Source organism: Chroicocephalus ridibundus, chromosome 12 (genome assembly GCF_963924245.1).
Source record: "Chroicocephalus ridibundus chromosome 12, bChrRid1.1, whole genome shotgun sequence".
In the NCBI taxonomy this organism is placed as follows: domain Eukaryota; kingdom Metazoa; phylum Chordata; class Aves; order Charadriiformes; family Laridae; genus Chroicocephalus; species Chroicocephalus ridibundus.
In genome coordinates, this window is record NC_086295.1 from 4,442,373 (window position 1) to 4,580,479 (window position 138,107).

At 55.2% G+C, this 138,107-nt stretch overlaps 5 protein-coding genes and 1 long non-coding RNA gene across 15 annotated transcripts in view; 5 read left to right on the forward strand and 1 right to left on the reverse strand.

Annotated features, from left to right (window-relative positions):
* The first annotated feature begins 9,770 nt into the window (after positions 1-9,770).
* Positions 9,771-22,865, forward strand: SAMD10 (sterile alpha motif domain containing 10). 4 transcript variants are annotated; one of them, XM_063350463.1, is made up of 5 exons: positions 9,771-9,888; positions 15,169-15,353; positions 18,940-19,108; positions 20,267-20,407; positions 22,268-22,865. In XM_063350463.1, the coding sequence occupies exons 1-5, from the start codon at positions 9,858-9,860 to the stop codon at positions 22,288-22,290; spliced, it is 549 nt and encodes a 182-aa protein (XP_063206533.1). In that variant the 5' UTR covers positions 9,771-9,857; the 3' UTR covers positions 22,291-22,865. The 4 variants fall into 4 exon arrangements, with proteins under 4 accessions (XP_063206533.1, XP_063206532.1, XP_063206534.1 ...); XM_063350462.1 differs by having other exon boundaries at positions 22,311-22,865; XM_063350464.1 differs by having other exon boundaries at positions 20,267-20,367.
* A 9,970-nt stretch (positions 22,866-32,835) lies between these two features.
* ZNF512B (zinc finger protein 512B) lies at positions 32,836-68,096 on the forward strand. 4 transcript variants are annotated; one of them, XM_063350164.1, is made up of 17 exons: positions 32,836-32,956; positions 36,942-37,064; positions 40,682-40,761; positions 41,537-41,665; positions 41,996-42,168; positions 42,337-42,590; positions 43,365-43,442; positions 45,662-45,796; positions 47,188-47,312; positions 49,821-49,913; positions 50,758-50,856; positions 51,581-51,868; positions 52,529-52,720; positions 59,538-59,639; positions 60,667-60,729; positions 63,033-63,131; positions 63,473-68,096. In XM_063350164.1, the coding sequence occupies exons 2-17, from the start codon at positions 36,944-36,946 to the stop codon at positions 63,764-63,766; spliced, it is 2,325 nt and encodes a 774-aa protein (XP_063206234.1). In that variant the 5' UTR covers positions 32,836-32,956; positions 36,942-36,943; the 3' UTR covers positions 63,767-68,096. The 4 variants fall into 4 exon arrangements, with proteins under 4 accessions (XP_063206234.1, XP_063206236.1, XP_063206237.1 ...); XM_063350166.1 differs by lacking the exon at positions 32,836-32,956 and having other exon boundaries at positions 33,278-37,064; positions 51,581-51,751; XM_063350167.1 differs by lacking the exon at positions 32,836-32,956 and having other exon boundaries at positions 33,281-37,064; positions 43,371-43,442; positions 51,581-51,751.
* A 1,734-nt stretch (positions 68,097-69,830) lies between these two features.
* UCKL1 (uridine-cytidine kinase 1 like 1) lies at positions 69,831-92,791 on the forward strand. 3 transcript variants are annotated; one of them, XM_063350170.1, is made up of 15 exons: positions 69,831-69,906; positions 78,407-78,600; positions 79,236-79,342; positions 79,559-79,729; positions 79,974-80,045; positions 81,273-81,462; positions 81,946-82,007; positions 86,959-86,978; positions 89,374-89,472; positions 89,847-89,940; positions 90,248-90,310; positions 90,676-90,798; positions 91,159-91,266; positions 91,673-91,829; positions 92,416-92,791. In XM_063350170.1, the coding sequence occupies exons 1-15, from the start codon at positions 69,857-69,859 to the stop codon at positions 92,490-92,492; spliced, it is 1,587 nt and encodes a 528-aa protein (XP_063206240.1). In that variant the 5' UTR covers positions 69,831-69,856; the 3' UTR covers positions 92,493-92,791. The 3 variants fall into 3 exon arrangements, with proteins under 3 accessions (XP_063206240.1, XP_063206239.1, XP_063206238.1); XM_063350169.1 differs by lacking the exons at positions 69,831-69,906; positions 86,959-86,978 and adding exons at positions 74,385-74,640; positions 83,429-83,445; XM_063350168.1 differs by lacking the exon at positions 69,831-69,906 and adding an exon at positions 74,385-74,640.
* Positions 92,792-100,389: 7,598 nt separating this feature from the next.
* On the forward strand, positions 100,390-106,878 carry LOC134522666 (uncharacterized). The gene is made up of 3 exons (XR_010073094.1): positions 100,390-100,500; positions 106,213-106,346; positions 106,476-106,878. It is a non-coding gene; the product is annotated as an uncharacterized LOC134522666 (long non-coding RNA).
* Positions 106,879-107,610: 732 nt separating this feature from the next.
* LOC134522624 (corticoliberin-like) lies at positions 107,611-108,690 on the forward strand. The gene is made up of 2 exons (XM_063350434.1): positions 107,611-107,680; positions 108,228-108,690. Exon 2 carries the CDS (start codon positions 108,252-108,254, stop codon positions 108,642-108,644), a length of 393 nt encoding a protein of 130 aa, XP_063206504.1. The 5' UTR covers positions 107,611-107,680; positions 108,228-108,251; the 3' UTR covers positions 108,645-108,690.
* Positions 108,691-111,503: 2,813 nt separating this feature from the next.
* The window catches only part of DNAJC5 (DnaJ heat shock protein family (Hsp40) member C5), a 35,255-nt gene continuing 8,651 nt past the window's right edge, over positions 111,504-138,107 (reverse strand). Inside the window, exons 1-6 of one of the 2 annotated variants that reach the window (XM_063349998.1) lie at positions 136,065-136,158; positions 129,092-129,159; positions 123,872-124,008; positions 121,291-121,504; positions 119,463-119,634; positions 111,504-118,723 (exon numbers count right to left, since the gene is read on the reverse strand). In XM_063349998.1, coding sequence (XP_063206068.1) covers positions 118,620-118,723; positions 119,463-119,634; positions 121,291-121,504; positions 123,872-123,978 — 597 coding nt within the window. In that variant the 5' untranslated portion in view covers positions 123,979-124,008; positions 129,092-129,159; positions 136,065-136,158 and the 3' untranslated portion in view covers positions 111,504-118,619. Of the gene's footprint in view, positions 118,724-119,462; positions 119,635-121,290; positions 121,505-123,871; positions 124,009-129,091; positions 129,160-136,064; positions 136,159-138,107 lie in introns of those variants that run through there. The other variant, XM_063349997.1, reaches the window with a different exon arrangement.

Below are 138,107 nucleotides of genomic sequence, written 5' to 3' on the forward strand. Positions count from 1 at the left end.
CGCCTTGGGCTGCTGGGGCTCTGCCGGCAGCGGGGTCTGCTGGGGATGGGGATGATGAGGATGGGGATGATGGGGATGATATGGATGATGGGGATGCTGGGGATGCTGAAGCTACACTATTACAACATCTAGAATTTATGGCGATTATTACTAGGAAACAAGTAGCCACTGAGGATGGCTTAGAACAGTCCCAGGAGGTGTCCCTGCTGGGGAGCAGAATTGACACCCCATATTTAGCAACCTCCAGCCAGTCCAGGGGCAAAAAAGGGGCAAAATGGGCCAAAAATGTCCCAGCAGGGCCTGGCGTGGGATGAAGCCCCCAGCGCTGCTCAACTTCATCCGTCCCCAGCCCTTGCTTGCAGGGCTGTGACACCCCAGCCTTGCTTTCCCCCTTTCCCCTCCGCTTCCCACCCACTGATGATTTCCAAGACAAATTATCTCTGTAAGCACGAGCCAGTTTTTGTGTTCATCATTTTGCCAGCCCAGGGGGCTCTCGCCCCCAGCTTTGCAGCGTGGCAGCGGTGGGGATGGCCGTGCTGAGGGGCCAAGACACTCCGCAGGGACGGGGGGCACAGGTCCAGCCCCTCGGGGTGTGGGGATCCGTCCCCTGGGGTTTGGGGATCCGTCCCCTTGGGGTACAGCCGCCCCTTTGCCTGCACTATCTGTCCTCCCAGGGGACCTGGGGATGTCCCAGGGGCTCCTGCCTCAGTTTCCCCATCCAGCAGCACCGAGCAGGTTTCTCTCGCCCACCTGCACCGGGGGTGTGAGGATTAATTAGCTGCCATTTGCAAAGTCTCTGGGTGACGCTGACGTTCATACCCAGCTGAAACCGAGAGCCAAAGGGTCCTTGTCCTTCAGGAGAGGCTCAGGCTCACAGATCACAAGGACAAGGGGGAGCAAGAGGGGCGTGAAGGGCCTGGGGCTGGTTTGGGGGCTGCCCCCATCCCGCAGCCCCCTCCCAGCACCCAGCCCTGCCTCCCGCTGCCAGCCCCTGCCAGGTTTCCAAGCTCCAAACCTTAGAGCAGAAACCAGCTGCGGGAAAGACAAATAGCCCCATTTTGCATGCTAATGGCAACCCAGCCCCCAGCCGCTTCCCATCAATCTATTTTTGGGTTTCGCTGGAGGAAAAAAAAAAATAAATTAAAAAAAAAAATCACTTTTGCCAAACAGTTGGGGTGAGGGAGAAGGGAGGGAGGCTGCAGCATCCCAGCTCTCCTGGCTGGGCACCCTGGGTATCCTACAGGAGCATCCCCAGCGCCAGGGAAGGGTGCGGGACCCCCCGAGCCCCCGACCCCTCAGAGGCTGCTCCGCAAACGCTCCCCATTGCAGGAAAACCTGGCACCGCCAGTTTTGCAAAGCCCCTCCATGAAACCACACAGCCGGGGACTGTTTCCTCACTGGGGCGGGATTTGGCTGCAGGAAAAGGGCCCGTCGGCTCTCACCAGCTCTTGCGGCTTTTATGGTGGGGCTAATAAAAGATACTGCTGTCCCAGCAAGTCCAGCCTCCTCTGTGTATCCTGAGCAACTTTATGCTGCATCCGTGCTCCAGCACATCCCGTGTTATTGAGCACTGGGTGAAACCCCTTCACTGGGGGGTGGATAAATCCATGTCCCTGGCACGACATGGGGGCAAAGGGAGCCCGTCCCACCTGTCAGCAGCCACCTGGAACCTCCCCAGTCCCAGGGGAAAAGCTGTAGCCGGGATGGGGAGAGCAGGGAAGTGCCCGGTCTCTGCTGAGGCTGTGGAAGCGGCAGGAATTCCACTCTGGGGGGGATTCTGGGGGGATTTTTGAAGGAAAAACAGAGCTGAGGTGAGGGACAGCAGCAGAGTGACCCCAGCGCAGGGCTGGTGTTAGGGCTGTAGGTCTCGCTGGCACAAATCCAGCCTTTCCATATGCAGGAAGGTTTCCCCTCTCCCACAGCTGGCCGGCGTTCGCAGCCCAGGCACGCTCCAACCGAGGGGAAAACTCAGAATAATTTATAGGATGAGTAAAATCAATCGTAAATGATTTTTAATCATCTCTCTGCATGGACCTGGGGTTTGCTATGTACTGGCGAGTGCCGGGGAGAGCCAGAACCCAGGCCCCGGCTGTGCATCCTGCTGACCCCCTGCGCCGAAGGCACTGGGAGCTCTGGTTTAAACTTCCAACAGTGTTGGAGCATGGCAGGGATGAGTGGTTCAGGATCTGGCCCTCGAGCAGCCTCATCAGTCAAGGTCTTGCTCTTTGGACACCCCTATGGGTTTCTCCTGGGGTTTCCCGAGCCCTGGCACGGGGCTGCTGCAGGGATGTGACCGAAAGCCCCACGGGGGTTATTAATCAGCGGTTATTCTGATGAATGCAGCCGGGGGGTGACGGGGTGGGAATCCAGGGAGAGGAGAAAGCCCTGAGCTCCTCCTCGGGTCGCAGCAAAGTGGCCGTGGGCTTCAAGCGAGAGGTGGCTGGTCCCCGCAGTGCCATGGTGGGAAGGAGCCGGGTGTCTGCGGTGCGTGTGCTGCCGACGTCGCTCTGCCCCGCAAAACCACCTTGAAACGGGGCGAGAAACCGGGAGGAGACACTTTCTCCCCGGTGTGACAAAATCTGAAGGGTCAAAGGGGTAAACGTGCAAATATGACACACCACAGGCATGGACGTGCTGCGGGTCTGTGTGTTGGCACGGCACATCGTATCTCCTCGATGGCATTTCTGTGGACGGGGAATGAAAGCCCGGAGGAACAGAGACACCATCGGCAGCCGCCGTCGGTCACTCTTCTCTCCTGGATGCGCAGTGTCACCCAGCTTCTGATTTGGGACTTTCCGAGCTCAGTTTCTGCACGCTTCGCTAAGAAAAGCGAGGGTGGGCAGGGGATGCTGGGCACGTCGGCCCAGACACGCGCGTAATCGCTCACAAAGGCTTGAAAGTGAGAAATAATCACTCAGACGGGAGCGCGAGGCTGAGCTCATTTACTGCGGATCCCGCTGGGGGCCGGCCAGTTCGGGATCTGGCCCGAAGCCGAGCGAGGAGCTGCCCAGCCCGCGGCCGGGGCTGCTACAGAGGGGTCACTCGCACAAAGCCACCTCTGTGTCCCCGGGGAGAGCGGGGGCGGCGGCGGCTTCTCCCGGGACAACGGGAAAACAAACCCCAGGGCTCTCCCCAGGCTGGAAATTCATGTTTTTAAATATCACGTAGCGCAGCAAAAACGCGGCGGCGGGACCGGGTCCGTGGGTGCTCGTTCCCAAGCACCGGTTTCCCGGCGCCTGCCTGGAAAAATCCCTGCCTGCAAAAAACTCCAGCCTGCAAATCTCCTGCCTGCAAGCCCGGAGCAGAAACCCAGCCCCATGCCAGCATCGCCTCCCCGTCTGCCGGTGCCATGAGTGGGGACGGGGCATCCCGGGATAGCCGGTGGTATCGGGGGTACCTGGAGCTGTGCAAGCTCCTCGGCTGAGCCCTGGAAGGCAAAAGAGACCAAATTCGGCCACCACAGCCCCGGGCACGTTTGCACCTGCAGTCGGTGTGGTGCTTGCTGGGCGGAGATGCCTCTGCTTTGTGCTCACGAATGGGATGATTACTTGGATTTCAGATGTGGAAGTGTGAGAAAAGACTAAAACAGGGGCTTGTTTTTAATCCCTGTCGGCTCAGCTACTAAATTAACACTTTTGGAGCCTGTTCTCACTTGATTATCACCCCGTGCCGTGAAATCCTCTGAAGGCAGGATGTCCTACTTAGCGAAATCAACCCTGCATTAGGTAAATATACTTCCTGAAATTTTAATTAGTCCCATGCAATGATGCGCAGGGGCCCCGAGGATGCGTCTGCAGCATCTGCTCCTCTCCGCGTGCCGAGCCGAGCACCGACGCACGATGGGGAGCTTCGCCGGAGCCGGCAGCAGGCAGGTGCCGAGCTCCCACTGCAGCTGGGAGGGAGCCAGGTGCCTTTCAATGTCTGCCCCGAAGCCGTCTTAGATCTCAGAGACAATTAGCGGAGGCCACTAAAGGGTCTTCAACACGGAGCTCGCACCCTTGGCAATCGAGAGAGCGGAGCTGGCGTCAGCCGGAGGTTTGCCGGGAATAATCCCCACGTGGGAGAAAGCTCAAGGGCGCGGGTTGCTTGCCAGCAGCATGCTAATGATGCTACCCCAACGGCATTCGTTAAAATCGCCTTTTAATGCAGGGATATCTAAAGTCAAGAGCTCTTGGAGATGGACCAACATTTTTCCAAAGTGCCTGGTGATTTGGGTGGGTGGATGAGGCGGGTGCAGAGGGTCCCCGTGCCGAGAGCAGCCCGTGCTTACTGGTTCACCGTGCTGGAGGCCGGTCCTGGCCCATCTCCAAGGGCTCAGCCATCAGTAAGCCCACCCAAGCCACTGCTGCCTCTGGGCTCCACCACCCCGGAGCAACGGGCTCAGGTTTGTGGGGTTTTCACTCGTTCCTGCCACCCAAGGTATTGCATGCTCTGAGCATGGGCAGGGTAAGGAGTGAAGGTGAAGGTGATGGTGGAGGCAAAGATGAAGGTGAAGATGATGGGGAAGGGGAAGGTGATGGGGAAGGGGAAGGTGATGGGGAAGGGGTAGGGGAAGGTGAAGATGATGGTGAAGGTGATGGGGAAGGAGAAGATGAATGTGAAGGTGAAGGTGATGGTGAAAGTGAAGGTGATGGGGAAGGTGAAGGTGATGGGGAAGGGGTAGGTGAAGGTGAAGATGATGGTGAAGGTGATGGGGAAGGAGAAGATGAATGTGAAGGTGATGGTGAAGGTGAAGGTGATGGTGAAAGTGAAGGTGATGGGGAAGGTGAAGGTGATGGGGAAGGGGTAGGTGAAGGTGAAGATGATGGTGAAGGTGATGGGGAAGGAGAAGATGAATGTGAAGGTGATGGTGAAGGTGAAGGTGATGGGGAAGGTGAAGGTGATGGGGAAGGGGAAGGTGAAGGGCTGCTAAGCATCCCCTGAAACACCAGGGCTCCCAGTGTTTTCCCAGTTCTGTTATTTCCCATCCCTTCTTCTCTCCCCGGCTGCTCTGCACTCCCATCCACGTCTCCTTTAAAAAAAAAACAATGTCACTTTGCCCCCTCCCATTCCCCAGACCTGGGCTGCTTAAACAAGGAGCGACACATTGCGACCGCTTGATCTCCCCCACAGCAATGGGGTGATGGCCGTTGGGGGGACACCAGCTAATCCATCCCTCTGCCCCGCCAGGGTCAGCTCTCCCTGCACCCTAAGGGATGTGACCAAAGGTGGAGCACCGGGATGCAGGGGCATTTTTAAGCCTGGAGTTCCCTAACTGTTGAATCCCTGATTTTGCAGCTTGACTGCCTGAGCAGCCAGTTTCCAGATCCCACACCAGCAGGCAGCAGCAATCAGAGCACGGCAAATCAATTCAAGCCCGGCTTTACCTTGCAACGTAAATAATAAATCGGATTCTGTAAGCAATTGAATACGGGTAGCGAGCCCTGAAATTGGGCTCGAAGACAACTCAGAACTTCAGGCTGTTAAGATGTAAGGAGGCCGTGGTACGGTCGTTAACTTGTTCACGCTGGTTAGCAGCTAGATGCTGGAAAACCTTTCCCAGGTGATGGTTTTCATTTGTGCCTGTTCTGGGCACGGAAATAACAACTGCAGCGTTGGGGTGATGGCGATGCCCAGCCTGGGGCGGGGGGGTATCACCGGTGAGGTCGGTGGGATGCGACCTGCTCAGGTTTCAGTTACCTAGTGGAGAGCAGATGGAGCTGGATGAAATTATTTTGGCCAAACAAAAAATTGCAACACGTTAAAAAAAAAAAAAACAAACAAACAACAAACAAACAACCCAAAAACTAATGGTAATTTCATCAAGTTGGGAGAGAAAAAACCTGAGAACAGCGTCCGACCGCTCTCCTCTGGCACGGCCCTGGGTTTGCCGGGAGATTTGTCCGTGCCAAGATGATGCCCAGGCTGCCCCGATGCCGGGTGCATCTCCCGGTGCTCAGCATCAATGCCCAGGGCAGGCGGAGACATGACAGGACCAGCAAAACCTCCCCAGATCATAAAATATCCATGAGCAGCTTCTTAGAATATACGTACTTTTTTTTTTTCCCCCGTACTGGAAAGAATTAAAATATTGCTTTGCCTTATTTATTCTAGCTGTGAATTGATTACGAGGCGGGGAAACATGAATCAGGCTGCCTCGCTGTGCCCTTGCGGATGATGGCATCGCGTGTGGCCTCTCATTGGATTAAGTTGCAAATTCACAATTTCATTTTGGGAAACAATATTTAAAAAAAAAAAAAAACCACAATCAAAAAGACCTCTGTGCAGAGAGAAAAGAAGCGATCTGGGCTACGCTCTCAAATAATTACAGGCTGCTTTGAAAATAGCCGTGGCATGCCAAAATCCAATCAGAAATATGTCTATATAAACCTCCAAATGAAAAATCTTCCATAGTCTCAAGCTCCCACTCATGTCCCAGGGAGCAGAAAACAGGGAGCGATGCTTCGTCCATCCTCTGCCAGGAAATCACCGTCCTCGGGAAGGTGCGGATCTCGCGCTGCGGGCAGCGAGGGGGTGTCCTGCACGGCCAGGGATGGACGGAGACCGTGGGCACCACTCGGAGCTCTGATGCCACCTGCAGCACCCCCCACCCTGCAGCAATGAGGCTGGGTGCTTTATTATCAGCGCGAAAATAAATTATCTTCAGGGAGAGTTTTTCATAACACTAAATATTCCCACGCCCGGCCGAGCCGAGCGCCATCCATCACCCTGCGCCAGGCAGGAGGCTTCAGGCACGAAGCTGTTTTCTATTCTGTCTCCCTGCAAGCGCCTTCACAAACTCCTTTTAAACTCTTTGCGCAAAAATTCACCGGGGGAATTGGGAAAAACCCCTCTGTGGCGTTTGGCTTGCGAGCGCCGGTCCCCAGCCCATGGGGCTGCGGTGAGGGGGGGGGCGCTCCCCGACACCCACCTGCATCCGCAGCCCCCAGCTCAGCATCCGCGGGGGGCTCTGCGAAGGCGGAGGTGACATCCCAATGGGGAAGGGACATCCTGAGGCCACCGACGGCCACCTGCCCACCCACCGGAGGAACTGATGGATGGTGCGGTTCCTCCCCCCTCGCTGGGTGCTCCCTTTTCCTGCTGACGAGCGGTTTTCATTAACGAGCAGACAAGCGAAGCAACAGAGAAATTAGCCACTTTTCTCCTTAGACAAATAACTTCCGTCTGAAGGCTTTTTATCTCCTCCCTCTCATCCTCGCAGGGCTGCGGCGGGAGGAAAGCTGCTGTTTAATTACTTCCTTTATTCTCAGATAAACGAACGTGCTGAATCATCCCACCCTTGCATCCTCTCCGGAGGCTGGCGGAGGGGAGGGACGGGGCCCGTGGTGACATTGGTGCTCTCCCTACCCAAACCCATATGCAAGTGGAGGAGAAACCTGTAGGTCCAGGGCTCTTCGGACCCAGTGTCCCTGGCTTGTCCCCTTCCCATCCCACCAACGTGCTGGGGAAAGAGGCCCCTGACCAGTGCTTTGAGTTTCCAGAGCTATATTCTGGGTTTGAGTTCAACACACAGGCTTTCGCTTACTGTTATTTAACTTCTGTTTGACTGCAGAAGCCCCTCAATCGGACATTAAAAGACCCAAAGGCAGACCAAAACCCAAGATAGAGCAGCTGGCACTGGTTAAGAGATGCTCCAGCTTGGAAGGGATTGTGTTGATAACCCAAGAATGATGCTGGATGCTGTAACAGCCAAGGACAGACGGAGCGTGGAGAAGGTGCAGGGACGCGTGGGACCGTGCCACCTCCCCAGTCCTCCCCAGACGGCCCCAAGGCTTGAGGTTTTTCCAAAAATCCCTTGGAATTCCAGATGGTTGAGCAGTCTGGTCTTCCTTGTGCACCCAGAACCCACCACAGCATCACTGGGCATCGTCAGGATGTTACGTTGGCACTGGACCTCTTTGCAGAGGATGATGAGGAAACAAATTCCTTCCCCGGACACATGAAACCTTTCCTGGAGAAGTGCAATTACTACCAGAAAAATCAGGGAAAACAGAGGCTGGGAACAGTGCAGCACTTATTTTTAATAACAGCTTGGCATAATCTGCACACATTTTTCTAGCGACGTTAGCCTTTTCCTGCCAAGGCCCGTCTTTAACCATATTTCTCTTGGAAGATTTCTGCCATGGCTTGAAAGCTGCGTGTGTAGAGAGAGACTGGGGGAGAACTGGGAATTCCAGAGTAATGGAAAATAGGTTCTTTCTTTATTTGACGGAGTTGGATGCCTGCAGTGAGCAATATTGCCCTGACCACTACCTTGCTGCAGTAGGGGGAGGAATGCTAACCCCAGGGCTGGGGGTATTTTAGTAGTAGCCTGTTTGAGGGCTCCACGCACGGGTCATGTCCCCATGTCCCCGCATGGCTCACCCAGCGCGACAGCCCCAGGCATGGCATGGAGCTGAGTCTGGTCAGGGGATTCCGCCCCATCCAAAGCAGCTCCTGAGTGAGCACCCTAAATTTTGGAAAGCTCATATTGATTTGGGGAGCGGAATTTAATTTTTACGTGTGCTGCACGCACACAGAGAAGGCTGCGTAGCCCAGATGCGAGTGGGTTTTATTGCTATAGCTATAGTAGCATGGTGAACTGCCACACAACACCTGGCACAAGGCCACGTGCGAGGTCACTACCACCCACTGCACCTTCACAGCTCCAGCCCAGATCAGCTCCAGGGCGGCTGAACACCATGGGAGCCACCCGCTAAGAAGGGAGTGTGGTTTTGGAAGCAGCATCACGCAAGCCTGAGTTTTCCTCATCTTAAAACAAGGGTGCGGGTGCCGCTCGGTGCTGCAGTAGGTCTGTGATGGAAAGCACCTTGCAAAGGTGAAGCATCATGGTGCAGGCATCCCCTTGTCCTCATCCTGGGCACCCAGAAGTGTCCCTGTCCCATCCCAGCACGGGATAACCACAGCCAGACCCCCAGCCCCTCTGTGGCTCCCCAGGCTGACAGTGACGGTCGCTGGCTGCGAGTCAGGTGCGATAGCTGAAGGCAGGCACCTCCAAAAATATTCATGGGGTTGCCATCCCGGGGGAGTGATGGGTGCTGCTGATGCTGTTCTGCTCCATACCAGCACGCCGTGCTCCAGCAAGGTTCGCCACGTGCCCACTGTGCTGCAGCCACCCACCAGAGCCCATGTTGCCGACAGGGGGATGAGCACCCTCCTTCACCCGCCCTTCTGGCACCCATCCGGGGAGCGGCAGCTCTGGGGGAGAAGGGATATTTGGGGAGGAGGTACCAACCAGGTGTTGTTCTCTGCTCTGTGCCCACCACAAAGATGAGCAAAAACCTGTGCACGGTGCTCACTGCACCCTGGCGTCCCCAGAACCTGTTCCTCTAGCTGGGGAAGGATCTGGGGCTTATGCCTGGTGGCATGGGCAGGGATCCAGGGGGATGCTGTTTGGTGCCTCTGAGGGAATGATTTCCAGCAGCTCCCAAAGGAATGATGCCCAATGGCCTTGGCAGGGATCCAGGGGGATGATACTCAGTGGCCCCCAGGCAGCGATGCAGGGGAGATGATGCCCAGCTTCCTCTGGGCAGGGATCCTGGGGAATGATGCCCGGTGGCCCCCAGGCAGGGATGCAGTGGAGACGATGTTCGGTGGCCCCCGGGGGAATGATGCCCGGTGATCCCCGGGCAGGGACCCGGGCGGATGATGCCCAGGGCATCCTCGGGGAAGGGAGAAGGCGGCAGCACGGGGCGGGCTGGCGGCGCGGCGGGCGGAGCGCCCGGGGATGGCGGAGCGCGGCACCGCCCCCGGCGCGGGTACCGGGGCGGGGCGGGCCGGGAGCGCCCGGTGCCGGCGGCGGCGCTGGGGGGCGCGGGGCTCCGTCCCCGCCTAAGCGCGGCCCCGCTGCGCGGAGGATGAGCTGCGGCCAGCCCAAGGACATGGAAGGTACCGGGCGCGGGCGGGGGTGGGCTCAGGTGCACGGCGGGACGCGCCTCCCCCAGCCCCAAACGCGGCGGTCACGTCTCTGGGGGGCTGCCCCTCCATCCCGGGGGTCTGCCCCACATCCCCTCCCCGGTGCTGTCCCCTCCATCCCGGGATCTGCCCTTCATTCCCCCCGCGGTCCTGCTCCCTCCATCCCGGCGATGTGCCCCTCCACATCCCCCTTTGCTGCCCTCAACATCCCGTGAAGGGTCTGTCCCCATTCCTGACCCCCAGTATCATGGGGTACCAGTGAAACGGACTGGGAAATGTGGCTGGAGCGAGGGGGTGCAGGTGTGAGGGCAGGGCAAGGGGTGCTGGAGCAGGACAGGACCCCGGGAAGAGCATGTCGACGTGGAAGGGGGCTCGCTGCAGGCAGGGATGTCCCCTCCTGCCAGGAGACCCTGCCCTGCCCAGAGACGTCCTGCCTGCTGCCCTCACCCCATGCTCTCTTGGGTGCCCAACCCTGCAGAGATCCCCTGTCCTGGGATGCACAGGGACCTCCTGGCAGCACCCACAGGGGCCTCAGGAGAACAGACACCCCCAAAAACATACATAGTCCCCCCCAGGACCCTCTGTTGCAGGGCTGCCTGTGTGCAGGCAGGCAGGCAGCACCCATGCCTGCTCCCCCAGTGGGCACCCCGGGCACCGTGCTGCACCGGGAGGATGGAAAGGGCATCTGCCTTTTGTTCCCTTCCTCCTCCTTCCTTGGGAGGCACCAGTGATGAGCAGCTGCCAGCCTGAGCTCCATCCCTGCACAGGGCTCCCATCTCACCTCTGCGAGCAGAGAATTCGGAGGGGAACGTTGTGGCGATGCTCATCATGGCCAAGTATGGGCCAGGGGAACCTGGAGGCACTTAAGGGGGTGTCAGTCCTCTCTGAATGTGGTCTCATCCTCCTCGGGACCAGCAGGTCTGAGGGAATGGGTCAGGGATGTCCATAAGGACATCCTATGGGTATGGCTTCAAAGATTACATCCTTCAAAGATTACATGGTGGGTCCCAGAGAGCATCACTGTCTCCGCAGGGGCTCCACCAGTGCCAGCAGCAGCTCTGCCCTGCACCGGGGTGAAGCTGCGTGAAAGGGACAGAGGGGACCCGGGCAATGGCAGTGCCGGCTGGGCTCATGGCTCATGCAGATGCTGCTGAAAGCGAAATGAGTCTCTCGCAAAGCTGCTCCGTGAGCAGAGTGGATTCCCCATCCTAGGAGTCCCTGGAGAGCTCTGGTCTCATCCACCCTTCACCTGCCTGGAGGAACACAAGAGGGATGACCGGCTTCCCGCGGATCCCTCTCCGCCTGTCGGCAAATCCCTCACCCCTTTTGGTGCTAAACCTCGCATTCCCTCCCAGACACCGGGAGCCAGGCAAACCGACAAAGGGATTTTGTTCCTTGTGGAGCTTGTTCCAAGCTTCTCCCAGGGCCCGCTGTTAATCCCGGAAAGCCTGACTGACCCCGGGGAAGCCTGGCTGCCCTCCACGGCAGCTGCCGGCAGACATGTCCCCAGCGGGAGGGCAGGTCTGTGGGACACCCACGTGTGCAATGGCATCAAAGACACAGGGAGGTGTCCAAGGCCATGCTGGGAAGCGGTGGCAGAGGAGGGAGACGGATGCAGTCAGTGTCCAGGCGCTGGGTTCGCCTCTCCGTACCCCTGGCAGCTCCTCCTGCAGCTCAGCTGCCTGCCGCCGCCTCTCCCGGGGCAGGTCCCGGACACCCGTGAGCCTGTGGAAAGTCAGCTGGAAGCTGGTTTGCTGGTAGCAGTCGGCCAGTGCCCACCTCAGGATGGACCTGGGGATGCTTTCGCTGGTGCCTGCTGCCACGTTCTGCCCCAAGGTCTCCGTCCCCGGGGAGGTTTCCCGTCCCTCTCCCCAGCAGTGACTGCTGCTGCTCTGAGCCTCCCCAGTGCTCACGTTTCACCAGCCATAAAAGTGTCTGGAGAAGGAAAGGAGTGGCGGCGTGCCGGGTGAGGGGAGGGAGTGGTGTCTGTCCCTGCTGCCGCCGCAGACCCTGTCCCACCACCCGGGCCAGGCGGCTGCTGGTCCCCCTGCAGTGACCTGGCCCCTGGCCACCCCCTTCGCCTGTCCTGTGTGGCTGGAGAGGTGCCCAAAATGGACAAAAGAGCCACCGAGAGAAAATGAGCCAGCAGCAATTCCCCAGCCAGGGAGCGGGCGGTGGGGTGTCCATCACACGGGGCTGCCAGACAAGGCACAGGGACCGTGGACCAGCTCATGGGGGACATGGAAAGTTGGGGTCACAGCAGTCATTTGGGGACCAGAGCCGAGCTCTCCCCTCTCTGCTCCAGCTCAGGCTCAGACAGCCTGAAGGCTCCTGCAGCCCCATTTCAAGGTTCAGCGCAGCGTTTGCTCATCAACCCACGCCGCGGGCACCCACCTTCTGCCCGGACCCCAGACATGGCCATAACTGTGACAGCTTTGGCCGGGTGCAGGATCAGACCACACTCAGCCCTGCAGCCCCTGCCTGGGAAGGATGCTCGTCACTGTGCTCCCTCTTTTCTTTTCCTCCTGCATCCCAAATGCCTCGAGCCACCAGTGACCCCTGTGCTGCCATACACGAGCTTGCCACAGGCTTTGGCGCCCGGCCGGTCTGGTGTCCCCCGCGGCAGTCCCCCAGGGCTTCCCGTCCATCCTGGTGCCAGCTGGCCCTGCCGCGGGATTAGGTAGGAGCACGCAGGGAAAGCACCAAGCATCTCTCCGGATCAAACGCCCACAGGGCAGCGGGGAGGGGGTGTAATTCACCCCCCCTCACCGTGTGAGGCCAGCTGGGCGCTGCCCGGCACCGGAGCCGGGGTGAGCGTGCGGCCACCATTTATTGGCAGCGGGAGGGAGGCGATCGGGGGAGTCAGTCAGGTGTGGACGAGGTATGAGGGGAGGCAGGGATGGAGCTGCACTCGTGACAGCCGGTGCTGCCGAGCGCTCGCACGCATCCCTCCTCCCGCCGAGATGCAGCAGGGCCGGCCATCCCTCTGCTGCGTCTCCACCATCCGCAGCTCGCAGGGTGCACCCGAGCCAGGTGAGGGGGGCTGCAGGGCATGGCCAGGGGGCTGCAGGGCACAGCTCGGGGGGGGGGGGGGGGCGGGCTATGGGGCCAGCCGGGTCGGGGGGAGATGCTGCATGTGCATCCCCAGCTGGAGGGCACAGCCTCCGGCTCGGCAGAAAGAGGAGCAGAGGGGATGAAGGGCGGCTGGGTGCTTGCGGCGTTGCTCCGGTGCAGGGCTCGGGAAGGAGAGGAGAACCCGCGTCCCTGCTTGGACCCAGCTCAGGGGCTGATACTGTCCTTCCCTTGCTCCAAAACGTGTGCCCTGGCTCAGCACCCCTTACCCTCACGCACGCCGAGTGCTGCCGGGCGATGGGAAAGTTGAGACCCAGGGGCTGGGGGAGCAGGCAGCTGCCGGGGAGCTGCCGGGGGAGCTGCCAGGGGCTCCGGGCTCTGGGGAGGCAGCTGTCTGTCCCCAACAGGAGCGGTGCCGCCAGTGTTCCCAGCCCTGCCTTTCTTCTTGGATTGTTTTTCCCTTCGTCTTTCCCCCCTCTCTCCCATCTGCTCTCCGTCCTCTTGCCTCCAGCCATGTTTGCTGAGGGACTGTGGATCCCCACGTCCTGCTGCTGGTGGCAGATGCTCTATAGTCCCCTATGGATATAGGTCCTGATGTTGGCCAGACCCCTGCTCCCTTCCTCTCCTTCACTGAGCCTTTCTGCAGCAAGTCCTGGGGAAGCCCCGGCACAGCTGAAGGACGCAACTCCGTCACCTCCAGACCTGCCAGGTCCATATCTACCCCCAACATCCGGCGGGACGGGCGTTTTTCCGCTCGGAGGTAGCCCAGCATGGCCACGGCAGGGCTGTGCTCGGAGTGCTGGGGGCAGGACAGCTGGGAGCATCTCAGGCATCCTTGGCTGGAGGGAGCCCAGCCCTCACCTGCCGGGTCCGGGGTGTCGGAGGCTGTAGAAAGCCATCAGAGATATCTCCATCACCCAAGACAGGCGCAGAGAACACCCTGCCCCTGCTCAAAGCCTCTCCATGGATCTCCCTTCAGCTTGTTTTCAGTAAATCCCCTCGCATCCCCAGCCATCGGTCAGGTGCCCTGCCTCAGTTTCCCCGTGGCAATGCTTGTCACTGGGTGTGTTTAAGGAGCAAGGTGGTGTGACATGGTCTGGGTAACCTGGGACATGCGGACACATCAACAAATGTTTCCTGCTCCATTTTAACATCTTTTGGCTGGTTTGTCTCCTCTTGCACAAAGGCGTGCTTGAGAGATCTCTTTGAAACCTCTTCCCCTCTTAAAACCCACTAATTATGGAAATGAGCTGCAGCGGGTTTTCTCCAGCCCTTCTGCTCTCCCAGAGTGGGTTATCCCCGGAGGTGGATCTCCTTCGGTTGTTGCTCTGATTTCGGTGGTTCCTTGATTTTCCCAGCTTGCTGTGGTGGGAGCAGGTAAGCTGGGGGGGATGCTCCGGTCTTTGCTTCTGCGGATCAGCGCTGCTTATGTCAAGCCAGCTGGCTTTTATCCAGAGCAGATGAGCACATGAGCCCCTAATACCCATGTCTCCTCCTCCCACCACAGCTGGGTCCCTTCAGCCCCCTCCAAAGGAGAGCTTTGCGTCCTCATTGCATCCCGAATACCCCCAGCTTATTAAAACACAAGGGGTGAGGGACAACAACCACTTGTCATGGGTAAATGGCTCTTCGTGGGCCATCGTAGATGGCTGGCACATGTTTGGCCATCACTTGGGTGTTTGTGTGCCTGTGGGGCATCAGCCATTCCCAAGCAACCATGGTCTGTGTTGGGGGTGGACCAACCTACATCCCCTTCTCCATCGGGTGGGGTTTATCTGCTCCCCCTCCCTCGGTGGTGGCAGTTTAGTGTCAGCCTGGTCCATGGGAAAAGGCTCTTCCCCTTTGCCCCCTCCCGGCGTCTCACCCGGCAGACGGTGATAACCGAGCGATGCAGAGCAGCGGCGGGTCCCCACGTCTGCTCGGCAGGCGGGTGTCAAAACAAGCATCGCTCGCGAGGGGTTTGTGTGGGTAAACATCTCCCCGGCGCCTGCCGGCTCCCGGCGCCAGCCGGCGCGTTCGTGGGCTGCTGGGTTTTCTCCCTGGCAATGGGAAGGGAAGGCAGGAGGGGGGAGATTTCAGCTGAGCTTGGTGGGTCCCTTGGGGTAGAAGAGGCATTTTTGGGTGCCCAAGCGTAGGGTGGAGGGGCACCATGGCCGTCTCTCACCCCGCTTCCCTCCGCAGCCACCGCCGCTCACTTCAGCTTCTGCCGCAGCCTCCTGGAGCACACAGTCTCGGCCGAGAACCTCAGCTACCGCCTGCAGAGGAACCCGGGCAGCAGCCTCACCTGGCACGACGGCCGGAGCCAGCGGACCGACGGCGGCCGGACGGTCAAGCTCCTGCGGCAGCCGGGCACCGAGGGCTCGCAGGTACCCGTCGGGCTCCTCCGCACCCCCCCGGGGCTGCCCAGGGGAATGCAGCTCCTCGTGTGTCCCCCCCAGCCCATCCATTCCTCGCGGGACCACCCCTCCTTTCTCTGCAGCACCAGGCCTTCAGATCCCCTTTTGCAGAAAGCCCTCGTCATTATGGGGCGTTTAATGATAGTGATATACATAAATATAATAATGCAATTATTACCATCAGGCTGGGGGCTGTGCTGAGGTGAGCTCCGTGCGTCACCTCCTCTCCACACCTGGAGCACAGACTTAACACAATTTTGCAGTAAATGTGCCAGAACCAAATTCCTTGTAATGCCTTAAAATCCCTGAGCGCTTGGATATGTCTCTTAGCCAGGTCTGAGCCATTGACCTCCTAAAATTCTGAACTTTATTGCATTAACGAGGCTGTGAGTTGAAGGTTTCCAGCCATTTGCCTGCTGCCCTGCCTCTGCACGGCCATGGGAAGGAGCATCTTCCCAAGTGAGCGGCTCCTGGTGCTTCCTAACCCCTTCGTACTGCCCTGGGAGCCATGATCGGAGGCAGCACATCCAACCTGCTGGAAAGAAAACAGGGAAAATTGAACTGCCCAGCTTCCAGACTCCAACGTGGAGATGCTTTTGCATCCCGAGGGCCTGGCTGGTCCCCGCAGCAGTGGGTACAGTCCCACCATCACGCTGTGATGCGCACAGGAGCGGCAGCCCCTCGGGTCCCCCTGTCCTGGCAGCGCTGTGCCTCTTCTCCCCATCACCCCTCCAGGCACCCCCGATGGCTCCTTCCCTCTCACACCTCTGCGAAAAGCACGGGGACATGGGGACAGTGCTACCTGCACAGCGCTGCTCGGGGACACGCCAGTCATTCTCCGGGTGCCAGCGGCGTTCATCGTGGCTCTCCCTCATCTGCCTCTACGTGCCTCCCAGAGGGATTTGGGGAAGGGAGAAAGGCTTTAATTTTGCTGTAAGCAAGGGAAAACACACGAGAGAAGGGAAGGGACATGAGCTGCTCCTTGCAGCTCCCAGGCGGCGGCTCCCACCACCTGGGTCCCCCCGGCCACCTCCTGCCTCCCCGCCGGAGCAGCCTCCGAGCCCTCCCACCTGCTCTCCTCCACACCGGCCCTCGATATTCACTGCTGAGAGTTTATCAGGGAGACAGCGCAGCTCAACCGGCTGGAAAACGAGCCCGCGATTCATTACACCTCCCCTTCCCACCCAGCGAGCGCAGGAGCTCGCTCGGGGACCCATCTGGGGGGGGCTTCACCAGCCATGGGGGGTGATGCACCCCGAGCCGGCAGCGCAGGGTTTCGGGATGCTGAGATGGGCTGCGTGCGACGGGCGAAGCGCTCGCAGACGTGAGCGTGCCCAGGGAAACTGCCGGTTGTTTGTCGCCTCTTCCCCCGTGCCTCGGAGGGTTAGTCGGATAATAGCTGCGGGAAGCTCGCGGGAAGCTCGCCATGATTTCCCCCAGCCCCTCCGCTTCTCATCATCGCTCGTTAGTGAATCCAGAGCGAATCGCCGCCTCCTCCCCACGGCACGCTCTCCGGCGCGCTCAGCCGAGTGTGAAGGAAGCAAGCGGCCGGCGCTGGGGATGCTCCCACTGGCAGGCGGCTCCCGGGATGGGACTGGGCGGGGGGGGCCAGGCTGCTGCTGGGGGTTCCCCCAAAGGTGGAGGATGGATTGAGAAACCGAATCGTGCGCATTATCAATCACGTTTTCCATCTGCTTTGGAGATGGACTCCTTGGTTATTAATTTACAGCCTCCCAACTTTGCTGCCTTCTCTCTCACTGGAATGTCCCCAGTCGGGGGGAAATGTCCTTCCAGGAGAGGAATGTCCCCTCCTTGAGGCAAGGTCCCTTTCCAAGCCCAAATGCTCCCCTGGGCGCAGCAGCAGCCCCTTCCAGGCTCTCCAGGCTCCAGGGGGTAAGCGATGCCCGGCACGGGGCCAGGGAACACGTCCTGGACCCCACCGCCCCCCACTGCCTCCTCTCTGGCATCTCTCAGGGACGTGTCATTAGTTTCAGTAACTGCAGGATGTCTGGAGTCCCTGTTACACTAATTATCACTGCTCCTCTATTAGGCATGCTTAATTATGCAATGTTCTTACATGGAGGTCGACATTGGCGTACCACGGTCCAAGCGCTGCCGACCTTTCCCATGCCAGCATGTTCCCATATCGGATGCTGCCTCTGCCATGTCCCTGCCGTGTCCCGTACGTGGGTGAGGACCATGCCGGCAGGGACCCTGGAAATCCGATCCCCTCATGTTACAGGCAGCAGGGACCCCTTTTCCATCCCCACCTGCCCAAGGTTCATCCCAGGACAGCCCCGGCAGCTCTGGCGCAAGGGAGATGCTTTGGAGGAGCGATGTTTGCTGGTGCTGCTCGAGGATGAAGAATTGGCATCACCAGCAGCAGAGACCTCACCAGTCTCCCCTGAGTGCTAAAAACCAGGAAACGGTGGATTTCTGCATCCCCCAGCCCCATTTCCCAGCCAGCCTTGAGGATTTCCCCCGGGGAGAAGCAGGCTCATCCCCCTGCGCTGTTACGGCTCAAAGCATTTGATTTGCTCCGTACCGAGATAAATCCAGGCTGCAACGACCTCGCAAGGCCGGAGTCGCTGTGACGTGGATGAGGAAATGGAGCTACCGGGTGGCTTGGGGCGAGACCAGCTACACCAGCAGGCAGCTGGAGGGAGGGATGGAGGAAGGGAGGGATGCTGTTGGACAAGCCCCATCTCCCCATGGGCACTGTTCCTCCCTGGGGCCAGGACAGTCCGGGCAAGGGGGCGAGGGTGGGTGGCAGGGGTCTCCAGGAGGTGGAGGGGGGCCAGGGCATGCCAGGGCACTGAGGACTGTGACCTCAGTTCATCCCGGGTGTCTCCGGGCATGGCAGCACCCTAAGAAAGAGCTGTGGGGTTCAGAGGTGGCTTTAGATGCCTGCAAGGCTGCAGGACCCCGTCGTGGCTGCTCAGCTCAGGCTTGATGGAGGCTGAGGTGGAGAGAAAGGGAGAGTCCCTCCTGCTCCAGGGCACCAGCTGGCTGCTGGCTGCTTCCCTGGGGAATTCTGGTGGGGATGGCTTTGTACCAGTACCGACTTATGGTGGGGATGGCTTTGCACCAGTTTCTGCTGCCCCCCAGGGCCTCACTAACTCCATCCCCACTGATTGCTGCCAGTAAGCACCCTTGTCTGCCTGGTGAGGGGGGACCCTGGGGACCCCAGGACATCTCCCAAGCCCGTGCGATGCTCTGCTGGGCTGGGAGATGTGTAGGGGAAGGGGGCTGGGGCTCCTGGCAGCAGCAGGAGGGCTGGGGAGCTCCCGAGTGTGGGGTCTATGTAGGGCAGGACCCCCACCTTGGCCTCCCAGCCCCATTCTCCCAGCCTCCATCACCGCTTCCTCTGATGCTTCTATTTCATGGTGACCCCAGAGATCCCAGAGGGTGCAAAGCCAAAGTCTGCCACCATCACCGCAGTCCCGTGCCACCAGCCAGCATCTCTCCCGTCCCCGTGGGCTGGCTTTCCAGCCAAGGCATTTTCCTCCTCCCAGGGCCGAATCCTGCTAACCCCTTCCCCTCCCGCTCCCTGCAGGGCCGTGCCTGCGACCACTATGGCATCTACCACACCAGCCCCACGCTGGGCAGCCTGGCCAAGCCGGTGGTGCTCTGGACCCAGCAGGATGTGTGCAAATGGCTGAAGAAGCACTGCCCGCACAACTATCTCATCTACGTCGAGGCGTTCTCCCACCACGCCATCACAGGTATGGTAGACACCCCCCACTTAATCACCATTACTAATTGCCACTGGCACGTGCTCCTGAGAAATAGCTGTTTGGAGGTTCGTGGTTCGGAAGGCAGATGTACCCCGCATTTCTGCCCCCTCTCCCCACCGAGATGCATCTGGGGTGAGAGTCACCCCACGGCACTGGGCATGGGGACACCCAACTGGGCTGGGCAGGAGTCATCCGCCACCGGGGTGAGCTCCAGGACAGGCTGGAGGTTCTATAAAATGAGCATAAATTGCCCAGGGGAGGCTGTGGTTTATAAGTCAGGGAACAGTCCTCTCCACGCCTAGATTAGTATAATAAGAATATTTTCATCGTTTTTTAAATCCTGAAAATTTTTGCAGAAGAGGAAAGATCTCTGCCCAGCTGGAGTCCGAGTTGCAAATGTCTTCCTCCAGGTCCTCCAGCCAAGTCCTCAGAGGAGAATAACCTCTAGGACCTGCTCCCTTCCCCCTTGGGGACTCTGGCTTTGACCCCTACGTAGGAGCATCATCCCGGTCCAACCGTGACGTGTGTGTGACCGGGCAGAGCTCTGCCAGGGCCAGAAGAAAGCAGCGGGGAAGGGAGCGCTGGAGCTGCCCGGGAGGGATGCAAACCCTAATGCAGGAGCTCAGCCGGCCCTTGCACAGGAAACAAAGGCAGCATTAGCAAATGTACGCTGGGAAACAAGGACAAAAGCTGGTTGCAAATCCCTCGTTTAATAGCCCCCGGACTGGAGGAGAGTGGCTGGCCGGGGACGGTGGCGGCAATGCTAATGCGTTTTGATGGGTACCCCCATTCCCCCGGGACGGCCGGCCCGCGCAGAGACCACGCGCTCGGAAAAACATCTCCTGATGCGAGAGGTGGAGCGGAGAAGTGGAACGCTCCTGCCTGCGGGGATGGGTTACGTGACAGCCAGTACCTGTCCCGAGGCTGGGGACATCGAGCTGCCACCCCGGCGCCCTCCAAAAGCGGGGCCACCTGCGGGGCTCCTCCATCCCTGTGGGTCAAGGTGGTGAAAGAGCGTTTTAGGATTTCTCCCCGTTCCCCCTCCTTGTTCCCACGTGAAGACGGGGTGCCATTTGAGTTGCACTTTCAGGATGTCCCCGCCACACGGTGACCCCGGCCGGGCGCTGAGCGATACCGTGTTTGCAGGTCGGGCGCTGCTGCGGCTGAATGGGGAGAAGCTGCAGCGCATGGGCATCGCTCACGAGGCGCAGCGGCAGGAGGTCCTGCAGCAGGTCCTGCAGCTCCAGGTGCGCGAGGAGGTCCGAAACCTGCAGCTGCTCAGCCAAGGTAGGGCCGGCGGGAGGCCGAGCGGGGAGAAGAGGCCACGAAGCCCAACCCCGGGGAGGTTGTGCCCCTCCTGCAGCCGTCCGGACAAGGAGAGCAGTGGCTGGGTGGCTGCCAAAGTTGGAGGCACCCACCTGCATGTCACTGGTGAAAACGCAGCCCCCGCTGCGGCTGGGCTGGGGTGCAAGGAGAGGGGTTGTGGTGCACGGGTTGGGGTGGATGAGGACAGGCTGTGGTGCACGGGTTGGGGTGCACTGGGATGGGTTGGGGTGCACTGGGATGGGTTGGAGTGCACTGGGATGGGTTGTGGTGCACTGGGATGGGCTGTGATGCACTGGTGGTGGTGCATGGGTTGAGGTGGTTGAGGACAGGCTGTGGTGCACAGGGACGGGTTGTGGTGTGCAGGTTGTGGTGCACAGGGCTGGGGTGGATGAGGACAGGCTGTGGTGCACGGGTTGGGGTGCACTGGGATGGGTTGGGGTGCACTGGTGTGGGCTGTGATGCGCTGGTTGTGGTACATGGGGATGAGTTGGGGTGCACTCGTGGTGCACGGGTTGGGGTGGATGAGGACAGGCTGTGGTCCACAGGTTGGGGTGCACTGGGATGGGTTGGGGTGCACTGGGATGGGCTGTGGTGCACTGGTGCTGTTGCACAGGTTGAGGTGGATGAGGACAGGCTGTGGTGCACAGGGACGGGTTGTGGTGCACAGGTTATGGTGCACAGGGCTGTGGTGCATGAAGACAGGCTGTGGTGCACTGGGATGGGTTGGGGTGCACTGGTTGTGGTGCATGGGTTGGGGTGGATGAGGACAGGCTGCGGTGCATGGGTTGGGGTGCACTGGGGTGGGCTGTGATGCACTGGTTGTGGTGCATGGGGGTGAGTTGTGATGCACAGGTTGTGGTACACTGGGCTGGGATGGATGAGGACAGGCTGTGGCGCACAGGTTATAGTGCACTGGGATGGGCTGTGGTGCACAGGGATGAGCTGTGGTGCACGGGCCTGGGCCGTGGTGCACAGGTTTTGGTGCACAGGGCTGTGGTGCACGAGGACAGGCTGTGGTGCACAGGTTGTGGTGCCCTGGGATGGGCCATGGTGCACAAGGAAGAGTTGTGATGCACTGGTTGTGGCACACAGGGACAGGCTGTGGTGCAGTGGTTATAGTGCACGGGGATGGGTTATGGTGCACAGGGGTGGGTTATGGTGCACAGGGATGGGTTATGGTGCACGGGGATGGGTTATGGTGCACAGGGATGGGTTATAGTGCACGGGGATGGGTTATGGTGCACAGGGGTGGGTTATGGTGCACAGGGATGGGTTATGGTGCACGGGGATGGGTTATGGTGCACAGGGATGGGTTATAGTGCACGGGGATGGGTTATGGTGCACAGGGATGGGTTATGGTGCACAGGGGTGGGTTATGGTGCACGGGGATGGGTTATGGTGCACAGGGATGGGTTATGGTGCACAGGGGTGGGTTATGGTGCACAGGGATGGGTTATAGTGCAAGGGGATGGGTTATGGTGCACAGGGGTGGGTTATGGTGCACGGGGATGGGTTATGGTGCACAGGGATGGGTTATGGTGCACAGGGGTGGGTTATGGTGCACAGGGATGGGTTATGGTGCACAGGGGTGGGTTATGGTGCAAGGGGATGGGTTATGGTGCACAGGGGTGGGTTATGGTGCACAGGGGTGGGTTATGGTACTCAGGTTATAGTGCACGAAGCCAGGCTGCAATGCACAACCCAAAATCCATTAGTGGCATTTTGCATGGACAGGATGGGATTCTCTGGGGCTGGCAGTGGGTGAGCTGGAAGGTGCCACCCTGCAGGCTGTTTATTCCTTCCTCTCCCACCTTGTTCCAGCTTCTTTTGGAAATGTCTCCTAGCTGATCCGTCTGTTTGGCAGATTGTACCAACACTGTGAACCGAGCACCTCTGGGATGGGCTGTGCACCGCCGGTACGAGACCTGAACCGCACGCTGGGAATACGAAGAGACAGCTTCCCAGCCACTCCGGGGCTTCTCTCCTTCTTCTTCTTTCTCTTTCTTTTTGATGAACGCGTTTCTGTGCAGAGATGGGAGGTTTCCTCCAGCAGACGTGGCTCTTGGCTGGAGGAAAATTAGCAAAACAGCCGCTGGGACAGATGAACTTTTGCCCGCCTGAGCCTGAGGGTTCAGAGGGAAAGAGATGGGAAAAAGGAGATGGCGACAGGCAGCGCCCGGCATCACGGACAAACGGAGCGCCGTTATTCCCGGGACAGCTCAGAGCCACACGCAGGACGGTGAAGCCTTATGCACATGGGCGACATCCCAGCACTCGGCAGCTCATGTCCGTACCTCGGGGCGTATTTAGGGAGCTTTAGTTTTCTCTTCAGACTGGGCTGTATTCCAGCATCCTAGGACGTAACGTTATCGGTAGCAAATAAGATGACCCGACCAGCCAAAAAAAAAAAAAAAACAAACTTAAAAGCAGGGCCAAGTCAGCAGCACCCGGCTCCACTTGGGGAGTTAAAAAGGGAGCTGAGTCATCGGAGCTGGAAAATCCGGGAGCAAAGGGAGGGTGGATGTGCCGCCAGGGTGCTGTGGCCTGGAGGAAGCCGTGCCAGGAGCTCGTCCTTCATCGGTCCTCGTTTGCAGGCAGACGGGGGAGCTGGCGCAGGGGCTGGGTGGGAGAAGCCAGGGATGCCGCCGGGCAGTGCCGGGGGATGCCTGGGGCGAGGATGGAGATTCCTGGGTGCCAGGTCCCCACCGGCCCCGGTGCTCTGTCATACACCCGCCCGCACCATCTGCATCCTACCAGCTCTTTGCAGAGCTCTGCTCCTCCGGGAATTTGCAAATGCTCATCCCGACCTCCTGCCCAGGGGCTGGTGACGGTGCCTCCAAACCCAGGCACCATCCCGATGACCCAGCTCGTCGTTAAGATGAAGCAACTGTTACACCCCCCACTCAACCCCCCCTGTCCAGAGCCACAGACCGCTCATGTGGGCAGGTAAGGAACAACCGAGGGTTTAAGGGCAGGGTGGATGCTGTCACCTCCCCACATTCCCCCTCCGGTGACAAGGGCAGGGCTGCAGGGCAGGCGGGCTCCCGAAACAGCAGCACCCCAAAGCCCCCGAGGCATCGGAGCTGGCAGGGATGCAGATGCAGGTCGTGGTGGCCCCCCCAGCCGGGTGCCCACCCACCACCCACCTGCTCCTCTGCTGGTAATAAAATAAGAGACTGTTATTTTAACTTGCTGCTCTTCTGGCTCTTCCCACTCCTGAACCTGCACCGTGGCTTTAGTCCCTCCAGCTCTTCCCGGGGACGCTCAGGAGATGCCTACAGCCCTAAATCCCCCCGGGACAAGCACCTCCACGGGGGACAGGGATCCCAATGGACGTCTCTGTGGGAACAAGCCTCAGCCTGGGGGTTTTGCCAGTATTTAAATCCCTCCCCAGCTCCACGGAACCACTAAAAATTAAGAAGCTGCTAATCTTTGCCAGCGGGTGGCTGGATGGGGGTAGTGGGGCGGGCGGGGATTTAGGGGGATTTGGGGGCATGGTTACCACTCTGGCACAGATAATGGCTCGTGGCAAAGCAAAGGTCTCCAAAGCTCGTCTGTGAGCGGTGTTACCCTGGCTAACGAGCCATGCTAAGCGGGATGGAGAGTGTGGGATGGAGGGTGCAGGGATGTGGGCAGGGTTAAGGGATCCATCAGTGGAGCCTGGGGCTGGTGCAGGGCAGCGCCAGCCCGGTGCCATCCCTGTCCCATCGCGGTGACACTGCTCCTCAAGGGGTGGGATCAAAGACGAGCTGAAAATGAGCTGTTTGCCCACAGCTAGCAAAAATTGTGATTGCGCCCAAAGATTTTTAGTCTCCCCCCTGAAATCACCAAGGAAAGCTGTCCCCAGAGCCCTCCAGGTGGTTTTGAGGTGTCGGCGGGGCGGGAGGAGATGTAACGCCCAGGGATTTGCCTCCAGGATTTGGAGGGCAGGAATCGCCCAGCGCTCAGACCCCCTGAGCACCAACTGAGGCTGGATGGGGGGTGTCAATTGGCTCGGGGCTTGGGGAAGGATGCAGTGGGGCCCAGGCGGGATGCGGGATGCACGGAGCATCCTCGGGCTCCAGCTGCGGTGGCCATGCTGGGTCGCCGGGGGAGTTTGTATGAGGCCAGGGTGATGGAAAGGTCTCAAAACCAAAATCTGGTTCTCAAGACATTTTGGTTTGGATAACAGATTCACCAAACGGTACTCGGGTCCAAGCGGGTGAATTCTCTCTCCAGCACCAGGGTCATTTCCACAACACCAGCATTGCCAAAGGAGTTTGTAACTCCTGTCTGTCACCCTCAGAGCAGAGGTTTGGTGCTGGGCAGAAAGCAAAGCCTCCACATTTCCCAAATCCAAGTTTTCTCCACATTTCCCAAATTCAAATTTCTTCCGTATTTCCAAAAATCCAAATTTCCTCCAACTGAGAGAAAGACATCGCCTGGTTGCTCGATGCCTGCAACGGAGTGACCCAGACCACAGCGGCTGGTCCCTCTCCTCTCCTCCTGTGGGTCGGCTCGGCCGGACTTCACCAGCAGGTAATTCCCATTGGAGCTTTGCTGTGGCAGGGGCAGAGGGTGGGGAACCGGCTCTGAGGCTTTGCCGTGTGCAGCCCCCGCCGCCCCCCAGGACACAGAAATCGGAATTTCCTCCTCTGCCCACACTGACCTTTTCAAAAATGCAGCAAAATTGGCTCTTCTCACCTCGCTAGAACCTCACAAGCAACAAAGCTGGGGGAATTTATTGAATTTAAAAAAAAAGGAAAGAAAACAATCAGGAAAAAAAAAAACATCTCTTCTGCAGCACCAGCGTTCTCAGTCATGGGCTCTGCACCGACGGCCGCGATGGAGCCACGCACCTGTCCCGGCCGGAGCAGGATCCGGGTTTGCTCCTTGTTACCCCTTTATGGGGCGAGCAGAGCCCCATGCAGGATGCGGCCCCGTCCCCTCCTGATGCAGCCATGTAGGACACTATCAAACCTTCAGCCCTGGCTGGATCACAGCTGAATAAAGCCCAAGCGAGACAACACGTGGCCAAGAGCCAGCCTGACTCCACCACCCTGGGTTTAGTTTCTGCCCAGTGGTGGGTGCTGGTGAAGGGGTGGTGTGAATGATGCTGGGGGCGGCAGGAGCAGTGGTGGGGGCACAGGGGGCTGCGGGGTGCCCGGGGAGCAGGGAGCATCCCCGAGAGCAGGCGGCGGGTGCTGGGTGTCTGGCTGCGGGTGAGGAGCATCGTTAGAGGGAGATGCTGAGCTTCTCTCCAGAGCTTCGGAGCTGTGCGGGGGGAGAAATGGCTTCTCTAGGCTCCGGGCTGTGCTTACGCAGTAAGTTGGTGGTGGCTTTGCTTAAAATGCAGCTGAGATGCAGGGAGCAAAGGCAGGGTCCCCCCCCAGGTCCTGCCCCAAAGCCCGGCTGCCCCTTGCTGTGCTTCCAAGGGTGTGGGTGGCCATGGGACACCCCCCATCGTGTGCTGTGTCCACCCGTGCCAGGCTTTGCTCCAGCTGTCTCCGGCTCCTCATCCTCACAGAAGAAAGGAGAGACAGAAGAAAGCAGAGACCCCACCAGTATGCTCGGCCGGAGCCCGAAGCACAGCCCTGTGGGGGTGTCCCTCTGAGACCCACCTGGGCTTGCCGAGACCTGGCAGGACAGGGCTGGAGGAGCCAGGTGTAACTGTGCTCATGGGGCAGGCAGGAGGATGCCATCCTCCCCCCCGGCCCCCTGCCCCAGTGTGGTCTGCACCAGCTGCGCCTTCGTCCCAGCGAGGATGGTGATGGTGAGAGCGGAGCATCCTTCCAGGCTGGCTCTGGAGCAGTGTCTGGTGTCATCATCCGAGGGGCACCCGGGCCAGACTCTGCCCAGGGCAGCAGGAACGCCTCTGGAGCAGCCCTGAGGATGGCTTTGCCTTCCATGGCTCTGGGCACGCAGCAAAATCCACCTGCACGTTGTCCCTGAGGAAGCACCATCCTCCCCACGGGCTCCTGAGTGAGTGCCTGGGCTGGTGGGTGCTGCACCAGGACCCCCGGGTGCTGCAGAGAGATGGGTGCTCAAGCTCCTCTCCGGACTGAGGGACAGCTCGGTCACTCCTCAGCTTCTGCCGAGCAAGAAAAATACCTTATATTTAACTACCATTTATCTGCCAGTGGTATTTCAGGTATTGCCCTGGAACAAACAGCACCAGGCAATGAAACACAGCTGAATCGGGTGCAAACCCATGCAATATTGAAACCAGACAACAATGAAAGCAAACAGAAAACACCAGCGGACATAAATCAGTCCCATGCAGCAGGCAGGAGGATGCAGGCAGCGGCACCAGGGCGAAGGGGCAGGCAACAGCAGCTACCGGAGAGCACACGACTTTGCCTCCTCTGATTATCTTTTTCTGCTTATGGTGATTTCTCGCAATGAGCAGGACGATGTGCTTCTGGCATCAGAAATAATGGCCAGCGTCCTCTTGTCTTATAAAGGAAAAATCCAGCAATCCCTTCCCAGTGGTAGAGGCAGTTTGCAGACTCCAGCAAGGTTTTCAAGCAGGGGAAAAAAAAAAAGCCAACGCGGCTGCACATAGAAAATGCATGCCTAATTTGTCCGAGTAATTACTGAGCCCAGCTTGATGATGGAGATACCTCCAGCTCTGAAACACCGCTGATTGCGTCTCTCATTCAGGAAACCGTCCCTGTTCCCCGAGCATTGAAATTCGTGCTCGGCTGCGAGCACAGCCTGTGATTTCCCCGGCTGCGTGGGGTTCGAGGACACGATTTGCTGAGCAGAGAGGGATGGCAGCACCTGCCCCGGGCTCTGCTGAACTGAGACCGGTTTGAATCTGAACACCAGTCCGCAGTAGATTACATGCCTGATCTAATTAGGAGCAGTCCTCCCATCAGGTGTCCGTGGGGGATCACAAACCACCTGGAATCATTGCTTTTTTGGTGCTGTCAGGCAGCTCCCTATGAAGTTTCCTGCACTGGAGACCTGCGGGCACCAGAATGCATCACAGCAGGCAAGAAAAAAGGAGGAATCGCGGTCGCTGGTGGCACGTGCCGTGTGTCGAGGTGTCCCAGGGAAGGAGAAGAGGGTGCGGGTGGAGGGGGGCACAGCAGCCTGGCAGGGCTGCAGGGCGCTGGCATAAATCGGAGCATCCCAGGGAGGCGTGAGCTGGGGGAGACACCGACACGTGGCGGGGGCACAGCGGAACGGCTCCTCCTGGGATGCTCTGGCAGCCACAGCCCGTCACTGGCAAACCTCCATCTGCTTTATCCCGGAGCCCTGGTCCCCATCCCAGCTGCCTGGTCAAGACAGGGCTTGGGGACACGCAGGGTCTCATGGTGACCCAGCAGAAACCTTCTGCCCCAGAGTGTCCTCACTGCACATCCAGGACTAATCAATCTTGACTCATTGCTAATGAACTTGAGAAGAGTGTTGGGATGGATCAGGTGCCGCTCAGGGTGAGATGGATAATATAATTAAGATTTCCTCAAAGGTCCCGTCTTTCTTACCTTGTTAATTAAGCTGATGTGGGGCCCTCCACGCAGAATGCATAATGAGAGGCTGCCGGAGACAGAGCTGGCTATTAGCGGGAGGTGATGCTGGGAGAAACATTGACCTTAACCACAGGGCTGGGGACATTTTGGCAACTCTTCAGGAGTTTGGTTGCCCCAGAGCAGCCAAGAGCTGATCTCTGCTGAGAAATCACCACATCCTCTGCACCACAAATGTGTTTGGACCGCACAGGGCAGAGAGCGCAGGCACAGGGATGCAGGTGGAGATGGAGGGGCTCATCCCTGCCCGGGACAGGCTGAGCTCCGTGGAAGAGCTTATGGCTTCCTAAAGCACCTAAAGGCACGGCGTGGGGAGAAGAATGCTGAGAGCAGCCCCATGGCCTCGAGAAGCAGCTCTCGTTCAGTGGGGAGGAGGGGATGCTGCTCCGCTCCGATGGACCAGGCACATTTTTGGTACTTGCACCCTGGTGGTGCCTTCTGACAATGAATTAATGGCCTCTTAATAAGGGTGACAGTTCCCTTAATTAGAAAGTATCGGAATAGGGATAATTACTTCATTTCGTTTTTTTCCCTTATATTACATCCTTCACTTTTGGGTCCTCATCCTCAGCTCCTGGATGCCCGCCGGGAGCCCTGCCCCCCCCCCCGAGCCAGAAACGCTCCCAGGGCCAGCAAGTGGGATGCAGAGCCAGGAAGGATGGAGAGAGATGGATGCAGGTATGGTTGCAGAGCTGCCGCTTTCACCGGGGCAGCGCCACGCTTGCGGCAACGCTGGGCATCCAGGCAGGGTTGGCACGGGTCCCCTGCCACTCATGCCAGGCTCAATGGCACGCAGAGCAGCCCGGCGCAGGGCCAGGGGTCTGGCAGGGCTGGAGGAAGGGGGAGATGGCATTCGCAGGCTGGGAATTCCCAAGGGATGACCCAAGGGAGCGCAGTCAGCTCAGCGCCGGCGCAGCGAGTGGCAGGAGCCAGGCAGCCCCGCAGGGCAGCAGCGGCTGCGTGAAGCTCAGCCCAGGGCAGGCAGAGGGGCTGGGATAAATAATTTGTCCTGAAATTAGTATTATTTGGGTTGTTCCCCAGCCTGGACGCAGGAGTGGCTTTGCTGCGAAAACAAGCCCTACAGAAACATGTTGAAATACTCCCAGCGTTTCACTTGGGCCTTTTTTTTGGAAGGGAAAGTTTCAGACTTGGTTTTGACACAACGTTTCTAGGCCGTGTGTCTGCACGGGGGGCTCCAGTAAAAACCTTCAAACCCCCAAACCGAGACGAGCCAGTTCGCTTCCCATCGGAGGATGCGTTTTTTAAAACCAGGGAGGATTTGGGGGTTTGTGGGGTTGTTTTGCAGCTTCGTCACCAAGCCCGCGGTCCCTCTGTCCCGCCCCACATCTCTGCGTCTCCCACTGCCCTCCATGGGGCTGCGGGTGCCCCGGTGACCCGGCCCCCCCAGCTCGGGGCTGGCTCCCTGTGGGAGATGCCGCCCACGCCGATACGGCTCTGTAAATAATAAATAGCAGCCTCAGGGCTGCTGGGAGCTTCGTTTCTCTCCGCAGGCAGGAGCATTTCCTCCGTTAACCTTCCCTCTTTGCACTGCAGCCATTTTGCTTTCTCGCCATATCTAAAATTAAATCTGTTAGGATTTTCTCCCGCTCTTTTTTTTTTTTTTTTCCCTGTTTGCTTATATTTGCTGAGTGCATTCAAGCACGGGGAAGGGAAAAAAAAAATAATAAAAAAAAGCCATCAGCATAATTCATGGCTCGCACAGTCATCGCGGGCTCCGGTTTCCAATCAGAGGCCCGGGCTGCGGAGCCAGCGTGCCGGGGAGGAGGGCTGGGGCTGGCCCGGATTCTGCTTCACAAACCAGCAGCGATTCTCTCTTTGTTCTGGGATCGCTCTGCTTCAACCAAAACAGCCACCACACCACCCGGCCGGCGGATGCGTGAGCCGGTCTGAGCGGCTTTGTCCCTCCCAGCTCTCCAAGGATAATAGGGGATGCAGCAGGCACTGAGCTGGATCTGGACCCAGCTGCGATCCAGGGATAAAGACCTGGGAGAGGTGGAAGTGCTGCGTCGCCCAGCCTGGATCTGGGTATCACGGTCGTGTCCTTTCCCTCGCCTGTCCCTGCGCCCGGTGCGTAAGGCTCAGCAGATATGGGATGAAACTTGGGTTCCCAGTCCCTCCCAGTCCCTTCCAGTCCTACGCACTGAGTGTCCCACCACCCCCCCGGTGGGGATGCTGGTGCTGGCCCCGCACAGCCCCACATGCACAGCAGTTAGCAGGAGTTTTTGAGATGCCTGCAGAGCCAGCGGTGTGTGGAAGAGGCTCTGCAAACCCAGCATCCCTTTCATTCTAACAGAGTTAAGGGTCTGGAAGGTGCTGCTGCCGCCAGCCGGGTTAATGTGTGTTTTAAAGTTGCTCGCCATGTAAGTGCCCCATCAACCGACAGCTTCTCAGGCATTTACAGCTGTAGCATGTGCCGGGCTGCCTCTCCTCTGCCTCCTCCTGCCCTGCGAGGTGGGAATGGTGGGAACAGTGGGAACGCTGACCTGGGAACACCAGGCATGCTCAGTCCCCAATTTCCCGCAGCATCCTGCCAGTCTGCAGGGACAAGCTCTCGTCCACGACCTGCCTCTGCGATGAAGCCGCAATGTGAGAGGAAGTGCAATGGTTTCTTGCAAGCATGTGGAGAAAGGCAGCACCACTGCCCCCACCGCTCTTCCTCTTCTTCCTCCTCCTCCTCCTCCTCCTGCCCTTCCCAGCACAGCTCTTCCACACCGGTACAGCTCTGCACGTGAAACAAAGCACTCCTCAGCATCTGTTCTACATTTGCTGTTCTTTTCAAGTCCATTCCTTGGCCCCCTCCCCTCCACTCAGACGGGCCTGAAAATAGCAATTGTGGCTGACTTTATATTGCGTTATTTCAGAGTTTTGGTACCTCAACCAGCCCACTGCCAGCCACTCTCCAAGTCTCTTTATAACCCCACGGGTGGCTAAGCTCCCCGGCATGTCCCTCTCACCCTCACCCCGCTCCTTGAGATGCAAAACTGCGCTTTGCAGATGCAGAAAATGAAAGCGGTGGCACTTTTGCACACACGTATGCATGCACGCACGCGTGGCCAGGGTGGCTGTCGGGATGTTGCAGGGATGAGCGAAGGTGTCTGGGCAGCTTTATAACGAGGAGGAGACTTTGAAGATGCTGCCTGGTCCCAGCGGGCACATGAAGCTGCCCGACAGCCCGAACAGGCAGTGCCTCCCTGCCCGCTGCAGGTTAGCGGCTCTCCCGGCAGGCAGCGCGTTGGCTGGGAAGCAAAGCCGCCTCGGATATGCCTCATTTTATACAAAGAAGGTGGGCTGTGCCTGTCCCTCCCACCCTGCTGATCACCCTCTGCTCCACCGATAATAATACCTAGCAATTACACAAAGCTTTCCAAGCTCTCTGCAGACGTTAATTAAGCTCTCTCCCCACAATGGAGACAAAGAGGGGAGCTGCGGGGAAATTCCCAACTTGGGTTGGGTTTTTTTTTTTTGCTTTGATTTTGCGCGGCCGCACCACGGGGCCTCCCAGTTCCCGGTGGCACCGCGTGAGCCACATGCTGGTGATGGTGGTGTAGGGCAGCCCCGACAGCGACGGTCGACCTGGGTTTTGCTCTCACGTGGCAAATTTCATCTGTTTTTCCCTAATTTCTGGGCAGCCACCGCCACTCGGATGGTGGTGCTGGATTCCAGCGCAGCTCTGCCAGTAACCGAAGCTGGCTCTGCCCTGTGGCACATTCCTGGGTACCACCGGCTCTGTGGGGTTGACACCTCGAGGTCGGGAGCTGGAAAAACTGAATTGTCCCACGGGCACCGCACTGGCCTCGCACCCAGCCTTGTCCCTGGGAGCCAGGGTGGCTTTGCAAAGGAATATGGACCATCCTTCTGTCTGCCTGCAGCCCAGGGGCTACACAAGGGATGGATGGGCAGGGCATCCTGCAGGGAAGGATGACAGGCAGGACTCCCTGAAAGGGAGGATGACAGGTAGGACACTCTGCCTGCACCCTGGAAGGCAGGACGATGGTCATGGCACCCTGGAGGGCAGGACAACAGTCAGGACACCCTGGAGGGGAGGATGGCAGGCAGGGTCCCCTGCCTGCACCCTCCAGAGCAGGACAACAGGTGGGGTATCCTGCCTGTACCCTGGAGGACAGGATAATGGCTAGGGCACCTTGCAGGGCAGGATGACAGGCAGGTCACCTGCCTATACCCTGGAGCGTAGGATAATGGGCAGGACACCCTGGAGGGCAGGATGACAGACAGGGCACCCTGCCTGCACCCTGGAGGGCAGGATGATGGGCATGGCACCCTGGAGGAGAGGGCAACAGGCAGGGCATCTTGGAGGGGAGGATGGCAGGCAGGACACCCTGCCTGCGCTCTGGAGGGGGGGATGACAGGTAGGACTCCCTGGAGGGTGGGACGATGGCCACGGCATCCTGGAGGGGAGGATGACAGGCAGGACACCCCGGAGGGGCGGCTGACAGGTAGGACACCCTGCCCGCAGCCCGGACAGGCTGGGCAGCGCTGCCTGCCCGCCGGCGGGATGGGGGGGAGCGGACGGGAGGGCTGACCCGCCCTGCCCTGCCCGTCCCTGCCCGCACCGGGGCCGTGCCGGGTCAGGCCGTGCCGTGCCGGGGGGCACTGCCCGGTCCCGCCCTCCCGGGGCGCCGCCCCCGCCCGGCGCTGCCGCCCGGCCCCGGCCCCGGCCCCGGCCCCGTTCGGCGGAGCCACGCGAGATCGGCGCGGGGCCGGCGCGGGCCGGCGGCGGCGGCGGCGGCGGCGGGGCGCGGGGCGGGCCGGGCCGGGCGGGGCGGGCCGGGGAGCGCGCATGAGCCGCGGCGGCGGGCGGGAGCGCGGCAGCGGAGCGCGGCGCCGCCGCGGGTGTGGGCGCGCCGGGGAGCCCCGCACGGCGGCCCGCAGCCGGGGGCGGCGGGCGGCACCGCCTCGCCGGCCGGGGGGGGCGCCCGGCCCTGCGCGCCCCGCACCGCGGCCCGCCGCCGCCGAGGTAAGCACCGAGCTGCGGCCCGGCCCGGCACCTCTCCCCCCCGCTCCCACCGCCCGGCCCCGCCGCGGCGGGGAACCCCCCGCGCCCCGCTCCGCTCCGCCCGCCGCCGCGTCGCCATTTTGCCGCTCGCTTTTCCCCTCCCGGCGGCGCGGCCCGACCGGGCCCTCCCCGCCGGCCCTGGCTGGGCCCCGGCCGCCTCCCGGGGAAGGGGCTGCCGGGCCCGGGGAGGCGACAGGCCGCGGGGCGGCCCGGCCGTGCTGACAGGCGGCGGTGCGGCCCCCGCTGAGGCCCGGGGAGGTGACAGGCCCGGGGCGGCCCTGCCTGCACGGTGACGGGCGGGTGGCAGCAGGGGTGACAGCGAGGTGGGGCAGAGGAGGGGACGGTGCCATGCCCGGGGAGGTGACAGCGGGACCAGGCAGGGCAGAGGTGTCCATGGCCAGGGATGGCTGGGACAGGGGGACAGCCCAGTCCCCACCTCGGCACGGTGAGGTCTCCTTGTTGTGTGCTTCCTCGTCTGTATTCCCGGGAAGTTTCTCCCAGCGCATGGCCACAGCTCCAGTTCGGCCTGGAGTTCCCGGGAGGGAGAGTGGCTCCTCCAGCAGCAGGGGGACGGCAGTGCCCTTTGGCGTCCATCATCCACACCGGCCTCGTCCCATCTCTTCCCAGCACCCCCAGATCGAGGGGTGACCCGGCTGGTCGGCGCACGGTGCATCCATAGTAATGGGACTGGGGTGGGAGTCCCGGCAGGAGAATTTGTGTCCAGGACCCGCAGGTGACATTTCCTGCTTGTAGCCGTAATGACGTCGTGGGGCCGAGAGGGTTGCAGGCATCCCTGGCTGTATGCGTGCTCCTGCGGACCTACCAAGGTCACGGACGGGCATATATAGATAGAATTCTTTCCCCTTCTCCAGTTTGTGCCCAGTTTCCAGGCTGTGCCCGGCCTGCAGAGCCTGACAACTCTGCAGGAAGGGTCTGTCACGGAGGGAAAGAGCCTGTTGGGGCTGCGAGTGGCTGGGATGTTGCCGTCCCTTGTCAAACCTGGCAGAGGAACGAGTGGACAGGACGTTGCTGTCCCTCGTCAAACCTGGCAGAGGAGTGTGTGGCCGTGCCGGCCAGGCAGGGCTGCCGGTGGCTCAGGAGCACATGGTGGGTTCCCAGGCTTCGCTCCCCTGTTCCCGCAGCCATAGGCTTCCTCCTGGCACCGCTGGCTCGGCCTCTGCTCATCCTGCGATAGACGGGCATCACAGGATCCTGGCTCCTGTGTCGATACAGGGGTTTTTTTTTCCGGAGCTGGAGTGGGATGCTTTGAAAATGCTGCCATGAACTTCTAAAACGGTACCTAGAGCTGAGCTGGAGGCTTCATCAGCGACGATGCTGCCAGCCCTGACCTTCCTGCGCCACGTCCTAACCCTGCTCACAGGCAGGACCTGCCGATATCTTCTCCTCCTGTGGCCGGTTGCAAAACGGTTTTTCACCAAAACATAACGAAAGTGTGGAAGGGCGCAGCCTGTTGCCCAGTTGCAGCATGTGTTACTCAAAAACGAGTGACAAGTTTGGACATTACAAAAAAATATACAATGGGCTGATTTCTGCTCTCTGGCTCCGGGGCAATTCCTCTGGGATCCCTGGGGTTGTATCGGTGGCCAGGGAGCAGAGTTTGGCTCTCGCTAAGTGGTTTATGGGATTTTTAAGTTTTTATTTAGCTGAAAAATAAGAAGAGGAAAAAAATTCAAAGAAGTATTTGGTGTGGGAAAACAAAAGACATTCAAAACGTCCTAAGCTGGCCGGAAAGGATCCCTTTGAGGGGACAGATGTGTTAAGGGGAACAAGAAGCGTCCGGCTGCGGGAGCGGGGCTGAACCAGGCACCTGGAACACGGCGGTGGTTTCGGGAAGGGAGCACTGGGGGTGTTGCTGGGCACCACCCCAGCTCCCATGGTTTGGTGTGCGCTGCCGCGGCGTGTTCAGGAGGCAGGAGATGAGTACCTGGGCCATCGATGGGGTCTGCCCTGCGTGTCACCCTTTGTGAATCGTCCTCGAGCTGCCCAGCGAGGAGGACACAGAGGTTTTGTGGCCTGTCACCCATGTGGCCCTGCCTGCCTGCACCGGGGCGTCTTGCCATGCGGGGTGCGAGCATGCCGGTGGGCGCCGGTCGGTGTGGTGGGCCCCGGCACTGGCTCTCCCTCCCCTCTCCCGCTGGGATGTGTGCGGAGCCCAAGGGGTGAAGCCACGGCACGGTTGCATTTCGGCACTAGCCCAGGTTGGGTAGACGCGTCGGCTGCCTGGGCTTCACCTTGGTTTTCGCCCTCCTGTAAGGCAGGGAGATCTCGTCGTCTTCAGCTTTCAGTTCTCTGGTCATTCGTCAGTCTTTTTGGTTTTCCCTTTTTTCTTTGAGCAACTTGAGTGAGGATCGCTCGGAGGAGCAGAGGTGCCAGGAGGCAGTACAAGAAGGAAGGGGAAAATCACATTTTTGTACCCAGAGGATCAGAGACTGTAGCAGTGCCCAGGCGGGTGAGAGTGGAGCCATGATTTGGGAAGGGGCCACAGGGACCCCTCTCTCTGCCTGCTCCGGAGACCAGCCATCCCTGGGAAGGAGCCACCAGCACTCAGGCTGCAGGTCCTGCCCAGGTTTCCCACCAAAAGAGCCCAAATTAGCTGAATAAATGATCGCTGCGTTCAGCACCAAGTGCCAGAGAACCTGTTGCCAAGGCTGGAATTTCTCACTTGATCCGATTAACCTTTGTGTCTGTGCAAACAACCACATATGTGTCACCAGCCGAACGCATGCCGGAAGCTTTTGCCACTTCTTCTTGGAGCATCTGGGCTGCACACGATGTGCAGTGCCTGATCCCACGCAGAAAGTCCCCGGGGGCATCTCAGAAAGGACTGTTGGACCCTCGTGTCTCACATGTTGATGGCATGGCTGACGATCACAGGAGATGCTCTCCCGACCTCTGCCGTCCCTCTGGGCACAAGGACAGGCGGGATGAGTCTGGATGCATCAACTCTGTTGAGTTAAGCGATGCAAACATGATCTCCTGCGAGGAACTGGGGTTGACGAGTCAAATCCGTGTTTTACAAAACCCGTGTGTGGGGGAGAGAAGTGTCGAGCAAAGGTGAAGAAGGAAGGCACCAACAGGCGCTTCCCTTATCACGCTGCCGGTGCCTGGCTGAGCATCAGCATGGCATCCCGACCAAGGTCTTAAGGCCGTGGTGGTTCAGGGAATCACCTCCCAAGGGCCTAATGCTCTCGTTACGGAAGCTTGGAGGACTCCTTTCCCCCCGGGCCATCTCCTGACGCAGCCCCCGTCCTCAGACGTGTCTTTGCTTGTGCTGTCGGGAGGGGAGGAAGGTACTTGAAACCATCCGGGAGCGGAGCCAGCCGCACCGTGGGCTTCGTCCTGGCACCTCCGAGGTGGAGGGGTGTCCTGCTGCCCGCTTCCGTCAGGAGCGAGATTGGGCCTTCTGCGATAATTCCTGATGTTCATTATTTATAGAGAAGCCAAATTGAATTATTAATACGGAAAATTCAGATAACATTAGCAATTCTCAGTTTATAACAGTTTCCCATTAATAAGGAAAATTGGAAATTTATCACTACATCTGTTCATTAAAACTCACTATTTTTTTCTTTCTTTTGGTGTCTTAAATGAAAGCAGAGAAATAAACGAAGAGGAAAAGCCATTTATTCGCTAGTTCTCTGGGCAAAGTCAGCCCATAATTTTTAATAAAGTCTTTGCTGTTATATACGTGGAGGGGAAAGCAGCCTATAATGAAAGCAGCTTTTCAGCCATGTCTGTGGCGTTGCTCGATCGTAGAACAAATACTCGGAAACACATCCCGTTTCTTCGCTTTGTGGGGAACCTTTAAGCTGCATGATAGTTTTCTCATTTCCCTCCCTCCCTCCCCAGCAGCTCTCCTTGCTTTCAGCATGTGTTGCTCCCAGCTCCGAGGAGTGAATTTTAACGCCTCCCCTGCTTCTTTCAGAGATGGCGGATTCCTATGCCTGTAAAGGTGGAAGGAAAACTGCAGGCTCTAACAAACCCGCTGCCAGCAAAGAAAGCAGGACGGAGACGAGGATAAACCCGCCGGCAGAGCTGCCCAAGCTTGGTAAGGAACTGGTTTTTGATTTCCGCGGAGGCGGATGGGGCAGAAGGGACGAGCCCAGCAGCAGGCGTTTTGGGGGGCGGCTGCCGAAAGGAGGGGGCGTGAGTGCATCGGGTTTCAGCGAACCTCCACTCCTCGCTTCGACCCACCGGCGAGGGCTGTGCTGGGCCAAAAAAGCCCCAGGACCCGGAGCTGCAGAGAGACGGTCCCTGGGAACGGGAGGGGAGGGATGGAGACGGCCTCTCCCTTTCGCGGGGCGCGTGTCTGGCTTAACGAGATGGGTGTCTCGCCACCTATTTATCGTGTTGGTAGCTAAGTGTTACATCAAAGGACGGGAAGGCTTAAATGAGTTCAGACCATCTGCTGTCTCCTGTGTCGTGGCCCCCGGGATGGAGGCTTGCGAGCGTACTAGCCCCGGGGGACCCGCTTGCTTAGGGCTGTCACTCTGATGGATAGCTGATTTCTCTATCCAGGAACCTCCAGGCCCAAGGAGATTTTTTTTTTTTTTTCTCCTGTCTGCTTATGCTGGGCAGATCGCCTCTGCGGGCACGGAGAGGCTCTCCCTGCCTTTACCTTGCTAATGGCAGCTCTGGTCACTGAGGGTGCCTGCGCCCAGGGCGAGGGTCGGAACCCAGAGAGGTAACTCAGACCAGGCACCCAAAATCAGTGGCCTCGCAGGGAAACGCGTGTGCCCTAAATGTTTCCCAAATGCCGCTCTTTCCTTGAGGCGGTTGAAGCCGTAATTGCTAGCAGAGGCATGTAACTTATTGCTAAGGGGAATGAACTCCAACTGTGAGCAGTGTGAACATACCTGTGTTTGGGAGAGTGTTTTTCCCTGTGCCACATTTTATCAGCACCTTCAAAAGCAGAAAAGCTTTTTTATTATTTTTTTTTTTTTAGCCATTCCTTCTGGTTTAGGTGGACAGAAAGTGATGAAGTGGAGTGAAGGACACTCCGTGATGAGGATGTTTCATTGCTCTCCCTGGGAAAGTGCTGGAGGTGGAAATGTCTGCCAGGGTTCACTTCATCGGGGTGAATTGGGCTTGATGTGGACTGGGGAGACCGGGGCCTCTCCTGTGGTTGCTTTGCTGGCCCCCCTTCAGATGGAGCTGACTGGTTGGGGCAGGGAGCATCCTTTCCAAGCCAGGTCTTGGTCTGGAGAAGCCTCAAGGCCATCCTGGTGCCTGTTTCTAAAGAGCGTGATGTTTCCACCTGTCTGACTCAGCCCAAAACTGCAGTGGCACGCTGCCATGGTACCAGCCACAACACTGAGCACCACTGGGTTCTTGTCCCCTGCGAGCGCCTGTAAGGGTCGGCGTTTAGCACAGACAGTGGTTGGTAGCCAGGAGTGGGAAGTTGGGAGAGGAGACGTGTTTTCTGCTCCTCCCATCCCTGTCCTTGCTGTCCCCAGCTGGCAGCTGAGCAGTGAGGGCGTTGAGGGGTGGCTAGACTGGGGAGCTCTTGTGTTTGGCACGAAACGCCCCCAAAAGTTTTGAAAGTTGGTGTAAGTTGTGAAAACAAGAGGAGAGCTTTCACACAAGCCATGACCCCAGACATGCCAGCTGCTCTGGAGGGGCAGGGATAAGCTGTTGTGGGACATACCGAATTTGGAATGTTTGGAAGTGTTTAGGAGAGAAAGGGAAAACAGAACAATAAGCAGGTAACTGCAGTGTTGTGAGCTTTTGCTGCAAATCCTGTATGATTCGGTGTTTTTTCATAAAATCCCAGCTCGTGGAGTCCTTTGATGTGCAAGAAACGTAGCTCCGTTTCATGTGTAGGGTGAGGCCCTCGCTTACACGAGTGTGGGGGAAAAGCCTGGTCTAAGTGTGCATTTAGGAGCGGTGGAGAAAATACAAAATGCAGAGGGCAGCTGCGATGCACAGACATCCTTCTCGGGCACTCACTCAGAATTTTGAAATGAAGCCTGCACTGTTGCTCCAGAGCTAGCACGGTTTCGGGCCGTGCTTGGAAAACCCTCCCCTCTCCTTAGGGCCACGTGCTGCTTTGGAGCAGGAGCCAGACAGGTAGGAGTCCAAACCCAGCAGGGTGTTTTCAGGACACCTTAGAGGCTGCCTTGCAGGGGGGAGCGGGTAAGTGACGGTTTAAGGACTTTTTTTTTTGTCATCCATAAAGATCACCACGTCCTGTAGACGGGGCCTTCTGGGCTCGAGGGATTCCCAAAGGATGCTACATCACCGAGGGATGCTTTCACAGGTGTCAAAGTGGAGCAAACCAGCTGGCGTGACTTCAGGGGACTCAAAATAAATGAGCTGACTGTCTTGTTTGCTATTTTACCCCTGGCTGCTGGGGCAGAAGGCATGAAAAGGTGGTTTTGGCAGTGCCTTGTAGGTAACTGGTTGGCTTTCTGTTTGATCTCTCTCCCTTGTTCCAAAAAAAATTCTGGATTGGCTTCTGAGTACAGCTAGTGCCAGGCTTGGAGCTGAGCTCTGGTTTCTCAGGAGCTGGAGGGATTGCCGGCTCAGCTTCCAATCTCTTCTTCTTACCTGATTTTCTCCAGAGAAGAGTGTTTTACAGGATGAGTTTAGTTTTTTCAGTCTCGTTTATCTTTTCCTAGCTGTTCCGGGGGTTTCCTTCTCAGGGATCCTGTTTGGCTTGTTTCTATTCTTGTAGCAAATGGCTTTTATTCCCAGTTTATTGATTGAGGCCTCCCAGATCTCAGCCTGAGTTTTCTGTACACGGTATTTCCCACTGGCCACTCGCGTCCGTCCAGCTCGTCTTTGGGTTACACTGACTCCCAGCATCACTTAATATTACAGGTTAGCCCTCAAAATTCAGCTTAAGGCCTGCCAGGAGCTCAGAGCCGAGGGGAGATGGTGTGGGCGAAGGAGGTGGGGTCTCGCAAGGTCCCCAGACCTGTGGGGTGACCAGGGTGCTCTGTTTCTTCTTGGAGAGATTGAAGGTTGGATGTGAAAGTGGATTGAATTGGTTGATTTGGATCCTCAGCCCATGCACGCAAACCCATGTGAAAGTTGTGATTTTTGTACTGCTTTGCTCAATCCACTTTGGGTATGAAATCAAGGAGTTGGGGGCCGTTGTGAGCCGAAGTGTCTGGTCTGGGGCCATCTCCATCCCTGCTGCTCTCCATGTGCTTGTCACATCCCCTGGGCCAGTGTCCTCCTGCAGCCCCGGGGCTGTTCAACCGCACTGGCCGAGCAAAGGGAATGGGGCATTTCTGTCCTCGACACCCTGCCCGGGGTCCAGCTTGCTGACCTAGGACGCAGATTTCTTTTGCTAAGTAGCATAGTTGTTGAAGGATCTCTTCCAACCCAAATGAAAGGATGGTTCTCCAAAGCAAGGCCCAGCTGTGCTGAAACCACTCTAAATGAAAGGAGAGGGGTCATCAGCAAACACCAGAGAAGCAGCCATCTCCCGTGCAGGTACCTGCAGGTGTAGGGGCTGTGCACTGACTTGCAGGGGAGCTGGCATTGCCTTCCAAAGGAGAAACTCAGACTTTGTCAGGGCTGGGGCACAGTAGCCCAGGGCGGAGGTGGACCCCATCCAGAGCGAGGGAGCCGGACGGACAGCAGGATTGCCGGGACAGTGGCTCCTCTGGCACGGCTGGCCGGACAGCAGGAGACATGTGCTGCATCTCTTTGCAGGAAATGCAACCAGTGACAAAACCGAAGGCAGGAAGAAAGGACGACCCAAGGCTGAGAACCAGGCGCTGAAAGACATCCCTGTAAGACCCCGCGCGCTCTGATCCCCGATACCCTCCTTGCCTTGCTCCCTTTGACTTGCCCTATGCATCTTGCTGCACCACACGCTCCAGCCAGCCCCACTGTGGGGTTAAACCTGCCTTCCTGGTGGCTTAACCTTCAGAGCAGCCTTGTCTTGGGATCTTGGCCCCTGCATCCCCTCCATGCCAGCATCCAGCATCTTCCAAAACCCTGGTGGGCAACAGTACCCCCCTTCAGCCTCTCCTTTCCGGGCCCGTTCCCAGATGAGCTGTATTCTCTCGCAGCCATGTCAGGTTTCGCTATTGATCCGGCAGCACTGGCGAGGGAGTGATTTATTCCCTGCAGAGTTGTGCAGTTTAATTCCTGCGTGGTAGCGTGGACAACACACAGAGCAGTTTGTCATGAGAGCATGGGCATGGGGTGATTTACTGACTAGATGAAATGTGGGGTGGTTAAATCACCTGGGTGAATTCTGGCCTGATTTATTACCCAGGCTGGCTGGGAGCGTGCGTGTGCTCTGGGAGGCACGGCAAGGTAAATTCTCGGGAGGAATCATTAGCCTGTAGAGCCTACAGCATCTGTCCCAGCACCTCTTACAGAGCACCGCTGCACTGAAACACAGCCCTGGGGTCCACTTTGCTGCTGCGCGGTGGGAAGGGGTGGACAGGAATGATCGGAGGTCCCATGTGTCCCCCCGGCCCCCTCGGGATGCACCAGCACGCACCCAGACACGCGATGCTTTTGCTCAGCTATGCCTCTTGTCTCTCCTGTTCCCAGCTCCCCTTGATGAACCAGTGGAAGGACGAATTCAAAGCCCACTCCAGGGTGAAATGTCCCAATTCAGGCTGCTGGCTGGAGTTCCCCAGCATCTATGGCTTGAAGTACCACTATCAGCGTTGCCAAGGGGTAAGGAGACTGGAAGGCTGTCTGCCCTTTCCGGTGGCCAGCTCTACCATCTACAGGGTAAAACCCCTCTTGAGCCTTAAACCCCACAAGAAATGTGAGATGAAAATGGAGAGGGCACAGATGGGCCAGGGGCAGTTTGTGAGGTGTGTACGAGAGGGACTGGGATCTCGCCAGCTCAGTGTGAGGTCTGGCCTGGGGGATTATGGACCATTGGTAACTGTTTGGAGGGGTGGAAGGGTGTTACACATGATTTGTGTTTGTGCCTGCATCAAAAAAAACCTCTCCCTTTTATGATCTAATGTCCGTCTTCACCTGTCTCTCCCCACACAGGGTGCAATCTCCGAGAAGCTGACGTATTCATGCTCGTACTGCGAAGCTGCCTTCACCTCCAAAACCCAGCTAGAAAAGCATCGGCTCTGGAATCACTTGGACCGTCCAGTGCCAACCAGCAAAGCAGAAAACAAAGTGCCGAAGGCCATTGGGAAGAGCAGTGGCAAGAAAAGGTATCAGGCTGTGGCTGGGCTGCGTGGTGGTGGCGGTGTAGGGATGGCTGGGAGAAGGGGAACGTGCCTGCCTCCATTCCCATGATCTGGGCTGGCGAGGGGGGGAGAGGTGTCAGGACATTTGTCTAACAAGCCCTCTTTAAACAAGCCCTCTGTGCTTTGCCCTAGAGCTGCTGAGAGTTCAGCTTGCCCCACCATCCATCCCAAACAGGCAAAGACGGAAAAAGCCGTGGCCCAGGACCATGCCGAGAATGGCGAGTGCCTGGCAGAGAGCCGGGAGAGCAAGGAGTTTCAGATCGCAGCAGCCGAGGCAATGGCAGCCGCCACCCCCACGGCAAAGTCCTCGAGCGGCAAGGATGCCGTGCAGCAGGGGGGCAGCCAGGCCTCGCTGCAGGAGGAAGACCCCGAGAGGATGAAGCACAGTAAGATTAGAGCCCGGGGCTACACTGGTTCAGGAGCCCAGAGAGGGGTATCCCGCAGGAAGGGGCTCTGCTCCAGCCAGCACTGCTGCAGGTGTCTCTCTGAGCGTGTCCAAGTCTTGTTTCAACGTGCTGATAATTTATCCCCCCAAGTTTCTTGCAGCAGTGAGTTCCACTGGGAGTTAAAAAACGGTTGCAGCTGTGGTAGGGGTGTTTCTGTAGGACCTGGAGGATTGGAAATGGATTGAATTCCCGGCAGCACAGCGAGCTGCTTTGTCAGCCTGTCTGCCCTCACTGAGTGTAGCAGTTTAAACCAGGGTGGTTCTGGCAAACCCGTTTTTCTAAATATTGGGACGGGGTAAGGAGGCTCACTCTGCCCATTACCACTGCAGGGCTGGCAGGGACAGTTGTCCCCATCATGGCATGGGATTACACTGCTTGCAGCACCGAAGTGAACCACCACCAGCCACCTTAGCTGCCGCGGCTGTGGAAACCACGTGGCTTTTGGCGCTAGACAGAGCCACCACTTCCACTAGTTGAATTAGCCCTGGATACCATTATTTCTCCTGGTTTTGTGGGGTGGGAAGCAGAATCCCGTGACTGTTTGGTGGGTGGGTGCTTGCTTCAACAGCCCCTATATTTCACAGTGGTAAAGGCCTCCTCAAGGTGATCCACTCCTGACACGGAGCGTGTGCCCACCCCGTGCCCTGGGACTGCTGAAGCTCCCCTGGCAGTACAGTTATTTGACCAAATCTCTCTCTCTGTTTCTCTCTTTTGAGTCAGGAAGGAAACAGAAAACTCCTAAGAAATTTACGGGGGAGCAGCCATCCATCTCGGGGACGTTTGGACTGAAAGGTAATACAGGGACGACTCTGGTCAGCTGTAGGGTTGTAGCTTCCCCCTGGGGCATTTTGGGGAAGCCACTTCCCCAGGAGCCTTACCTGTGGTGGAGATAACGAGATGGCCACCTGGAGCCTGGGGATATCGTGCTGGAGGAGGTGGTGTCTTACCATAAGAGTGTCATGAAGGGGATGAAAAGGCAGCAGCAGAGCTGGCACTGGTAACAACCCTGTCTGCTCTGCTCGGGAGCCTGTTGTTGGGAAATGAGGGAAGAGAGGAAAGGACCTGGGTATGTCCAGCTCTAACACAAGAGTAACAAGCTGCTGACACAAGTGAGACATGCGAAACATCATGTCATCATCATCCCACAGTCCTGGGACATCACCGTGTTTCCAATGGCATCGAGAAGGATTTCTGCTGCGTAGAAGGGCTGGGTGATGCATCCGTCCCTCAGACATTGGCTCCAATGCTGCTCACCCACTTTCAAGAAAATGAATTCAAGGGGGAAGAGACGTGTTCCTGGGACGTTTTCTGAGAGGAGGCTTAGGAGTTGTCTGCTTCAGTGTGACAAAGCAAGAGCGAGTGGGACTGTGGTCATGCTCCATAAATACAGCTGGCTGGGCTGGAGAGGAGGGAGGAAACCTGGAGCATCCCTGGCACAAGAGCAGCTGGATTCAGACTGGCTATGAAATTCATTCAACCAGGGAAATAAAAAGTGGATTTCCAGGCACTGCAGGAGGCAGCACCTTCCAGTACAAGAGGCACTCGGGGGAAAGACACTAATGGCTTTGAAGGAATTAAACACTTACCGAAGAGCAGGCTGGATGTCGTCTCTGCAATTTCCTGGCTCCTGGAAAGTCTGGGGTTGTTTCCCTTAACTTCCCCACAGAGGCACTGCCACAGACTGAAATGTCTGCTGTGGGTTCCTCGAGAATAAGCTCGTCTCTCCGGTGACCCGCTGCCTCAAATGGAGAGTGAAGATGGGGCAGGCATTTGCCTACATCGCCTGGGTTGAACACAGCGGTTTGCTCCCCAAAGGCACGGGTGCCACCAGCCTGTCATGGGATGATGTCTCCATTCAGACCGTGGGTTTACAAGAGCCACGTCCCACAAATGCAGGGACATGTGGACCCTTGCAGGGCGGGTGTGGATCTGACCCTGGCACTCACTGTGTTGCCTCCAGCACCTTCTGTGGAAGCACAGGCACAGGGCTGAACAGCACGTGAATTTGGGGGGGGTGGGGGGTGGACCCAGGGTAGAGCCTCCCTCCTCTTTTCGCTAGCCTTTCCAGAGCAACTTTGCAAGTTGTGTTTGAACTGCCGAGGGATTCTGCGCAGCAGAGGGGGATCGGGCAGTACTGCCACTGTCAGCACGTCCTCAGCGTGTGCTGAGCCTCCTCCTGCTCGCTTGGCCCTGCTGGTGCAGGGAGGGTGCTTCGGTGATTGGCACCCACGCCTTTAGGCTGAATGGGGAGCACACGCTTTGCCCGAGCAGCTGCGCGGGGATGAGGCACAGACAAGGTGGGAGGGTGGATGCACTCGGGAGATGCTGGCTGAGAGCCTTTGAGCTCCTCTCCGCTTTGCAGGCAGGCTTGATGACGGTCACCAGCAACCCACGGGGGCCACGCCAGGTTTCCTTTTCCCCATGTGCCTGTCGCCTGGTCACCCCTCCTCTCCTTCTGTTTCCTCCTGACCTTTTGCAGCACCTGGCGGGACCAGGAGAGACCTATGTTTATTGTGACAATTGTGTACAGGTCCTGGGAGAAAAGGTCCTGTGGGATCTGCTTTGAGATCCCAGAATTAGCCAAGAGGGACCCCAGTTCCTTGGTCTATGCAGTTAGACAGCCTTTCCGGTGCAGATTCATCAGCAGGAGCATCAGTTTTATATCCTGAATTTGCTGTTCCGATTTCAACTTTTAATTTCTTGCAAAATGTCCTTTTACCTCCTCCCCAGCCTGTCTTCCACACAGTCTGCCTTGCTCAAAGCATCCCACCCCGATTTGCTGTGGTGTTTCCTTAGTTCATAAACTGTCTGGGTTGGGGGAAATGATTCTGTTTACAAAATACCACAAGCTGTTATGATATTGCTTGTAGTTATGGACTTGATCCTACATATACAGCCTCGGCAGACCTACAGCCAGCTCAGGTCAGAGGTTGAGACTTTTTACCTGCTAAATGCAAGTTGGTCTGAGGGTATTAAAGCAAGTATTGAATAAAAATCCCCTCCCTCTACAGGTCTTGTCAAAGCGGAGGACAAGGCGAAAGCCCATCGAGCTAAGAAGCTGGAGGGGAGCACCAACATGGAGGACCTGAAAAAGAAATCCCCAGGAGCTGGTGTGAAGAAGGAAGTGGCTGTGCATCTACCGGCAGGTGAGGCTGCTGGAGGCAAAGCACAGGCAGCAGCTCTGCATGCAGCTTAGCTGTGCACCGGCTGAGTCCCGTGCTCTGCTCCGAGCCTGCATGGTCCCCACCTTCACACCATGGGCTCCACCTTCACCCACAGGCAGTGGTCCCCTCACCCCTCCTGGCCCAGCGGGCTGTTTGCTGGGTGAGTTTTCTAGCAGGTTTGTGAGCAAAAGCAGCCCAAAATCAAAAGTAGGAGCACACAGCTCCTGCCCTTTCAGAGTTTGTCACAGACATGGGGACAGCCGCTGCTCATAAAATACTGGTGCAGCCATAATTGACATCCTGAAAGGGATACCCTACCTTTGCTTCACTGGCAGGACAGACTACTGCAAGTGTGGGGAGATGGTAGCCAAATCCTGCTTCCACTTGGCTTCAGTGTGACCGCAATTTGGGTCAGCGTCTGGGATGATGGCATTTTTCTAAGATCATCTCCATGAATGACACCAGCGCATAACTCTGGGCATAGTTGTGTCTTCTCTGAGGTGCAGCCTACACCCTAGCACAGGTTGCTGACTTTTCTTGGGAGCTCTGGCAGCGGGAGGAATGCAGGATGTGCAAGATAAACACAGCTGCAATTCCTTACACTGCTTTCAAATTCAAATAAACGACTCTCTGATCTCACAGCCGTGCAAAAGCATCCAAATAAACAGACTTGGCGGATTTTATTCAGACTGGGCTTCCCTTGCTGGAAGCCCAGCACTGTTCTGCTGAGAACACGACGTGAACTCTGGACCTGGGAGCAGGTTTTGGCCCCACGTATCTCTTATTTTGGGTGTTTTTTAAGCCAGTCACAGCCATTCAAATAAACAGATGCCTGGAAGCTAGCACTCCCCTAGCTGCCTGTGTGTCTGCCGGGAAGAGGAGTGCCAGGGAAGCTTTCCAGGCACACGTCCGGATGGAGCCTAGACACTCACCTTTGTTTCACTCCCGCTAATTGTTTTGTTTGGCAGGGGGTAGTTATTCTACACAAGGGCAAGATGAGATGGCTGAGGGCATCATCATGTTTTAACTCTTAGCATGCAGGATGCCAGCGGGGTTGGAAAGGTGAACCTCCTTGTCCCCATAAAATGCCGGCAGGTAATGTGCCACGTAAATTGTCCCAGTGACCCAGTTTGCTCAGGCAGCTGCAGGAGGCGTGGGGCAGGCAGAGCTGTAAGTGCCTGCATGGTTTGCGCCCAGCTTGGCCTGTGCATGGGAGAATATTTTTCTTGTTTTACCATCAGGAACTTTTCCCGGTTGCGTGCTTTTTAACATAGCAAAGCAAAGCTTACGACAGGCCTGTCCTCTGCCGAGCAGCCCAGGCAGGTTGCTGTCTCTGCGGCTGGGTGTAACACCTCTCCCCTCTCCCTCGCCAGCAAACCCCGAGGACCAGTGGCAGCGAGAGATCAGCGAGAAGGGAGAAGTCGCCTGTCCAACCTGCAGCGTTATAACCAGGAAAACTATTGTGGGGCTCAAAAAGCACATGGATGTCTGCCAGAAAGTAAGGACTTGCTTTATTCAATCAGGCATATATGGATTTTGGAGGGGAATGGACGTGTACACGTGCCACTCATAAATGCATATTGGTGCTCCTAAAACCAGTTCTGGGCTGTGTTTGATAGAGTGCCTGCTAGTCATCTTCAGAGAGCTGGCAGCCTCGCATCAATTCAGAGGGATTTGGACACCTAATTCCCAGCGATTCTGAAGCCCTTTGTGGTCTGGGCCCATTGCCCTAATGTCTCCAGCAGAGCTGGGTATTTCTAGTAGCTAAACAAATAGTTTTAAGGCTGGAGAGATTGTTGGGGTTGTTTCTAATCTGGCCTCCTCCAGAGTTCTGGCTGCGGGATTTCGCTGTGTGCCATGCCTTGCATCAGGCCAGATAAATTGTGGTTGAATGAGAGCACGTCTCGGGGAGACACCGAGCTTGGATGTGCTCAGGCGGGCTGTCAAGACGCAGGAGTTCAGTAATGGTGCAGTGAAAAATTGTCTCTCTGCCACACTGCCATCCATCAGAGCACAAGATTACGTCTTCATCCGTCACCTGGCGTGGTGCAGAGCCATCCCCACAGAAAGCCGACATGGGATCGATGCCTTCCGCTTTGAAAATATGTGGCTCGGCTTTGATTCCACATTCATTTTCTGTAAATGCCTCCTCAGCCTTTGCCGCGCTATTTATACAGCAGTGGGAGGCTGCTCTCCCTTTCAGACCCTGTACTACATCGATGCCGGGCAGAATCCTGCCTCCTCTGACGTCCTCCTGGCTTCAGTGGAGTGGGGATCTTGGCCACCACTGCTCCTATCTCCTGTGCTTTGGAGCGTGTCCCAAGCCAGGCAGGCTCCGCGCGGGCTGCACGGCCGGCCGGCCTGCTGAGCGGGACTCTGCCAGAGCAATCAGGGCTGTCTTCTCCACTATAAATAGGCCAGTGGGTGTTCAGCCGAGGAATCGGGGCTGCAGCACGAAGAGAGGGTGTTTTGTCACCCTTCCCCGGGAGGCACGGTCCTTGCCAGGCCTGGCTGTGCCGCACTGGGACCTGGGCTGCTTTGCACCATCCCTACCAGAGCAGCCTGTGGCCCAGGGAGGACAATCCCCAAATTCTGGGTGCATGAACCACAGGTCTGAGCATTTCATCTCAGAGATGAAGCTATGGCACGTCCTTAGCGAAGCCCCGCTGCTACAGGCACGGTGTTCCCCCATCAGAAGTGACCCTGTAGTGCAGGCACCCTCTCAGCTTGCTCTCTGCTTTAACGACTGAAGTATTTCTTAGCTGGACAATGGGAAAAGGATATGCAGGCTCCCAAAACTCCTATAAAACAACGGAAATTGTTTTTCTTCATTCCTTACTTGTCACTGAGCGGTCTGCTGTGTTTCCTTTGGTTTTGGAAAGGAAGTAATGGATGGGAATGGTTGCAATATGCTTGGGCCTGAAGGAGATGAGGGCAGGTATATCCCACTGGTGTCCCAGGTGGGAGGACTTGTTAGAATATGGACGTGGCTTGTTCTTCAGCGTTGACCAGAGGAGTAAACCCCAAATTGGCTGGCATTGGCATCTGATGAGTCACGGAGCTTTTAGCATCCACCTTGTTAGGATCAGCGCTTGGGTCTGGAATAAGATTAGCCCATGGGAGCACAGGTACAAGTGAGACATTCCCAACTGGTGCAGTGAGTTTATTCTTCATCTCCCCAGAGCTCCAGGATGAGGAGGAATTTGCAGCTCCATCTTCGTTCCCTCTCCGGCTTCTAGCCCAGGCTTGATTGAAGGGGAAGTGGTGAAGGTGGAGCATCAGCCAGGCAGAAGGAGCAGGAATGGCCACAGCCGTCCAGGCACCGGCTCCCTGCCGAGACATCCTGTCTTTTGGTGCTCAGACCATTCACCTCCTGAGTCAATAAATTCTGGTACCTGCCCCAGCAAAAGTCACGATTTGCTTACTCGCTTTGCAAGTTCCCCTTGTACATCGGTGTGTGCATTTAATGCGTCCCCCAAGTCACTCAGGAGGCCAAGTCGGGTCAAACGGCAGAGCAGTATGAGGCGGGAAGTCTTCTGCTGTGATCGTGTCCAGCAGCGTCTTAATTCCAAACAGCCCAGGCGCCCAGAAAGCGTATCGTACGCCAGCATCTGTCATAGTTAATAGGGCTGCAGAGCACAGTCCACTAACATATTGGTAGATCAAAGCTTCTTCTCTTTCCTAACCCTTTAACAGGAAGACTAAGACACCAGGTCCAGATGTTTCCAGCCAGTGGGGCTTTAAATCTACATCCAAAATGGAATGTTTTCCAAAAATTGGGCATGTGGGTTTGATAACAGTATCCAGGACAACAGAGAGAAAACTCTTGAGCTGCAGGCTGGGATTGGGATGGGGGACAGGGACGCTGTGTTGCCTGCTGGATCCCACCACTGGGTACTGCTGCAGCAACAGCTGCCCATGGGGCTTATTGATGAGCAGCAACAGCCATTGGAAAAATGAACGGTGAACCGTGGCCTCCGTGGTGACTTGCCTCTAATTCCTTCAGCTGCAGGATGCCTTGAAGTGTCAGCACTGCAAAAAACAGTTCAAGTCCAAAGCTGGGCTGAATTACCACACCATGGCTGAACACGTCAGCAAGGTAAGAGAGCTGGGCTGCTTCCGGCCCGTGCCTCGTTTCTTGATGCAGATGCAGAAGATGAAGAAATCGGCAGTCCGCTTTCCTTTGTCTCTGCAAAGGAGGGAATCCTTTGCAACAACACCATCTTTGCGGCATTTCACGTGCTGCTCAATACAGATGGTAGCCATTGCCCTTCCCTGCCGAGCAAAGCCATCCTTCCCTGGCAACTGGTTAGGCTCATGTTCAACCCCCGATTTCAAATCTCAGAATGGGGGAAGATTTGGTGAGTACGGTGAGGCAGATTTTGAATGGCAAAGCTCTGCCTCCAAAACTGTGCCCACAAATCTGGGACTGATGGGTTCTGCCTTGCACGAATCTCAAAATCCAGTCTCTAACTCTCCACCATGCATGTGAGAAGGAGCCGCAAAATTTATCACGAATAAAATCTGGCAGGCGCCAGTTTAGGTGCTGTTCTTAAAAATCCAGTTGCATACGTCTCTGAGATACCAGAGCAAGGCATAACCGCATTTCTCCATGTCCTGTGCTTACCAGTTGTGACTTGTCTTTTACCCGTGCATTAACCTCCTGCTCCTCAGTTTGGCTGGTGAATCCTCCATGCAGGAGCTGCTCCGGGGTCTCTCAGCTGGCCCTTTGGGTGCAAACACAGGAAAGGCGTGAGCAGATCTGGCACATACCAGCAAAAGCGTTGGTATGCGGTAAAGCAGTGGGAGATCCAGCTCTTCTAACGAGAGGTTCCCCCAGCCAAGGGCAGCTCCTGCGAGGCAGAGGTTTACTATCCACTCCTGGCACAGAGGACATGAGTAAATGGCTGACTCTGTCGCTTCTGTTACTTCCTTGTTTCCAGCCTGTTCCTGTGGAAACCGCTGGACTTGGTGAACAGGAAGAGCGGGAAAGGCTGAGGAAAGTGCTAAAGCAGATGGGAAAACTGAAATGCCCCAATGAGGTACAAGAACGATTCCTGTTTCTCGTTCTGTGAAAAGGTGAAAGGAGCGAGTCCCGATGCAGAGGGGGACCTGCGCTCTCCAGGCATCCCTTGGCACGCTCTTGACTTTTCCGCCTTAGCTCAGCCATCCCGGTCCCCATCCCTGGCTCCATGCGCTCCGGTGACAGGTATTCCCGGCAGGAGGGTGGGCGTAGGGCAGGTTGAGGAGCGCTGAAGGGCAGGTTCTGCCTCCTGAACTCAGGAAGGGGCACCGCTGGCGCTGGCCCGGGCACAGTGTAAAACTGAACCAAACCACACCAAAAAACGGTCATGAGCTGGTTGCAGACAAGTCACGAACAGGTAACGGGGGCGTGTGGCAGAGGTTTGTCCCCCTGGATGCTTTACCCTCTGCGCTGGCAGCGCCTCTCCCAACGCCTTCCCCTCCTGCTGCCCGCTATGCATCTGTCCAGGGAGCTCCGTCGGTGTGTTGGGGCAGGTCGGGATGGGCACTGCTCCCCCTGTCCCTCTGCAGCGCTGTTTTGCCTGTGTGTGGCTTTTGGGGCAGAGGGGCTGGCCAATGACCTCCCTGCATCGCTTAGAGGGGACTGGTTGGCAGAGCTGCTCTGCAGAGGGGGAGCTCCTTGGGAGGTGTTTCTCCCTAGAGCGATGGCACCTGGAACATTTTTGATAAGGGCAGATGAAGCCCCAGCCTTCCTTAACCCTCCCCTTCTCCCCATCTCCGTAGGGCTGCGTGGCCAACTTCTCCAGCCTGATGGGCTACCAGTACCACCAGAAGCGGTGTGGGAAGCAGCTCGCCGAGGCTGACAAGCCTGTCTTCAGCTGTCCACACTGCAGCAAGAAGTACAAATCCAAGGCCGGTCACGACTACCATGTGCGGTCAGAACACACGGCCTCGGTGAGCCCCCCGGACGCCTCCGCAGCCCGAGGAGCGGGGCCATCCCCCCCCGGGGGTGACTGCAGAGCTGCAGAGCCGGCGGGCAGGACAGAGCCGGGCAGGGCCGGGCCGGGCAAGGCAGGTGCAGACATCGGACCGATGTTCTTTTTCTCCCCCTCATCACCACGTGCATGTGTTGTACCCTGCAGTGTTTGGGGGGAAAGGGCTACAGCCCCCTCCACCCCTCCGGAAAAGCAGGATGCTGCGTTTATGGGAGCGGAGCGGTCGGCAGCGTTCCCCTTCCCTGATGTCTGCGGGGCTGTGCTCCAGCCCACCCTGCATCCGTGCTCTGCAGGGAATAAAAACAGAGCTCAGGCCGCTCCCTCGGCAGCAAGCGCACGTCGGCTGCTTGCCAGCGCTGGGGTGGCAGGATCTGTCCCTAGGGAGCATCCTTTTCTGTTCTGTTGATCCCTACTGACAGCGCATCCAACGCTAATAATTCCCTAACTCTTAATAAATGGAGACGTTTATACACGTGGGAGCGTGAAAGGACGCAATCAGTCTAACGCCTGGCTGTCTGCTGGGCTGAGGGAGGCGGGGGTGCTCCCCTTGTTCCCATGCTCGGGGGCAGAGGCACACTGGTGTCACTGCAGCCCCCGCCTGCACAAAGCAGGTCTGCAAACGCGCATCCCAAGCCCCAGCATCCCCGTCCCGGGGCAGGAGAGCTCGCCTCTTCTCCCCTCAGAGCTCACCTCTTCTCCCCTCCTCATGCCCCTCCTGACTCTGTCTCTCTTGCAGCCGCCGGAGGAGCCAGAGGTGAAACCAGAGCCTGGCCCCATAGAAGATTTCGAAAGGACCCCGAGCGGCCGCATCCGTCGGACATCGGCCCAAGTAGCCGTCTTCCACCTTCAGGAGATAGCGGAGGATGAGCTCGCCAGGGATTGGACCAAGCGGAGGATGAAGGATGACCTGGTGCCTGAAACAAAGCGGGTGAGAAGCCTTAATTTCTCCTTTTTTTTTCTTTTTTTTTACACTCGCTGTACACAGTGATCCCGGGATGCCAGCATGGCCCCAGCTGGCTGAGGGCTCATGTGTCTCGTTTGCTGTGCCTTAAATCAATTAGCTGTGATGGCAAATTTATTGCTGAAGAGCCCACCCAGCACAGGCTGAGCCCCAGTGGTCTGGAGGCTCCGTACAAGCCCGGCAGCAGGCAGCTTTGCCCTTGCCACTGCCAGGACACAAATCTAAATGAAGCAAAAGGTGGTGCTTCGTGGGCAGTGGAGAGATCAGAGTCCAGGCAGGAGGATGTTGTGGAGGGAGGTCAGTTCTGGTCCGTGCTCAGCAGTGAAGCTGGGGCTGGCAGCCAAGAGGAGCACGTGAGGAGAGCAGAGATCGGATCTGGAACTATCTCCTTTGCACTGTCAGAGAGCAAAGATGCCCCAGGCAGAATTTCCTCCCTTCCACATCTCTTTTTTCTGGGCTTCCCTAGAGGGGAAGGGCCTGCAGCATCGCTGGAGCACCGCTCCTGCGAGTGGAGGAAGGCAGAGCGTGGCGGCAGGGCTGAGCCCTGCGGTCCCCAGCGGCGATGCACGCGTGGCCTGGTGCTGTGGGATCTGTGCAGCGAAAGTCGGTGCCCTGGCGGTCTGGAGCTTCGGGGAGGCATTGGAGCAACGTGTTAAATCAAACGTCCCTCCCGGCTGTAGGAGGGGGCGATTCCTAGGAATGTGCCAAAGCTGAAATTCCCTCCAGGAACGCTCCTTCTGGACCATAAAAGGAAGGAAGCAGCAGTAAATCATAAACCTTTTCAGTGTAAAAGGAAAAAAAGAGAGGGATTCGGAGATTTTTTTAATCCTGTGGTCAATACTTTTTGGCCAGCACTGCGACTCAATGCAGAGCCGTCCTGCGAGTCTCGGCACAGGCTGCAGCCTGTTTCTGGAGCAAATAATGCTGCAGTTGGGTACCAGGTCTTTGCCTTGCTCTGAATGGTTGAGCATTTCTTGCCCAGTGCTCCAAAATTTACCCTGGGCAGGATATCGGGCACATTGCAAAGGCGGGAGTGAGGAGCAGAGGAAGCTTTGCTGCAGCAGGGGTGTGGCGGTGCCTCTGCCATGAGCGTGCAGAGAGCGCGGGACAGCCCCAGCCCAAAGGACCTTCCTCAAGCCAGGAAAACAGCCCAAGTCCCAGAGCCAGCCTCGAGAAGCGACACAGCTTGCCCTAAGAAAGTGGGTGGCACAACAGCAGAGCTTTAGCCAAAATGCCATCCCGCTGACACAGCCTGCCCCGCGCTGTCCTGGCACCTGTGTGTTCTCAGCAGAAGTGCCACCGTCATCCTGCAGAGACCTGGAGGAACTCAGCCTGGCTCAGCTCCCAGTCTGCACGCGGTGGGCAGGTGAAAAACCAGCACACAAACAAACCAGCACCTTCTTTACCCACCCTGGCATCCCGGTGAGGCGACTGGCGCAGAAGGGGGTCTGGCCACAGTGCTGCCGTCCACCTTGGAGCAGAGCTGGGGGGTTTTGGGCCAGAACTGGTTGCGAACTTTTTATTTCCCCAATGCTTGGTGGTGGTGTTGGTTTCCAGATGACTTCAGCTGCAATGCATTTATAATGTAAAAAAAATCAAGCCCAAAGTAGCTGTTTCATTTCAAATACTGTGGGAGGAGAAGTGTGGTGCTCTCTTCTCCCCTCTCCAGCCTCAGCACTTGCATTCCTCTGTTTTCCTTTTGAATTACTCCCCGTACTCTTGACTTTGGGTATTTTCTGTTTGAACTGAGGGAGCAGCCCAGAATCCCAGGCCTGGACAAGGGGCCCATGTGCAAGCTGACATACAGAGGCATCATAAAGGTCTCAGCCGCTGGCATAAATGCTCCGTGAAATGCTATTTGTGGTGGTGCGTTTTTGGGTTTTTTTATGAGACATTTCTTGTGCTCAGAGTCTAATTGTTTAAGTTTAATTGAGCCCCATCTCTGCACTAAGGAACAAAAAGAATTGCTGTGAGGTTGGCAGAAACAGGTTTGCCTTGAAGATGAGTGAGGGGGGAGTTGGACCAGCTCCCAGGTGCCAAAACAAGGCTCTTGGGCTGGAGGATCGGACCTCAGGCCCTGCAAGGGCTGCTCTCTCTGGCTGTGCTGGCCGTGTGTCGCACAGATGGATTTCGGAGGAGGTCAGCGCGGTGGGCGAATACGTATGTAGCTGTGAGTGGGCCCGCGGGTGCGTCTTGCAGTGACTGTCACGTTCCCTTGACAACACTCTAAAATATAATCTGTTCAGTCTATGACATTTTTTTCTCGACGTGTGATGCTGGAAGGAGGTGGGAGGCAGGTTCTGCCTGGGGAGGCTGGTGGGAGCTTGCTGACTTCCGCACGCTCTGTGCCACTCCGCTGAGCAGCGTCTTGCATCGCTCAGGACTGCTCTACGTTTACAAGTTGCTTCAGTTCAGGGTGTGGAAAAAAAACCCTCCCAACTGCAAGCGACTCAAACACGCCTGCCAGCGCCCAGTTTGACCCTGTTACAGCCCCCAAAATAGCCCTTCCCTCAGAACTGGCTTGGGCTGTGCTGGCAGGACGGCTCTGTGGCGGGTCCAGCCCCAGGCAGCACGGGAGGCTCGGAAGAGCGGGCAGCATCCCCATGTCCCCGTGCCACCGCCCCGTCGAGCGCATGTGGTGGCCGTCCCTCCGAGGGAGCTGACAACCCGGAGCCACCAGAGCAGCAGAAAGACAAACACCAGTTAACCGGGACCGGGGTGGTAGGGCTGATGGCTCCCAGAAGAGCAGCTGCGCCACCGCCTCTTCTTCCCACGGTCCGTATCCAGCTCTTAGGAGTGTGCTGCCAGGCCCGCAGGACCCCTCGCTGGCTTGAACTTGGAGAGAGGTGGGATGTCAGGGATCAGTGGCAGATTTCAACTGCTCCTGCATCATCTCAGCAAGACCTGGGGATTTCCAAGGTCCCAGAGGGACGGATGCTTCCCAGCTCTGGTCTGTAACTGGTGATGGCTGGATGCACCCGGACTTGCTGCTTTGCAGGACCCGCTCCATCCCCAAGCTCTCCAGTTACCTGCCACAGTGCCAGCAGTCAACGTGGATTTCAAGGGAGCAGAAGAAGAAAGCCACCCCTCCTCTCCATCCCTTCTCCAGGCAGCAAAGCTTTTCCCCAGGGGAAGGCAAGCAGCTCCTCAGCAAGCCGAAGGGATATGGGAATTTGCAGCCATGGCCCCGCTGCAGCCATGGCTTGCCCTCGCGGCCACGTGGCAGCTGGTCCCAGCTGGGGAGAGGGGCTTTGGGTTTGGATCCCGTTGGTGGCCCATGGTGGGATGCATTTGCCTTTCCCGGGAGGATGGATTCCTTCGCACCAAAGCAATGGCATTAGAATAAACGATTGCTGCTCGATCCCAGGCCCTGTGCTGCCTTCATTCTGCGCTAACCAAATCCAGCATTTCTAAATATACACTGGAGTCTTATTTTCTCGCTCCGATCTTTATTTGCCTCTGGATAAGCTGAAACAGATGGGTGTTTCACAACGGCCGCTTGCTGGGGATGTCAGATGGGGAAGGGCAAACCCCTGCTGCTTTTCTGGGAAAAAATCCCCTTTCCAGAAGCTCCATGAAGATGATGCCGATCTTCCGACCCTCCTCCGGCCTTCGCTGGGGCCATCACCTGCCCGTGCGCGGTCTCTGGGCTGCTGCAGAAGGAGTGAGATGCCGGCAGGTTCCCAGCTCGATGGTGTGGGCAGGCAGTGGTGGGCTCCGCGATCTGGCAGGGGGTGATGCCTTTACGCATTTTGGAGGCTGGACTGAGAGAAACAGCCTCGTCAAGCAGAAGGAAGAGGTATCTAAGAGGCAAGAGGGAAGAAAACACCATGGAACTCCCACAGTTTCATGGTGTGATGCTTTCCCTGTGGAGCTTGAGGTGGGGTGGCATCTTTCAAAGTGCCACCAGCTCTGTGCCGGGGGTGGTGGTGGGTTCCTGCAGCCCAGGCAGCCCCTGGGCTGTGCAGAGGGGGTAATGCAGAGCTTGTCTGGGTCAGTGGGGTGCAAGGGCACCCCGTTTGCGTCCCCACGGCTCAGGGTCTGGGTGTCGCTGCAGGGCTGGGGACAGTCACGGAGGCTGCACATCCCTGTGGAGCCTGGGTGCTGTGTGGCAGGGTGATGGAGGTCCGGAGCAAAGGGCTGCCAGGGGCCAGTCATAAAGCTAAAGGGGAAGAGTCGTCTCCAAGCTTGAGTTTTTAAGAAAGCCCTGTCCTGGAACAAGGGTGAATTCCAGAGCAGAAGAGCCTGGCTTGGGTTTGTCCCCCAAAACAATGGCCCTGCGATGCGGGCGGGAGCCAGGCTGAGCCCTGCCGATTCATGTCACTGGTGGGCCAAACCGGATCCCAGCTCCGGCTGTGGACCCAGAGGTTGGCAGGGCTGAGTCCGTCTTTCCTCCCCTTGCTCGGCAGCGCCAACATGGTGTCACCCAGCCGCCCGGAGCCACGTATGGGACCCAGCTGCCCGCCAGCGCCCCTGGGTGTGTTTTGGCTTCGCCTCACGGACGGCATCAGCCGTGGTTTCCGCGGGGCGATGGGAGAGCCGTGCCTCGCGCTGGGGACCTCGGTAAAGCTTCCAGGGGAGTTTGTTGGCCAGGGCTGAGGCAGCCTGCATGGTTCTCATTTACTGCGATATATTTTGGGGAAGGGGAGAGCTGTCTAGGGAGCGGAGAGGATTGAAATATGAAAGTTTAATTAAATAAAACTGTCAGTCAAAGAAAACAAGCCTTCCCACCCCAGCATCCTTCGACTGTTCAGAAGAGATGGGCTGCGGCCAAAACCAGTTGTAGTCATTTAATGATTTGGCCATGAAGATTTTCACTTACAGGCTGTTTGAGGAAAATAAATGGAAAAAAAAAATAAAATATTCCATGCCTGGGGCTCCCTCTTAATAGAGACATAAAGATGACTTTGACATTCCCCGAACCGCAGCGCCCCGGGAAGACATGGGATTTGCATGTTATTGTGCAGGGCTGTTGGAGGAGAGCGGGGAGGGATTTTTCTCTGGAATGGGAAGCTGGAGCAGCGGAGTCCACATCTCTGAACATCCCCCCTCGTCTCTTCCCCGGGGATGCGCGGAGGGAGAGGTTGTTGCTGGGGCTGTGTGCGGTTACCGTTAATGTTTGCTCATTCATGGGATTGATTGGTTTTTAATTAAGGAGGCCGTTTGGCATCCCAGCTCTCAGTATCAATGACAAAAAGGGACTCCTGTGTTCTCCCCTGGAGGTGGCATTGCCTTCCCCGGGCGGGGGACCAAGCGGTTGGTAGATGCACCGTCCCAGTGCTTCAAAGGGCTCTGCTGGCATCTCCCCCGGCTGCGAAGCACGACAGAATAGCAGCACACTGGGGCTCAGGGGATTTTTCCGCATCCGTCCTTAGGAGCATTCGTAGTGCCGTTTCGCAAGGCCCTTTGCCCCTGCCCCTCGCGCGGAGCCCAGCTCTCCCTGGGCTGCCTTCTCCTCCGGCTGTGCCCCGCCACGTGCCGAGGTGGGCGCTGCGGGGGCTTGCGGATCACTTAAATTTGGGTGGAAACAAGTGGTTGGTGTCTGAGCTCTCAGTGGGAGCTCCCTTTGCAGGGAGGTTTGGGAGCAGCCTGTTCAGGGGAGCCGGACAAAGGCAAATTTGCAGCTTTATCAGCACGTTGAGGAAAAATCACAGCTGGAAAAGAAATACAGCCAGCCACTTCCCTGCCACATCGGAACCGCGAGCTCCTAGGGGTCCTAAGGGCACGTTTCAAAAACAGAGCCTGGGTTTGCACCTCTTGTCCGTGCATCCTCCCTGGTCAGCGTGGATGCACAGATGCAGCTGTGTCCCATGCTCGGAGGTGCCCACGGAGAGCAGCACTTGCTGGGGTACCCCCACCTGTACTGTCCCCCCGTGAGCTCACCCAGCCCTGCTTCGACTCGGGGCGAGTTTGAGGCTTGGCACCCAAGTAACGTCCATCCGTCCTAGGTTGGGCTTGGAGTCGTGCTGGTGTGGTCACGCAGCGGGCGGGCAGGCAGCTCAGGTGGCCGGTGCAGCAGCCCCGTGTCCCCTGCGGACCTTGCCGCGGTGGCAAGCAGAGACCAGCCCTGCAGGTAGGGCCAAGGGCGGCGTCTGCGAGGCACAGAGATGCCGCAGCCGTGTTTGCTTGTGCTGAACATGCAGAAATGGAGTTGGGAAGGCCGGTCCGCTATGCTAAACCTCAAAGTCGCTAATAAAGTGGTAATTAAAAGCACTTGGGAAGAGCAGCCCTGCCAGAAGGAGAGGCAGAGACACAAGAGCCTTTCATTGTTTAACGGGTTGTGCCCATTCATCGGTGGAAGGCAGCCACGGAGGCTCTTGGCGTCCGTCCCCTCTGCCCAGCGTGCAGGGTTGTTTATTCTCCGGGTTATGAAACGCGGCAGAAGGGCCACGCCAACACGATGCACCAAAAACCCCGGGTCCGGGCCTGGCCCCGCGATGGGGAATGGACCCGGGATTGGGAACAGGAGCCTCCCTTCTCCCATGTGCCAGGGCCACATGGAGGTGGCTGCAGCACCGGGGGCTCCAGCCATGCTCCTCGCCCACAGCCACCCCCCAGCCCGGCTGCCGCCTTGCCGGTGGCACAGCAGCGGGCAGAGCCACCCCCCTGCTATGTGGTGCCCAGGGGGGAGAGATGACATCTCCGGGGAAAGTCTCCCAACTAGTTTTCAGCTCCGATTCACTTTTCCTGGGGGGGGGGAACGAGCCCCATGTGAAGAGCGGGGACTCCACCAAGGACCGGACTGGTGTGTGCCGCTCTGCTAATCGTCTTCTATTGTTTGCAGCTCAATTACACTCGACCGGGGCTTCCAAAGCTCAATCCGAGGCTGCTGGAAAACTGGAAGAACGAAGTGAAGGAGAAGGGCCGCATCAACTGTCCCAACAATGTAAGGACTGTATCTATTCTTTTCCGGGCCGGCCGGTCTCAGTCTGCAGGAGGAAGGGGGGGTTTTGGGGGCAGAAACCCACCAAAGCCAGGTTCTTGTTGGGCCCCAGATGAAGCTGGCAGCGATGCTCGGACCCTTGTTTCACCTCCTCTCCCTCGGGTTGCTGCCGCGCCTGGTTGAAGCGTGTCCCACCTTTGGAACCCTCCTGGTGTGCTGGAGCTACCAGGCTTGGGGACCGGGCCACCTTCTCCCCAGGTGCCCTTGGGCTGACGGTTCAGCATTGTCCTGTTTGGACTCTGGAGCTGCCTTTGGGAAGCTCCCGAGGTGCGGACGGGACGAAGGCTGCACGGTCTGTGCTTGAGAGCCTTTTTATGCTGAGAACCTGCTTTTCCCAGAGTAAAGCCGGGGCTGGTTTTGAGCCATTCTTTTTAAAGCCCTGGGACAGGCAAAGACCTCAGCGACATGGTGCGTGCGCTTCATCTTGCTGTGAAACGCAGCCTTGGCCTGAGCTCACAGGGAGGTGAACTCCACCCTCGTGCTGGGGCCGTTGATTTATCATCTGAAACAAAGCCTTGCTAATGGGAGTTTTGAACGGGGCTGTTACCGCAAGGCCGGGGGAGACGCGCTGGCTAATTAATGTCATACACAGGCACTTTGAAAAGACATTGCTCAGAAACTGGTCATGCTGCTGCCCGGGTGATTTCTCTTCTCCGTTAAGCGTCTGCTGTGGCTCCAAGAACTCCTGTAGCCCAGCAGGACCTCCCGACTCCTCGCAAATGTACGTTTTCCACAGAGACATTTAGGGGAGACATTTTTCAGCCTGTTGCAGAGGGATGTGGCCACATGACTCCCATCAGCACTAATAGGAAACGTGTGACCAGAGCCCTCCGCGTCTCGCAGAGCATTAACCTCACGCTGCTTAGCCTGGACCGGTGGCCTTGACACAGCAGGCTGCTGGCCCCGGCACGGAGGAAGGCAGGGAGACGGGAGGGAGTCATGGCAAACCCTGCTTTGTTTCTTCCCACAGTGCTGTGAAGCCATTTACTCCAGCGTCTCGGGGCTGAAAGCTCACCTGGCCAACTGCAACAAGGTAGGTCCCTGCTTTTACCGTCTTGGCTTGAAGGTGGAGTTGAGTTTTGGTTTTCTCTCCCCTCTGGCTCGTTCGGAAGCAACAGACCAAGGGACAACAGCACGGGTTAAAGAATCATGACCGCTGGGAGGGCTGGCGAAGCAATGCCGCTGCCCATCGAGTTGTCACAGCTCAGCCCACCCATTGTCACACCATCCCGGTCCAGCCACTCGCCCTCAGCACCGTCCTCCTGGGCAGGATCAAACCCGTAGCCAAAGGCGGAGAGGCTGGAGCTGAGCAGACGTGATGGAGGCGCTTTAGCCACGGCCCCAGCCTTGGAGGAGAGGTCCTGCAACACAAATGTCTCACCCAAGGGCCCAGACCTCCGACATACCGAGTGCCTCGGAGATGGGGCAGTGGGAGCGAGCCCGCCAGCCTCGCATCCTCCCGCCTCGGTGTCCCCGTCCCCCAGCTTGGTTCTTGCAGCCCCCCGAGTCGTTCATGAGCCCTCGGCTACCCAGTGCGGCCAGCACCTCGCAGGCAGCCACACATCGGCCGCAGCAGCTCAGAGCCAGGGAGCAGGGCGTCGGAAGCTGAAGGTTTCCCAAGGCCGGTGGGAATCGGGGAGTCTTTCTCCCTTGATTTGGGCAGCCCTGCAGCCCCTCTGGAAGGCCAGCAGCTTCCCCAGCTGGAGGGAGGCTGGTGCGGTGCCTGTCGGGGATGGAGCTGAGGCTGGGGGAGCCGGATGCTCCGTGCAGAGACCAGTGCCCGCTCGCTCGACAGAGCAGCAACGCTGCCGGCTGCAGTGAGCTCCGGTGGCCTGCAGCCGCCACGGGGGAGGGGTCGGGAGCTCAGCGTAGGTCCCTCAAATTGGAACTGAGTAAGAGCTGGTAAAGCTTTATACCCTGAAACGTTTCCAGCTGCAGCTTCCATTGAATGGAGCTTCCAGGAGGCAGCTCCAATACCCCGTGGTTATTAAAAACACGAATTCCCGCGCTCCTCCAACACTAGCTGGAACATCAACCCCTAATGAGATCATTTAGAAAATGGGCTGCAGAGATCCGGCAGAAGAAGCGCTATTTAGGCAGGATAAAAGTGCAAACACAGGAGACCAGGGCAGTTCCTTTGCTAGCCTGCAGCGCGGTCTCTGAGAGAAAATGGAGCCGTTTTCTGGCTGGTACCATGCACAGAAAGCAGCCAGGCATTTGCAGGAGCGTTTTCTTCAACAGCAGAGCTGCACCCTCGAGGTCCAGCGAGTCCGGCATAGCCGGGGCCACGTGCTTGGGGTTGAGTTTACTGCTTCGTGTCCCCCAGGCACTGCTGTCAGCAGGACTCTTGCCCTCCCAGGGGATTTAGTTTTGCCATGGATACGTGTGCCACCAAATCTGGTGTAACTTGCGCAGCCCCTCCTGAGCTGGCCTGCGATCTCCGCTGTAAAATCCTGCAGAACTGCTTGAAACGCATCCAGCCTCATCGAGAGCGGAGGGTGCTGCCAGGCAGCGCCCCGGCCTCGGCGGGGATTGATGCGCTGAGGGGAATTTTTGCGTGAGTATTTCTGAAACCAGCCAGCAGCGGGGCTGGGCCTGCCCGCGTCCTGCCTGTCCCTGCAATGAAAGACCTGTCTAACTCCAGATTTACAGCACGGAGCCAGCTACGGAGAAATTCCCAGGGAGCATATACATTGCCTGGAGGGGCCCATCCATAAACCCCTCGTCAATAGAGAGCACATTATCTCCCCTGTGCCTTGAACTGCGCCAGAGCCGGGAGATCAGTCATCCCCACAAGGGCTCTAATGACAGAAATCCAGCAGTCGCTGTGTCTCTTTGACAGCGTAAAAGGAAAATTAGGTGAGTCTGTTGGACATAAATTAGGTGGCGGTTCAGCCCCAGGAGATCACAAATCTGCTGACAGCGAGGAAATGGGGCGATCAGCCCCGTCAGCCTCCCACGCGCCCGGGGACACACACGGTGTCAGTAGCAACGTAACAACCGGTGGTGGGGATGCACAGGCAGCAAAACCTGCCGCTCGCTGCCCTCTGAGCTCACAGGACCTGGCGCTTTGATGCCTGGCACCGGTGCCACGACAGCCGGCTGCACGACCAGCACGGGCCGAAAATCAGAGCAGAAGATGCGGTTGTGAGCTCCTGGCCTGGGACCGAGGGCCGGCGGAGATCTGGTGGTTTAGAAATCAGTATTTATTTTCTGTTGCTTCGAAGTTCAAGCATCGACCTCCCTTCAGTGTGGGGGGAGCAGGGCAGGGGGAGCCACCCCCCCAGGGCATTTTCGGCTCTGCCTGGGGCTGCAGGATGATGCTTTGTCTTGCAGGGGGACCACTCGGTGGGCAAGTACCGCTGCCTCCTGTGCCAGAAGGAGTTCAGCTCCGAAAGCGGGGTCAAGTACCACATCATCAAGGCTCACTCGGAGGTAAGGAAACGGCTGGGGATGGTCCAGGCTGGTCCCCGCTCCAACACGCCCGTTCTCACACTGTCCCGCTCCATCCATCCCTGTCTGCCAAGAGCAGAGCACAGCAGCTCCCAGCAGCATCAGCAACGCTGTGACAGTCTAGGGGACACCTCCCTGTCCCCCTTCTGGTCCCTGACACCCTTGGGCTGGTTGAAGCTGCTCAGTGCCGGCCAGCTTATCCTTGGGGAGGCGATGCCGGTGGGACGTGGGGTGGTCCAGGCTTGGGCAGACGAGGCATGGGCTGTGCGTGCCGGTGGCCAGCCCCAGGATGGTCACTAACCCCTGTGTCACCCCATGGACAGAACTGGTTCCGAACCTCCGCAGAGGCCAGCCGGAAAAAGAAAAGCAGGGAACAGCTTTCTTCTAGCAAAGAGGAGAAAAAGAAAAGCACAAGCGGGAAGAAAAGGGGGAGGAAACCCAAGGAGAGGCCTCCAGAACCGTCCCCGAAGGGCAGAGAGAGCGTGGCAGCAAAGACTAATCACAAGAAAACGCTCGAGCACTGGGAAAGCTCCCGAGGCAGCCCCGACAGGGACGAGCGCGTCCCCAAGCCCCCGAGCCAGCGGAAGGGGGGAGCCAGCAAGATGCCCGAGAAATGAGCAGCTCAGAGACTCGTCTCCGAGGATTCGTTTACAGCCCAGGGTAACAGGGTGGGGGTCTCTCCCAGTTTTCTGTGCCCCCCGTCCCACCTCCCCCCCCCCCCCACCCTCCACTCACCCCCTTTTTACAAAAAAGAAAAGAAAAAAAAAAGAAAAAAAAAAAGAGACAGAAAATACCAATTAACCACTTTAAACAAGTCACGGACCTTGTTTCACACTGGAAAACAAACAGGATCAAGCAAGCTGGACCGTTCTGCACCCCCTGCCCATGTACATACCCCCCTGCCCAGGACCCTGCCGCCGTCCCCCCTGCCCTGCCCGGGACTTCCCTTCTTACTCCCTGCGCCAAACTGGTGACGCTTGAGCGAAAGAAAAGTGCAATAGCAGCGGGGCCCCCTCGGACGGCGTCTCTCTGCGGCTGCCTGCTGGGGTGGGGGGACTGCCTGCCGCCGTGCTGCCTGCTCCCTGCCTGTCCGGCAGCCCCCGGCGGGCTCCAGCCTCCCGCTGCGGGCAGCGCCCGCATCCCTGCACCCAGGGTGATGTTTCCAAAGATGTTTGACCCGTGCAAGCAGCCGGGGACAGTAGGGTCTGGCAGTGGACGCCGTGGGGGTCCTGGTCGCGCTTTCCCTGCAGCCTTGGGGCGAGAGGGAACGTCCTTCAGCAGGGACGGGCTCCGTGGTGCTTGTGGCCGGCGCGGTGCCGGGGTTTGTCTGGGCAGCGCAAGGTGGGCAGAGGAAGGAGCAGGGAGCGTGGCACGGAGCTGGCAGAGCATCATCCTGAGGTGGCAGGGGTGGCTGCAGCTGCCGGAGGGGGTGCAGGAGCTGTCAGCACCCCTGGAAGTCAATGGGAGAGGAGAAGGATGCTGTAGGACGGGTCAGGTTGGAAGGTTGAACCGAAAGTTGCGGGAATGCTGTGAGCGCCGTGGAGCATTGTGGTGAGAGCGTGGTGGGGGGGTGCAACGGGGGGAAGCTGCGCCCCGGTGCTCGAGGTGTCTGCAAATGTAGCTGGACACGGAGCCCTACAGCGGCGATGGCAGCCAGCCGGCACGAGGGGGTCCAGCTGGTGGAAAGGGCGATTCAAGGGTCCCCATCGCGTCCCATCCCAACGGTGCTGATTGCCCAGGAAGGAGGAGTGGGGTTTTCAGTCTCCCAGCTGCGCCTGCGGGAGGTGTGTAATGGTGACAGGGGGGCAGCATCAAGTGACAATCATGGATCCTGCTTTCGGGCACATTGCACTCGCCTCGTCCCTCCGGGCTGGGACCCGCCGCGGGGTGAGTCTCGGCTCCCCCCAGATGCATCCAAGCCCCCAGCCATCTTCCTCGGGGACAGGAGTCCCTGCACGGCGGGCTGTCCCTCGCTTCTTCTCTTTCCCCGGGCTTTTCTTTGCGTCTGTACTAATACCGTCGTAACACCTCGCTCCGGCCTGGGGGGAACCATCCCCGGACCGGGATGTGTCTGTCTCCAGACAAAAACCAGGCTACCTCGGTCCTTGGGAAACGGGCACGTTTTCTCTCGGTAACAGAACAGAAAACCTTAATTTGATTTTTTTTTCCCCCCTGTGCAGAGCCGGGCAGGTGGCGTCGGGAGGAGGAGAGCTTCTGCTTTTACTTTAATCAATTAAAACCTCAACCCTCGGTTTCCTTCACTGCTCTTCACCACCCGCTGGAGGCTCAGTATCATTTCCCTGCTCCAAGGAGCTGCTTAGTAATAATTAACGTCTTTCTCCACTGGCAGGTCATTAGGGCCACGGAGGCAGGGAGGAGATGGCGGTGTCTGAAGCCGGGGCGGCTTCTCGGAGGAGCCAGTGCTCCTGCTCCGTCCATGGCTGCCGGCAGCTGGATGCCACCATCCCCATCAGCCGGTGGCTCAGCCCGGGGCTGGGCACCTGCCCGCGGGCGAGGGAACCCGCCTGAGCGCTGCTGGTCGCGCCAGGCTTCGAAGCAATTAGTGAGAAAGCTTAATTAGCCTGTTTGCCACTTGCGTTTCATCCAATCTTTGTTTTGATGGTGTCGCTGGTACAAATCCTGCCTCCCTGGGGAAGGGAGGAGAACTTCGGGAACTGTAGGACCTGCGCTCTCGGAGCCGTCTCGGTGTTTGTCATGACGGGGACGTGGGGACACCGTCCTGGGCCATGGCGTTTTGCCGTGCTGGACCCGAGGGACGGCGCCGGCTGCTGCAGAGCCCCGTAGCGGCTCACCAAAGCAATAACCACTGGAGGGGTGGTGGGGAGGGACCCTGCACCCGGGGAGGGTGCTCGGGCCATGCTCGGCGGGTGTCGGCAGCGGCAGGGAGGGAAGAACGGGCAGAGCTGGGGACACGGTGCAGAGTTCGGCACCGAAATCTCTGCCAAGGGGTGGAGGGAGCCGCTGGATCCCGAAATCCCGTCCCACCGCAGGGGAATGCCCCCAGCAGAGCTCCGTGCCCTGGCCCGGGGAGCGGGCACCCGCGTCACCCCGGCCGCTGGTTTGGACCTTCACCTTCTGATCCCCACCGCCTCCCGTTGGGGATAGCACAGGGCTCAAGTCTCATTAACATGCAATTAATTGGCTTCTCATTAATGAAATTAACAGGCAGCACTGTGCTCCCATGCGACTGGGAGCTGCTCGAGGTGGGGGAGCCCTGGGGAAGGGCCAGCTTGGGGGGGTCGTTGTGGGGTCCAGCTGGAAACCCGTCCCCCTGCTTCATTAACGGAGTGTCTCCAAACGAGCGGACTGGGAGCGAGGGGCTGGAGCGGGGACAGCCGCAGTGGCCTCGCGGGGGTGGCACCATCCCAGAGGGGACCCCGGGGACGGTCTGGGGTCTCGGTGCAGGCGATGGGCTCAGGGCGGTGGGGACAGCGATCCCGGTGCTGGGGCTGTCCCCGTCACCCTCGGAGCTGGGAGACGCTCCTGTGACGGCAGCACCACGCTCAAATGGAAATTTTTATGAGAAAGTGAAATCTTCAGGGTTTTCATTTTTTCCCCTTAAGAGGTGTTTTTCCCCCAGTAGTCATCACTCAAGAGGAATATGTTCTCCCACCGTCGCCTTCTCCATGAGACTTCCTTTACTCTCCAGCTTGTCCAGGGAAGGCTCTGGAGCGATACCGGGAATGTGGGCAGCTGCCAGCCCTGCGGCACACAACGGCGGTGCCAGCGCGGGTTGTCCCCGTTGGGTTGTCCCCGTTGGGTTGTGCCCATCCAGGTGCTCCTGGCGAGGCAGCGGCCGACGGGAGAAACCCCTCTGAGCCCAGAGGGGCGGCCGAGAGGGGCTGCGGGGGGAGGTGGGGACGAGCGCGTCCTCTCCCCTTCCATCCCATCACGCGCGGGGGTTCGGGGACCCTCAGGTGTGACAGCGCGGGACCCCCCCGGGCCTGGCGCTGGCACCAGGGACTGAGCCATAGGGTCGTCCCCTCCGGCAGCGGGGAGTAACCTACAGTTAATGTAAAGCCCCACGAAGGGGGTGCTGGGGAGCAGCGTTACCCCCCCAGTCCCCACCTGCTGCCCGGGGGGTCACTCGTGGTAAGTCATTGGGGGTGTGGGGGGGCTCAGAGCATGGGGGCTGTGTGGCAGCTCTACAGCTGCAGCCCCGTGTGTCCCCGGGTGGCACCTGCCTCTGCAGCACCCTGGGGACCGTGACGCCAAGGTCCCACACCCCCCCACACCTCCACCGCTGCAGAGACCCACCGTCCCCCCCACACCCCCCCAAGGAAAGGGCTAAACCTCGGGACGGGGAGCACTGCGACCCCACGGGAAACCTCGCAGAGCCATCCCCGAAAGCTTCGATGGCAGAAACCCTCCCTGCCACCCCCATGCTCTGGCGAGGGAGGGCTGTGGCACCGTCACCCCCCGGGACGCGGGGAGGCCGCGGTGGAGCTGCCCCGGCCCGCGGCATCGCTCGCACCCAGGAACGTTGGGAGCGTTTTGTTCTTTTCTTTCTCTCCTGGTGACACCCATCCCACGGCATATCCGAATGTTTCTCGTCGATGCCAGTTATTAGTGCATAAGTGTATTTTGGGGAAAAAAAGAAAATGGAAAAAAAAAAAAAAATTTAAAAAAAAAAAAGAATTTTCAATTTATCACTTGTAACCATATATATAAATATATAAATATATATATTAAAAAGTGTTTATTTGCAAAAAATAAAATTGTTTTAACAGTAAACTATCTTATAATAAACTCCCGATTTGTGACGATCTGTTCCTTTTGTTAATCATTGCAAAATCCTCAGTTGGAGAGTACTGTAACAGCAGCTCTTAACAGCCGCGCCGCCGAGCACCGCGGAGGGTAACTCGATGTACTGTATGTATTAAAAACAGCTGTATCGAATAAATGTTTATTGATTTTTTATTATTACTATTATCCTCGTTATTTCGCAGTTCGGTGGGAGGGTTTGACGCGGGATCGGCCGGGTTTGTCCTTTGTGGGCCGGTGGGGGCCGAGGGAACCCCCCCCCTCCCCGGGATGGCGGGGATGGAGCACGCGGTCTTCATCCCGGTGGTGCCCCCAAAATTGGGATGGGGAGTTTGGGGGGCGGGGGGGCGAGGATCAGTGATGCTCCCCACACCGACGCTCGGCACAGCCAGGAATCCCCAGTGCCAGGAGAATCCCGGTGCCCACAGCCCAATGCCCGGCCGCCCCCGCTCCCACAGCACAAATCCCTCCAAATCTGCCCCAATCTGCCCTCCCGCTCCCAGCACCCAGCGTCTCCCAGTGTCTCCCAGCATCTTCCAGCATCTCCCAGTGTCCCCCAACGTCTCCCAGTGTCTTCCAGCATCTCCCAGCATCTCCCGGCATCCCCCAGTGTCTCCCAGTGTCTCCCAGCATCCCACAGCGTCTCCCAGTGTCTCCCAGCATCTTCCAGTGTCTCCCAGCATCTCCCAGCGTCTCCCAGCATCCCCCAGTGTCTCCCAGCATCTCCAGCATCTCCCAGTGTCTCCCAGTGTCTTCCAGCATCCCCCAGCGTCTCCCAGTGTCTTCCAGCATCTCCCGGCATCCCCCAGTGTCTCCGAGCATCTTCCAGTGTCTCCCAGCGTCTCCCAGTGTCTCCCAGCATCTCCCAGCATCTCGCAGCATCTTCCAGCATCTCCCAGCGTCTCCCAGCATCTTCCAGCGTCCCCCAGCGTCCCCCAGTGTCTTCCAGCATCTCCCAGTGTCTCCCAGCATCTCCCAGCATCTCGCAGCATCTTCCAGCATCTCCCAGCGTCTCCAGCATCTCCCAGTGTCTCCCAGTGTCTTCCAGCATCTCCCAGCATCTCCAGCATCTCCCAGTGTCTCCCAGTGTCTTCCAGCATCTCCCAGCGTCTCCCAGCCCCGGGGGCCACATGCAGCGCGGGGCCTCTCCTCCCCAGGGAGCTCAGCAGGACCCGGGGCACCCCCCCCGGCCACCCCAGCGTGGGAATAAATCCTCTTCCGCTTCCTAATGTCTTTTTTGGCACCGAACCCAAATAAGCGCCAGATTTAGGCCAATCTCCCCGTTGCTGACCGTTAACCCCACGTTTCCCGATGGACGGGCCCCAAGGGTGGATGGGGACGACGGGGAGGGGCGCTGGCCCCGGCCCCCCCCCCCCCAGACTTCCAGCACCACAAACCCCGGCCTGGGGGACCCCGGGTGCGAGAAGGGAGCGTGATGCCGAGCAAAACCGCATCCCCCCCAAGGGCCTGGCATCCTGGGACCCCCGCAGGGCCGGGCCCCCCTCCCAGCACCCAGTGACCATTCCAGAGCCCGGGGCCACCCAGACCCCCGCTGCCCCCCAGCTCTGCTGGCAGCTGTGGGGGGGGTGTGGGGGCTGCTGTATGTTGCACCCCTCAGCTGCTTGGGCATGGGTGCTCCTGCGAAGCTGCCCCAGAGCATCCACCAGTGCCCCCAGCACCCACCTGCCCCCCATGGCACCCACCTACACCCCCACCACCCATCTTTCCCATCCCCTTCCAGCACCCAGCCTCACCCCCAGCACCCACCTACACCCCAAACCACCACCACCCCCCCGCCGGACACCTCCCCCCCCCTTTCCCGTCCCTATCCCCGCACTACAAGTCCCGGGGAGCCCCGCGGCGGCGGCACCGCCTCCTCCCGGCTCCCCGCCCGCCCGGTCCTCCCTCTCCCCGCCACCACCATGGCCGCGGCCCCGGTGGCCGAGGGGGCTCCGGCGGAGCCGCACGACAGGTAAGGACCCCCCCCCACCTCCTCCATCCCCTTAAAACCCCTCCCGGGACGGGACCGGGACCGCAACGCCCCGGAGCCGCCGGTTCCCGGCGGCTCCGGGGCGTTGCGGTGCCGGTCCCGTCCCACGATGCCACTTCCGCGAGTGGGGCCTCCCCGATCCCATCGTTCTTCCCATTTTTTTCCCCCCTAAAAACCCCCTTTGCCCATCCCAGCAAGCGGCGCCACCCACGCTTCCCATCACGCAGGCAACGGTTTATCCAATCTTTTTGCCAAACCGGGCTTATTCCTTCTCTATTTGTTGCTTTGGGGTTTTGTTTTTGGTTTTGGTTTTTTCCCCTTCCCCCCCCACCCCATTTTTTTTTCTTCGCTTTTTTTCCCCTTCCCCCCCCCCCCCCCCCCCCGTTTTTTTTTTCGATGGGGTTTTTTGTTTTTGTTTTTTTTTTTTAATTTTATTTTTTTCAGCCTTAATTTCGCAGCGGGTGAACGGCAGCGCCCGGTCGCGGGCGAGACGGCACGTGCGTCGGCTCCAGCGGGCGCGAGGCGCCGGCGGAGCAGGGAAAACCCACAAATTTCCTCCCCAAAAAAACCCCAAAATTTCATACCAAAAAAAAAAAAAAAAACTTCCTACCAAAAAAACGAAAATTTCCTACCAAAAAAACACGCAGAATGAGGTTCTTTTCCCCTCCCTACTCAGGTTTTCCCTATGTTTTCCACTCCACAGTCCTCAGGCACAGGGGAGCTTGACCGCTCCCAAACACCGAATACCTTGGAATTGGCTCCGGAGCATCCCCGGAATGCTGCTAAGCCAGGTTACAGGGACGCGAGCATCCCTGGTTGTTGGGTACCGGTGTCCCCGCGGCACCGACCGACCCCTGAGTCCATGCCAGCGTGTTTCGGCAACTAAACACGGAGCCGGCTGTGCCGGCGTTGCCTTTGCCCTTCCTGTGAGTCAGCGGTGGGTCGCCGGGAGGCTGAGGATGAGCCAGGGGAGGAAGGAGCCGCCCCAGGGAACGCCGGCCGGGCGGGAGATGAGTAACGGGGTTGTATAACCGAGCCCCTTCCACTGCCGGCTGGGCTGACCGCCCTGTTCCCGCGGCCCTCGCTCCGTATAAATAGCAGCGAGATAATTGGGTTTGAAGAGGGAAATGTTGTCCTTTTGTCGTTAGGAATCGGAGTCCTTAATAGAGCTGGAAGAGAGTGTGTGTGTGTCTACGCGCGCATCTGGAGCTGCCTGGGGATGCTCCGTCCTGCTCCAGGGTGGCTGGGGCCAGGGTGATGGCAGAGCTTGGGGTGAGGCTGGGGAAAAACGGGCACGGTGTTCGATGGGTTTGCAGGAGAGGCACGGCACGGCGGGGCCGCTGGGCAGCATCTTGGCACCCCTGGAGCTTTTGGCAGTGGGGTGGCAGGTGGGTCCCTCCATCCCTTGGACGAGTTCCTCCATCCCTTGGGTAGGGTCCTCCATCCCTTGGACATGTTCCTTCATCCCTTGAGTAGGTCCCTCCATCCCTTGGGTAGGTTCCTTCATCCCTTGGACAAGTTACTCCATCACTTGGATGAGTTCATCCCTTGGGTAGCTTCCTCCATCCCTTGGGTAGGTTCCTCTATCCCTTGAATGGGTCCCTTCATCCCTTGGATGAGTTTCACCATCTCTTGGGCAGGTTTCTCTATCCCTTGGGCAGATTCCTTCATCCATGGGGCTGGTTCCTCCATTCCTTGGGCAGGTCCATCCCTTGGCTGGATTCCTCCATTCCTTGGGTATGTCCATCCCTTGGGCAGGTTCCTCCATCCCTTGGATGGGTTCCTCTGTCCCAATGCTTAGGGCTTCCTGAAGCCTTTCCTTGTGTGCTTCCCGCACAAAACTCATCTTCTGGCCTGGCTTGCTCTCAGGGTGGTGTGATCCAGCTGTGTGTCACTCTGGCCGCTGGACAAGGGGGTTCCTGGTGTGGGGCTGCCCCACATGGCCCCGGGGTTTTACGCCAGGCTGTTGCAGGGCAACTGCTTTCAGCTTAAGTTAAAGATGCCGTAGGACACGAAAGGTCCAGCTCAGGGCTGGCCTGGGCATGTCAGGACGAAGAAAGACCACGCTGGGAGATGGAGGGAAGCAGGTTTGGCCTCCACGCACCCATGGGTGCTACTCGCAGGGGTGGGAGTTGGGAGAGGGACCACCTTCCATGGTGGATTTGGTGTGTCCTGAGCTTTTACTTGGATCCGGTGACAATATTCGGGTTACAGCAACCAAACCAGGGAAAGCCACATGCAATTCAGCTTCCATCCTTAAATCCCAAGGAAAACCCGCTGAGCAGCTTTCCATCCCTGGAAGGAAAAGGGGACCCCAGCCTTCATGGGATCTGCTCTTTCTCCCAGTTTTAAGTCCAGCTCCTGGAGGTTGTGATTAGAGGAGGGATTCGCGCTTAAAAGTCATCTAGAAGGAAAACAGTCCAAAACTCAGGAGTTTCGGCCTGTGCAAGAGCTCAGAAACTGGCAAGAGAATCGGGACGTGGAGGAGGTTTGCGGAGCAGTGTGTGCCAGGAGGAAGGTTTGGCCGCTGCCGGGGTTCAGAGCCGGGGCAGGCGATCCCCATCCCACCTGGGAGCCTGGCTGGGATGTTGGGTGAGCCGCTGGGAGAGCTGCTCCCATCGCTTGGACGTTCCAAACAAAGGCAGGAAAAAAGGCAGCGGGGAGCATGCGATAAGGAACAATGTTGCCTTGGCGAGGGCGAGGGCTCCTCACCGCCAAGTTCCTGGTCCCTTTGCTTTCTTTTCTTTTTTGCTTCTTTAATGAGAGAGAATAGAAATCACAGCGGAAGAGAATTTTATTTTTAAACTTCTGAAACAGCTTTTGCAGAGACAGGGGAGCCCGTGCTGAAATCGCAGGATGGAAAAGGTTCCTTTGATCATCCCTCACTTCCCTGGCGTTGGGGCAGCAGCCGCGGCTCAAGATGGGGACAGGTCACCTCTGAAACCCTCCCGTCCCCGTCCCGCTCCTCCTGCAGCCCCTGTTTGGGGACCAGCCCCTTGTCCCTGGTTTCCACGTCGTGGTCACTCAAGACATGTTTTGGGGTGATGCTCTCCGCTGTGGGTCCCATGGCTGGACAGGAGCAGGAGGGGGCTGGTGTGGCTGTACCCAGTGCCCCCCATGTTCAGCAGGGGTTTGCTGAGGACATTGGGATATGTGTCCCTCTGGAATAGCCGTGGTGCTTTGGAGAGGAGGAGGAAGGGTTGGGGAGGAGGAGGAAGGGGTTGGGGAGGAGGAGGAAGGGGTCTTCTCCCCATCTCTGACCCCACCTCCGGAGGTTCAGCCCCGCTTCATGCTGAGCGTGGGGGGAGCATCCTCCCCGTACCCCCTCGGGGGTGGGTGTGCTGAAGCCGAGCCCTCGTCTCACTGTGCCGGGGTGGGCTGGGGGGTCACTCGGTGACAGCAGGACCTCGTGGCGACGAGCCGCGTCCCCGGCAGAGCCTGCCCGCTGCTGCCTGCCTGGCCTTCTGGTGTCACCTCCGCTGCCTCCTCCCTGTCTCAGTGCTGCGCAGTGGGCACTGCTCTGACCCCGTCCCTGTGCTCCGGGACCCCCCCTGCCCATCTCCCACGCCTTGCTGGCTGTCCTGCCCCGCGTCCTGCCCCGTGTTTCCCCAGGGCTGCCGGGTGCTGGGTGCCGGGGCTCCCTGCCCTCCCCGGCGAGGCTGGCGCCGGCGGCCGGCGGAGGAACCGAAATGGCAGCTGGCAGGGGGAAGGCTGAGAGAGCAGATTGCAGGGCCCGAACGTTATTCTTAGCCGCCCGCAGCCCCGGGGTGTTGAGTTTCACCCACTTGTTTACTCCAGGGCCGAGGGGACGGTGAGGGGCAGCTCGTCCCCGGGGAGCTGAGCACCCGGGGGGGCTCGCAGCCGGACCTCCCAGGGCTGGGAGCTGTGGGAGGGGGACGAATCCTGCACCGACAGGCCCCGGCAAGGCCGGCAGCGCCCCGGCCCCGAGCCCCAGCCGGCTCCATCGGCGGCAAGCGGGGTGTTGGCTGGGTACCCCCTCCATGCCTGTTCCCTCCCGTCCCCCTGCAGCCCCCTCCCCGAGCTCCCGGCCGCGCACTTACCGGGTGGGCGGCAGAGCTGCCCCCCCCGCTGCCCCGCCGAGCCCCCGGCGTCCACGGCACCGAGCGAGCCCCGGTCCCAGGGAGCAGAGGCGCAGCGGGGGGGCCAGTGTTTATTGCCTGTGCCGGGGGCGGTGAGGGGAGGTGTCACTTCACCCCCCCCCCAGCCCCCCTGCTTTTTCTTTAATCAAGCCAGTGCTATTAATATCAGGTAATGAACATAATCTCTAGGTTAAGCTATCCTCTTATGCCTGCTGACCACTCCACAGCTCCCAGCAAAAGACACTCCCCCAGCACCGCTCCTCTCCTGACTCCATCTTCCCGTCCCGAGCCCCCCAGGGCTGCTGGGGGGGTGGGGTGGGGGAGGGCGACTTGCCCCAGCCCCTGGGGACCCCGTTGTCCCTGTGCCAGGGGGGACGCTCCCGTGCATGGCTCCTTGCACCGGCGTTCGCCTGGGCAGCCCCGCTGGCACGGCCGCCCTCTCGCCGCGGTAGTGCCGTCAGGTTGGGGGACAGGAGCCGAAGAGCGGGCAGGGACAGTGGGTGACACCCTCTGCCCGGCATCGCCTCCCGCTCCACGGCCGGGTGGAGATGAGCAGCCCCCCGGCCTTCTCCAGCGTCCGCATATCGGGCTGCTGGGCCCTCGGGCCGGACGGCGGGTGAGTTCCTCCTCTGCTTCGGTTTTGGGTGGGTTTTTACTTTTTTTCACCTCTTTGCTTTCAGTCCCTGCCTGCTGGGACGAACCCTCGGGTCCCGGTCCCCCAGCTGAGGGCTGTGGAAGCGCAGGCAGCAGCCGGGGGAAGGATCAGCTTCCCACGGGATGCGGGATGAAGCCAGCCCCGCGCTGTCACGGCAGCCTGTGGGGACGCGGCGGGTGGGTTCGGAGGCTGGGAGCTTGCTCGGCGCGTTGTTTACAGGGCGCGGGGCTGAGGTCGAGCTCTCCTGTTTGCTCGCTGGCTCAGGTTTGGGGCTTTGCCAGTTTTCCTTGCTGGCTGCGGCAACTGTTTGGGACCTGCTGCCTTTCCCCTCCTGGCACAGCATGGATCCGGGATAGCCGGGGATCTCGGAGGGCAGCAGGATGCAGAGAGCATGGAGGGCCCAGGGATGGGAGCGGCGGTGGAGAAGGGACAGGGCTGCCCCTCTCACCCCAGTAAATCCATTCTTGGGATATGCGGGAGCAAAACGCTTCCTTCGTTTGTGCCAGCACGTCTGCGGGGCTGGAGAGCCCTTTCGGGGAGCAGAGCCCCTCCCAGGGAAGGCAGAGCGGTCGGGCTCCCTCCTGGCAAATGGTCCCAGGCAGACGGCTACAGGGAAGGCAAAGGGTCCCCGACAGCTGGGGACAGTCTGGTGACACCTGAGTCCTCCAGGTCGGCTTTGCAGGAGGGAGGTTACCAAGCCCCGGGTGACGTTTCCCTTCATGTTTGCCTTGTTGTGGCGTCAAGTCACTGAAACCCAAGGGATACACGCTGCTCAGGAAGGCTGGGGACGGTCTGGGTGGGACAAGGACCGTCCTTTGGTTAGAGCGATGGCATTAACTTCAGCTATAAATAGAGAGTCCTTTTCCTCCGGCTGCTTTACCTTGCGGGAAGGGACATTGCACGGGCTTTGCGGCTGCTGCAGGGAGCTTTTAAAAAGTGATAGGAAGAAACGGCAAAAGGAGAGAGCTGCGAGATGGCTGGGATCAGCCATTCCTTCGGAGGGGAGGAGAGTCCCCTCCTGGCAGAGGCAGCCGCGGAAAACATCTACAAAACTTGAAGTGTAACATAAGGAGAAGATGCATGACCTTTGCAGAACTCCTGGGCAGTCCCAGAGCCCTCCCCACGGCCGTGCTTCGCTCAGATAAATCATGGGAAATGTTGATTTAAGAGCTGTAGAGTATCTACCTCTTCTGTAGACACAGCCAGTGTAGACAGATATCTATAGAAACAGAATTTAGGTGAAAGTCCAGAAGTATTTGGATGAGAAAAGACAAAGCCGGCCAACTCTTGGAACAGGATTAAAATGCTGCATCCAAGAGTGGCCCCGGGCGTGCGGGGGGAGGACGGCTCCGCTTCTCACCAAGGGCCATCCCTGCACCGTCCTATCTCCATGCACGTCCCTGCGTCCCATGGCAATGTTCCATCAGGGAGCTACTGGGCAGGTGCCCTCTGTGCCAGCACCCCGCTGGAGCGGAGAGATGGGAATGCGGGATGTCAGCAGTGGCCACAGCCTGTAACCCTGGGCACAGCCGGAGCCGTCGGGGTCCAAACCTCCTCGTCCCCACCAGGAGCTGGGTTCTGTCGGTATGAATCAAAGACGCTGGTAGCAGGCCTTGCAGAGGTCAGCCTTTCGCTCAGGCTCTGCTCCAGCTTGGAAAACTGGAGTTTTGCCCACCTCGGAGTTGTTTTGGGAATGGCGGCCTCGGTCAGCATCGCAGCGTGCGGATCTGCGGGCTGAGGTTGGCGCAGGAGGGCTTGGTGCTGCGTTGCACCAAAGAGCAGAGCATCCCGAAACGCTCGCCTGTCGCATGGAGACCGGCGTGTATCCCGGGAGGAAAACCGTTGGAGCAGCCCTCAGCGGCAGCGCCGGCAGCGCGGCTCTGGAGTAACCGCAGTCCCGGGAGAGGGGCTGGGATACAGATGAAAGGAACCGTTTTATTTTCTGGTAAACAACTGTGGTTTTGTCATCTCTGCTTTTATCAAGCCAAAATGACTTTGTTTATGCACCGGCATCGTCGGATGATGTCAGCCCCGCTCAGGGAATAGCGCGAGGTGGCTAATTGCTGCTGCGGCGTCGCCGGTGGGAGAGGAGACCGAAATACCCCGTCTGGGTTTGCTTCTCCCGCCTCGCTGGTGGAGGGAGCCATCCTTGTACAGAAAGAAACCCCAGAAAGCTTTCCCGCGGGTCTCACCTCCCGAGGTTGCTTTTTAAAAGTGACGGTTGGGGTCTTTATGGCTCCTGGGTGCTCGATGCTGGCTGTGCGCGCCGATGGGCTCGCGCAAGGGACGGGGTGTTGGTGGCTTGAGGCTCTTGCGGGGGGACTCTGTGGGTGCACGCTGGTAGGGTTGGCGTCGGCGTGGGATGTCCTGGCGCCGGGGCAGGAGCTGCAACCTTCCTTTTGCTAGCAGGGGTTCGGCAAATCGCCGTCTCCTTGCCCGCTCCGCAGGGATGTGCCGGTGCAGGAGGTAGGGATGGCATACTGGGGGCATCCCGCCGTGCTCGGGGGGTGTTGCAGATGGCCGGTCTCAAATTTTGATCTTTATCTAAAATTGTTCTAAAAAGGGGTGGGGGAGGGAAGGGAATTAATCTTCATACCAAAAGAGCTTAAAATCAACCCAAAATCTGTAAAGCCCTGCAGTTTAAGCCCTATCAAGAGCAAAAAATAACAAGAGAGGCAGCAAAGCCCCGCCAGCTCGGCTGGGCTGTACCAAACGGTGCCGGGTTTGGAGCATTTGGTGCCCGGGGCTCTTTGAGCTTGCGGAGGTTTCATTTCCAGCTTGAAATTTCCTCATTTCCAAAGAGGAACAAGCGCGAGCAGGGAGAGCCCTTTGCACCTTCTCACAGGGAGGAGACATCTCTCCCGAGGCGGCAAAACAGCGAGCGGGGAGGAGCGGGAGCTGGTATAAATAATCCTCCCCATCCTCGTGCTGGCCGGGCAGCGCGGCTGCAGCTTATCTCCTGGCCAGAGGCCACTTATCACCTCCCAGCCGCTGCTCTCCCGCTGCCAAGCCCGAAAGGGCTCCGGAGGGTGGTTTGTTCCTCTCCTTCCCCAGGGCTGCGGCGGGAGGGGAGATAAGAGAGAGGCATTTAGCAGCTCCAGGGCTCCGACAGAGCTCGGTGCTCACTCAGCCCACACGGCAAAGCAGACGCGAACGGCTTGGCAGCCCCGCTGCCCGGTTCTGGCCCCTTGCCGGTTTGTCCCCAGGGGTTTCAGGCCTAAAGGGTTGGGGAACTAGAGGTTTGGGTGGGAGTGAAGTGCTCAAAGTGCTCAAAGTGGGGAGAGGAAAGGGATTGCGCATGGGGGGATGAGGACAGTTGAGCTGTAGCCCATGTGCCTGGCTTCCATCCCCCAGAAAGTTCCCTCAGCATATCAGGACAGGTTATTGCCCTCTGTCATAACAGCCCTTGGTGCTTTTGAGAGCTCACCGGAGTGTTTATTTAACGTAGGCATTCCCCAAGCAGTAGGGCTGTAGGAAGCGATGCTTGCGTTGCAGCTTTTCCAGGTTAAAATGTGGTCCTGCGTGAGAATGTCTTGATGTTGGCCATGGCCTGGGCTTGCAGCAGTGTGGGTGCTGGTAGCACTGCAGCAGGGCTGGGGTTGCCTCTCTTCCTCTTCCACTGCATCCATACAGCGTGGGATCCCCCGGAGACCCCACTCCCACTCACCGGGAACACAGGTCCCTCCCCACCACCGGTAACCGAGCTTCTTCCTCTCCCCATCCCCAGCAACAGCAGTGCCGAATCCCTAGACCGGCTGTACCCTGCGGTGGGCTCCACCAAGCCACCCCGAAAGCGGACCACTAGCCAGTGCAAGTCTGAGCCACCCCTGCTGCGGACCAGCAAGAGGACCATCTACACAGCTGGCCGTCCACCGTGGTACAATGAGCATGGGACGCAGTCCAAAGAGGCCTTCGTGATAGGTAGGCAGAGGCAGCGCATGGCCGGGCTGTCCCGCCTATCTCTTCAGCTGGTGAAGGCTAGCACGGGCAGTGTCGGCGCTGTCTGCCCAGTGGCTCTCCAGGAGATCTTGGGGGCATTCCTGCCCCACCGCCTCCTTGGAAACTTGAGGTTGGCTCCAGACTCCAGGTTCTGAGCTGCTCAGCCTGGACAGGAGCAGGGAGCGTCCCCATGGTTAATCCAGCATTGACTGGGTGAGCCGTAGGATTGGGCAGAAGCTGAGAGCTTGCAGATGGGGGTGATGGATTAGAGCAGGCAACTGAGCAGTCCACAATCTTTGCTGGTTGTTCCCTTAACTCCTGTTGCCTGGGTTGTCACGAGTTCCCAGGGATTTAGTCTAGGCTGGTTCTCATGCCAGCTCTCCCCTTGTTACACAACCATCTAACGAAGGGTTTCCCAGCTTTTGCTGTGCACATTGCTGGCAGTTACAGTATGTTCCACTTGACATTTTCAAGGATAATCTCTCTCTTGTAGTGCCTATCAAGCCCCCTCTTTGGAGGTTCCTCCAACTTAGTGCGACAGGGCAGGACCGGGTTCTAGCCTGTGGTTGGAAAGGCAGACTGTGGGGTTGGTGGCTTCATCCCTTTTTCCCTGGCAGGCCTGGGAGGAGGCAGTGCCTCTGGGAAGACCACGGTGGCCACCATGATCATTGAGGCGCTTGATGTCCCCTGGGTGGTTCTGCTGTCCATGGACTCCTTCTACAAGGTGAGTCTGTGCATCGTCCTGGCCAGGTTCCTTGGGCTGCTGGAACCCTTGGCATAACCCCGTCATGGGGAAACGCAATTTGGGTTTAGCCACAGCCTCGTGGTTTCCCTTTCACGTGGTTCTTGGGGCAGGGGGAGAGGTTGCTGGGCACAGTGGTGGGGAGGGAAGGCCACCGGTGGGGATGGCCACATGGACTAACCCCTTCTCTGGGGGCAGGTGTTGACCAAGCAGCAGCAGGAGCAGGCAGCCAGCAATGACTTCAACTTTGACCACCCCGATGCCTTCGACTTTGACCTCATCATCGCCACCCTGAAGAAGCTGAAGCAAGGCAAGAGCGTGAAGATCCCCATCTATGACTTCACCACCCACAGCCGGAAAAAGGAATGGGTATGGGACACTGAGAGGGGTGGGACGAGATGGGGGGACTGCCAAGGCAGGAGAGGGGGGTGTCATTTGGACCCCTCCAGCCCCTGCTTTTTGCAGTCAGAGTTGTGCAGTCGCCCTCTGCTCTGTGCCTGGCTCAGGGCACATTTTCTGGGTGAGCCGACGCAGTCACTAACAAACCAGAGAGTTTTCCCAGGATGGGGCATTTCATGTTCTGTGTCTAACCACAGCCATTTTGACTCCACAGAAAACCCTATATGGCGCCAATGTGATTATCTTTGAAGGCATCATGGCTTTTGCAGACAAGGAGCTTCTGAAGGTGAGGAAGGGTTTAGAACCGGTTTTGGGGAAGTCTTACAGGCACAAGCCCCTTCTTCTGCAGCCTTATATCACAGCGCAAAGAGAGTCCCAGGCGCCCCGGGGCTCCTGTGCATCGCTGGACGGGACCCTGTCCTCCCACAGTGCTTCAGCGTCACCCCTACAGACCAGCCCTCCACCCCGTAGCCAGCTGGGGGAAGATGGTGGGAACATGCTTTCTGCTGAGGTTCAGCAGCAGGGAGATGACCTCTTCCAGCTTACACCGGCTGCTGCAGCACTTCACTGTGCAGGGGAAATAGGTCTCGACTCTTGCAGGGGAAGAGCTCCCGGCCAGAGGTCAAGCGTTTCAGCAAAGACTTTGATCTCAGCCTTTCGTTCCCAGGAGCTTGGAGCCGGGTGGCAGCCTGGTCCCTGGCAATGGTGGTGTGTAAATATGACTAGAAATAGCCCACCCTCCTGCACTGCATGCCGCAGCTTGCACAGCCAGAAGCAAAGTCTGCTGTACTTCTGCTGCGCAAAACCTGGTCTTTTCTCGGGTGGACTCGTCCAGCACTTCAGGCTTTGCCGGGAATTTGTTGGATAGACGATAAATGCTCTAGGAGGGAGTGAGCCATGCAGAAACTTAGTCAAACGCAGGCTAGAAAGTTTTCTTCCCTGCCAAGCGAGCGTTTGGGTTGCACATTCCTGGAGCAACGATGACCTCCAGCGGACAGCTGGGTAAATCCCCCAGGAGTTTCCTCTGAGCATTCCTGCTCTTGTCTCTGACAGTTAAGGGCGGTGGCATGAGCTGACCTGCTGCGCTTGGGCCCCCGCCAGCATTTATGAGCCAGCGCTCCTGGGTTAAGCCTGTTGGTCTGTGTCGTGGCCATTAACTTCTCTTGTCTCCTCCTTGCTCTTAAATAGCATCCAGCCAAAGTGCTGGGGCTGCTTAGGAGTGGAGACAGGGTTCGGAGCAGGAGTGGAGACAGGGTTTGGAGCAGGACAGGTCTCTGGGGGCATGAGAGCAAGGGGGAGATGGCAGCAAGGGACTCACCGCCGCGTCTGCACTGCCAGCCAGGTTCAAGTTCAGGGGCTGCAGCGGCAAAGCTCCCTCCAGGCTGGAGCAGAGCTGAGCCGAGCTCTGTTAAACCAGCGCTGTGCTGCGCAGAGAGCTCAGCCTGCTGGTTGTGGCTGGTGGAGAAGGTCGGTTCTAACCTGGTGGGGTTTGTTCCCTCCCCTCTCATTCCAGCTCCTTGATCTGAAGATATTTGTGGACACGGACTCGGACATCCGCTTGGTGCGTCGCCTGCGCAGGGACATCAGCGAGCGTGGCCGTGACATCGAGGGGGTCATCAAGCAGTACAATAAGTTTGTCAAGCCTGCTTTCGACCAGTACATCCAGCCCACCATGAGGCTGGCCGACATCGTCGTGCCCCGAGGTACCTGCCCAGGGCTGCCCCGAGCTGCCACAAGGCTCAGTCCTGGATGGGACATGAGAGACCCCGTCCCTCTGCCCTCAGCTCTGCTGGCCAGTGCCACCACCCTCCGGCTGGCACGGACAGAATAGTGGCTGTCCCATGCCAAAACAAAGGTACCTCCAGCCAAGTGTCTCCAAACGCTGGCCGAAAGCAGATTCCTAGGGGAAAGTCTGCACTTTTCCCTCAACCAGTCTCCTGCCCTATCAGCTCCTGCAGCTTAGTGGTTTAAAAGCTAGAGGTGACTTCTGGATATTCAATAATAGGTTGTTACTAAATAAGAATTTAATAATAGCAGCAGCGTCTCCTGCTGGATGATGCTTTGCTAGGGAAGGGGAAGCAGGGATACGGTGTTTTTGAACATTGCAGGGAGCTTAGGGAAGAAATGGGCACTGCTGGCACCGTGGTTCTGAGCAGGCTCTCGCTTTTGCTTCTGGTTCACTCCAGGGAGTGGAAACACAGTGGCTATCGACCTGATCGTTCAGCACGTCCACAGTCAGCTGGAAGAGGTAAGAGCTGCCCGGTCCCCCGGGTGTTAATGGTGGGGTCAGCCTTGCCTGTGCAGCGGTGGCATTGCGGGAAGCAGGGCTCTGGGTGCCAAGGTGGGAATGGCCTGGCTTCCCTCCGTGCTCCGGGCATGTGAGCCGCAGGGCTGTCCCTGGGACCTCCTCCCAGCCCCGCTCCCTCCGTTTCAGCGAAAGAGACTGCCTTGTCCCTCTGCTCTGGTTAGCGCAAGGCTCCTCTGCAGGCTGTGGTCCAGCAGCAGCTTCTGTCCCTCCCTGGGAGACTAAGTCATCTGGGGACAAACCAACTGTCCTCCAGTGATCTGAGTGATGTGGCCGCCCCGTCTGCAGCCCTCCTGGGGCCGGCATCACCTCAAACCCTGCAATACTTCAACTCTCTGGCTCTGGCTTCTCTTCACCCCCTTGCAGCCACTGCTGCACAGTCTTTCCAGTCAAGAGCCCACTTTTCCACTTCCATGTTGGCTGCAACCCATGGGTTTCAAAACCCAAAGTCTTGTCACGTTTGAGGCCCCGCCTGAGCCCCCATCCAGGCACATACTCCATCACTTCCCCATCATTGGGTTTAACGAGTCTTCTGTGTGTGCTGGGCCAGTCCTGACCAGTGGTTTGAGCCTGGAACCCTTCGATCTACTGCCCCTGTTGTGTGTTGCTGCTCCCTGAGCAGCGCAACCTCCTCCCGCCCCACGGCTGTAGCTTTGATGTTTTAAGTTGTGGAGATGCTCAGAGCGATGTCCTGGAAGGTGGAAGGAGCATGACCTGGAGATGGCTGTTCTTGAAAGCAAAAGGCTCAATTCCTGCGGGCCTTGCAGAGCTCCCAGAGGGCAGGAGCCGCTTGGCCCCTGGCTGTGAGCTGGCACACGATGGCGTTGTGCCTCCCGTGGCCGCTCGGGAGCAAGTGCTCTGGTGCAAAGGCGTGTTGGCAGGTTCCCCTTCCCGGAGCACCCCGTTCTCCGCAGGGCAGCAGTCGGGGCTTTCTGACTGGCTGGATTTACAGCACTAAGCTCTGGCAGGTCGGGAAGTTAGTTTCTAAACCAACAGGAGCAAGGATCAGAGCCCTGGCACCGTCAGCGCCGGGCTGAGGAGGGCACACAGCTGTGGGCGCAGGCCAGGAGCAGGGAAATGGCTGTTTCTCCCAGCCCCTGGGATGTGGCCAGGGAAGCTCGTGGCTGGACGCTGAGGCGAGCAAACACAGCAGCTCCTCCCCAGGGCACTGCTGTGAGCTCGGCGAGGGGTTGGCTTGGGCGGGGGCTTTCATTTATTTACCTGGGGAGGGGAAGAAAGGGGGAAAGGCTACATGTGAATGCAGGAAAATATTTCCTATTTTTCCTTTTCTTTTGTCTTGAAACGACCCTGGTGTTGACAATGCTTAATACCGGTTGCATTGTGTCTTTGTGTTGCTGCCGCAGCGTGAACTCAGTGTCAGGTAAGAGCCCCTAACTCTGTCCTGTCTGTGCAGCCCGAGGCATTTCCAATGCCAGGCACTGCTTGGCCCTAACCCTGACCTGCAGTCGAGACCAACAGCTCGCGTAACGGCCAGCCTCGTCACGCTCGAAGCTGACGAAAGGCCACCTTGTCCTTGGCTTTGGGACAGGGCTGTTCCCCAAGGATGGACTCGCCCAGCTTGAGCGCAGAAGCTGGGGCAGGGCCAGGTTTGTTAGCTGGGGACACCCCCCCCCCCCATCTCTGCAAAAGGCTTTGTGTCCTGGGACTCGCTTTTATTTCACTTCATCCTTAAGATTGTTCAGAGCCGCTCTCCATCCCTGATGATTAAACATCATTAAACATCAATTATTAAATGAAACAAAGCGGCTCAAGGGTGGTGGGAGCCCTGGGTCCCTCGCTGCCGCAGAGGCTCTCAGCCGCGAGCCTGATGGCACCCGGGAGGAGCGCAGCAGCTTCGGCATGGCGAGAGGTACCCGCTTCCCTGCAGTACCTAAAGGCTACGCAGCAACTACTTGGGGACCAAAAAAATACTTATGCCCTAATCCAGCAGGATTCCTGATTTCTCAGTATCTGCAGGTGGATGCTCTAAAGTAGACATTGACTTATTTAACCTCTTCAGCGTGTGGATCCAGGTGGGACTTCAGCTCTCTTGCTTCCATTAAGCAGCCAGCTAAGTTTCCAGGTATTTTTGTAGGAAGCAGAGGGGATGCATTACTATAAATGGGTTTCCATTTAGGTTTCCATCGCTGCATGGAGACACTTAGCTCAAGTAACCCTAAAATTTACATTTGGCATACAACAAGCTTTTAAAATACCTAAGATAAACAGGAAAAAGACTCTGCTTTACTTGTTTCTGTTTAAGCCGTTCATTTCCTAGACTTGGCAGCTAGATGTTGTGTTTTATTTCTGTTTGCTTGTTTAACACCATGGGGCCTGACATTTCCATACAGACGGCGTAAGCTTCCCTGTGTGTCTGGAGGTCAGGTGGGAAGGTGCTCTTTAGCGTGGAGAGAAGTCTGTTGCTTTAAAAAATTGCAGGAATAACATTAGAGAGTAATGCATGTGTGTGTATATGCGTATATATGCCCATGTGTATGTGTTTATATACATATATGCACACATATAAAATTTCCTTTCTCTCCAGCGATTCTCCTCTTTAATCAAAGTGGCACTCAGTACAGGTGATCTTTTTGTGCACCTTAAAAATCAGGTATTTAATAATATGTCAAGAAAGTATTAGTACAAGTTTGGAAAGGTAACTCTGACCTCCAGAAGTAACTCTGTGATAACCCCAGCCACAGACATTTACATGTTCGGTTTAAGGCTCGCGGTTTCCATTTATGCCTTCGCCAGAAAGTCTGGAAAAAATTTCCTGCCAAAAAAAAATCTGTTTACACTCCTGGAGTCCCAGTGCTTTTACTGCTGCTGCGGTTTCCCGTCAGCTCCTCCGCGGCTCTGCGCTCACAAGAGGAGCGAGGTGGATGGAGAGACGCCTGTTGCGTGAGATGCGCTCGGCAAATATGGGGCTTTTCATCTAAAACAATTCCCTGTCCTCCCGTCTTGAATGGCTTCATCTAAATGTCACGGTTGTTGTTCTGATGTCACCGCCTGCCTTTTGGTGGCCGTGGGGACGCAGCGAGGCCTTTGTAGCTGGTAGAATAAAACCTGGATGCTTAGATCTGGCCCCAGTCCGAGGTGCTTCTCGGGTCCTTGTGCTCCGGGCTGGCCCTGGGCTGCCTCTCCTGACCCAGAGAGCGGGTGGCACAGGCAGGGAGTGCCTCTCCCCGACTCTCAGCTGATCGAATGGGTGAATTCTGAGGAGTTTAAAGAAAGCGGTGCCATTCCCTGGACCTCCAAGCCTTTTTTTCCCCTCTTGTAACTGCCGGCTGCTGAGGAGCATCGTTGCCTTCCTCTGTGTTCCCTCAGAGCGCAGGTCAGACCTTAGTGTCCTTGCAGTTGGGGTATTTCTTGTCCAGCTTCCCACATGTTTAATTGTGCACGTGTTGGAGATGTAATTATGTACAGGTGCTTCCTTCCCATCCATGCCCAGGTGAGTAATTCTTCCTGGAGCCCAGCAGCAGGAGCCGGACGCAGCGCTCTCAGCCGAGCCTGGTTTCCGTCCCTTCTGTCAGGCTATTTCAGCAACCAGCCCCGCTCTCGGAGCCGGTGCTCTTTTCAGCTGATTCCCCTCGCCAATCAATATTCCCCACCCCCAAGGTCTCGATCAGCTTGGCATGCCCTTTGCCAATTGTGTCTTTAAATATCAACCCATAGCGCAGTTTAATAGCCCTTGTTTGAAATGTCAGCCATGAAAGCCAGCCGCTGTACGTGTTTGAAATGCCTTGACTGCATTAGCTCCTTTGTAGCTGGATGCCTCTTGTCTGCTTCCTGCTTGATAGCATGCTCAACAAAGAGCCGAGGATGTTCCCTGAAGCCTTCCTGAGAGATGGTCACCCCTTTCTCTCTCTTTTTCTTTCTTTCTTTCTTCTTCTTCTTTCTTTTTTTTTTTTTTTTTTTAAATTCTTTCAAAGCTTTTGTTCTGGGGGGAAAAAAATAAGTTTGCAAAGTGAGACGTTTTCTTGACGTGCTGCCCGTCTGAATTTTCCGTCGCGGTCCTGCCTGGCAGGGGGAGGGACAGGAAGCAGTGCTCTCGCCGGCAGCCTGCCTGCGGGTCCTGGCGGCAGAGACCCGCTCCCTCCATCCTTCCCGGCAGGGCTGGGCAAGGGCTGTCACCACCAGTGACACGGCTGTAGCGGGGCAGCTGCCGGAGAGACTGAGCTTTTCCCATTGCCACAACCTGCAGCCCCGCTCCAAGGGATGGCGATCCCAGGGCAGGTCCCGATCAGCTCGGGGGAAGGAAGGTCTTCCCAGCGGACGGTGATGTTAAGTGCAGAGATGGGTTTCTCCACGTGTTCCCAGTACTCTCAGCTTTCCAGGGTCTCCAAGGCTTGAGCAGATCCTCTCTCCAGTGTGGCAGGAGATGGGCACGCCTGTGAGCCCACAGCAGTTTGCCTGGGTGCGGTGTAGGTTGGATGAAGGTTTTGAAAGCTTGGCCTTGAGCACCTGCACCTGCTCTGGGATTGCAGCAGAGCCCCGGGCGAGGGCTGGGCATTTCCCTCCGGGCTTCGAGAGCTGTTGCTGGTGTTGCAGTGTGGTACCACTTGCGACGGAGATGTTACGGTGTCCCTGCTGTGACTTCAGGGCAGTGAGAGCGGATGGAACATTCCTCCCATGGAGCCAGGAGTGGAGCTGGTGCCATGAAGAGCAGCTGTGACGTGACTTGGTCACCAAGGGAGGAGCACCGGGGTCTTTATGGCGGTGGCCCGGGCACTGGGCAGGTCCAAAAGCCATAGATCAATTAGGGCTTTTTTTTCCCCCTTTGACTAATGACAGCGCTTTTTCCTTTGTTTCATGTCTTGTTTGTCCCTCTGCCCTTAAACTCTCGTGTTTCCTGTCTTGTCTCCCCTGAACATCCCTCCCACCTGGTGACCAGAGGAAGCTGCGCTGGGATATGTGAGGAGACAAACGCTAACGGCAGTGTTTGGGTTGTGACACTAACGCCGGGGAATGGGGACGAGGGCTGTGCAGTGTGAGCCGCGTTACTAACCCAGACAGCTCACGGGGTCCTGCTTTGCTGGGGCTGTGCAGGGCAAACCGGGGTGGGGGGACTGGAGAGACCATCTTTATCCCAATCCCAAAAATGGGACCTGCCGCTGTCTCCCCAGAAAGCACCGTGGGGACCCCCACAGCATTGAGCAGCTTCCCTGGGCTGTCAGGGACATGAGCCCGAGCAGGGTTGCATCCAGACTTCCCTGTTCCCGCACTGAGCACCAGACCCTGCGCAGGAAAGTGCGGAAAGCTCAGTGACAAAACGCTGATGGCATTTCCCGGGGGGCTGTTGACAGCTCGGGGTGCAGGGGAGGTGTTCCCAGGCACATGGGGCTGCTCTTGGGGGTAGGAGAGGTCGCTGGCATCTGTGTCAGGGGGCAGGAGCTGGGTCACACTGCATCTCACCTGCAGCACCGCAGAGACCAGGGCGGGAGAGGGTCTGCCCATCCCGCTGGCGTGGCGGGATGCTGTGGCATGGGGCTGGCAGTGATGGAGGTGCCCGTGGCAAGCTCAGACCTGTGCCCCTGGCTGGGCCGTGGTGGGTAGGAGACTGCTCTGTGGGCTACGACCCTGATGGCTCCTCTCGTTTGGGGGACAGCAGTTTGTCACCTTAGCAAACCCAGATGGGGCCAAGAGTTGGGGTGTGGCTCTGCATTGGGGGGCTGGTCTTTGCCCCCCTAGAAGCAGGCAAGCAGGCAGCCCCTCTGCAGGCACCAGTGTCACCAAAGGCAGGGCTCAGGTCCTCACCAGCCGTGTGGGTCTGCATCCCCGCGGCCAGGAGGGGTTCAGACAGGGCTGGATGGCAACTGTGCCCCCAGAATCTGTCCCCAGGCCAGGTCTGGCAGGAGGAAGGAGCGGGGGCTGTAGGGGCAGAGCTGCTGGGTGCTGCCCAGTAGCACAACCCTGGCATGGGAGCATCTCCGAAGGCAGCTAACCTGCGTTGCCGTGACTAACAAGAGTGAGCTCGCTTCACTGATGGCAGGTCCGGGGCCTTGAGGGCTGCTTGTCCCAAACCGGCAGTGGGGTCTGTGGGCAGCAGGAGCATGCTGGGCTTGGCCACAACCCAGCCGGGCTCTGCCGGCACCGGGCAAGTCTGTGGATGGACCACAATCCATCCCACGTGCTCTGCACAGCCATGAGCTGTCTCGGCTCTCGGGAGCATTCCCTGCCTAGGGGGTCTTTGCTGCTACACAGGACCGGAGCTGGCAAAAGCAAGAAGGAGCCCTTAAGTACCCACAGGCCTTGGGAATGTCTCGTTTGGTGTTGGTTGGCCAAGACCAGGAGATGGCTATGTGGATGGAGGCCTCAAGTCATCTAGCTCTGCCCTCCTCCATTCCTACCCAGTCGTCTTCTCTGTCTTCTTCTCCGCTTGCGTGCCTCTGTGTGTGTGCGTGCATTTAATCCAGGTTTCTGCTTGATTTGAAATCTTAATCACCTGGTGCTTTTGTTTGTTTGCTCTCTTTTCCTCCTGCCCAACATCCCTCTGACCGACATGCAGCTGCTGGCACGTGTGTGATCTGACGCGTGGCTTTCGGACCCCAGCCCTCCTCCCAGACAAAGTCGCTTGTCCATCCTGCCCAGCCTTGTGGAAGCCAAATAGATGTGACCTTCATCTCATTACTGCCGCTCTCAAAGAGAGAGGTGACTAATGGGGCTCCATTGTGTGCTTCCCCATGAATGGTGTTCCCTTGATCCAAGAATAGCTCCCAACCCTATTAGTTATGTGGAGATGAGTCACACAAAGCCAGTCATGTCCAGCCGTAAAGTCTTGAAGCTGTTCCCAATTTGGTGTCGATCTGACTATCCTTGAATGGGCCAGGTGCTCTCTGAAACGGTCTCATTGCAGCCTGGCTCCGCATTGAGCCGTGTGCCAGTGCCGCAGGCCTGGCTGCCTGTCCTGTTCCTGGTGACATCTGGCACTTATAGGACAGAGACAACTACAACAGCTCCTCCTCACCCCATGAGTTCAGGATCCACCCTCAGATAAGACTCCCGAGCAGGAGAAGGGTTTGAATTTATTTTCCACTTGCTTCCCAACCAATGGAAACCAAGATGGGCCAACCATGGGTCAGCGGCCCAGCAGGAAGGGCAGGTCCTTGGGCTGCGAGGTCCCCCTGCCCCGTTCATGGGAGCAGGTCCCTTTGCCATCGCAGGGGCCCGGGCAGGGCTCAGCTGGATGGCCTCAGTGTGCATTTGCAGGGTGAAATGACATCTGGGAGGATGGCTCCGGCCGTGTGCTGTGCACCAGCCCTCGGGCAGCCTTGCCCAGAGACCTTCTGACCGTGTGTTTGGTTTTCAGGGCCGCCCTGGCCTCTGCCCACCAGTGCCACCCGCTTCCGCAGACCCTCAGTGTGCTGAAGAGCACCCCTCAGGTGAGGGGCATGCACACCATCATCAGGTAAAGCCCACCACCACTGTGGTCTCCTGGGGTGGGATGGGGCTTGGCTGCCGGCTGGGGTGGACTCGGTTTGCTTTGGCCTCCCAAATCCCACTTGTGCCCTGTCCTTGTGATCTGGGGACGTGGGACAGGATAGATGGTGGTGGGCCTTGGGTACAGGAGCTGTGAGTGCTCCATGGTCTTCCCAACAATTTTTCTGCCTTTTACCTTAAAACTCCCTCTGCAATTTCAGGCTCAGCAGGTGGAACCCATGCAAAAAAAACCACTGGCAGCCAGACAGGGGCCTGGGCTGCCCTCCTCCATGCAGCCTCTGACCCCTGTCAGCATCTCCCGGGGCACATTTTGGTCTTACATTGCATTTACCTCCCCTCTAGAAACAAGGAGACCAGCAGAGATGAGTTCATTTTCTACTCCAAGAGGCTGATGCGGTTGCTGATTGAGCACGCGCTCTCCTTGCTCCCGTTCCAGGTGGGTTTGGGGGGTGTAGCTGGGAGGGTGGGCAGCAGGCGCTGTGTTTCCTCTCTGATTCTTAACCCGTAACTGCCAGGGAGCCGGGACAGTCCTGGTGATGCTCCTCCAGCCTTTCCTGTTTATCAGCCCCTTCCTTCTAGGTTAAAAAGGAGCAAGACTCCCCTAGACCATGGGGCAATGGTGTGGCCCTGGGTGACAACTCTTTGTTTCCAAGGGGCCAGTTTGTTTCCCACAGCTGGGTACCAGGGCTCCTCTGAGAGCCACATCAGAGCCCCTGGTAACGCTTCTCACATGGTTTTTGTAGAGTTGCACAGTCCAGACCCCTCAGGGACAGGACTACGAAGGGAGGACATACAGCGGAAAGCAAGTAAGTGGACGCAAAAGGTACTATTTAACCCTGCCCCGTGGGGCTCCATCCCTGTGGATGCAGGGGAAGGACACCCCTGGCTTCTCAGGGCTTCCACCAGGCCTGGGTTTGGCACCTGCTATCATGAGTACGATACCCTGTATCGTCAGGACAGGCAGCAGGTCGGTGGGTGGCCAGGGCTGCCCTCAGCAATGTCACCGTGCTGCTGTTGCCCTCCCATTGAGGGAGGCAGCCTGAACTGGGAGCAGCACAACCCTCTCCTGGAAGGGATGTGCTTTGGGGTTGCCCATTAGAGTCCCCAGTTGTTGAGGCCCAGTGCCTCTCCTGCACCGCGCCTCCCCGTTCACCCTCGCTGTGTGCTGCAGATCACCGGGGTGTCCATCCTGCGGGCGGGCGAGACCATGGAGCCAGCGCTGCGAGCGGTATGCAAGGACGTCCGCATCGGGACCATCCTCATCCAAACCAACTGCAACACGGGCGAGCCGGAGGTAAAACCCAGGGCCCTGGGCTGCCGAGGGCACGTCTTGGCATTAGCATGCGCGCGGGGGGTGACTCGGGTATTTCCTGAGAGCTCTTCAGCGATCCGAGAGTTGGTCTTGGCAGGGGGCGAGTGCTCAGAAAGCGAGTGTTTGAAAGCTTCTGAAGTGGGCTTTGCCAGCATGTTTGTGCACGCAGGGGCTGGTTTGCTGTCCAAGTGTTTGCACCGGTGCCTGGCTCCAAGCTGACAGCTGGGGTCCCAGAGCTAGAGAGGCATGAAAGATGCTTCACCTCTCTAAGAGAAGGGCTTGGGTTGCTCTGTTCGCCTTGAGCCTGCAGCCTCTAAGCTGATCTCTCTTCCCCCTGCCCAGCTCCACTATCTGCGGCTGCCGAAGGACATCAGCGAAGACCACGTCATCCTGATGGACTGCACGGTCTCCACGGGCGCAGCAGCCATGATGGCCGTGCGGGTGCTGCTGGTACGGAGGATGTCGGGCACGCTGCAGAGGGCGGGTGGTTCGCCCCCAAACAACGTGCAAAACACCAACCGCAGCCATGCTGAGGGGCTTTGCACTGAAATGGTCTCTTCCTTGTGAAGAAGGGTGTCGTGGGAGCCAGCCCAAGATGGGGTGACTCTGTGACCAGGCGTTGACAAAGTCACTCCTTCCTTGGGTAGTAACAGCCTGGATTTAGCTGGTTTCGTGATGCTGTGCCCAGTAACTCCAGCTGGTCGCAAAGAGGGGAGGAGAGAAAGTGGCCCCAAGAAGGCCCTTGAGTGCTTAGAGTGCTGCTGCCTGGAGGCATGGGCTGTAACGTACTTTAGATACCCTTTCTCCTGCTCCTCAGCCCGTCCATCTCCAAGCTGTCTCTGTGCCTTTCCTATAGGATCATGATGTCCCAGAAGACAAGATTTTCCTCCTCTCCCTGCTTATGGCAGAGATGGGTGTCCACTCAGTCGCCTATGCTTTCCCCCGGGTGAAGATCATCACCACAGCTGTGGACAAGAAGGTGAATGACCTTTTCCGGATAATCCCCGGCATCGGTGAGTATCTGGGTAGAGATGAGCTGTTGCAGGGGAATTTTCAGTGCTTCTGTCCCACTCACCAGAGGAGGTGAAGCCCTGGTTGTCAACAGCAGCTTAGGTCTAGCCTTATTTCACCCGGGGACCCACTGCCTCTCCTGAGTCCTGCTGCCATGCGGGTGTTGGGATCAACATGCACACTCTGCGAGCTGTCAGGCAGCCATAACCTTGTTGGCAGAAGGAGCCATTCCACCTGCTATGAGCCTCCTCCGGCCCCAGATGGAGAAGCTGGGCTGGGACATCTGGAGCAGACCTGTGCCCACCTCATTGCCTAAGCTGTCACCTTAAACAAGCTCATCCAAAACAAGCTCGCTCCGTTCTTCTGTCCTCACCTCTGCTGTGCCAAGAAACACCCCTGCCACCGGGTCCTAAAACAGCCTCCAGCCTGCTCCAGTTTTGCTGCTACACGAGTTTTAGAGCGGTTCAAGCTGTTGGATCAACCTGCTTTCCTTTCCTTGCGGGCTGGGACAAGGGCAGGCTGGAGGATGGGTCCCAGGGCTCCCTGCAGAGCTGCACCAGGACTGCATCTCTCTCTCTTCCCCCGCAGGGAACTTTGGCGATCGGTACTTTGGGACGGATGCTCCTCCCGACTGGAGCGACGATGAAGATGCTCTTAGCACTTAGCTGGATGTGGAGATGCCACTGGCGCCAGGCAGCTTCAGCACCGCACCTTAACCCCTTCTGTCCATTGCAGAGATTTCTCCTTCCTCCTCACCAAGCATAGATATTTTTTTCAAATCTTACATTGGAGATCTAGGGCATATTTTTTCAAAGAAACATAAATCCTAGTTTGACTTTGTGGACAGTCGCGTGTCCCAGCATAGAGCGGAGTTAATTTATTTTAATTTAAATATTTGCCTATATAACTTATTGGAGATATTTTATAAAGAAAAATAATAAATTTTTTCTCTGGTTTTCTTGAATGGAGTCATTCTTTGTTACACCCCAGGGGTGCCCAGAAGGATTTGCAACCCTTTGGGACTGTTGCCGTGGGGGAGGACATGCCGTGAGCGGTGGCAGGAGGTCGAGACCCTGCTGTTGAGGAGCAGGATGACCCTGCTCCGTGGAGCAGTTCTTATGTCTCTCGCTGTGTGTTGGTTGTTGTTTCTCTTTGGTGAATGCTGAAGCTCCTACACCCCAGGGAGAGCCTGCCCTACGGGATGCACTCTGTCTGTCCAGTGCTACGGAGCTGTCACCTCACGGGAGCTGGGGGAGACAGAGAGCACCCTGTGGCCTCTCTCCAAGGACTGGGTAACCCCCATCCACACCCAGGTCTCCTGCCTGCAGCAGGGCTGTGAGCAGAAGAAAAACCCACCACTCCAATTCCCCAGCTCCCTCCTCTGCCTGCCTTGCACCTGGGAGGAACTACCATGCTCTAGACCCAAGTGAAGGGTTGGTACCAGAGGAGAGGCAGGTCTTCATGTCTGCGCAGAAGCTGAAGTTCATCTCAGATCACATCACGCTTCAGCTTAAGAAGCACCAAGTCCCTGTTTCAGTTCAGCAGCCGAAGTGAAACGCAGCTCGCCCGAACACCAGCGTGCTCTTGCTGAATCAGAGCTGCTCAAGACGTGGCAAGGAGCAGGTCTCGTAACGGTCTCCAGGAAGCTGTTAGCAGGCCAGAGTAACCTCAGCGGAAGAGGGGCCGGCCAGCCCCATGAGGTGGATTTAGTCAGAGGAGGCTGTAACCCCTGTGGCTGAACACAGTATTTTCCTTTCCTGTGTGATTCAAAGTATCGATGCAACATCCTTGTGCTGGAGATAAACGGGCCAAGAGGAGCAAACCCACCCCTTGGCTGGGCGTCCCTGGCCCGGAGCCGGCTCCTGAGGGGTTAGGACAGGCAGGCACTGCCGGCAGCGAGGAGAGCGGGGCTGGGAGGGGAATGTTCTGCCAGGCTCTTGTCAAAATGGAGAGTCGCCTGGTGATAACTCAGTGTGGGCTCAGGTGTGATGAGCCCAAAATAACTGCCACCACTTTGCGGCATGTTGTATAAATTCTCAACTAAATTTAAAAGAAAACACACGCCCGAGTTCCTGCAAGCACTCGGCGAAAGCATGAGCCCTCAGCTTGAAAGCCACGCTCAGAGCCAGCACTGACACTTGATTAGCGTCTGCTAAAAATAGCTCCTTGCGTAGGTGGAAGGAGAGCTCATAAGAACAAACACAGGAGGATAGGCAGACACAGGGGTTTTTGGCTGGGGCACCAGGTGAGCAGTGGTGGGACAAGGGACAGCAGCATCACCAGGTCCATGCAGGAGCATGTCTGCACGCGGAGTCCTTCCTTTGGGCTGCAACCACCAGTGCAGGAGCTCAGTGCTAGAGAAGCCCATTGTCTTCTTTCTAGACCATTCTAGATGCCACCATCATCCTTCATGTATAAAGCTTCCAACAGACCTTGTTTGAACAGTGCCCTTGGCCTCCTCAAGGGAGACAGAACCATGTGTGAAGCTCAAGCAGGGTTTGCCCCCAGGGTCCACCATGGGGGCGAAGATCCCACAACCCTTCCTTGGGTGGGACGAGGGGGTAAATCACTTCTCCCAGCATCCTTCTTCCTAATCCACACACCCGGACTCCTTCAAAGATGAAGGATGCAGCCTCTCTGTGCTCCTGATAACAGCCCTTGATGGGTAACATGTAGGAAGTGGCCCAGGGAGGCGTGTGGGTGGAGAAGACCTGGGCACAATGGAGCTGTGACCCACCATGTAGAGAGCATCAGAGGGTGTCCTGCACCCATGGACCATCCCGTGGCCCCGATGAGCCTGTGAGGGGCATAGACAGCAGCTGTGGGATACTCAGCCATGGAGGGGGAAGACAAAAATTGGGGTATGAACCATGTGGGGAAGAAGAGGCATCACCAAAGCCTCAGACGGCCACGTCTTGTTTTGCAGCACTTCCAGGCTGCCGAATGCCACCCACGCACCCAGGCAGTCCCCGGCACCCATGGCCGGTGGCTGGCACACCCATGATGGCACAGTAGTGTGGTGTGGCCCCCCCTTGCCACCACATTAAGGTCCAGGTGACTCATACCCTGTCCCATGGGCATGGCCACAGAGATCACACAAACCAAAGATCTCCAGGACCTTCTTCCACACCAGAGCACCTTAGATTCCCCCAGTGTGGAGGAAGATCCTGGAGACATTTGCATCCAGGATGATTCTTGTTTTTAACCCAGTATTTCCATCATTTTCCTCAGAACATCTGCATTTTTCCTTAGCAGGTCCACATTTTTCCTCAGCAGATCTACATATTCCCCGGTAGATCCCTGTTTTGCCTCAAAAGGTTTGCACTTTCGCTCAGCAGATCTACATTTTTCCTCGGATCTGCACTTTACCTCAGTAGATCCACATTTTCCCTCGGCAGATGCGCATTTTTCCCCCAGCACATCCACATTCCACCCCAGCAAACCCAGATTTTGCCACCGCACAGCCATATTTTGTATCAGCAAACCAGCCATGCACCCACAACCAACGCTTCCCCCAGGGCGGGCTGCTCCCGCCACTTGAAAACATGGCGCCTTCCCCTCCCCTCCTTCTCTGCGCCCTGCTTGAGGTGGCGATGGTGAGTTTAGCAGCAAATGCTGTGTCTGGTGGCCCCGAGCCCGGGTGGCCTCGTCACTGCCACCATTGCCCTCACCCCCAGGCCATGGCGCCATCTTGGATCCCCTCAGCATTGGTCTGGAGGATCCGCCAGGCCCCTCTCCCCGACCCCGCCATTATCAGTGCTACAAGATTGAATTTCTTTTATTTGCGACAAGCTGCCGGCAGCAAACACGCCAGGTCGGAAACAGTGCGTGGGAGGCGGGCGGCTCCCCTCCCTGCCTCTGCCTCTCTGCCCTCCCGGCCGGGAGGCAGGCGTGCTCCCCAGCGCCGGCCATGCTGGCCGCTCGCAGGCTGGGGTGGTGAGAGCGAGAACAAAAAAAAAAAAACCACTCTTTTTTTTGCTATGATATCAATCTAAGGTTCTCTTAGACAGCCCCGGCCATGAGGGTGCATCACAGCGGGGTGACCGCTGCTGCAGCACCGCTCTCCTCCCCAGCCTAAAAATGGCGGTCACGCCATTTTCTCGTAAGTGGAAAAAAGAGCGAACGTAGTGGTTTGTTGAGCTGTGGCATGGTGCCGGGCTGCCGCGGCCGAGCGCTGTGCTCCCTGGACCCTCCAGCTCCATCTTGTCACCTCTGTTGACCAGCCTGGCCAGGACCATGCAGGACACGGGGACATCTTGCAGGACAGCCACCCTTGGGGCAGCCGCAGCGTCCCCCCAAGAAACATGGGGGTGCTGGAGAAAGGGGGGAGAAAAACAAAAATAATCCCTTTTTTCTCATTACACACGCTGACAATGCTGCACTTCCCACTCTCCCGTGGAAGTAGCCAAAAATACTCCCAAAGGCATTTGATTTATGGCTATCGTGACATGCCGCGGGCTCAGCCTCGCCACAGTCGGGGTCCCACCCCACTGCCCCTGAACCCCCGGTCTCAGCAGCACCTTCAGACCCAGCGCCAGGATGGGCTTTGCCTGACTTGCCTGGCATCCGGAGCGACCCAAACCGCAGCTGATCTGACCAGCAGCAGAGGCTCTCGAACACCATCCTCTCGTCACTAAAAATAGACCAGAGCGGTTAAAAAAGAAAAAAAAAAAAAAAGACAAAAAACCAACCCTGAGAACAATATCTGTTTGACCATCAAAGAGAAAAAACACTCATTTCAAGGCAGGAGCACCTGAGAGGAGAACTTTCGGGTTGTATTTTCTCTTTCTGCAGCAGATGGGCTTGGTTTTTCTTTGAAATAGGTGAAATATCTCATTGCCACCAGCCCAAGGTAACTGCCTGAGGCATCTCCAGGGCTGGTGGCCACCCCATCCGTGGGCTTGGTGGGGCTGGAAAGCGACCCAGTGATCAATCAGGTCAGAACAAACGACTCATTTTCCTTTCGAGCTTGCTACCCGCTTGTTTCCCATTTGTACCGAAAGAGGCAGAAACTGTGGGCTGAAACTTGCGTGCTCGCCCCACCGCTCATCTGAGAACCTGGCAATTCATCGCGGGAGTGGGCTGCGCTGACGAGCACGAGCAGCAACCTGGCTGCTACCTCGCCGGACTTGGCAGCTCCATCCCACAGCTCTGCAGGGTACAATCTTGGCCAATTGTTAAAAAAAAAAATAAAAATAATAAAAATGCTTAATTTTTGTGTGTTATAAATGAGGAAATTTGCCGCAAAAAAACCCCGCTGGTGGGGTTTGCATTCAAAACACAACTCTGCTAACAGAGGCGGTTTTTCAGAAGCGGGTATCAAAACATCAATGGAAAATGGGGTATTTTTAAGCTGCTGTATGAGGAGGATTAGAGGCAGCGATCAGACAATACATCCGACACGCTATGCACTAAGGTGTTTACCTGGTGCCACTGGAAACTTTTTCACCAGCACCTTAAGTTACATTCACGCCGCCTCTTGCTGAAAGCAAGGCTTGGTCAAGCTCACTCGCCACAGAGACCTTTATAAAAAATCAAAGACGTTTAAAAGACTTTATTCAACCTCAACCAATGTACGCTGAAGATTCCTTTTACCCCGCTAGCCCACAGACCGAATAACGGCAACAAGAAGGGAAAGGGTTGTGAAAGTGTTCAATCAAAAGATTCAAAGCACCTGGGGTCCAGCACAGCGTCCGCAGCTCAAGCTTCCAGAATTTGGGATTTTAAGGGTGCGGCACTTTGGGAAGTTCCTCCCTGTTTCAGGAATCCTTCTCAAGCCCCGTGGATACAGGTGTCTCGGTGGGGTTCAGAGCAGCGTGCGATTGCGCTGCTGCTCTCGCTGGCCTCGTGCAGGAGGAGAGCGATACCTGAAGTGCTCGGTGACAAATTTCTGCCGCGGCCAAGCAAGCCGCCACGGTGGTACCGTACCGACCACCGGCGGGGGGCTGCTCCCCACATCGCACATCTCGGGGGGGGTCCGCCCACGGCGGGCTGGGGATGCAGCGGTTTGGTAAACAGCCATCACAGCGCTTCGCACACACACATTTGGTAGCTTTTAGCAGCCAGTCCAAGCTCATCTGGCTTTCTTTCCTAAGATCTATCCCTAGTGTTTTATACGGTTCGTTAGCCAGTAAAATTACAACACGCCTTGAAACTCTGTGCAACGTCCATGAATGGCGGCACCAAGGACTTCAGGAGTTTTTCAGATGCTGCTTCATTTCCCAGCGCCCAGCAAATACGTTTGCAAAATTGTGCTGTTTCCTCTACCTTCCCTGTTGCCACACCTGTTTTAACATTAATTAATGGGAAATAATATTTTTGTATTACTGATAAATTGCAGAGTCTTAGGTGCAAAAGCAGCAGCATGCTTGAACACTATAGCTGGGTGATCGCTATTGAGAGAGTCACGTTATTTAACTGACCATCATTTTTTCTCTGTGGTGCCCCAAGCTGTGCTGGGATGGGGAGGTTTTGCGTGGAGCACCCCCGGGTGCAGGCTGCAGACGTGGGGGTCCCGTAGCAGGTCAGCTCATGCCAAGGGCACAGGTCTCTGCCATGCCGCGATCTGCCATGCATCCCACCGCTGCCGAGTTTGGCAGGGACATAGCTGTGCTCTGGGAAAAGCACCGGCGTTCAGACACAGGCGGCCAGAGCAGAGGAAGAAATCTTGGATCCCGAGTATTCCTCCTTTGCTTTTAATAAACTGAAAGAAAAAAGCAAAGAACATGCAAGTGTCCCCCTCCCTTCCTTTCTCATGCAAACAATAGCTGTGATAAGAGAAAAGGGGGGTTTGAGCAGCACAGCCTTTCCAAGCAGCTCACTGAGCCACACTAACGAGTTCGTTACGGGTACACTTAGCCCCTGAGCAGCCCGGGCTGGAGTAACCCCCTCTGACACGAACGGGGAGGAAAACAAAAACCCCAAAATGAAATCATGGAGGGAAGGAGATGGGCTCAGAGCTTCCCTGTGGGTGTCCATCCCATGGGGACTGCAGGCGAGCCCAGGCGGGGGCGAGATGGAGACCTCCGCTCACTATGGCAGGACCCTGAGCTGCTGCACCCAGGACCTCTGCTCTGAGCCATGTTTGAGGGATGTCACTCAGCTGGCTGAATATACCCCCCAAACGGCTGGCACCGACCACTGGTGCTGGTCCTGTGGCATTTCCCACACTCACCACTGCCTTTGCTGGTGCAGAGGGACACGCACGCCGCGTGCTGCAGCTGAGGAGGTTTTGTAGCTGGTTCCCACCACAGGGATCCGCTGCAGATGCGTATGCCAGGGCCACAGCGAACTCCCGGTGTTGCAGCTTTGCCCTGGGATAACACGGTGTTTACACACAGAGCTCGGGAAGAGCTGGGCTGCAGCTCCCCAACCCCTCTGCCGCCGCGCAGGGTCTCCTGGAAAGGGACGCTGAGGAAGGGATGTCCCATCCAAGGCAGCAAACCAAACACAGGTCCTTCAGCCTCCCTCCACCGTTACCACCGCTCACCAGCTCAGCCCCATTTCATCTCGGAAAGCAGCACACGCGGTGTTTTACAGCCTCTGAAGCAGGGCCCAGCACAGAGCTGGGGTAAGACAGGGGCAGCACTGGTGGGGCTGAGGGAGAAATACAGACCAGGAGCTGTCGGAGACTCTGCAACAGCAGATGGAAATCACCATTTGCAGAGGTGGCGAGGAGCAAGCACAGCTTGCCCCGCGGCTGTGTGTCCTGCTGTGTACACACGCTGCTCCAGCGCCGCAGAAATGTGCTGTGCCCCTCCGGACCAAGGGACGCGGCTTCAGATGTGCCTGGATCCTTTGGTAGGATCCATATTGTCATGGCAGCCTGTTTTCCACCTTCCCTTTTGTTTTGCCCTGTCCTACAGCCAAAACGGTTTTTCTGGGCATGCCAAGGACTGACAAAAGATCAAAATAAATCACTCCCCTCCAGATTTGCTCTCTTAGAGCCTTGAGACTGCTCTCCACCCCGGGTTTGGCCTCGGTGGAGGCTCTGCCGGCTGAGCTGGGGTGGCTTTATGGCTGAGGGGGCTGCAGCCACGTGCCGCAGCCCTCGGGCAGAGCAGGCCAGAGCTTTGCCTTGTGCTCCGGCTCCGTTCAGAGAGGCAGCATTTAGGAAACACGCTTTTTTTTGGGTGAGTGGAGTGGAAATGAGGGTCTTCTACTTGTTGAACTGAGGAACAGGACCTCCCCATCCCCTCAGGGACCAGGGAGGGGGGAACGCAGAGCAGTTTCATGCCCAGGCTGGACCCGGGCACTGGAGGATGCTCTGCAGCTCCCGCAGCCAGGGCATCCCTCCTCACCTCCCCCTCCCCCTAACAGCACCCAGGCACTTTCTCATTTTCAAATGAATCGAGAGAAACACTATAACACAGAGTTGGGTTTCTTTTATTGTTTTTTTTCTTTTGGTTTGTTTTTTTTTTTTTTTTTTTGCTTCACTTCTTTTTGCCGCCCTGTCTGTCCAGCGTGTAATGGAAATTTTACCACAGGCGCTGACGATGAACAAACAGGAAGCCAGCAGAAAGTGTGGCAATTCGCTGTAGCCCGGCTCAACTCAGCCGAGTGACAAGAAAGGCCATAAAAGCTGGTGTGGGGGTGGCAGGGTGGAGGAGAGCAGGCGAGAGGGGCCGGGGCCGGGCTCTGCCTGGCGTCCCCGGGGACGGCGCGGGTTGGCAGGTAAGGCAGGCGCTGCCCTGCACCTTCTTTTTCTCTCCCTTCTCCAGAAGCGATTTCTAATCATTCTTGGAAGTCCTCACCGCCTTTCTGCTCGGCTCCTTCTCGCCACGGGGAAGGTCGGGAGGAGCCTGCCGCTACTTCATTGCTCTGTCCTAAACTCACTAAAACTTAACCTTGCTCAGGGAAACTAATTCTATTTGCCTTTTTGCCTTTTTCTTTTTTTTTTTTTTTTTTTTTTTGGTCTTTGCAAGGCCATAACGCAAAGCTTAAAAACCTCCCAAAAGCAAATCACAGATTTCCCATGGAGGTATTCAAGAAGCTAAAGCCGTGCTGTGGCTCTGCAATCCCCTTAGCTCCTGCCCGAAAGATTTTTTTCCTTTGCTCCCGGGCAAATCCAGAGTCGCTCCATTCACATAGATTGTCTCGGCTGCATGTGGGGTACCTAGAGGTGCATCTGGCTCAGCCCGTACTGTACACGTGGGAATGTGTTAGCACCCAAACGAAGCAAGAAATCCAGAAAGGGGCTGAAAATGGATCACAGATTCCTCTGTGCCTTTTTCTGACAGTTTTCTAGGCCCTCTGACATCTTGCATGGAGCTTGTCACTGCCAAACTTGAAAAATCCTTCCCTTTGATTTTGTAGTTAGTTCGCTCGTTTTAATTGATGAGCTTTTAACATTCATTTTTCGCACTTACGGCAAATCACTCTGCCACGAGGCTGCCAGAAACGGCAGCCAGAGATGCCCTTCCCCAGAGAAGCAATTTTCAGCATCCCATAGCGTTAGGAAGCCGAATCGGGAAACCCCACCGTTCCCTGCAGAGATGGGCAGAAGCTTTTTGTGTTACCGAATTTCAAAATCCAGGGCAGCCCCCGCAGAGACACGCTCTGCCATTCACATGGGAGCGGCTGCTGCGGCGGGGAAGGAGATCTGCTCTGCCCTGCCTCGGACGCTGGTGGCCCGAGGAATCGCGGGGAGGGAAACGCATTAGAGGCGAAGACAGTTTGAAGGTAATGAGGTGCTAGAGGGTTTCCTGGGGTGCAGGCAGACTCCCCGTTAGTGGTGTTTCCAGGAACAGGCAGCTCTCAAAAATGGTTAAAGCAGAGTTAACCCCACAGCCCTTGCCAAGCCCAGACCCCTCCTGAGCCCAGCCCTCTCCATCCCCTGCAGGCCCATACGTGGTTCTGCACGCTCCCAGCCCAGGGCACTGCAGCCCTGAGCTCCGGCATCCCTGTTTAACGCCGGCACTGGGTGATTTCAGCCCCTCCAGGCTCATGGAGCCCGGTGCCCTGCCCCACGCAGCCGGATCCAGCCCTCTGCACCAGGGGAGCCGGCACGCTCCACGTGGTCCCTCTCCAAGGCTGCCCCCAACTCATTACACGTGTTGAAACGCAGCCGATGCCTGTTGGAGCAGGCACGCAGCCTTCCCGCTCCATACAGCCCCTGCCGTGTGCTCACCGAGAGGTTGTAGCACGCCCAGGCGTGCACCTCCTTTCTTTTAAAAGCAAAATAAATCCCCGCAGGAGAGAAGTAGGGCTGGGATTTTGAAGGGCCTGCGCTCACATGGTTACCCTCCTCCCTGCTCCCGTCAAGGTAAAGGGTGAAGTTTTCCTCCACCACCAAACCCAGGACCATGCGCAGCCCGAGCTGCTCCGGAGCATGGCTCACGGTGGGCACAGTCCAGCTGATGGTCACGGTGGCCATCACCATCCCTGCTTTTCCTTCCCCACCTTGTTAAGCCCATGCATGTGGCTTGACTGGAGACCATAGAATCATAGAATGGTTTGGGTTGGAAGGGACCTTAAAGATCATCCAGTTCCAACCCCCTGCCCTGGGCAGGGACACCTCCCACCAGACCAGGTTGCTCCAAGCCCCGTCCAACCTGGCCTTGAACCCCTCCAGGGATGGGGCAGCCACAGCTTCTCTGGGCAACCTGGGCCAGGGGCTCACCCCCCTCACAGCAAAGAATTTCTCCCTAATATCTCATCTCAATCTCCCCTCTTCCAGTTTAAAACCTTTACCCCGCATCCTATCGCTACGCTCCCTCATAAAGAGTCCCTCCCCAGAAGGTTCGCACCGACCGCTCTCTCTGAAGCCGGGTACCTCCTGCCCCCCCCCCACCTCAGTGGCTGGGGACGGAGAAGTCTTGTGTGCGCGGCACGAGCCCTCCTCCTGCCTGCACTCTGCAGTTGCAAAACCTGCAGGGCCTTGACCAGTTCCCTACAGGAGCAAAGCCCTTTGGCTGGTCCAGTTTGAATGGGAAGGAGATGCCCGTGTGCTGCAGCAGTTTGGCTCCAGCGGGAATTTCAATCAAGTGACTCCAAGGCTACGTGGGAGCATGCAGGGACGGGTGGCCAGGGATGTTAGGAGGATCAGGTGGGCCCCACCATAAAACCAGAGTCCCAGTGCCACCAGATCACACAGACAAAAAACCCACCACCGTCTGTTAAAGCCAAGGGTAGAGCCATTCAGCTGACCCACGGCTGCACGCCCAGGGACATGTCCCTCCTCCTGCCCCTCTCAACACCCGCTTCAGGATGCTGAGCCCAGAAACGTTCTTGGATGCTGCTGTGAGCCATCCCGGCAATGTGCAATGGTGGGAGCAAGGGGAAAAGCATGGAGGTGAGCTGCCAGCCCAGTGCTGCCGCCGCACTGTCCCCCGGTGCAGGGGTTCATCCCTGCCAGACACCCCTTTCCCTCTGCCGCAGCCTTGGCCCCAGCCATCAAGGCATCCCCAGGGGAAAACAGCCTCCCTCCGGCACCTCTTTGGGAAGGGGCTGTTCCACAGAGAGCCCAGGGGTCGAGCCGGGACAGAGAGAGGAGCTGAAGAGCCACAGTGGGAAGACAGAGCCAAGGGGCTGCTTCTCTCCTTTCTCTTCCAAATTCCTCAAAGGCTGGGGGGTTCGGGCGAGCGCATGGCGTGGGGCATGGGACGTGGGGAACAGGGCATGGGGTGCGGCGCCTGCCCAAGTGAGGGGCACCTCGAGGACTGTCTAACCTGAGAATGGTGAAACATAAGGGTCAATCTCAGGTTCGTCAGCCCATGAGACGCCTTCTCCAGAGCGGGACGGGCAGCGCCGGCCCCCACCGGCACCGTGGCCGCTCCCTCCACCGGGCAGGTGGGGATGCACGGCAGGGAGCAGAGGGACACTGGAGCTTTGCAGCATTTCACCGAGTACATGTGTGAACCCCAGTATGGCTATTGGTGACATCGGGAAAGGCTGGGGCAGGTGCCAGCCCGCAAGGAGCAAAGCGGCCGGCAAATCCCACGTGTTCCTTAGGAGAAGTTGCTGGAAGCTTGGCCACACTTTAGCGCCGAAGCTGTCACGGTTGGTGAAGCAGCGGCTGCCATGTGCGACTTGCTGTTACCGAAACAGAAGGCTCCGAGCGCTAAAAGCGCCTAATTAGGAGCCTCTCTGACTCCCACCAGCTGCGAGGCCGCCGGATCCATGCCTCTGCGAATTTGGCATCCCTGAAAGCATCATTAACACGTCGCTCCTCACACTCCTGAGTAAAGGAAGAGACAGTGACATCCCTAAAAGTGACGATAATGAATCCCCAGGCAGCACGCGGGGCCCTTTAGCGCTGAATGTGTCAGTAGTTTATGAAGGGAGCAGAAAAAAAAAAACTTTTTTTTTTTTTTTTTAGTTTTTCAAGTTGAGGTTCCTAAATAAAACACGAGTAGAAGACGCACTTGTCGGATTCACTGTCTTTCCTACAATTAAATGACTAATCCTAAAGCACACGGACCGAAAGTAAAACGGTCTGAAGTGTTCCCAGCCCCAGCGCTGGCCGTGGGGGTGGCAGATGAACTGAGCTCTGCCTCCCCGCGTCGGCTCCTGGCCATGAAGGTGTCAGTGCAGGCACCGCTCTCCCTGCCCAGAGCCGCTGGCTCGCTCCTCCCAAGCCGAGGTGGCCCCCAAAACCCCACAGGGGGTGCTCCGGGCATCAGCCCCTCCCGCGGCAGCTCTCCCCCCGCAGCCCCACGCCCTCCGGAATGCTGCTTCCGCAGAGCAGCCCCAGGAGACGGGGCAAGGAGAGTTTTGCAGAGGGAGCCCAGCCCCACGTGCAGGGGAGCAGCCGAAATCGCTGCCGCTGGGACACCTGGGCACAGCCGTTGCAGCCGGCGGGCAGAGCAGCCCCGAAATGCAGGCCAACCCTGCAGCGAGGGCTCCCTGGCTGTCGGTGCCTCGGCTCCTGACACCTAGGGTCACCTGTCCCCGTGCTTGGCCTATGGAAAAATAAGCCCCAGATTTACTTGCACGCGTTGCACCAGCTCTGCCCTGCGGCAGAGAGCGGCCAGGCAGGCAGGCGAGCAGCTGAGTAGGCAGAGCCCACCAGCGCCCACCGAGTCTGACCGGACTTCGAGGAGGCTCAGAACCATGCTGGGAGCCCCCACGAGCAGCCAGGCAGCACGGGGGAACCAGCTCCATTCCCCTGTGCTGGGACTCTGGGGATGGGGCTTCAGTCATTGGTGGAGCCGCTTAGAATCATAGAAGCATAGAATGGTTTGGGTTGGAAGGGACCTTTAAAGGCCCCTGCAGCGACCAGGGACATCTTCAACTAGACCAGGTTGCTCCAAGCCCTGTCCAACCTGGCCTTGAATGTTTCCAGGGATGGGGCAGCCACCACCTCCCTGGGCAACCTGGGCCAGGGGCTCACCACCCTCTCAGCAAAGAATTTCTCCCTAATATCTCATCTCAGTCTCCCCTCTTCCAGCTTAAAGCTATTACCCCTCATCCCATGGCTCCCCTCCCTGATCCAGAGTCCCTCCCCAGCTTTCCTGGAGCCCCTTTAGGGACTGGAAGGGGCTCTAAGGTCTCCCCGGAGCCTTCTCTTCTCCAGGCTGAACCCCCCCAGCTCTCCCAGCCTGTCCTCACAGCAGAGGGGCTCCAGCCCTCCCAGCATCTCTGTGGCCTCCTCTGGACCCGCTCCAACAGCTCCATGTCCTTCTGCTGTTGGTGCCCCAGAGCTGGAGGCAGCACTGCAGGGGGGTCTCCCCAGAGCAGAGCAGAGGGGCAGAATCCCCCCCCTCACCTTGCTGCCCACGCTGCTGGGGATGCAGCCCAGGGTGCAGTTGGCTTTCTGAGCTGTGAGCACACATTGCCGGCTCATGGCCAGCTTTTCATCCACCATCTTCCTTCTCCTCTTGGGATCTGGGGGGGCCACATTTGCCATCAGCGCCCACCAGGTCTGGGAGGTGCCCTGGGAGCTGCGGGCAGGGCAGCGGCAGCCCCCGGCCGCGGGCTCCTGCCAGCGCAGCAGGGACAGGCTCAGCGCCCGGCATGGCCACGGCTCGGGGTGAGGCTCCGGGAGACAGAGGGAAAAGCAGGCTCAGGTGGAGCACTGGAAATTACAGCGGTTCTCGATGATTCAGTAAAGAAAAGGACTTACACAATGCACCGCGCGCAGCAAGTGGGAGGCGGATGCTCCCCCCACCCGCCCAACGGCCACTTTGCTTCTGCTGAGAGCTATTTTGCAGTTGAGGGGGCGCGGGGGAGCCCCCAGCTCGCTGCCCCCACAAATCCCCTTAGCCCTTCCCGGTGACCCTCCAGACAGCAGCAGAGCCCTTGTTTTTCAGGAGTTTCCTGACCTGGAGGAGGATGGGGGGGTGGAGGGGTGCCATTCATTCAAGTTCTGTTTAATGTGGGTTGGGTCGTTTTTTTCCCCTTCTCTTGAAATGTTTATTCCTCATGAGGGAATTTTAATTTTAGAGACAGCAGCACTTTGGTGAGATGAAGTGATTGCTGAGCTCCAAGTGCCGAATGATGGAAGCTCCAGCAGGGAGGGACGAAAAGGCAAATGAGTCACGTGGCTGAATCCCTCAGACCCCGATCCGCATCCAGAGGTGTGTGTCTGTGCCGGGCGATCAGGCCGGGGGAAGAACGTGCCCTTTGTACCCCGCCAAAGAGGGGAAATTGCGCTCCAGAAGCACATTTATGCTTCTGAAGTGAAGTTTTCATCTGCACGATACCAGGAGATGAATCACTCGGGGGAACCGGGCACTCTCTGCCTTCACCGGGCAACTTCTGAAGGAGCCGTCGTCACCGGTGGGGAAAACTTTCCCTGTGAAATGAAGCGCTGCAGAGCTCCGGGCAGACCCCGCACACGCGCGTGCGCCCCGGCGTGTCCCCTGACATGGGCACACACGGCCCCACAGGGACCACGGTGCTCCGTGGGGGTTTCCAGTCTGGATTCGCGTCCCAGTGCCTGAAAAAATGTCCCTGTGTGATGCTGGAGTCGGGGGGGCTTGGCCGGCTGGTCCTGCTGCACCCCCGATGGCCCTGTCCCACACGGAGGGTCTGTCACACACACACGTACAGACACCCACACACTCACCCCCCCCGGGCTCCCCCTCATCTCCCCAGCACCCCCACCCCTCTGACACATGGAAACACCCCTCAAACCATTTGTGCCCGCTTGCACACACACCCCTGCACACCCCCCACACCCCTGCACGCACCCCACACCCCCGTGGGTCCCCCCATACGGCCCCCAGAACACTCACCCCCCTCACCCCCACTATTCCCCATGGCCCCCAAGGCTCTCAGTCCTGTCACCCCATGTATGCCCTTGTGCCCCCCCCCATACTCTCAACCTCTCATCCCCTCGTACCCCTATGTCCCCCCAGACTCGTACCCCCATGTCCCCCCCCAGCCTCTCACCCTCGCAGCCCCACATACCCTGTGCCCCTCCAGATTCTCACCACCCCCGACCCTCACGTACACCCGCGTACTCCCATGCCCCCCCAGACTTGCACCCCCACAATACCGCGTGTCCCCCCCGGGCCCTCACTCCCTCCCCCCACGTACCCCCGTGTACCCCCTTGTGCCCCCCCAAACTCACCCGCACGTACTCTTGTGTCCCTCCAGACTTGTAACCCCATGTACCCCGTGTCCCCCCCCAGACCCTCAGTCCCTCATTCCCCCGTACCCCCGTGTCCCCCCGCACTCGCACCCCCTGCCCGCCGCGCCTGTTCAGCACCGCGGACAGCTCCGGCCGCCCCGGCCCCGCTCCGGGTCACGTGGCGGGGGTGCGGGGCCGGGGTCGGGGAGGGGGGGAGCCGCCCCGCGCCGCCCGGCTATAGCGCGGTCACGTGGGTCCCCCGCCGCCCCTATATAGCGCGGTGCCGGGCGGGCGGCGCGGTGCGGTGCGTCCTGTCGGGCGGAGCGGCAGTGAGCGGTGAGCGCGGCCGGGGGACCGGGACAGACACTCATCCCCCCGCTCCGGGGCCCCCAGCATGGGGAGGGGGGTCCCAAGCCCGGGGAGGGGTGTCCGGTCCCGGGGGAGTGGGGGTCCCATGCCCGGGGTCGGGGGTATCCCATCCCCGGGGGCGTCCCGTCCGGGGGTACGAGTGTCCCACGTCCCAGAGGGTCCCAGATCCCGCGGGGTCCCGTCCTGGGAGGGGGGAGGGATGTCCCATCCCGGGACCGGAGGGGGGGCGGGGGGTGTGTGTCCCTTCCTGGGAGTAGGGGTGTCCCGTCCCTGGGTGGGAGCGTGTCCAGGCTCGGGGGGGGTCCTGTCCCCAGGAGGGGGGTCCTGTCCTAGGGACAGGGGAGGATGGAGGGTCCCATGCCCAGGGGTCCCGTGCCGGGGGGAGGGGTGTCTATCTATCCCCGGGGGGGTCTCATCCCTGGGATGGGGATCCTCCCCATGGTGTGAAGCCCCCTGACCGCAGCGGGGGGGATGTGGGGGTCTGGGGTTGGGGTGGGGGTGGGGGCTTTTGCAGGCGTCTGGCCCTGGAGCGGCTGCGATGCGGATCAGGATGATTTCGGCTGCCTCCGTCCTCGTCCTGCTCTTCCTGCCCTCGGAGACCTGCTCACCCCTGCAGTGGCCCCGGGGCCTGTCCCGCAGGCTGACCCTGGCCCCCCAGCCCACCTGGGAGCCTTGGCCGGGAGCCCCGCGACCCCCTGTCCCCGCCGCTGGCCCCCTGCCCCAAAGACTGTGCCAACCCCATGGGGCAGAGCCCACCCCGGCCCCCCGCAACCCGCGGGCGCTGCAAACCGGCAAGAGGCGAGACGGCAAACCCAACTCGCTGGATCTCACCTTCCACCTCCTGCGCGAGTTCCTGGAGATGTCCCGGGAGGAGAGACTGGCCCAGAAGGCGCTCAGCAATAAGCTCTTGCTGCAGAGTATAGGAAAATGAGGAAGGATCGTTTTGGGGGGGAGGGGAAGGGGGGAAATGAAAAAGACCGACCCCGTAGCGAGCGGCCATGGCAGAGTGGAGAAAAGAGCCGGGGGGGGGGGGGATGCTGGAGCTGTGCCCAGGGACCCCCCCAGCCTTGCCCGGCGGGGTCCCCATTGCTGCATCCCGCGTGTTTGCTCTCGCTGTTGTGCATTAAATTCGCCCTCGCACCTGCCCCGCTGCCGTGCTCTTGCGCTTTTCCCCCTCCCTACAACCCTCCATGGGGCTGGTAAAGGTGACCCTTTCCTCTGCTCCCCCCACCCCGCCAGTTATGGAGCATCCCTGATTTTGAGCACTCTGGATCCATTCCCTTTACCGACACAGGGTTTGGGAGCGGTTTGACGTACAGATGTTGCGGCAACTGTGGGTACCCAGCAGCTTTTCCCCTCCCAGAGCTTCTCAGGCCCTACCACCACCCATGGATCCAAACCAGGTCTCCCCAAAAACACCGGAGCAATCCCAGATGGATCCCTGGGTGAACGGCACTGGCATAAAGCGCTCTGAGTGGTGTGGTTCACGCCTCTCCCGCACGAGGAACTTCGTTCCTCGTGCGGGAGAGGCGTGAGCCACACCACTCAGCAGCCACGGGAACATGGAGGACACACGTGTGTGCATGTGAAAAACCACCATCAGCTGCACGATGAGGGAAGAGGTTGCACGACCAGTCCCTGGGATGGGGCAGCACGCGCTGCAGAAGGACTGGCCGTCAGTCCTGCAAGAGGGTCTTGAGTTGGTCGGGATGTTGGTGTTGGTGGTTGCATCCCACCACAGCCTGGGAGGGATCAGCATCAGCCATGAGGGATCGCCGTGAGCCCAGCACCATCACCTGTGAGTCCATCACCATCAACTCATCACCATCACCCACAAGTGATCAGCATCACCCATGGCTCCATCGCCATCACCCGAGCACATCACAACCACCCACGAGCCCATTGCCATCACCTGTGAACCCATCACTATCACCCATGAGCCCATTGCCGCCACCCACGAGCGATCAGTGTCACCCATGACCCCATTGCCATCGCCCAAGCACATCACCATCACCCACGAGTGATCACCATCACCCAAACACATCACCACCATGCACAAACCCATCACCTGAGAATGATCACATCACCCACGAGGCCATCACCATCCCCCAAGAGCCCATTGCCATCAGCCACAAATGATCAGTGTTGCCCATGACTCCATCACCATCACCTGAGCACATCACCACCACACACAAACCCATTGCCATCACCTGTGAATGAGCACCATCACCCGTGAGCCCATTGCCATCACCTGTGAGTGATCAGGGTCACCCATGTCCCCCTCACCATCACCTGAGCCCATCACAACCACCCACGAGACCATCGCCCATGAAGCCGGACACCAGCATCCCATCGGGACCTGAAGGTTCTTGATCCTCCTCATCCTCCACAGGGCTGTGCTAGCAGCAGCTCCAGTGCAGACAGCTAAAAATATCCTGGAGAGCCACGTTCAGTCTCTCAAACCGAGTTTGATCTCCCTTGAAGCTGGTGGTTACACAGGACGGTCGCTCTGGGGGCTGGGTGGGTTTTTTTTTTTTCTCTAGAGGTACATTTTTCTCCCATTATGAAAAAAGGGAAGGAATAACAGCTGTAATCACTGCAAGGAAAGGGAGGAACAGCCTCTTAAAGGAGAGGCGACTACACACAGCCTGAGGCAGCCGGAGCGGCTCGGAAGCACTTCTAACCCTCTCTGGAAAAGCGGGGCTGTGCTGAGGCAGGAGGGGGGGGGCTGGGACCGGCTGAGCTGAGGCCCCCAGAGCTGGTGAGAGGAGGAGGAGGAGGAGGAGGAGGATTTCTGCCGCCTGCAGGGTGCCAGCAGCAGCCTAAGGCAGGCCAAGCGCTCAGGGAGCAGCCTGGGACGCGCCGGGGGGACAGCGGGGTGTGCGGGTCCATCCCGGGGGGTGCGGGGGACGTGTCGCTCCGGGACGCTGCACGGGGGACGGTGGTTTGGCAGGTGCCGGTGGTCCCCGCAGTCCCGTGGGTGCCGGCGAGCCCCGGCTGGAGCAGCCCCGTGCCCTCAGCCCTCCCGGGGCAGCCCCGGCTTCGACAGTCGGGGTTTGCTGGGAGCCCCGGGCCGGGAGCTGCGCCCCGACACCCGGCCGGGGCTTTTCCTCCTCCGGTCTCGCTGCAAACGGCTCCGAAAGCCGCCGCTTCCCGGCCTCGAGCTTTTTAGTGTCACAACTGGAGTTCGGGACAAAATTTAATGAAACCTGAGTTTGGTGGCTCTCTGAGGAAGACGAGCATCCGTGTAAGAGCTTTCCCGACTGCGCAGCAGCAGCAAGAGCATCACAGCACCCCCCCTCCCCAGGGGTCCTGGCCCCCTCCATCTTCACCCTGGGTCCTGTGCCAGGGCTTGGAACCCCCCATCTCAACAACCCCCCCCCCCCAAACGCAGCCCCGCACTCGGAGCAGCCGTTCCCACAGTGGGCTGTGCGGGGGCCGCTGCCGGCGAGGTGGGTTTGGGGAAGGGTCCCGGGCACTGGGCACCGCGGCGGGAGGGTTTGCTCTGCTGCAGCCCCCGGGGGAGGGAGGAAAAGTGTCCTGGGGGTCACACCCGGAGCCTCTGCAAACCGCAGGGTCCTCGGTGTCCCGTCCCCACGCCCGGCTCAGCCATCCCAGCCCTGGGTGACTGGCACTGTGTGTCTGTCCGGGGGACAGGAGGGGACAGGAGACCTCTCCCAGCTCCCACCCGACTCCGTGCAGGGCCGCGCTGCAGCAGGGCCCTCGGCCCCTTCTCACGACGAGTTCCAGGGTGGGGAGAAGAATGAAAAAGCCGACGCGCATTTCTGCATTGAAAACATTTATTTTACAACAGTGGTTTCAGATAACTTAGCAATCTTTATTTTAGTTTATATTCAGACATACAGTACACAAATTACCATGCTAAAACATAAAATAATTCCTTCTGCCGTAACTGCGTGTATGTACAGGAGCTCAGTAGTATCGAGTGTTACAATCCACAAAGTTCAGACAGCCACGTCTACTTACATACAATTCAAAGTATGGTCCTTTAGTAACATAACAAAATATATATATGTCTATATTATAATTGCTTTTCAGATGCATTTATACTTCCACTGTGGTTGGGTTTGTGGTTTTTTGGTTTGCTTTTTTTTTTTTTTCCCCCCACAATTTAAAAAAAAATTTTCTTAAAGATGGGCTCCCCCCACCCCACCCCGCCCGAGGCGAATCCAGTGCAAAGGCAGAGCGCGTTCTCTGCCGGCGTCTCCTCCGCTCCCCCGGGCTCCGTAAAGAGGCCAACGCGACCAAACCCCGCCGTGAATTACTTAGTTCAGGGCCTTTGCTCACATGCAAAATGAATATAAGCATCGCCTCGGATGCCTGCGATAACACAAACCAAACCACCCGCCCCCAGCCCCAGAATAAGCGGGTGAAGGTGGGGACGGGGGAAGGAAGGGATGCGGGAAGGAGGGAAGGAAGGGAGGAAGGGAGGGAGGGACGGCAGCGCTGGGATCGGGCGGCAGCAGCCCGGCCTTTGGAACCTGGCAAACCTCAGAGCTCATCTACCGCGACCGACACAAACAGAACCTCAAACGTGTAAGCGATAAAGTAATCCCCCCCAGTATCCCCCCATTTCTGCAGAACCCCCCAGGTGTTTCGTCTGGCAGGAAAAGCCCCTGGAAGGGCAGGACTGGGAAGGGCCGGCTGCGGGCTCCACCCAGTACCACCAGAAGCAGTTTGCTGGAACTCACGCGTGCGTTGGCCACGGTCGCTGTGCCTTTACACTGACCACTGCCTAAATCCAGCTTTACGACTTGCAATAACTTCAAGTCCTTCGGAATCCAACCCGCAAGGGCTGTAAAGCGAGTCCCTCCACCAGGGGAAACTCACCGGAGCAAGGAGGGACGGCCTCGGGAGCAAAGGATTGCTTCTCCTTCCCACCGCACGGCTGGTGCCACCCGTGTCTGCGGACAACAGGGTCCCTCCAGCACTTCCTTCACCGGTCATTTCACCCTACAACATCTCGTGTGGTTTTTCCCCGCAGCCGAAAGGAAAAAGCACAATTCTGGCCACACAGAACTGCCCCCTTCCACTTGTCTGGCTGAGGGTTCGCAGCAGTGCTTTTGAGCCAAATTTCACGTTTTTACCACCAAAGAAAAAACAGCAGCAAGTACTATGCGTACACCCGTTGTATAAATATATACATATGTGCATATATACATAGATACACACACATGATGTTGCAATCCAAAGCCTACAGCGCGGGTTTGGACCTTGCTCTGCGAGTCCCACTTTGGAGAGTACAACGTGGTGAAAACTAGTATAAGGAAAAAAAAAAAAAAAACAAGACCACACAACCCCAAACCGATGTGCTCTATCACACCTCTAGCGCTGAGCGCATCGCCCACATTTAAAAACACCCCACGTACCAGCCGGCACAAATCCATGTAATTCCAGAGACGGTCCCTGCTCTCCTGGTCACCGCTGGGTTTCCCTGCCTCCCTCCGGAGGATCGCCGGAGCCGGGGAAGCCCAGCTCCGGCTGGAGGTGCCGGGGCCGAGGGGCAGCCGACAGAATTCAAGTAGATCGGGAAATTTTTGGAAGGGTACGACAAGCGACCGCTCACAGGCTGTGCAAGAGTACACCCACGCGGCCGGCTGCGGGGAAGAGGGAGCAGAGAGGACAACGGCACTCAGGAATGAATGGCCATTTTATATAAGAGCTTCCTCTATACATATACATATATATATATAACCACCAGAAATTCCCAGCATCTAGCCTTTTGACAACAAAATTAACTGTGCATGTAACGTTGGCATTTGATTCCCACACGAAGGTTTGTCTTCCAGATTTATGTATGGCATTTGGCTTGTGCAAACGTCAAAGACAGACAGCTTCCCTCACACAGTTTCTTCTTGTAAAGAAAGCATCTTCTTGGAAGGAAACGGGAATTTCAGACTTGCCGGGTCCCGGATAGCACGGCAGCCTCCCAGCGCAGGACGCGGAGCAGCCCACGGGTCTTGCAGGACTTGAACACCGACAAACTTTCCTGCCACCTTGTTAGCTATCAGCTCCATTTCTTTCAAGGTATTTTAAGCAGCCGTTGGTGCAATGACACGCGAGGAACTAGATGATTTCCACTATGATACAGAGAAGCGGCATCGAATGATTAAGCGTGTTAAGTTTATACCGACCTTACACTATAAGCACTTGTACTGGGGGGGTTACGTTGCAGTGCTCTAAGATTAACGCGTATTTAAACAGCATCCAGAATTATTAACACGAGGCGGGGGCTGCAAAAGCCCCCCCCGACCGCCTGGCAACAACCTCCCGTTAAACATGACGCCGATATCCAGGTGGGAAAACCTGCAGCACAAACACGTTCCCTAAATGATCTGGAAATGTCGAGACCACCGAAGGGCACAGACGAGTTGAGAAAAGCGGATACCTCTCCCACGGAGTGCGTAGGGTACAAATGCTCCGATATCACCCCCCCAAAAGCACACCGGCGTCCCTCCACACCACACAACCGCTTTAGAGATGGGACAGGAATGTCTCTTCTGTCGGGCTCCTGCCCTGGTTACACCTGTCGTGTTTTTAGGCTGACACGAAGGGATCTGAAAACCGTACGCCGCTGCAGGACTCGGTGTTTCTCTGTGCCGTGCCCAAGCCTTCCCCCCGCAGCGCGTGTCCCCACAGGCCGCGCTCACCCGGACCTCGACCAGCATCACGTTTTAAGAACACTATGAGCACTAATATCTAAAGCAGTTTAAAAACATTACAAATCTAAAAATAAGACTAAAAAGGTTAACGTGGCTCTAAAACATCACTGCATGGAATCCGCGGAAATCTACACCCTCGTCAGACGCCACTGAGGTTTTACATAAACAAATTTATATACAGATAAATATTTAAGAATTTCCTACAAACATCACTAACAAAATGAAACTGGCATTTTAACGGGTGCAATGCCCCCTTTCATTCACTTCAAGTTGAAGCGCGGTACAGTCGGGTTGTACTACAGCGCGTTGGGGATTTGCCCGAATCCCCCGGGCAGGACGGGGCAGCGCAGGTCCCCCACCACCGCCTTCTCCCGGAGGGACGGGGCCCGAGCTCTCGGCAGCGGCTTTCCCTGCTCACCCAGAGCTACGAATGGCTCTCCACGCCACACAGCTCGGGAATAAAGTCAGTGGTCCTTTACACCAGCCAGCGGAAAGCTCTCCGGATCAGATTCTCCCCGATACTCCTCATCAGGAGGAGCTGCAAGCGCTAAGAAAATCGGTGCTGAAGAGGTTCGACGAGCTAGATGGAGGTGGCCGAACTACTGAAAAAGAGGTCTCAGGCAACGTGTAAAAAAAAAAAAAAAAAAAAAAAAAAAGTAAAATAAAAAGAAAGATACAACTATTAAAAAAAAAAAAAACACAACTAGAAAATAATCAAAGCTCAAGTTTTAATCCTGGCAACGCACTGAACAGAGATCATCAGCGCTCGGGTTTAATTCTGGAAGGAAGCGTTCTGCATTAAGCCAGGTAAGGGGGCAGCAGCGCCTGGGGACGTTGCAGCTCCAACTGCCCCAGCTCCGAGCTGCCGAGCGACCTTCTGCGCCAGATTTTTAACCGTTATTTCCAACACGCCTTTGCATTCACACGGACCCCACTTGGCCATTTTGAAGTGCAACTCATTAGAGCCCGGGATGCTCCTGTACCTTACCTACAAGAGCGGTGGGCATTAACCTACGTATCTTCCGATTACATGGGTTTTGTTTTAAAGAAGCAATGTTTAAATAGCTTTCTTGTATAGTTCAAGAAGAACTACATTAATACACAATAATCTTGAATTCAGAGATTATAGAGCAACATGGGTAAACTTAAAACAGTTTCAAAACCCATGAATATTCATCTAAAAATGCATTTTCCCATCGTTCCCTGTAAGTGGGATCTCAGAGTAGTTTCCCTCAGAGCATCTGACACATCATTCTGGCGTATAACGGCATACAGACTAATTTACTATTCGCACGCCACCCACGGACACAGCCCAGAGGAAAGCAGTCTCTCCCAAACTCGTGCCTTGCTGAGCCAAGATCTAAACCACCAAATTTATCCTGGATGTCATCTTTTCCCAAGCAGCGCGAAACACGGACAACAGTATCGCCTCTAATCCTCGTTTGCCACCCACGTCTCAGTTCCGATGTCAGGAGCCTGCGGAGCGACTCCAGGTGCGTTTACACACCTCCCCGGAGCCACAACCCCCCGCCAGCCCTTCCAGCGCAGTGGAAGTAGCCCAGAGGGGTTAAGAAATGGGGTATTATTCCAAATTAACACTCAGAACCAGCCCCCAGCATCAGGGGTCACAGCTGCTCCCCACGGGGGCAACAACCGAAACAACCGGCTTTCTGGTACCCATCTCGATGGACATGGGGACACGGAGCGTGACAAACCACAGCATGAGGGGAACAGCCTTTTTCTTACTCTACCGAGTCACTCCCATCAACTGCGCTCATTTACAAAGCCAAAAAACACCCTAACAATTTTGTTTGTTTGTTTGTTTGTTTTTAAGCAAGAACATAATTTGCACCGATAAGGGCAATTTTAACCAGTGAGTGTTTAGGGGACAAAGCCTGCAGATATTCAAGCATATTCCAGAGTGCAATTCAACATCAAGATCAGGCAAAATCTACAAGGACAGTCAACGTGACGTTATTTTTTTAAGCCTAAAAATTGCTTATATTCCAAGGGGCCAAAAAAATGACTTTAATTAAACAAGGACCTCAAGCCAAAACACACACAACTGTCCTCAGGGTCACCCGAGAGAGCTTTCCAGACAGAAAATGTTAAAAGTATCTTCCAGTAAACCACCAAGTTGCAAGGTCTAAAAGGCCTACCGATGAGGAAGAAATGACTTAAACAAGTGTGCTACTGAAATCTAGCCAGTTAATTAAAAATAACATTTCTTTCGGAATTTTTGGGACCTGACGCGGTATCACAAGCATGCTTATTTGCAACAAGCTCACATGCAGGCAACAAACGTGTGCTTGCGCCAACAGCTCCAGGGAAGATGGATTTTGCGAACATCCCTCACGTAGCATTGAGACCGTGTTAAGAACATTTTCTTCTACCCAGCGTGTCTAACACGGTCTCAACGTCGGGTTTTTATGGGCTCCATCACTTTCAGCTCATGCAAAGACAGCGCGAAAACATTTTCAGAACGATTCTCGGGCAGGAGAGTCCCTCTTCATTTTCCGATGATTTTCTTACAGACGGAGGGTGCTTTACCCCTGTCAAAAGTAACACCGGGATCTTGCAAGAGAGCAGCGTGACAGGGCTTCAGAGCGAACGCCGGGTGGAAGGCTGGAAATAGCCTCTCGCCAGAAATAGGTGAAAAATGAAAAGGCGAGGTGGGGGATACAACGGAGAGCAGAGGCATTGTGATATAAACCCATAAAGATCAAAGTTAAAGAGGCCGTAATTAACCGCTGAAAGTGCCGAGTGTAGGTTTCTCTGGTAGCTGTTCTAGATCCTGACTCCCTATCATCTAAAGCAAGACTATTAACAACAAAAACATACCAGCAATTCCGCAGCTGCCTAAAATGCCTTTGTAACAGTTAAATCGCAATAAACCCACGGTTTCTAGAGCAGTATTCAAACATGATTTGGTTTCAAAACAGTACGGGAAACCGTTCAATGGTTTCCCCATAGTTGTTCTGAGGAAAAGAAAAACACTGGTGTAAACAAGTCTAAATGCAAGACAATGTGCAAATTATACAATATAAACACAAAGAAAGGTATTTTGATCTTAAAAATCCATTTAAGTACTCCACAAAGATGTTCATGAGAAAATTAAAGAGCTACTGTATTATAAAAGCTTTAAAAAAAAAGACACATAATACCCCATTTGTCTATTAAAATCTCAAATTATTAGAACAAATTTTTAAAAACCAGGGTTTTTTTAATTTTTTTTTTTTTTTTTTTTTTAAGATTATGCTGTTGCCTCCCGTCTGCATTTTACTCATTTGCTCAGTGAAAACCAATTAACCAGTTTCACTTTAAGATTCTCATGCATTCGAAAAGCTGCGCTATTTGGTCTTTAGCATTTCAGGAAAATGAGTGAACTCAAACCAAAACAGAATTGTGCTTGAAGTAAAAATCCCACCGCCACCCCAAACACCCCCATTCACAGTCGGTTTTGTGACAAACTACAGTTTGCGGTTACATTGTCACTGAGGATCACCTTACACGTAAAGAGCCGTTCACCAATTCACCGGTTCAAAGATTGGAAACTCTCCCTTCTTATTTTTCAAGGTAGATTTATTTAAGCTGAAAACCAGCGTTATAGAGAATTCCAGCTCTGCAGGACTGGCATTTTTTGGCTCTTGGCTTTGTAAACTTGCTTAGATAATAACGCAGGAATGGAAGGAGGAATAGAAGAATTGGTTTGTTGCACTCGAATGAAAATCGTGAACTTTTAAAGGTCTCCAGCAGCTCAGCTGTATGGAAGAATAGTGGCTTCTGTGATTCTTTTTCTTTTTAAATCTCATTTTTAGGCCAGTACCACTGCTTAAAATGCAGAATGTCTCCATCACACTTATATTGTGACAACTCAATACATTACACCACAGACATGTAACATAACTCCATACATGCTATAAAAAAAACAAAAAAAAACCAAAGAAAAAAAATAAGAAAGGAAACAAATAAGACCGTAGCTAAACTGCTTTAAATACTGCATGCTACAGCACTTCACGTATCATCAAGATACGACACTGAAAGGTGACAAAAGGCTGAAGGGATTACAAAATACTTTCGGCAGGTTGGAAAGCTGCCTTCTTACCGTAGCAGAATTATTCCCCCTCCCCATTCTCTACTTCTAATGTTCATGATTCTAGTGTTGAGTTGGCCATGTAATTTTTTTTTTTTTTTATCCATTCTAATTATAGTGTTTCCTTAACTTAATTAAATCCATCAGTGTGGTAGCTGGGGTGCGAGTCAGCTGTGAGCTGGGTCGTCTCTGTGGCTGATGCTGGCTGTATCACAATAGGTGCGTCTGAGGCCTCTGGAAAGCGAAGACAAAAGGCTCAGCATACTAAGGCAAAGCATAAGTTACATCTCCCTACAACACTTTGATAACACAATTTTACACCTCTCCAAGAGCGTGACGTTAATTTACTGTTTTTCAGTCTGCACGCAACACCATTCAACACAAGTCTACGTGTTCAACATTTATTATATTTCTTTCTCCGTGTAAGAGCAGCTGATCCTCGCCCACCATTCAGCAATGCCCATTAAAAACACAATCAGAGTGTACGCAAGGCTCTACAATTTTTTAAACGAGGGGTTTAATTCTACAGAAGTAGCAGTATATCTTCATAAACAGTATTAGATACAGCTACTAGGGTTGCGGTCCCATGTCCTTTATGCCTGAGGCAGTTAACAAAACTGCCTTGATACACCCCATCTTTTGGGGTAAAAGAGCCCCTTTGTAGGATCGCCCATGCCTGGCTGGTGTGTTACTCCAGCGCCATGGGAAGGAAGCTAGATGATGGTCACCTGCTGCTCTGAAGCTGACACCACTAAGTTCAATGAAGACCCTCTGTGAGTTTTCAGCAACTACGTCCCCGGCGTTAGCGTCACCCACATGACTCTTGTGCCACAAGTATTCCCTCACCATCATCATCTACAGTCACGGACCTGTGCTGATCTCTCCAAAGCAATCGCTGCTCCTTGCCCGGCACACCAACCGCTCGCTGCGAGGCTGACGCTCATCCTAGAAACCTCAGAGCGTTTTCACTTACCCCTTTCATCTGACTGCAACTGTGCCTCCAAGTCCTCTGGAGAGACGTAGTATTCCTGCTCGTCACCTTCAGGAGGTTTGGGTTTACACTTCCCACAGCAGCAATTACAGCAGCAGCACAGACAGCAACAGCAATAGCAGCCGGTGATGAGCCCGCAGAACACAAACAAGGCCTGCAGAGGACAGAAGACAAAGAAATATTCATTACCCGTGCCTACCAGCCGCGACCACTGAGTTTGAGAGACTCAGATATAGAAACCAGAGACCATAAATACAGCCGCATAGAGACAGAACTTACTAGCTACAGTTTTCTACTTCATCACCGAGAAATATTTACAAATATGTGCAAAACTGGCTATGGCTATCAACATTTTACACCAAGGCGAATACTGCCAACCCAGTTTACTTGAAGAATTCCTACAATTTAGGTTTAAGTGGACAATTCTGCTACATCTGGAAAAAGATGGAGGTCTAAGAAGCATGTCTGTATTAAACTCCAGAGGTACAACAGTTTAGGACAGGTTGCAGCTTGCATAAATAACCCTGGAAAAGACTTTCACTAGCTAGAAGGCGTAGAGGTTGCGATGCACCCGCAGCAGGGACTTCCCCCCGCCCCAAGGCTGTCGGCAGGGCTGCAGCGCTCACCACCACACTGCAGTTTGGGTGCTGAGGGTGGATGCTACCAATAGGCGAGGAAGGCAACCCAAAGCTAGCCAAGTCTGCCGGGTGCTTACCGCAGTGAAAACAAGCAAAATTAAAATTTTCCCATAGGTCACCGTGTAAATGTTTGAAAAAAATTCTTTTAAAAACAACAAACCAGCACGGTGGTATTCCTGTTCTCTTACTGCAGGGGAATCAAGAGATGGAAGCGATGCTGGCAAAAGGTAGAAAAATTAACCCATGAAACAAAATGCCAAGACTAGGAAGGTTTTAATCAGCCATAAAGCACTGTGAACAACGTCATGTCGCTAAATCAGTAAGCTGCTGCAGTTATGATTTCGTACTTCAGTTTCGTAGTCACGCTGCCCTTTACTTACTACTTTCCGCACAAGCAGACTGCAAACACACGAACTCCAAAATGCAAAAGCCTGGACAATTTCAGTACGAGAAATGCACAATATGCAACATATAGGCTTTTTTTACACTTTTGAGTAAATGTGGTGATTTTAAAATGTATTACTTAAAGTGATAGAAGCAAGTTATGCTTAAAAATTATTTGAGTCCAGTAAAATACAGTAACTTCTTGGTATTGGCAGAAGACTCCCAGAAGAAGTCTGTACAATGACCGTTCCATCTACTGCATGCAAAAAGCTGGTGGGAAGTATTTGTGAGGAAACACGAGCTCGTGGTGTAATTTTGTTATACCGGTCATACTCTTTCTGCTGCCCAAAAAAATCAAGGATGGGCAAGGGAATAAATAACCTGGAGTCTCTCAAATCAGAGAAGAGCTGAAGAAGTGACATTCGCTCATCAAGTTTGTAAGCATACTTCTAAACAGGATCTCCTCTGCGAGTTCAAGTTCGCAGTCAGAACTCCCTTTGTAAAATCATTTAGCAGATATTACCAAAGGGAACACACCCCAAATCCTCATCGCTGCTAGAAGGGTCCAAGCTTCTCTTAGTAATGTCTTTCTTATTAGGCCTGTATCACCGAGATAATAGAAAAATACTTCTGAACTAGAGACCGCAAAACAGTAAGAGAAGGTTAAACTACCAGTTGTCAGAGATTCAGCAATTTCCAAAAGTAAACCCAAGCACAATTATCAAGTGGAGCTTTTCAAGAGTTTTAAACGCTAATCCAGAACAAATTCTCTCTGCGCTTTTACTTACCTTTGCCCACCAGCTGGATAGCACGAAGTACGTGTTCACATTTTCTTCACCAAACTGTTCCGCTACATACAGACCCAGAGAACCATACTTATCATAAATGTTTCGCTTTGTGGCATCGGTCAATATTGCGTGTGCATTATTGATCTCTTTAAATTTTTCTGCTGCCTCTGGATTATCAGGGTTTTTATCAGGATGATATTTCAATGCAAGTTTCCTGCAGAAAGAAAAAAAAGAGATCGTTATAGATTAAAAATGGGGATTTGGGTTCCTGTTTTTTGATATTTTATTTTTTTTTAATGCTGTAGCCTGTCATCCAAGGGAGACTTTCAAGTTCCAGGTGGTTTCCTTCATCTGTGATTCAACTTGCCTGATGATTCTTCCTTAGATGATAACAAAAGGCTACAGCCCTGTCACAGGACTACAGCTTATTTCACACGACTGACTTCAAACTGATGGATTTGGCCCTCAAAAATCCAATGGAAAAAAAAGAGAGAGACATTGAAGAAAAGTAGTACTCTCTTTTCACCCCTCGGCTCCAGCCATTTCCACCGGTAAGTTTTGCTCCTGCTAAAGCAAAGACCAAGCTAACAGAAAAAAGACACACCACAAGCCTAAGATGTAGTACCAAAGAATAAATAAATGCAAGCTGCCACAGCTGATCTGCAGCGTTTCTGAACACAAAAATAGAACAGGCAATCACTTGTGGTTAATTCACCAATTCCTGTGCAGGAACAAAGCTCTTTTCAGTTCAAGGCTTTCTAGAACAGAAAAAGCTTCAGAGTTTCGAGATATCAGAAAAATCACAACGTCCCTCCCTCCCCTAAGCACGCTACATCTCTTACCATCAAATGATGATAGTTTACAGTCCCCGGAGGTCTCTGAACATAGCACAAAAAAAATCAGATTGAGCACTGATAAATTTGCTAATTCTGACATGGCCCAGGCGATTTACAGTAATCAGTAGAAATAACAGGCCAAACACCTCCTTATAAACAGAAAAAAATGCTGGTTTGCCATTTGTGCTCCCAAGTAGAAATATGATAGAGAATTGTACGCTAACTGTTCTCTTCCACCAAGAAAAAGGTACTTGTCCTACAGAAAATTGCCGCAAAGTCCCATATTTGAGAAATACCCTAGAAGCCTGCAGACGTCTACATGACAACTTTGCAGCAAGGAAATATTTAGACAAACAAAATAAAGTCCTGTGCAAGCACACGTTTGGTCACAATTGGAAATATATGGCAGCACTCAAACAATAAATTGAGCGTGCGTTTGAAACACTCAGACCGTAAATGACACTGCTCGGGTAAATAACGCCCACGGCTGCCACTGATACCAGAGCCTCAGTGAGGACTGAAACAATCCCAAGTTTTTATAATTAGGAGGAAGATATACAAACCTGGAAAGGGCTTAGCTGCTATCAGCCTGCAACAAATATATTTTTCCTTTCCCATTTCCCACACGTACACAAACCCCACAGCCCACAGGCCAGCAAAGGGAACGAAAACAAGAAGTGGGCAGTCCTCTTTTTGCAAAGGAGCAGCAGAGGAAAGAAGATTAGATGAAAGTAAGTATGAAGCAGCTACATTTCACCCTAGGATCTAGTTGGGTCCTTCCTCCAAAGGAAAAACTGTTGCACTTTTTCCCCCAAGAAGGTAAAATTATTTTCTAGTTGCCAAGGCTGGAAGATTACAGATTCCAACCTCCACTTAAAAGTTTTCAGGAAGACACAGTTAATTTTTGAGAATCTGTGGACCCACTTTATTCATAGCCTTCACCGTGTAGTTGTCATCAGTCTTAAAATGTAACTTTGAAAGGGAAAAAGTTAAAGACTAAAAGAAAACAACTTCCAAAGCGAGTATCCTCAAGTAAAGATTTCTACTGACCCCTAGTGTAACGCTGAACACATTGCCACTTGTCAGACAGACACGAGACTGTACGTCGTGCTTAACGCAAAGAAGCAACTCCATACAAGCAAATTTTGGGGGAATGTAGGAAGGGAGGATGTTACAGGACTTGTTTGGTTGGTTGGTTTTATTTGGTCAATGTGAAGTCATTTCACACATCTAACTCTAAGAAATGAAATGAAGTAAAAAATCCTCTTTTAAAAAATAGTAACTCCGCATACATGAAGAAATTTCAAATGGATTTTTCAAAAAAAGTCATTGTTGATACTCAGTTCTCATCCTTATTTGCATCTTTAATTTATACCTCACTGTGCCAGAATGGAAGTGAGGGACAATGACGGGCAATACTGCACATCCGTGGTCTCCGTAAGCCAGACGCAAGGCTACATAACGTGAAGAATTTAATTCTGCTCACACTGTCTTAAAACGCTGCCCTACTAGAGATAAGATGTAAAAATTTAACAGCACCTGGCACTTACATACAAAACCTAGACATGTTTTCACACCAATTTTTGCAAGAATTAACCATGTTTTCACCTGGTTTTCTTACATTTTTTTTCTTGCAAAAGGCTAGATAAAACAGCTGGAGCCTGTACATAAATATGCCACCTGTTGCACATTTAATCAATGTTATTAATGCTAAAGGACAACAGCTATAAAACTTGACCCTTTACCTGTATGACTTTTTGATATCATCCGAAGTGGCATTCTTGTCCAACCCTAACACATGGTATAAAGATTCTCCAGAGGTAGAGAGCGAACGTTGCCTCTGGTCTGCCATCTCGAACTAACCTGAGGAGAGAACCAGCCCCTGCCAAAAAAAAAAAGAGATTAAGAAATACTTAAACAAAGAAGAACGTAGACCTTATTCATAAAATCAGCCTTGAAACCAGAGTTCCCACGTGAAAATTCATCTTTTATAAGGTTTAAATGTGCTTTGAAAAGAAAAAGTCCTTAACGTATGTGGAAGTTAAAAAGTTACACAACTCAATGAATTATCAGTGAAAACAACTATTGCATTTTCAGCATGCCCTCAGGCACCCCAGAACACCCTAAAATCACTACTGTATATACGCAATTCTTTTTCCAAAAACCCCAAATCAACAGCTGAAGTAGAGCTACAGATATGTACTATGTACACATCCCCAAAGCTACTTCATCTTCTTTCTCGGTCTTAATATTGAGATAATTTATTTGTGGTAACACCTATGAAAACAACTTGACAACAGATCGGTTGCTGTTACCCTGAGGCTGCCTTTTTGCACCACACTTGCAAACGGATAACTTATTTCACTTGCATTTTCAATTGCAGACATTCTATTATATTTAAAACAAACAAACAAAAAAAACACAACCAAACCTCGGTGCAGCTCCCAAACCTTCACCCTCCCACCTTATCACTGCCCCCAGGTCCAGTAGAATCCTTTAGACAAATCCAGTGTGACTACGCCCGTGCATCCCAGGACAGAAGAGGGGATGCCAGCCCACTTGAGAGAGGAGGAGCTCTCCCCTCTCGTCATTTAAAGACGTGGCTCAAACATTTAACACGTAGCCTAGTTAAAATCATGCCACTTGAACGTGAATGAACCTCCCGCTCCAAATTCGAACGGGAAAGACCCCGGAGGTCTCCACTGTGCCACGCCACGGACAGATACAGTTATGCCCTCTAACATCCTGAGCAGATTAGCGTTTGCCATTCTTGAGCTGCAGAACTGCAGCAAGGATGAGCATCGGAGAGAAGACTATTGGCTATTTTTGGATTATGTCGTTACAGCTAGCCTACACCAGATTATGTAGCCTTCGAAAAAGATATTTAAAGCACCAGACTTTCTAATTTAACCCTTTATCTTATGTAATAAAGTTAATAACGTCAGCTTTTAAAGGGCTACCTGAAAGAAATACTCTCAGGCGCTGCATCTTGCGCTGCCCGGTCCTTGGCATGACCTCATAGCATTGATACGCTTCACAAAAACCACAGTTCTGTTTCTGCCAACACACGGGTATCGTCACGCCTGAACACGTGTGACTGCATGGAAGGACGCGGATAGAGACATTACAGCTTTCTTGTCCATCTCGGAGCCTACCGTTAACTACGCTTCCACGTTTGGCCTCTCCAGCTTTAGATTCGTTTGACACTGGGCACTATGACCGGTTTCTTTGACTGGAATACACCAGCTAAATTAGCAAACCCTCATCTAATTTCCCTCTTTGGCAGCTCGGGTAAGTTTAATTAAAGGCTACCCAATAAGGAAGCTATAAATTATTACTACTACTATTACTACTAAATGATATAAGCCCTAATGCTTTGGCTAAGAATCCAAAACGCACCCCAAATCTGGAAGGTGAATATGTGGGTAGGGAGAGAAAAATCTTTTATTTTCTTTTAAAGGACACTGTTCAGCTACCAAAAGGTTTCTGTATGAGAGGAAAAGTATTGTGTCTTGCAACACGCAATAAAATTGATTCATTTACTTGGCCACAATGAGATTCCGCGAAAGGAAAAAAAAATATTTCAGGACAGAAATCCCATATCCAGGGATAGACGAGGCACAACCCTCTGCGATGGCCTTTTCCTACCCGCAGCCTCCCAGCCCCCTCCACCCAAGCGTTCCCGGCGCTGAGGTCAAAGACTGATGATCCTGACGTCGATCTGGTAATCTAGCTAATCGCACGGTCCCGCTCCGACCGCTGCCCTGGCTCCCGGTGCAGCTTCTCCTGCTCTCTGACCACCGCCGCGTCCTCGCAGCCCCCCGAGGAAAGAAACTCCCTCCCGCAGCTCCATCGCGCCGGCGACCACTTAGCAGCATCCAGCCAAGGGGAGCGTCTCCATCACTATCGCTCTTTGCCAGGGACCTGCGGGATTAATCTGAAGTGGGGGGGGGGGCATAAAAAAAAGCATCCTGGTTGAGATCGTACACGTTAATTTAGCTCTTCCAAAGGTATTGCTTCAAACTGGAGCTGCGAGGGCATTATGAACGTTTGTGGTGTTTAAAGTCTGTAGCTCTATTTAAGCATTAACAAGCTTCCTTTAAAATCAATCCAACGTGCTCTGGGTGCACAGATGCTGCAGATCACAGGTATACACCATGTTCTGCTTAAATTAGGGCCAATTTGTTTAATAAAAATGAATTCAATTTGATCCAGGAGATGTTTATCAGTCTGCAGGCTGCCTGTCAAGAACAGAGACAGGCATAGGAATAAAATCCCACACTGCCGCAACCTTAATTGCTTCGACCTGAACAGTTCAGGGGCTCTGCAGCTCGGTGTAATGGGGTGTCCGCATTTATTTTTCAAAACTGGTATGAAATGGAGACGCTGGCCCTGGCAGAAGAGCGGAAGACAAGGCGGTAATGGGAATTCATCTGGGAAGTTTGTTATTTAAGGGAACAGAAGAGTCCTATTACTAGGAACGCAACCTTTGGCTTTTCAAATACAGAACAGACAATAAAGGTGCAAGTTATTTAAGTTCAGAGTACTGCATAAACCAGGATATTATCTATCCTACTGTTTTTACAAGTGACTCCAATTCACAATGCTGAAAGCTGCTCTGTATTTTTCAAGCGTCGTATTCAGCGGCAACAAGCCATCTGCTCCGTATTCTAACTGAGCAGGATGCCCTGAAGAGGTTTCTCTCAGAAGGCTCTGAAGAAAGGTAATCCCCTGGATTAAACAGCACAGTTTTTAACCATCTGTGTGCCAGAATGTCCCACGTTACTCAGCTTTACCAGAAAATACAACCGTTTTCAGCATGACCAGGTAAGTATAATTGGTACCACCTTGCTGAAAAGACTTAGATTAAACCTGATAGGTGATATGGAAGCCAGCCTTAGTATTTTAAATACATCAACGGTAAATTGAACCTTAGAAAGACTAATTTTCTTTCTAGCTTCCCAAAAGAATCCTATCAAGTTTCATGAAACTGGTGATATCTTAGTTTCTGCCACAGCTGCTGACCCGTTTATAAGTTGTATTTAACTCATTAAAATGGCAAATCATTATTATAGCCAAGAAAAAAATGAATAGTTCTCTGCCAGTTTTGGCAATTAAATACTCACAGGACATCCCAACAAATGCCAGCACCAGAAAGGATGACAGCAGAAGCAGAGAGGGAGGACTAAAACTTCATCTGACCCCGCCGCAAGATGCTGCAAAGAATTTAACTGGAAGGGGGCAGTCGGGGGGGATCAGGTTTTCCAAGAAAAATGCTCAGCTGGGTGGCAGGACGGAGGTTACTGACACCGCAGGGAGCAGAGGATTGTAACAACACCGGATTGCAGGAGTCGGATCCCTGCTAGAAAGAACCGCCTCGCACCAGTGAGGTGATGGAGGGTGAATTCAACAGACAGCAGCAACAACATTTCAGCGTCGTCAGCAGCCGAACGCAGGCTAACAGCGGTACTTTTCATTTCACTTCAAGGCCGAAGCATTAAATATTTATTCATTAACAAACCTGTGGAAACTGTCAAGTACCAAGTGGCCTAAAATATCACTTGTCCCATATCCAATTAATTTTGTGTACTTTTCCACGTAAGTCACGAAGGCAGAGCAGCTCGGGCGACTTTCCCCACTGGAGGAAAGAGGCTTTTAAAGGAGTTGTGGCTGCTCAGCTCCACTGATAAAAATCAGAAGGGGCAGAGGAAAGCAAACAGCATTAACTTTAAAAATACTACTACTGCAGGACAGGGTACAATATTCAACAGAATTTTCATTTTCTTAATACCTGTATATTCCTAAGTTTAAGTTAACTAAGAAAGAAAAAATGAAACTACACTATGAACGCACGCGCCAATGCACACACCTTTAAACATGTGCCATTCACAGCAATTTCAGTGAAGTCTCTATCTTCAATGTAGGGAATCTGGCTGTCAACAGTCATTCCAAAAAGTGAAATCTTGCTGTAAGGGACAAAATCCACCGCCTCCCAACACGGTAAATGCTACTTACCCACTAGACATAGGGCAATGGAGGGTCATTAACCTTAAGGGATACTCTCTATCCAAATTGCAACGAGTTCGGTTGAAACCAGGAGAACAAAACTGGTTTCTGAGTCTTTCCATACATCGGCAGTAACAAGAGAAGAGAGAAATCCCCGCGAGGGGCAGGTAACAAAGAGGACCGGGAAAGCCCAGCTGACAGCCAGAGAGGAGGAGGAGGTGGGCTGCTGCCCCAGCACAGCCCGGCGCCGCCGAGGCACCAACCCTGCAAAGGTCCTCAATCCAAACTACCTGTGACACTGTCAAACCCTCTGCAATGACAGTTTTAAGAGCATTTTAGCAGAAGACTAAAGAGCCTAGCTTGGAGATGACATTTTGCCAGCTCTTACAAAAATTACGTCTAGTTGATGCTTTATTATCCACCTTCAGGAAGTATTTTAGGAAAGATTTGTATTCTGAAAATCATTTCTAGATACTGACGATGTGGTAAAATAAAACATCAGTTAAATTTAAGATCACTAGTTTTTCAAAGATTTCCAGTGCAGACTGGCTACAGGTGTTAATCTTAAACTAAATTAAGTATTTACTAGTAGAAGTCTAAATAAAAACAGCAAGCCAGAGAACACTTCAGTAAATATTGATTTATCACAAAAGCGAAATAGCACCACTGGCCTCCACATCCTGTCCATCTGTCTCACATTCACTTAGAGTCATTCTCACAATCTGGTATGTTTCTAGGGTGAAAAAAAATCATTTTTAAAGGGGAGAGGAGATAAATATATACAAGACTCTGTTATCAAGAAATATATGAGGTGTTTTAATTTTTGGCTTTGTGAGGTGTTAGAGGTTTCTGTAAAAAACTTTGAACTTTGCTTCCTCAGCATTATTTTGCATTTATTGCATATTCTGCATGAGTAGAATTTTTTTAGCTACAAGAAATCAAAAAAATACAGTACTTACCTGGTATTTAGTTCGGGTATTCTAAGGTAAGCGGTAACAGCCTCCACACTCTTCTAAAACTGAATCTCCTAAAGACAAAACAAAAGCAAACCAATTGTTCACTAACTTGTATGTTGAGGGCTCATGGCAAAGTTACCATCACATTATTGTATTATAGCAATCCTTCATAGCATGCTAAAGGCAAGATGTAAGCGAAATAACAGAAATGTGACCTTCTATACTTATATAGAATTTTCCTTTCAAGCAGGTAAGTACTGAAGGGAGAAGGAACGCAGAGGCGTGCTGCAGCCGGGATGCATTTCATGGGCACACACCTTCCCATGACACGGTCAGGTGGCATCAGAGAACACATTTTAAAGCCTGCATTTACATATTTTCATTATGCTTTCACTCAAACACCGCCTTGATGTGAAAGTCCACAGTAAAGCAGATTTTTGGTGTCCAAAATATTTTATACTACAGTAAGTCTCCACAATGTAAATACTTAACTTTCGAATTGATTAGCTGTCAAAGTAAGTTACAAATATTTTAAAGTTTAGATTCAAGGGCTCTGTGCTTTTTTCTGTAGCTCCAGCCTCTGTTCCCAAACCTCTTCCCATGTGAAAGACACACACTTATCTAAAGATACCAGTCGCACCGAAACTCTAATAACCATTACCTGTTTAAGACTTTGGACTTTTCCAACTTAGGCATTTGTGAAATATCCGTACTTAGAAAAAGAGAAGCGTGTTTTTCGAGCCTTGGTAATCTGTAATGTTGTCAGAGAGAGACTGCTAAAGCAGCTTAGCTGGGGGAGCTGGGGGCCAGCTCCGTCAGAGGAGCAGCGGGCACGCAGCCCGTTCTGCCAGCGAGCCACCGTGCTCCAGCACCAGGCAAGGACAACCACCGCAGAGAGACTCCGCAACAGCCCAGGGAGGCGTTCTGACACCAGATGCCTTCAGGACAAATAAACATTTTTTTTTTTATTTCAATAGAAAAAACAGTATTGTGTGCACGGCACCTTTCTTCGCAAGTTACTAACAGCGCTGCCACCAAGATGCAGGAGATGTGCAAGCGCGCGGAGCAGCTGGATGCCGCTGTGCCGCTTCTAAGGCCACTCTACCCGGCATCAAAATTGGTTCATGCACTTAAACTGTAGAGCAACACCAGCTCGTTTTGCCAGGACAAATTTCCACCAAGAAAACCACGGTTTTATCCTATTCACATTCCCTCGTCCTGAAGCAGATTGCCCGAAGAAGAAACAAGTCTCATTTCGGCATACAAGGGGAGAAGAGAATGTGACGTGACCCAGCAACACAACCCCCTTCTTTCAGCGGTCAAGGCAAAATCAGACAGGTTGCCGCAGATCACACAAAAATACGAGAACAAATGGACAAGAGGGGCCTAGGAAATGCTAAATGATGCTATGGAAAAGTTTGGGGTGGGGGTGGGAGGGAAGTCACTGCAACAGATTAAAATATCTTTCCGATTAAGCAGGTACAGGATACATCCAGTCCATGCCATTAATCACCAAGTCCCTTATGCATTAGATTACTGAACAATAAACTTCATGAGTGGGACTTCAGAGCAGCTTTCACCCGGCAAGTCATCGCTTAGTCATCATCTAAAACCTTTCAACAGCTTCCAAAGAACAAGCCCTGAATGCGCTGGAGAAATAAACTCCCCATTCAATTAAAAAACACGCCTTTGACGAACGTGAAGGTTTTGGTGTGGCAAACAGAGATGTTGGGAATACACCCAGCAAGCTGTTGGCATTGCGGACCACAGAATTTGTTTTATGCAATCTGTAGGAAGCTGCTTGATCTGAGCAGCACATCCATAAATGAGTAAGAATGAAGCAACCGACCAGTAAATAATCAGCTTACTGTGGATGGATCTGTTTAGTTCATTTGATGGATATTGCAAAGGACTTTTCCTGAAAAATGAAAGGCAGAGAGCGCACAAGCTACAGGCAGAATTTAAACTTTCCCACTCAGAGTGTGTGCTATATTAAAGGGTGGTCCACCTCTCAGATGCAAAATGTCCTGTTTTGTCGATCTATAAAAGGTTCTCTGCCCACCGCTTCCTTCATTACGAAGTAATCAACAACAGAACATTTTTAAAGCGATCTTTAGAAAGCTGCAGATGGTAATGGGGCCAGCAGGCAGAATCATGGCCCGGGCTCTTCAGACACTGGGGACAAGGATGGCCTTACCCAGATGGACGAGTCCACTAGTTTCACCCGTGTCACTGTAAATCTTCTCCTTCAATCTCTAGCTAGCAGATGCACAGTAACTTTTTTTCACTAAATAAGCTCTGCCTCCATACCTAGATGAAGATAAAGGTTTCTTTATCTTTAAATTTACCGCTAATTCTGTTTCAGACAGCAACCCTAAGCTTCAGAAATGTTGACAGTCAAACTGAAAACCAGCTACAGTACAGTCAACTTATGGATGTTCACAGCTGGAAATCTGTGAATGAAACAGGAAAAGAAAGCAAAGTCCAAATGTACTTTGGAGATTTGAACATACCTGCCAAGTGAGCTATCCTGCTCAAGTCAGCACTTAGAATCATAGAATTGTCAGGGTTGGAAGGGACCTTAAAGATCATCTAGTTCCAACCCCCCTGCCATGGGCAGGGACACCTCCCACTAGACCAGGTTGCTCAGAGCCCCGTCCAGCCTGGCCTTAAAAACTCCCAGGGATGGGGCTCCCACCACCCCTCTGGGCATAGAGTGGCTGTACTTGGCATACAGTGAAGTAAATGAAAATACAACGTGTGGAATAGAAGCTTCAAATAGTTCAAATACAAGATTCCAGCCCAGGTCTTGTCAAAACTCCATCAGAAGAAAAGTCTTTATTTTTTATAGTACATATACACAATACCTAGCCATACAGAACTAAGAATATATAGAAAACTATTTTTATCTTAATATGGATTCAAGTAGCAATATTTCCTTCAGTCTCTCAGCTATGCCAATACAGAGTTTCATTAAGAGCAGAAAGCCTGATTTACAGCTGGAAATAACTGCACACGACCAAAATAAATTCCAAAGGGAACTACTACTAATAAAAAATCGAAGTACGTGAGAAACCCGTGCCAGCATCACCCCTTCCTCACCGCATCCTCCCTGCCAGCACGGCCGCCAGCCGCCGCTCGCCTTTCTGCAGCAACCGGCAATTCTAATTTAGTGACTCAGGAACGTTTTGATCTACCCATCCAATCTCATTATTCAGCAGGCCAGATCCACTGACCCACAGCTCCACATAATACCCTGCTTGTAATTACTTGTAAATATCTCCCCTCCTTATTAAGTGATATTCACAATACAAACAAAAGGAGAGAAAATGAAAGGACAGATGCCGGAAAAGGAACGGGAGCGTTTAAAAATCAAGACGAATGGATGTTACCCAGTTTCCAAAAAAACACAAAAATTCAAAGAAAAAAGGTCTGGGGAAGGGAATAAGTAATTGTTTAAGAGGCAGAGTACACACACACACATATATATATATATGAGTATGAAAATCAGAAGAAAAGATTAAAGAATGATGACGATAACAAACGCAAGCAAAGCTACACGAATGCAAAGTAAATTCAGCAACACACTGAAACCGTGATAAGTTTTATAACACAAATGAAGAGAGATGCTTAGGAAGTTTGCCTCCTGTTCTTTCAACCATTTCGCTCGCACCAAAACCAGCTCTTCTAGCCTCATTTGTCCTGCAACATCAAATCCTATTTACCTAATATTATATTTTCCCCATCTACTGTGACGATAAATAGTGCTCAACACCTTCTCTTCCTCTAACCAAGAGATATAAACTACCTTTTCCTTATAGAAATCAGACACATTCTCAGATCTATTACTTCTGACGAAAAGCATATCTGTTTCTTCTGTCTACCCTAACCTCCTCTGACAGATGCAGGAAAATAATTTTTATTTAACAGTTCTGTTAACAGCATCGTCACCATCCTGCTCTGTATGTTGTTAAAAAAAAAAAAAAAAAAAGAGAAAAGTATCTTTGGGATGCCTTGCCTCATAGTCCATCTCCATCACGGATGTGAGCTACATCATAGTTATCAAGTATTTAAAAAATTAATGCTGCAATTAAGGCAAATTAAAAATAAATAAATAAAATCGACAAAATACAATCGACAAAATAAAAAAGACAAAATAGAAACTCCCAAGTGTTTATTTTCACATGCTTTCTTGCTCACATCACTTGCAAAATGAGTGAGTACTGGAAAAATGATGTGAAAAGGCCGAAGGTAAAGCAAACTGGCTAATAAATGTACTCAGAAGACTACTACTATTTTTAAACTCCTCTTCATGAACTTTCCTCTAGCTGTCTTTAAATAGTAATTTTTAACCTATTAACTGAAGCATTAATATTTACTATTTCATTAAAGCATCCAAGAATGAGCGTTATGGTGATTTTTAAAGGCACAATAGCCTTTTAACTAAATTTTGCGCTTCAGTTTGTAGCGTTTCACTAAAGGTCCTGTCAAAAATCTTCTATCCATAAAAACATTCTGCTTTAACATGTAAATCCCAATGTAAAGCTAACCTAGTACCCAGGGAATTAGTTTCAAACGTATGCACCTTGCTTCCACAAAAAAGAATTTTACTATGGCCAAATTCATTTGCCTTTGGAACCGAAGATAGGCCTCCAACAGTGAAAGACAGTGACACTAAAATCTTCATTAAATTCTCTTAAATATGAGTTTAAAAAAACAAACAAACAAACAAACCAACCAAAACAAAAAAAAACACAACCAAGCCAGAAAAACCCAACCTAAAAACAAAATGCAGAAACAGAGCTTTTAAATAACTGAAATCTAGGACAAGACAACTTCTCTGCTAAATTCAAATCTAAATTCCTGTAACACCCATCATCACGGACTGAAGAGATGTTACACTGAAACCTGTGACAAACTTAACGACAGTGATACAAGTGTTGTTTCTCTAATGAGCTTAGCAGATTAAAATTTAGCCATTTAAGTCTGATTGACCAAGCTGTTATAAAGACTTGTGACCTTGCACCCTATAGAAGAGTAAGATTCGAACCTACTATAGAAGGTTTTCCATATTAGGGAGAAAAAATGTAAAGTATTAGATTCTCATTTTTTATCCTCTCTCCTCAACTAGAAGAATTATTCTTTAAAACCCTGGGTTTTTAGTGGATTCCCTACTTAGGATTTCATTGCTCCTATTTAATCCTCCAGCAAAATTACATTATTGTTTATGGCATTACAGTAGTTTATACAGCAGAGTGCAAGTGTCACAAACTGTACATAGCTATAAAAAAAACCCTCTACATCTGCTTACTCAGCTATTTGAAAACGTATGAAAAACCAGTAGTTCTGCTTGCTTGCCTCATTATTACTCTTAATTCTTTCTCTATGTAAATCTATGCAGTGCTTGAATGGCTGTCACTACTCACAGCATGCAAATTCACTGGAACAAATCGGAAAACCCACTAGTGTGGGTGGGGTGAGACCCATGCCACTTATTTCTTCTAGAGAAGAAATACCTTAAACTTCTTCAAAAGCATCGATGCAGAGGTACAGCTCCATTTGTGCTAGGTGGGTTGAATAAACGATATCAATTTAAAAAAAAAAAAACAAACATCTTGCTAATGACTATACCAATATAGTGAAAGCTTCAAACCTTTAAAATATAGAAAAAGTCTTGGAACAAACAGATGGGTTTACTCACAAAAAAATGGGATTTATACTATTATGTCACACCTGTAGGTGAGACAACTAAAAGCTTTTAAACAGCAATACGAGAAAAAAAGGTCTGTTGTCTCGTGTGACAAAAGGTTCAACAAATCGGGTCAATTGTCAAAATGTGACGCCGACCTCCGGCCAGCCTGCTCCAAAGGCTTCCCTGCTTTCGGTAGGTTGGGATGAGATTTCTACTGCCTAAAGCTGTAACTCTACAATAAATGTACAGGAATCAAACCAACTTTGGCAACAGGTTAAGGTGACAACGCTGGTCTAAGTAGAGCCTTTTTTACAGCATGGGCAGTTTTCACCTAGTCAAAAAGGAGGAACAAAGTGAGGTTACAGAGTACATCCGAAAATGCCACATAAGCAGCCTGAGAGGCCAAAGAAACGAGGCGGTGATCTTCCCAGCCATCAACACATCTTTCAAACGACAAGTTGGTCGGCAGAGGGAGAGAAAAAGGGATTTATGAGAAATTAACCTGGAAGGGCCGGGCAGGGGAAGGTTGCCCTCTGTGCTCATCTGCAGTAGCAGGAGATGGAAAAAGTCCCCATCTTCTTTCGCTATCAGTTGTGGAAAGACACGAAAAGGTAAATAAGGGTTTCCCCCCCTCAACATTTAAATAATGTAAAAGTACGGTTTTACAAATTGCAAAATGTAGATCAAAGTTATTTCACAACTAATTTATTACTGGAATTGCTTTGTCGTCAAATACACACTCTTGGCAGTTTCAATCATGAACAGTTTTTGTTAATGACTTGGAAAAGAATAGTTTATTTTAATGGGTAAAAAAGCAAAAATTAAGACCAGGTTGCACCAGCAGCAGAAGGTGATTCACGTATCTTCAACCTGATCTAAAATGATCACGTCCCTTTGAGAAACTTCACCTCTGTTTTTGGGTTATTAATCCCTGCCATTCTGCTCTTTAATAGTTATCTCTTCCCCCACCAAGCACACAAATCTTCCTCTCAAAAAGTTAGGAATAAAAAAGCAAAACAAGCAGAACTGAACAGCAGAATTTGTAAAATCAAGTTTCCTGAAAGAACCACCCACCAAGGCACCCAGCTCAGGAAAAGAAAAGCTAAAATGCCTTTATACGACCCCCAGGAATTCATTGTAATTGTCTCTGTAACGTCAGAGCCTTTCTTTGTTTCACAGGGTAATTAGTCTTCAGTTATCTACAAGACTACCGTAAAAATTAAGCTTATTTCTTTAATAATACAGGCAGAAAATAAACTTTTTTCCCCCCCGATTTACTTTTACCTCATGTATCTGATCAGGTCCTCCCAGCCTAAGAAGATGCGTAAATATTCAAGGAACACACAGTTAAGTTGTGAAGACTTTAGTTCCAAAGATTTTACCCTTTGGCAAAGTTTAAAAATCAAGCATATCTAAAATTTCCTTCTTCTCCTAATTGCTCAACTGTATTTCCCCCGTTTTTGTGGGGACCGGGGAGGAGACTTCACTACTTCGTTATTTCACTTCCTCACAGAAACTGCCAGAGAAAAGCACATTTTCATTTTCTCCTGTAAAAAACAGAACACCAGCTTTTAACATACATTCAAAGACTTGTTTATGAAACCATAGAGAAACAAAGGCAAAAACCGCACAACAGACTTGCCTTCTTTTCAGATGAGACTGAATACGAATCAGAAACGTTAAAAATTTAAAAAAAAAAAAAAAAAAAGCCCCAAAACCAAACCACCACTCACTTTCCTTTCTAAATTGCATGGCTGCTGCATCCAGCACCGCAAGCTTCGGCCAGAAAAGCAAGGAGGAGACGTTCTGGTGGTGACCAAGCGTTGTCCCAGTGGGCGAGCCTACTAAGAACACCCAGACACCAATAAAGACGATTTTTAGTAACAACCTGGTTTATTCGGGCTGGCACAGCTTTCTGATGGGGACCTGGCGACAGGGCGATGTGCCGGTACAGCCTCAGGTTGAGCAGCTCGCGGATCCAGGTCAGCGGAGCTGCAGCCCCGGCGGGTGACAGGTCCGTGTGGCAGAAAGGCACCAACTGTCACCATTCCCTGGTGGCCAGGCACCACAAACACCACAGGAACTCGCTCCTGCAGCTGGGAAAAACGTGGCAGGACAGAGCAATCGGTGTTGTAAAAGATGTTTAAGGTTCAAAAATAAAATTTTGATGACTTTCATTAAGACCCTAAAAACCACAGCTTTCCAGAAACTGCAGATTAAAATTATAACCACATCAATAACTTTTTTTAAATCGCATGCTCTTTTCCGCCCTAGGATCACCAGACTCTGCATGAACAAGCTGTAATACTGCCATGAACTGCACCAATCCTGTTGAGCCTCAAAAAAAACCAAAAAAAGACATCCCCAGAAATAAACGGTCCCCTGATTCCAAACAGGGCACAAGCTGTAGGATAAAAACCCTTCACACTCAAACGCTGTGCCAGGGTGAGCACAAACCCAAGCCGGGTAAATCCAAACCATCTCCAAGCCCCCAGGGAAACTTTTGCCCCAAACACAACTCGCCAACCGGCGGAGAAACCACAAATCGTTTTTTCCACAGCCAGGCTCATCCAAACTAAGGACGATGCTCCCCCAGCCATCGTAAGAACTCACAGCACACCCCGCAATTCCACGGATCAGAAGCATCCCTGCACAAACACAGAGTGGCGGAACAGAACTGGGAAAACTGCAGGTGAAATGGCAAGTCATAAATACGGATCTACTAAACTAATCGATACAAACAAACGAAGCATTTTGGACATGGAAGACATTCTTCAGCCATCTTCATACCAGATTCCTCCTCCCTGGGTAGTGTCAGATGTTACAGAAAACGGTTTAAAAGGCATGAGGAGATGAGTTTCATACCTGCCCCCCTCAACTCCCCAGCACATGGACATTTAGAAGCACAAAAATCGTTCAGACTTAAGATTTTCACGATAAAAATCTGAACTGATCAGCACAGCTTATATCACTCAAACTTGTTGTTCTGGCAGGAAAATACAACAAAATTCCTTTTCTGTTGAAGGCTGGGCGATGCTGGAGGGGCATGCCTTCGTTGCAAATATTTTTATTTTTTCTTAGGTCAACTAAAACAGAGCCCACGTCCAGAGGTAAACCCACGGTAAGACACAGCAGAAAGCAGCTTGGGATAGATGGCACATTTATTACCTAGCGATCAAAATCAGTTTTCATAGCACTGAAAAAAGTCACTACTTTTGCTAATGTAACTATATTCTTATAAAACACCAAGAATATATTAACCAGCATACAATCCATATGTTTGAATCGGCCTGGCTCGTGCTCAGGACCTCAGAGCTTCTACATTGT

Excerpts from the sequence above, each read along its gene's own strand:
- SAMD10 (XM_063350462.1), top strand. The coding sequence starts at position 9,858 with ATGAGCTGCGGCCAGCCCAAGGACATGGAAG. Across the intron at positions 9,889-15,168 it reads CCAGCCCAAGGACATGGAAG|CCACCGCCGCTCACTTCAGC; the intron begins GTACCGGGCGCG and ends TTCCCTCCGCAG. Across the intron at positions 20,408-22,310 it reads CCTGCAGCTGCTCAGCCAAG|ATTGTACCAACACTGTGAAC; the intron begins GTAGGGCCGGCG and ends TCTGTTTGGCAG.
- ZNF512B (XM_063350164.1), top strand. The coding sequence starts at position 36,944 with ATGGCGGATTCCTATGCCTGTAAAGGTGGAAGGAAAACTGCAGGCTCT. Across the intron at positions 42,169-42,336 it reads AAGAGCAGTGGCAAGAAAAG|AGCTGCTGAGAGTTCAGCTT; the intron begins GTATCAGGCTGT and ends GCTTTGCCCTAG. Across the intron at positions 52,721-59,537 it reads TGGTGCCTGAAACAAAGCGG|CTCAATTACACTCGACCGGG; the intron begins GTGAGAAGCCTT and ends TATTGTTTGCAG.
- UCKL1 (XM_063350168.1), top strand. The coding sequence starts at position 74,573 with ATGAGCAGCCCCCCGGCCTTCTCCAGCGTCCGCATATCGGGCTGCTGG. Across the intron at positions 78,601-79,235 it reads CAAAGAGGCCTTCGTGATAG|GCCTGGGAGGAGGCAGTGCC; the intron begins GTAGGCAGAGGC and ends TTTCCCTGGCAG. Across the intron at positions 89,473-89,846 it reads GGCATGCACACCATCATCAG|AAACAAGGAGACCAGCAGAG; the intron begins GTAAAGCCCACC and ends CCTCCCCTCTAG.
- LOC134522624 (XM_063350434.1), top strand. The coding sequence starts at position 108,252 with ATGCGGATCAGGATGATTTCGGCTGCCTCCGTCCTCGTCCTGCTCTTC.